Source organism: Maniola hyperantus, chromosome Z (assembly GCF_902806685.2).
Source record: "Maniola hyperantus chromosome Z, iAphHyp1.2, whole genome shotgun sequence".
Classification (NCBI taxonomy): domain Eukaryota; kingdom Metazoa; phylum Arthropoda; class Insecta; order Lepidoptera; family Nymphalidae; genus Maniola; species Maniola hyperantus.
This window is the reverse complement of record NC_048564.1, coordinates 17147423-17291601: the sequence shown is the minus strand read 5'-3', so window position 1 is coordinate 17291601 and position 144179 is coordinate 17147423. Positions and strand designations below refer to the sequence as shown.

Here is a 144179-nt window from a genome sequence, read left to right as displayed (position 1 = left end):
TGAGTTATTCAAGTAAACATATTTATTTTGTCTATGTATTGTTGGTGTATATTATATAATTTGTGTAAGTGTACCTACGGTTTATTGCTTTAATAAAACACGATAGTACAAAGACGGCGAGCCCGCCAACGTGAGTTAACTGCACAGAAGCGATGAATTATTCATGACTACAGAAATATACATCACTTAACAGATACTTATCTATTTTTTATCTCACGACAGGTTTTGCGCTTGACTAGGAACTGTGGCTCGAGCACACTCGCAGCATCCCAACCTAGAGTCTGAAGATGATAATATATAAGGTATTTGATAATGTCGTAACATCCCAGCAAGCTGAGGTTAGGACCGTGTACCAAAAGATGAGAACTACGAGCGTGATACCCGTGGGAGATAATATGAGGACTTAAAGAATTTGTTTAAAAGTGCAATATAACAACCCTGCAACCAGCTGATCGCAGAAATGAACTCGTAACACCGTAGGTACATGTAGGTCTTTACTTTCATCATACTGAAAATTATGTGTCAAATTTTGCGAGGAGATGTTAATGCTCCAGAACTTCATGACCAACTGTGTCGCATACGTGTCCCTGAATCCAACAGTAATCTCGTCCACGAAAATATAAACTTTTCGTGGTCCCACATCATCGCACTGTTGCTAGATCTATGTCACCTATACCCCGTTCATTAGCATCGTTCAACGCGCTTTTGGACAATAATGCTCAATGGGACCCATTTAATGATGGGTCTATAATACTGGTTCGGGAGTTACTGAAGTACGCTGAGAGCATTACATGAATATGTCATTCAATGTTCTCAGCGTACATAAGTATTCAAAATCCTTTGATCTTTTATCGTTTTGTATTTTATGTCTTTTTCTTGTACCTGTATTTGTATTTAAATTTATTATTAATCATCTAGTTAGTGTAAGTGGCACTGCCGTTCTAATAAGATATAAAATAAATAAATAAATAAATTCCTCATACGCAGGGCTAGGATTTGGAATTTTCTTCCGACATAGGTACCTATAATATGTTTCTTACCAATAATTACAATCGGTGTATCTTTAAATGAAGAGTGCATACGCATTTTCTAGAATCTAGACCAACGCGCCCTATCTTAGGGCACATCATTAGCTACTTGCTGTACTCCCGATCAGCTGTTATTATGTTATATCTTCTCTATGTATAAAAATATGTATAATATTGCTAATTCTGCCAATGGGCTGCAACAACCACTAACTGAGGTAGCGAAAGCGGGGGAAGCTAAAGGCTTATCCATCAACGTCGGTAAAACTAAAGCAATGGTAGTACAGATCGCGCGGCGAGAGTTTGGCTTTGACCTTCGGGTGGAGGGGATTACTGCGCATGGGTACTGTCACGCACACAATACTTTTCCTTTTTTATGTACCAGGTTGGATATTTGAGTGGGTCAAAATTCATGTACAGTGGTAATAATGCTAGAAAATAATACGAAATAGATAAACTTCTTCATTTATTAAAACTATTGATAGTTATTTTACTTATATAAAATGTTTATTTCCTTTTAAAGTTTACAGAGACAGCGATGAAAATTCTAAATAATTGTTTTTTAATAAAATTATTTATTCCAAGATACATGTAAAATTGGTACATACAAACAAAAGAAAACTTAAAATAATTATTAAATACAAAAGTTAACATTAAAAAAAAGTCTTAGCAGCAGTGCTATTCAGATTCTTATATAATAAACAATTAACGAAAATAGCAATTCACTTGTGAACGTGATTGTACAAACAGAGGCAGGGAACGACTGGAGCAGTGGAGCGCCAATCAGAGCACCGCGTGCGCCTACACACCCGCCCCGCACCCCACTAATTGCCCGTTGATACCCAATTTCTGATTTCTGCGCAATAACGGTCAAAGCCAAACTCTCGCCGCGCGTACTGTATCAAAGACACCTGAAAGTCCCTTCAGTGCATAGATGTGGTCCCGAAAATGAAGTACCTGGCTAGGTGTTTCACTTCGGATCTTGACCACCCACAAGAAATAAAATGCCGTATTAGCCAAGCTACAATTATGTTACACAAGATGTCCAAGACCCTCTGCAGTACCAAATTACAGCTCGAGCTGAGATGCCGCCTTGTCAAGTGCTATGTCTGGTCCACCCTCTTGTATGGTTGTGAAACTTGGGTTCTCAAAAAGGAAGCGAATAACCGCCTGCAAGCTTTTGAGATGTGGTTCTACAGGAAAATGCTAAAGATAACCTGGAACAGCTTCACACTGAACACTAAGGTACTGGAAATGGTCCACAAAGACAGAGAACTCATGTCCACTATCATGCGAAGGAAGATCGCTTTCTTTGGGCATTTACAAAGAGGAGCCCAATTCTCATTTCCGAGATTAGTTTTGGAAGGAAGGATTGAGGGCAAAAGGGCTCCAGGTCGCCAAAGACGCAAATGGTTGGACGATATAAGGCGGTGGACAGGGCTTAGTTACAAAGTTGCAAGAGGCGGCTTTAAATAGAGAAGCTTTTCGCATGATGACCTCCAAACTTCGTTTTGAAGAAGGCACGCGATGATGATGATGTATAAAAATGAATCGCAAAATGTGTTGCTGATCGCAAATCTCGAGAACAGCTGAACCGATTTCGCTAATTCTTTTTTCATAATATTCCTTGAAGTACGGGTATGGTTCTTACGGAGAGAAAAATTTAAAAAATTTGAATCGACTGCTAGGCGGAACGAAGTGGGCACCTAGTATTATAAAAGAAATGCGTGTTACAAAATGCGTTTCTGACCATGCCTCGTAACAGTCATCTTATCCCTACCCATATTATAAATGCGAAAGCGTGTTTGTTTGTTGGTTTGCTCTTCATTTGGCGTCATTTTTTGCATGGTTATAGTTAGAGACCTGGAGAATGGCACAGGCTACTTTTTGTCCCGCAAATTCAAAGATTTCCCGCGGGAGTTTTTAAACCTAAACCACGAGGACGAAGTTTCCCATAAATAGTACTTAAGCTCTTTTTGGTTCTTATCGTAGGTATTCAATAGTACCTATACTGAGAGTGAGTCCTTAGAACCTTTTTTGGTACTTACAATAATTTGGCAGGCTCCCACATCCTCCCCACACCACTCAAATACGTGTACAAGATTTAGGCTCTTCAGCAATCAGCTCTGTAATGTAATAATGATAGCGTTTACATGTAAACGTAAACAAAGAGTAATTGCGGAGGTCGGATGTACGTTCACTGATTGACTTCAAATATAAAATATGAGTAGGTACTTACATAATCTTACCACATATATAAAATACCAAAGATACATAAAATGCAACTTTTAAACTCTCAACGTTTCCCAAAAGTTAAGTCTGGCAAGCCACACTTGCCTAGCGTGGTAGACTATGACCCAAGCCTTCTCAATCTGGGACCCGTTCTCAATAGTGAGCTGGTGATGAGTACATGACATTTTGTAAAAATTCAGCGCAGAAAGAAGTAAGCCTAATTTTCCTTTGAAAAAAACCGGTTGGCTGTATGTCTCGCTCAAAGATAGTCCGATGTCAGCGCACGTCACTCCCGCGCCGCAGCACTGTGAACTGACTGACACTCATTAGTAGCTGCTCGTCGCACAGCTGACTTCCCCGCGACAGGTATGCAGTATGCAGGTAACCCCCGCGCCCGGGCGCATGCTGCATTTCTCTGCTAACCTGTATTCATTGCTTAGCCGTCGCGCGTCGGTCCCACTGCCGGCGCACTATCTAATACCCTCGCAGAGCCTGTGCGCACGGTGACCGTTACAATCCGAGATTTGTATGGCAGTTGTCGAGTCTGTACGCACGGAATTGCGGCGACTCCGTGCGTATAGACTCGGCAACTTCTCTAGCCTCAACAGCTCAACGTTTAGAACCATTACACACAGTAGATAGTTACCCGGCAACTCAGTCGACGGACAACTCAAGAATCCGTTGCGGCGACTCCGTGCGTACAATTGCTGTCACGTTAATTAGCTTGGAAGCACGACGATCAGCAATAATTTTACATAATGTATAATAAATGGTGCCCAGGACCTATATCAAAATCAGTTAAACTATTGGACCGTGAAAAGCTAGTAGACACTTAGACAGATAGACAGACAGACACACTTTTGTATTAATATTAGTATGGATTACATAGTTTGCGTCAGTAGGAATTGCGAAACCTAGAACTCGGAACTCTAGAACGTTCGCTATGGGATCTACACTTTACTGACTTGTTATCTTTCCGTTTTATTTTGTTGGGAAAATAAGGGTTTTGCTCGTGAGTTCAACCCAGTTCATCACGTAGGTATTTCATTTTTTGTACGTGTTCTTACTTCTATGCGGGTGGGTATTTCGCGTGACAACGCAAAGTTTTTCAATGCTTGACATGAAGTTAATAATAATAATTAGGACTACGTAACTTCCACAGAAATTTAAATAAAAAGTTATATCGATTTATCTCTCTATTATCGATGCCCTAAAAAAATCCCTAAGGGGGTGAAATAGCAAATTTAAATTTGTGTAGTCCACGCGAACGAAGTCTCGAGCATAAACTAGTAGCAAATAAAACTTTAGCTTCCTTTTAAAACTCACTGTGTTTTGACAGATACCCTCGTCTACTTACTAATTTTGTACCTAGCTGTGAAAACCTGTTATTTAATTTAAAGTCTATTTAGTTTTTTTAAGCTGTGTGTTTTCCAAATGGAATAAAATAAACACAAGCCGCTTCATATTTTCGAAAGTGCCAACCTCAAAATATAGTTTCTCTGATTCAAGTATTTTTAATTATTTTTGATTATGGTAATCAATTTCCCAGATGAAATTAATTAAGTATCTACATACTCTAAAAATTATTGGAAGTCGAATAAAATTATTAAAATCTGTCCAATAAGGAAATGTCATGCTATGACCTGTGGCTTTGATACGGAAAGGTCAAAAGAGAATTTAGTTTGTTTCTTTTCGTTATCTCAGGACTCGTTAAATTTGATTGGCACCCACAGACTTCATACACCAAGGGACATCGCCCACGCGGCGACTTTTTGTTGCGCTACAGCTGCGCGTGTCTTGAACGCGATGCTAAATCGCGACAGTAGCACAGTTCACGACAGTTAACAAAACATCGAGTCTTCGACGTTACTTAGTTTCTTAGATAGATGTTAGTACATTTGACGCTAGGTACCTATAGCTCTATTATTCTTGGATTTCACGTCACTATAACCTAATAATATAATATTTGACATATCATCGGTTTCAGGATCAAACCGAGAGTTCCCTTACCCTAGTTCACTCTGATAATAAATAGTCTGAAAATCGTGGGCAAAGGTACACGTGCCAGCAACGCATCGCTACATTATCGCGACCTTATCGCGGCTGTATCGCTACTGCATCGCTGCAAAATGTCGCGGTGAGCGATCTCCCCAAATGAACAATTTACTTTTAATCTTATTTACCCCACTACATTGTCCTTACGGCGACATGGGATTGAAGTTGTACACGGGCGCTCTCTAAGGCTCAGATCTAAGTATACAAGAGTGCACTTTGACTTTGCTCAGACTTAAGATTGAGTTATCACCCTAAGATGCGTTGCGGGCGACCGGGAGCGGTAGTCTGGGCCGCCCGAGCGCAAATTTGTTGCTTTTTATAAATATTTATATTTAAAATTCTATGTGCTCTGTCACCATAAAATAGTACCTTCAGTGTATTAAACGTTGAACGTAAATATGAAATTTTGTTGATCGAATAAAACTGGTTTTTCTCTAAATGGTCGTGTTAAAAATGCGTATTTCGGGGAAACTTCGCGATTTTCTTGCATCGAGCCAAATTGTGCCAATCGTATTTTGGCTCTTGAAATTCACTAACGAATACCTTTAGTTTTTATAATATAAAAAAATAAATAAACAAAGTAGTTTTTGAGGGCAAAACTTGATTCTTTGAACATCCGAAATGTGTGTCAACACGGTTTTTGGGACGCATGTCGCCTTAAGCAATCGCTATTGCCTTATTAATGAATATAGGCCATGTATTCTGTGGAGCACGCTGCCAAGCACGGTCATCCACCTTCCTCATTCACCCGCAAACCCTCCTCATGGTCTTCCTTCGAAACGAACGAAATGTAGGTATAAAACACGTCTGCCCCGGCCGTTTGTTTGTTCGCTGACATTCATGACAACTCGATTACAAGTTTTGCAACAACTTTGCTTTTGAAATTAATAATCAACCTATCTGTAATCTAAATATATAAAAGGAAAAGGTGACTGACTGACTGACTGACTGACTGACTGACTGACTGACTGACTGATCTATCAACGCACAGCTCAAACTACTGGACGGATCGGGCTGAAATTTGGCATGCAGATAGCTATTATGACGTAGGCGTCCGCTAAGAAAGGATTTTGGAAAATTCAACCCCTAAGGGGGTGAAATAGGGGTTTGAAATTTGTGTAGTCCACGCGGACGAAGTCGCGAGCATAAGCTAGTCTATCGATAAATTGGCAACATTGTTACTAAACCACCATACAATTTTTGACAAAAACGTTGCTAAGTAACTAAATGACAGATTACAGATAGGATAGATTATATTTATTAATTTCAGCCGTTAAAGATTTCTTTGTTCCGAATATCCTTAAAACATGGCCAAGTATACCTATTGCATATTACGCTGACTAACATTATAAGCGGGTTCGATAAATCATATAACACGGCAAAATATGAGATATACTTATGTAGGTATTATATTACAAAATAGTTATGACCTCCCTGGCGCAGTGGTAAGTGCTGTGGTCTTATTAGTGGGAGGTCCCGAGTTCGATTCCTGGCAGGGATTTGGAATTTAATAATTTCTAAATTTCTGGTCTGGTCTGGTGGGAGGCTTCGGCCGTGACTAGTGGCTAGTGGTCACCCTACCGGCAAATCCATTCTGCCAAGCGATTTAGCGTTCCAGTACGATGCCGTGTAGAAATCAAAGAAACCCGTACCGGGTTTAATAAAAACTGTCATACCCCTTCCAGCTAGGTTAGCCCGCTTCCATCTTAGACTGCATCATCACTTACTACTAGGTGAGATTGCAGTCAAGGGCTAACTTGTATGTGAATAAAATAATCTGCTAAGATGTAGTCACTCCACTAGAGGTCGTTAGACATCAAAGTGGTTAACAAGATATGTTTAAGATACAAGCTGATAAAATCTCATTAGCACGATCTTTATTACATCTTGTACTATTACTAATTTTGTTCTGATAAAAATGTGGTAGCTTACCTAAATCTTGCGATTTTATAGATATCTTTTTACTCAACTTAACTTTACATAATAATTTATCGTTTTATTTTTATTTTTGTGTAGGTAGTAAGTATACCTACACAATATTAATTGTTTTAAATTTTTGTATAGTTTAAGTAGTTTATTTTTATTATAATAGTTTTTTTCATATTGTCGCCCTAGTTCTATTGCTAAGCCGTGGATTGTGTTGTTGATTATATATTTGCCAATCTAGTTTGCTAGTTTTGAGTCATAGTTTACATACATAATATGTAATTGTTTACTGTCCCAAATAAATAAAAAATAAATAAAATAAAACTAAACCTATTGACTTAATATTGCACCTCGATTAGCATAATTTTAGTGAACTCGGGTTTTACGAGTTTCAATTTCGGTCGAAGTAAAAAACTGGTTCGGAATGTTTATATATCCGCTGCGAGCGTTACACATTTGACAACCACGTCTAGCGATACACATACAGTCGTCCAATGGAGAAGCGTAGAGACAGAGCAACGAGGCATAACGCGTACAATTTAACTCTTCACGCGCCATTTTAACTTTATATGTCAAAGGAGACCCATAGGTACATCGATGGGCCCACAAAACGATGAACCGTTACAAGTTCCAAATTAGTGTGATTTTTAAGATCAAAATATCCCCTTTAGATTGCTTTAGTTTCAGTTTGAGGGACAATTGCATATCACAATATATGGGCTCAAATCCATGTTAACTTGTGTTACATAATGTGTAATTTAAATTAATTTTTTGCAGTAGGTAATCAAATAATAATAATTAGATGACTAGTGAACTGTTTCCTAATAATCCAACGTAAAATAATACAACATCTTACTGTACACCATCCCACTATACAGTTACGGCGATACTTCCGTCATCCGTGAGGATACCAGCGATTATCTACGACAGATGTCATAAGCTCCCATCCAAAACAAAAGGAATGTATTTTCACGGACTCGGATCGAATGAGTGCGTAACCGCCGTTACAGTAATAAGCTCGACAAAAATACGGGCATTTCCGTTAACATTGTTCTATATTTAGCAACTGTAAATTCAAATTCTTTTTTGTGATTTTGGTTTATCATAAAACTAGCTTATGCTCGCGACTTCGTCCGCGTGGACTACACAAATTTCAAACCCCTATTTCACCCCCTTAGGGGTTGAATTTTCAAAAATTCTTCTTAGCGGATTTCTACGTCATGATAGCTATCTGCAAGCCCAGTCCGTTCCGTCCTGCGGTTTGAGCTGTGCGTTGATAGATCACTCACTTAGTCAGTCACCTTTTCCTTTTATATATTTAGATATGAGAAAGAAAATTTCAATAAGTAAGCTATGACTATGATCAGTTGGCTCTTCCACAAACACCGAAGTTGTTGGGTCCACTGTATGGGTTTGGTTATACTGTGACACACATACACACGAGTGACGCTTGTAGCGGAGCGTGAGGCGGGGTGGGCCATGGGGGCTTATGTCGTCTCCTTGGAACGGTAAACCCCGGGTGACGTACACCGCAGGCCTTGCTGAGCACACACCCCGGGTGACGTACACCGCAGGCCTTGCTGAGCACACACCCCGGGTGACGTACACCGCAGGCCTTGCTGAGCACACACCCCGGGTGACGTACACCGCAGGCCTTGCTGAGCACACACCCGGGTGACGTACACCGCAGGCCTTGCTGAGCACACACCCCGGGTGACGTACACCGCAGGCCTTGCTGAGCACACACCCCGGGTGACGTACACCGCAGGCCTTGCTGAGCACACACCCCGGGTGACGTACACCGCAGGCCTTGCTGAGCACACACCCCGGGTGACGTACACCGCAGGCCTTGCTGAGCACACACCCCGGGTGACGTACACCGCAGGCCTTGCTGAGCACACACCCCGGGTGACGTACACCGCAGGCCTTGCTGAGCACACACCCCGGGTGACGTACACCGCAGGCCTTGCTGAGCACACACCCCGGGTGACGTACACCGCAGGCCTTGCTGAGCACACACCCCGGGTGACGTACACCGCAGGCCTTGCTGAGCACACACCCCGGGTGACGTACACCGCAGGCCTTGCTGAGCACACACCCCGGGTGACGTACACCGCAGGCCTTGCTGAGCACACACCCCGGGTGACGTACACCGCAGGCCTTGCTGAGCACACACCCCGGGTGACGTACACCGCAGGCCTTGCTGAGCACACACCCCGGGTGACGTACACCGCAGGCCTTGCTGAGCACACACCCCGGGTGACGTACACCGCAGGCCTTGCTGAGCACACACCCCGGGTGACGTACACCGCAGGCCTTGCTGAGCACACACCCCGGGTGACGTACACCGCAGGCCTTGCTGAGCACACACCCCGGGTGACGTACACCGCAGGCCTTGCTGAGCACACACCCCGGGTGACGTACACCGCAGGCCTTGCTGAGCACACACCCCGGGTGACGTACACCGCAGGCCTTGCTGAGCACACACCCCGGGTGACGTACACCGCAGGCCTTGCTGAGCACACACCCCGGGTGACGTACACCGCAGGCCTTGCTGAGCACACACCCCGGGTGACGTACACCGCAGGCCTTGCTGAGCACACACCCCGGGTGACGTACACCGCAGGCCTTGCTGAGCACACACCCCGGGTGACGTACACCGCAGGCCTTGCTGAGCACACACCCCGGGTGACGTACACCGCAGGCCTTGCTGAGCACACACCCCGGGTGACGTACACCGCAGGCCTTGCTGAGCACACACCCCGGGTGACGTACACCGCAGGCCTTGCTGAGCACACACCCCGGGTGACGTACACCGCAGGCCTTGCTGAGCACACACCCCGGGTGACGTACACCGCAGGCCTTGCTGAGCACACACCCCGGGTGACGTACACCGCAGGCCTTGCTGAGCACACACCCCGGGTGACGTACACCGCAGGCCTTGCTGAGCACACACCCCGGGTGACGTACACCGCAGGCCTTGCTGAGCACACACCCCGGGTGACGTACACCGCAGGCCTTGCTGAGCACACACCCCGGGTGACGTACACCGCAGGCCTTGCTGAGCACACACCCCGGGTGACGTACACCGCAGGCCTTGCTGAGCACACACCCCGGGTGACGTACACCGCAGGCCTTGCTGAGCACACACCCCGGGTGACGTACACCGCAGGCCTTGCTGAGCACACACCCCGGGTGACGTACACCGCAGGCCTTGCTGAGCACACACCCCGGGTGACGTACACCGCAGGCCTTGCTGAGCACACACCCCGGGTGACGTACACCGCAGGCCTTGCTGAGCACACACCCCGGGTGACGTACACCGCAGGCCTTGCTGAGCACACACCCCGGGTGACGTACACCGCAGGCCTTGCTGAGCACACACCCCGGGTGACGTACACCGCAGGCCTTGCTGAGCACACACCCCGGGTGACGTACACCGCAGGCCTTGCTGAGCACACACCCCGGGTGACGTACACCGCAGGCCTTGCTGAGCACACACCCCGGGTGACGTACACCGCAGGCCTTGCTGAGCACACACCCCGGGTGACGTACACCGCAGGCCTTGCTGAGCACACACCCCGGGTGACGTACACCGCAGGCCTTGCTGAGCACACACCCCGGGTGACGTACACCGCAGGCCTTGCTGAGCACACACCCCGGGTGACGTACACCGCAGGCCTTGCTGAGCACACACCCCGGGTGACGTACACCGCAGGCCTTGCTGAGCACACACCCCGGGTGACGTACACCGCAGGCCTTGCTGAGCACACACCCCGGGTGACGTACACCGCAGGCCTTGCTGAGCACACACCCCGGGTGACGTACACCGCAGGCCTTGCTGAGCACACACCCCGGGTGACGTACACCGCAGGCCTTGCTGAGCACACACCCCGGGTGACGTACACCGCAGGCCTTGCTGAGCACACACCCCGGGTGACGTACACCGCAGGCCTTGCTGAGCACACACCCCGGGTGACGTACACCGCAGGCCTTGCTGAGCACACACCCCGGGTGACGTACACCGCAGGCCTTGCTGAGCACACACCCCGGGTGACGTACACCGCAGGCCTTGCTGAGCACACACCCCGGGTGACGTACACCGCAGGCCTTGCTGAGCACACACCCCGGGTGACGTACACCGCAGGCCTTGCTGAGCACACACCCCGGGTGACGTACACCGCAGGCCTTGCTGAGCACACACCCCGGGTGACGTACACCGCAGGCCTTGCTGAGCACACACCCCGGGTGACGTACACCGCAGGCCTTGCTGAGCACACACCCCGGGTGACGTACACCGCAGGCCTTGCTGAGCACACACCCCGGGTGACGTACACCGCAGGCCTTGCTGAGCACACACCCCGGGTGACGTACACCGCAGGCCTTGCTGAGCACACACCCCGGGTGACGTACACCGCAGGCCTTGCTGAGCACACACCCCGGGTGACGTACACCGCAGGCCTTGCTGAGCACACACCCCGGGTGACGTACACCGCAGGCCTTGCTGAGCACACACCCCGGGTGACGTACACCGCAGGCCTTGCTGAGCACACACCCCGGGTGACGTACACCGCAGGCCTTGCTGAGCACACACCCCGGGTGACGTACACCGCAGGCCTTGCTGAGCACACACCCCGGGTGACGTACACCGCAGGCCTTGCTGAGCACACACCCCGGGTGACGTACACCGCAGGCCTTGCTGAGCACACACCCCGGGTGACGTACACCGCAGGCCTTGCTGAGCACACACCCCGGGTGACGTACACCGCAGGCCTTGCTGAGCACACACCCCGGGTGACGTACACCGCAGGCCTTGCTGAGCACACACCCCGGGTGACGTACACCGCAGGCCTTGCTGAGCACACACCCCGGGTGACGTACACCGCAGGCCTTGCTGAGCACACACCCCGGGTGACGTACACCGCAGGCCTTGCTGAGCACACACCCGGGTGACGTACACCGCAGGCCTTGCTGAGCACACACCCCGGGTGACGTACACCGCAGGCCTTGCTGAGCACACACCCCGGGTGACGTACACCGCAGGCCTTGCTGAGCACACACCCCGGGTGACGTACACCGCAGGCCTTGCTGAGCACACACCCCGGGTGACGTACACCGCAGGCCTTGCTGAGCACACACCCCGGGTGACGTACACCGCAGGCCTTGCTGAGCACACACCCCGGGTGACGTACACCGCAGGCCTTGCTGAGCACACACCCCGGGTGACGTACACCGCAGGCCTTGCTGAGCACACAACACCTCACACCTTGCTAAACACAAAAAAACACTAAGTTTATTTTTCGACTGCACTGACGTCCCAATGCGTTTCGCCTCATAATCGGGAAGTTGAGGCTTTGAATATAAATATGAAAGTGTGTCTATATGTCTGCAAGCCTTTCACGCCGCATCTGTTTAACCGATTTTGACGAAATTTGATACATATCCTGCATCCCGGGGAAGGACATAGACTATACTTTTTATCCCGGAAAACCAAAGAGTTCTCACGGGATTATTAAAACCCTAAATCATCATCATCATCTAGTACACAATATTTCATCATCATCATCATTAACCGATAGACGTCCACTGCTGGACATAGGTCTCTTGTAGGGACTTCCACACGCCACGGTCTCGCGCCGCCTGAATATTAGCTACTGAATTATTTTCCAAGTCCGCTCGTTCACTGTTTAGTCATCAAAATGTTTCCTAAACACAGGTTTATGTTATTTACCTTTTAACTGTACATATTATTGTATGTACGACGTACGTACCATGATATTATTTACATATTTTGATTTGCGGTCAGCCAAATGACTCTACTCACCTACCTACCTAATGTGAATGGATAATTTATTTTATCGTAGAGTTGAATGAAAATCATTATCCATATACTATCCATACTTAGTATTCATCCATAATAATATTATGAACACTAAAGTGTGTCTGTCTGTCTGCTAGCTTTTCACGGCCCAACAGGTTAACCGATTTTGATGAAATTTGGTACAGAGTTAGCTTACATCCCGGGGAAGGGTTCCCTCCCCGATTGTCATATCGACTTAACAAGTACTTTTATCACAGTAGGTAATCATAGCCATAGATGGATCCTGAAAAACATTTGTCATGTTCTGGCATCAGTGTTTCCCTCCAGTTTTAATCAGTCAGTCAGTTAGCCAGTCGCCTGTTTCTATACTAAATTATGAAGAGGTAGAGTTTGTAAGTATGTTTGTCGGGGGTAATCTCTGGAATTACTGTTCACCAGTAGAAAGACGACATAGGTCGGCAATATATATTTTTTTTCAAAAGAATTAGAGAGTCCTACGAAAATTGTAACCCGTGCGAAACCGGGGCAGGTCGCTAGTCTTTTATATATTAAGACGAAAAAAGGTTTCGAAGAATAGGATGCAGAGAGAGATATTATTTAAAGCGTTTTTATGATGTCTGGTTTCATCAAATCTGGGTTTGAACTTTGAATAATAAAAAGACCCTGGTTTGATATCGAGACAATGCTAGGTCGAACACGAGATTATTATAATATAAGGCTATTATAAGGAGATTATAAACAGAAAGCCGACTAAGAGCGAGTCGGACTCGCGCACCGAGGATTCCGTACGTTGGAAGAATACGTGTCAACTATTTTGTTGCTGAAATTATATCCAACTGCAAAACACATACTTAATCTCAAGTTTTAATGTGATATAACTACAAACTGATAATTTTCAGATTTTTCCCTTTATTAGTGCTGTAAGACGTTTGTGCAATCCGCGATTTTACGGATCCGTCAAAAAATACGAATCGAATGAACGTATTTGTATGACGACCACTTCAAAAAATCACGGATACAAACCGAATACGGATGAGTGCACAAACGCCCTTACTACACACTTTCTTGAGAAAAAGTGCCTTGACAGAAAGACAGAACATAAGTAATCTTATAAGAATTCCTTTGAGGTACGGAACCCTAAAAACGTCCAATATGAATAATATTTTATTTATAAGCCCTCGATACAATAAGATGCTGTACAAAAAAGTGTTTAATGGATTTCAATGAGCATTAACTATTTGTAAGGGTTGATTAGTAAATAGAAAGATTGCACTGATTATGGTGATTAGGTGTTTTTTCTACTGAGCAGTTCTGTCCTTTATTTCTGAAGATCTTCGTCATATCTTCTCCATTGGCATCGGATTCCCTGAACACATTCCTCATTATCATCATCATCATGATCAATCCATTGCCGGCTCACTACTGAGCATGGGTCTCCACTAAGAATTAGAAGGATTTTTCCATAGTCTACCACGCTGGCCAAATGGTGGATTGACAGACTTCACACTCCTTGAAAACCTAATGGATAACTCTTAGATATGAATGTTTCCACTTTCCTCCCGATATTTTCCTTCACCGTTAAAGCAAGTGATAAGTATTTGATAATTGGTTAAAACGCACTTTACTCCGAAAAGTTGAAGCTGCGTGCCCGGAATCAGATAATATGCCAAAAATTATATACAATTCGCGGCAGAAACTAATGTACATCGGCCTTTAGAATGACATTTTGGCTTTGTAGAGCGTTGTCTCTGTCACTCATACCTACATATATGACATTATGTCGCTCTCAACGACAGAGACAACGCTCTACATATCTGCTATCTTCTTCTAAAGGTCGTTGTACATTATTTTGATATTTGCTCTGTGTCAAATGTCATGTCAAAAGTACGGTTTCAAATCGTACTTTTCAAGTCATAGAGATTTCAAGTACTTTTGACTTTTGATATAACAGTTGACACGTAGAGCAAATTATATAGCAAGTCCTTTCTAAAAATGTATGTACTTACTAAGTATACCTAAGTTTTTTAGGCAAGGTCGGGAAAAACCATTATAAGGTTCCGGGTACCGGGTAGGTAAGGTACCGGGTTCGATTCCTGGCAGGGGTTTGGAATTTTATAATTTCTAAATTTCTGGTCTGGTCTGGTGGGAGGCTTCGGCCGTGACTAGTTACCACCCTACCGGCAAAGCCGTGCCGCCAAGCGATTTAGCGTTCCGGTACGATGCCGTGTAGAAACCAAAGGGATATGGGTTTTATTAAAAGAAAACTGCCATACCCCTTCCAGGTTAGCCCGCTATCATCTTAGACTGCATCATCACTTACCACCAGGTGTGATTGCAGTCAAGGGCTAACTTGTATCTAAATAAAAAAAAAAAAATAAAAAAAAAAATAAGGAATAATACATTTTTCGGCAATAAGTTCTAAATTGCAGACACGACTTTGTTGTTTTATGACAGTTTAAAAAATACATTGAGTCAGAAAGTGATTGAAACACGCACTTTGTTTCCATAATACACATATCCTGTTCCGAGTTGCGACGAACTGAATTATTTTCTTGGTACATTAAGGACACTAAAGTACAAGAAATATCTAGCTGTAGGAAAATAACCGGATCCTAATTTAAAATTGCATTTATAAATTAATAAGTACCTATGGACTTTTTTATCCCACTCGATCTCTTTTTGTTCAATAATCATTCCATAAGTATACCTCTCACTACCAATATAAACGTCTATAACCTAGTAGTTCAGAATTCAGATATCGGCCGCCTATCCGGGAGGTCGGGGGTTCAATCCTGGGCACGCACGCTCCAACTTGTCGGAATTATATGCGTTTTTTAAGCAATTAAATATCACTTGGAAAACAACGTTAAGAAACCTTACTCCTGAGAGTTCTTCGTAATGTGCTCAAAGGTGTGTGAAGTCTGTCGATCCGCACTCGGCTAGCGTGGTGGACTATGGCCTAAGCCCTTCTCATTCTGAGAGGAGACCCGTTCTCAGTAGTGGACTGGTAATGGGTTGATGATACGTTACGTCACTGAGGGTCGTATTCCACATTACTAAGGGTCACCACATAATACCTAACATAATCACATGATGAAAGGGATTTCTTGGAAATAATAATGCGGTAGGTCTCAGATGCTTCCGCATACCGCATCGATACCCCACTACCGAGCACCATTTCAAAATTATAGCGATAGTGAGTAAGTACTGACACCAAAAACTTCATATGCGCTTTGGTAAGCAAACCCCTGCAAAACACCTACACTTAGTAAGGTGGTAACCCCCTGCCAGACAGCCTTAATAAACTTCATAGTCGCTGATCTCACTCCTTGTGTTGGGGACACCGGACGCAGAGAACTTGCAGCTTTTATAAAATAACGAAGGTCTCGCACGCGCTGGCTCTGTAGTCTCCAGGAGTAGTTGTCAAGCAATCTGATGGTAGAGCAGGAATGTGTCCCAACCATGTCGCAACGGTGGTGGGTGGACAGATGTCAACCGTAGCTTGTTGGAGGTGAAATGATAGATAGATAGATAGATAGATAGATAGATAGATAGATAGATAGATAGATAGATAGGTACACGTAGCTGTACTTACCTACGTATATAATAGTAGGTATTGTTATAGTATTTATATTGAAATCATTGTCTCTAATACAATAATAAAAGGATACTCTGGTCGTAAATCTAATCTTAATAACTTTATAAATTATATTTTTATATTAATATTATTATAAATACAAATAATAAAAATAGTTCAAACCTTCAATATGAGATAAGCAGATATTTACTTTGGCAAAAAATGGTCCAAAGGCTTCATTGTTGACCTTGCTAAGTAATTTTATACATGATTTTATTGAAATTATAGAAAAAAAAGCGCGAAAGATATTTAAATTCCTTCAAATAAAAAAATATTTTAATTGAGTTGTACACAAAACATAATTGGATATAAAATGATCTTCAATAATATAATATGTTATGTATATTTTAATATATACAGCCACTTTGAAAACTTGTATTTTTTGAGTTAGCTAAAATGCTTTTTTTGAGGTCATTAGTCAAGGAAAGTGGAAACTATTTCCTCAAACTCTTTTATCAATATGTCCAAAGCCGTAATGCTGGCATATCGCGTTTGTTCTGGGCTTTAGGGAGTCTTCGGGAAAGCCGAAATCATTTAGCCCAAACTTAAACTGTCTTGCAAGCTTTCGGACCATCCAGAGAGTGCCTCATCTGACTCTTAGTCCTAAACCGAAACACCATTTTTTTTACTCAACATTCTTTAGACTAGACAAACCTGAATTACTTACCTATGTCTATCGAATAGATCTGTCTGTCTTACTATACTTCTAGACTGTTTTTAGGGTTCCGTACCTCAAAGAGAAAAACGGAACCCTTATAGGATCACTTTGTTGTCTGTCTGTCTGTCTGTCGGTCTGTCAAGAAACCTACGGGGTACTTCCCGTTGACCTAGAATCATGAAATTTGGCAGGTAGGTAGGTCTTATAGCAGACATTAGGGGAAAAATCTGAAAACCGTGAATTTAGGATTAGATCACACAAAAAAATTAAATTGTGGTCATGAACTAATAATATTTGAAGTAAGATAACTATATCAAGTGGGCGAATCATATGAAAGGTCTTCACCTGTACATTCTAAAACAGATTTGTATTTATTTTTAAGCATCATAGTTTTTGAATTATCGTGCAAAATGTCGAAAAAATATGACTATCCTACGGAACCCTCGTTGCGCGAGCCTGACTCGCACTTGGCCGGTTTTGTAATTTTTAATTGCTAGGCAACCTAAAATTAATTGACTTAGGTATTTTATTCATGAAATATTGAACCAAAGACATTTTTCAAAGGTTTCCTGTTTTTCAGATTCGTATAATTACGAGTATAGATCATAGTTTAAAATGCTGAAATTTAATTTAATAAATTTGGAAATCACTTGTTAAACTGTATTTTTTTGGACTATTTGGGGCAACTTTTGTATTAAAAGCGTACGGAGCATTAGAGTTTTTAAGTATCCGATTTGACCAAAATTCGCTCAGTAACATAATTAGTAGCTTGTACTAGCTAGCAAGTAGCACGGGTGTAATGTAGACTATAGGAATGTGGTTATTTTGCTATATTTCAAAAGAATACGACAACATTTTCGATAAAAGCTCTCAGTCGACTTGACTTCTTCCGGCATCTTGTACAATATCGTCATATTTCAAACATTTAACACAAAATAATACTAAACTATACGTAGGTATAAACCTTCTTTTTGAAACATTCTATCGATTGATGGGAACCGCATTAAAATCCATTGCGTAGTTTAAAAGATGTAAGACAGACGGCGGGAAGCGATTTTGTTTTTAGATTTTATGCTATGTAGAGATTAGGTGGAGGTGATATTTTCCAAGCTGAAGGTGGAGGAGGAGGCTGGTCGGAGCAGGCTCGGAGCGCGAGGCGGCGAGCTCGCGAGTGACGCATGCGCCGCGCGAGGCGGCGGGGTGGGAGGCGCGCTTTACACTATTTAAAGTGTTCTTGCGAACGGTCATCATGCATTGGTCTGTTTGCAAGCCAAAGTTTAGTTAGCCACCGTAATACGACAGCTCGAGTCGTAGACAGACAGGCTTCAGCCCGTGGTCGAGACACAAAGCTCTCGCAGACGTGACGCTAGCTAGCTCCGCGCAGTGAACTCCGTTCAGGCTTCTCCTCTCGAGTGGTGTGTGCGAGTCATGGCCGTCGCCGCCGCGCAGAAGAACCGCGAGATGTTCGCCATCAAGAAGTCCTACAGCATCGAGGTGAGAACACACCGACTTCGGCTTCCCCACTTGCGGATCTCTTCCACGCGTACTCTTGGATCGGTCTTGGATTTTAACCCTCCGATAGTGGATCTCAGTGTCAAAAAGTTGAAGCATAAAACGTTAAAGTTTTCGAATCCCTTTCAAAAATATAATATACTCAGTTAATAATTTGCAAAATCCGAATTGACTGTACAATAATTAAATCGCTATCATGAAAATTAACAACGTACCATTTTCACATCATAAAGTAAGTTTAAACTAGTTACCGGAATTCCGCTCTAAAACTGTAGCATTTAATTTTCGGTTCGCATGCGTTTATTCAGTCGTTCATATCAAGTAGGTGAGCTGCAGACAATGATCTGTTTAGCCGCACACATTAGACGTGCGTGAACTTGGATACGTCTCGCTATATCCGTAAACAAACATCATAGTACCAACAAAGTCCCTTCGTTTTTCTTTGCTTCTCCATTATTATAACTCTGCTAAAGTTTTTGTTAAGTTTAGTTTTAAAAATCGCCACTTTACGAGTATAAATCGCTTATGTTTTTTATCGCCTTAAATCATAAATGACTCAGATTTGGAATGTAAACAACATAGTTTTTCACCTTACAAACTCTGAATAAGAATGAAGCTCGAATAAAACTAGCATTAAAAACATTATGCAACCCACTTTTTATGTTTCCCACAAAGTGGGCAACGTACGTCGTACTTCGAGACGTACATTTTAGTGTTGTGTACGATCAGACCTTCGCGAGCGCACGTAATCATCTTCACTCATTATTGCCTTACCTAGGTACTCGTTACATGTCAAATCAGTCATCGGCCTTGCACACGTAACAATGGATGCGAGTTACCTCCGACACTATCCAGCCGACTACAGATCGACCTACCCTAACGTTATGGAACAATTAGCGTACTGCGTATCTGACACAGTACTTTTCCATTTCGAAACAATAATTATCGAACACGAAACATCCACACACGCATGACATTAAAGGGAGAACGAAGAAATCGTGTGAAAGCGAAGACGCTATAATAATACGATTTTCACTGGAAACGCCGTCTTACAATTAAAAACTTAAAATATCGTGTAATGTCATTTTAATTCGAGAAGGCTCGTAAGATCTCGGGGCGTCCACTTTCCCACGTTACATCGTGATGTAACTGCGACGTAAGTATTTTTCCCCGTAAATAAATAAGCCATTGTACTAGTCGAAATTTCCATCGAAACTAGGCGAGACAGAGGTTAGTAGTATTTCCATTGAGCCGGTTCGTTTACTGAGAAAACATTACAAGGTGTCGATAAAATTGATATTCCGTTTGCAATTATTATAGTCCTAATTACCTGCGGGAGTAATCGCCATTGTCGATATTCAAGACGAGCGACAGTAGTTGCCTCGTCTTGTACAATTACACACTGTAATCTCCATAATAGCCACTTTGTAAGTTAATAGTTTTCGCTTGTGCGAAGTATTCTTGCGAATTATATTAAGACTAACTACTTTTGTTTAAATACTTACACTCCTTTGTAAGTTTTAATACTCTACCCGTTTTTTTTTTTAATTAAGCTAGTTTCCACTTCAGCACCGACCAGTTCAATATCAAGTTCCGAACAATAAGTACCAAGAGTACATTTTGTTCCATACATAAATAACTTTATTATTGTCCAGAAAAGTTGTTGTTATGTTAAAAAAGACAAAGGGATCTAAACTTATTAACACTAAGTTTGTATACAGCTGCGTTGCGATGTATTTTTGTTTATTGATACGTATTCATGTGCTTTGCGAAAAACCAGGTCTGTGGCTGACGTGTTGTAATTAACGTACATTGTATAATTGGTGGCTGAATCGTGGCTGAATGGTGGCTGAATCATCGGTCGAGCGGGCGTCGACAGTGACGCCTGACGATCATCAAAACCTGTCCTCGCGGCGATTAGCCCGCGTATTTACCTTAAAACAGCCGAAAAACCCCCGTTACGAATACACCTATCACTTTATCTGTTTATATGCGCGAATCGAATGCGACGTTTCAAGTGACAGATTCGAGGCTCGCCCTTGACCAAACAAGGTTGTTCGTCGCGGTCAAATTAACATAAACACTTGTAAGATGTTAGCTATCGACGCGACGCGATCGTGCGTATCCGCAGGAACTATTGCGGTAATCGTACGAATTGCACATTCAACACTAACTTACATCATGTTTTGTCTATTCCCCTGACATTGAATTTAAGTCATCCATTTGATTCCGCGTTACTTACTTTACTCGAAATAATCACAGGTCACGTTACAAATAATATTAAATGACTCTTGAGATATTAAAAAACATACATTTCGTACAAGTTTAAAACATATTAAAACTTAAATGCAAATGCACATCAGGAAAACCCGCGCAAAAACCCATACAAGTATAATGTACTCGTAACATCGTGTCATGGAGAGTCATTAAGAATTCAAATTCCAAACACCTTTCTCGTTTCATTTTTTTTTTCAAACTAGTTTATCTTTTTTATTATTTAAATACTTAGGTATAATTACGTAGAACTGATAACCCTCATATGAACTTAAAGTTGATTGAACAATTTGAATTTGAGTAGTTCATATATGTATAGTTCATACAATGATTCTAAATCGAATAGGATAAGTAAAGTTAATCGAATTGATGCGTAATGACAAAACTCGTAAAAGGATTATGCACTCGATTCAGCTAGTGTTAGGGCCGCACCACACTCTATACTCTTAGCATGGGCGATCAGCAAGTTTTAGTCGCTTATCGAAGCTCGATTTTATATCTCGACGTTATTCTATTATTATGTACCTACAGAATCTCAATCAGTCTTTACACCATAATTCAATTAGTACAAAAACCGCAACTCTACTCTTGTAGAGGGTTTGTAAAGAGTTGTAACTGCCTTTTCCATGTGCAGTTTTTGGCACGCATTGCATTCTTCAATCTTCATTTTCCTCTTCTTTCAATAAAATGTCAACGAATCTTGAGAATGAGTCGCTTTGATATAAAATGAAGCCTATGTCACCCGGACTATAACAACGACTCGATTGACACCTCATTCATCAAAATCGAAACAGTAGTTTAGCCGCTACAGTGCAACACACATAGATACAAACATGCATACATAGACTGCCAAAACCATAACCTTTCCTTTTGACTTTACCGTAATCAGGCAAAAAGATTTGTTGGCCTTTTTCCATGACGCAGTTAAGAAAATTCAAACTCGTTAGTCGCTGACGCTAAAAGTATCGAGTCTGAGAATGCCCTTAGTGAGGGTGGCAATGGCAGGTCAGACACTCGGCTTAGTGAACCAACGGATTGGAGAGGTGAAGTGGCCACTCGGGGACCAAGGCTATACAACCGGATTTCGGCGTTGTCCGCTCCAGTTAGCCGAACCTTTAGCTCGCGAGTTGCTCTGGCGTTTCCGCAATCTACAATACTGACATATTTTATGATTTTTAAATGCGGAACTTCATGTTTTATTTATAAACTAGCTGACGAGACCCGGTATTCTACGGTTGGCTTTTATGGTTATGGTTATGGTGGTGTATTAGCACTAGCAGTTGCCCGCGACTTCGTCCGCTTTTGACTGTCACCATATTATTACCGCCGACTTTATCGCCCTTAGGTTGAATATCATAAAACTACAATGTTATTATCGCTTTCAAGATTTACATATTAAGGCTTGATAAAAAAAACTGCAGTAAATTTTCCCTTTCAAATTAGCCCACTTTCATCGACTGCAACATCACTTACCACCAGGTGAGACTGCAGTCAAGGGCTAGCTTGTAAGGGAATAAAAAACTTCAAAATCAAAGCGTTGTACGTTTTTCAGTTCAACAGCAAAAACCTTATTTTAAAAACAATGAATTTTAATTGTGAGTTACAATAAACTTATTAAAGCGTAATAATGTTCATTAAACATCCGTTTCGAATGAAAACGGAACGCTAATTATTATGATTTATAAACAGTAATTAATTAAAGCCGACCCTGAGCAGATCATTCCAGGTCGCGATTCTCAGAGACAATAAATTACAAAAGAATTAACGACAGTGATTGCAACCTACATTCAGGAAGGACATTGTACATAACTACACAATCAATACGTATGCCGATACAGATCTAACTTTGATCTCAATAACGACTTTGCTAAAATAGAAATTGCCATTAATGTAATCAGAAGTAATACTAGTAGTATACGTATTAAGGTAGTTTAATATATTTTCTTACGGCTAGGCTGCCTTTGATCACATTACAAGAGGGTATGCAGCGATATTATGTGAACACTAGTATAATAAAATAAATTAAACTTTTACACGTAATTTTGAATCGTCAAATGCATCTACCTCTGGTTCGGAATGCCTTACCTACCGAGAAGAACGAGCTAGGCTTAAGTGAAACTCTCAAAACATTGTCTTGCTTTATTTTCATAGGTTTGAGCATACACTTTAGCTCCTAGGGTTAAGATGGTTGAGCTTTTTTTGAATATTTCTAGGTCATTCTATAATCAGACAATGGTATGGACTATAATCGGATTGTTATAAGTAGGTACGTTTAAGGTTATGATAATGTAGTCAAGAAATAATGTAAAATTTTTGGGAATTCTTACGCGGGCCGTCGCCATTTCATTATTAATTTAATAATAAAGTAGTGTTAAGCGAGTGTAGTTACAAAAACTAGTTTTAAAGTATGTTTACATGTAAGGAAGTTTCTATTCGAGCAACCCGTACTGATTTGCATTCTCTTCATGGTTTTGGCGTAAACAATCTGCTTCAGTGAACAGAGCCCGTTCCTTACCGGCTGTCCTTTTACAGCTCTACTTTGAGGTTGAGGCGGCTTTCCAATTGAAGGCAGCTACTTCTCAGATTTTAGATTGTCCTTTTAAATACCCGTTTAATTAATAGGTTTGTATGTACTTAAGCTGTTATTGTAATTCATGAAATCTTGCCAGGAACGTATGGATACGATTTGTTTTATCTGTAGTAAACGCAAATTTCGTCCTTAATGTCTACTTAAGACGAGTATTAGACGGTTTATTTATAATTATTGATTTCAAATTCATTATCGCATGATTTTTGTACCTACCCTCATAATCGTGTTTCTGTTTCATGCGAAACTAGCTTCGTCGACGTGGACTTAGGTTTTTATTAATCCTGTGGGAACTCTGATTTTCCGGGATTAAAAGTAGCTTATGTCACTCTTCAGCTCCTTAAAACTACCCATGCAAAAAATCAAGTCGACCCGTTGTTCTGGTGCGACATGGTTGAAAAACCAACCAATAAACCAACATATAACCACAGTTTTGCCCACTATAATATTTAGATGAAAGACTCAAAAGACATATTGAAATATTAAAGTAATTGCAGTTGTAGTAAATAAAAAGCTCCCAAAGTAAGTCGCAAAGTTTAGTGAGGGTGGTTGGTGCACTTGTTGACGACGTACCGTCAGCCGTCCGTCACCCGTCCGTCACCCGTCCGTCGAGTGCCGTCTTGCCTCGCGCCGTTTCAGGGGCTGCAACAATAGGTGTGATTAGTGTGTAAGCCTTGACACACATTTGCGGCCGCTCTACTGGAAATTGCTAGGTCTCCACGCTCGCGTAGTCGTCTACCAGTAGGTATCAGCTTTGCACCTTTGTTAGGGTGTTGCCACATCCATGCTGTTACCACATAATTGCATAAGTGAAGGAAAGCATCGTGAGGAAACCTACATGCCTGAGAATTCCCCATGATGTTCTCAAAGGTGTGTGAAATCCATTTATTTACCTATCCATAATTAACTAATGCCTGCCACTTCGATTACGTGGATTTAGTTTTGTTCAAATCCAAATTTCCAAGAACAAAAAGTGAAGAAAAGATTTATTTGACAATTGAAAACTCCGCGCGCCGCTTGCTTTCACGAAACTTTGCATTTTATCTGGCGAATCAATTTTATCGAGCAATCGAGTAGATTGATCGATGGTATCGATCGACATCGATCATGTAGGTGTGGTATCACCCTTACACTATCAACTTCCTAACTTTTGTGTCTGTAACTGTTATGACTAGATGCAGGTCGTTTAGACAACCATTCGTCAAAAGCAATGTTAATAATGATAATGACTCACAATCAAGAAAATAGGATTTAAAAGCCTAAGTGTATTAATTCCGGTCTACATTAACCCTATTAATTCTAGGTCTATTTAATCTACATTAAATTTAAAAAAAGTCCTGACTCTGAGACTCAGTGTTATCAACCCCCAGGTCAAACTCTTCGACTTAGAAAGTTGAAATTTTGCACAGAAATTCCTTTTATAACGTAGAAGTGGCATGACGCAGAATTTTTCTAAATTCTCACGGGATATGGAATAAAGAGGACTTATATACTCTAAATAAAATTGTCAAAGCGTGTTTTTTTGCAAAAAAAACAGTGGAATCGGCTAGGTATATATGTATGTATGTTGCTTCACCAACATTTGACCAAACATTTGAATTACTACGTCATCAGTCATCACATTTAGCGTTACGTCATTGGGAATTAAATCTGCAATTTGGCGACGATTAACCAAATTAATCACCCGACGTCAATTTAATTAGTTTATAAACATGTAACATAGGTTTTGCCGATGACAGGTTGGTCTTGAACGCGATCAGAGTCTCGTAGTCTAAAGTAAAATATGATTACTGTATCTCACATAGTCCGTTGAGTTGTAATAGTGCAGTGTACATACAAAAGTAGGTATTTTCATTTTTACACATTTTTATTAACTTACTTTCTGGTCTATCCGTCAGGTTTGTTTGTCTGTCGGGCAAATTTTGCAATCGATTTGAAACTAACCTCGCGATGAGCTAGAGCTTGAAATTTTAAACATAGGTCAAAGCAAGATTAACTTGCTTTCTTGTCTGTAAGTATATCAGTTAGTTTTTCGTGTTAGTCACTTGTGTGTAAACCTAGATATTGTTGATATGTGAGACCGGTGGCAGCGGTGTCAGGGCAGTCATTTCAGATCCTATGGGTCTCTTCTCGGTGCGTGGTCACCATTCTAGCAAGTTAGGACCCCAACGTTTATCGGTTTTTCGAACTGTGTCCTGTCCATTGTCAACTCAGCGTTGCAACTGTTTTGCTATGTCTCTCTGGTTTTTCTACGGAATAAAGAAATTAGGCGCGAGTCAAGAAGGCGCCCCGGGAAAACGCCAAGAGCAAGTACTGAACTGAAGAGAGGTCGGTGGGCCGTGGTGGACAGTTGTCCCTGGTTCTTCTACGGATCTGCTCATTTGCTGATTTGACTGTTTCTGTATTGACTCTGACGGTAAAATTGTTTTTATTTGTCTATACTGGAATATAATAAATTGTCTTATAATCCTAGCCTCTAATGATACGATCATACTACAACGTAATACTCCAAACCCCTACGAGGAAAATGTCGTAGTAATTCCAAAGTGCCGAGGCCGATGCAAAATGACCGACACAATCACAAATGAGTTAGAGGAAAAAAATTGAGACGAGATTGCGTTAAACGGTATTTCCTCTAAACATCCTTCGGAACGTGTTTGTAGCAATTAAAAAAGACACGTGAATCTGTGAATAAATTTTAACCTACCTTAACCTTTATGACTTGTACAATATAAAGTTTATTCCAATGATATTATAATAATACTAGCTGATGCCTGCGACTTCGTCTGCGTGGAACTAGGTTTTTAAAAATCCCGTGGGAACTCTTTGATTTTCCGGTATAAAGGGTAGCCTATGTCACTCTCCAGATCTTTATCTATATCCATACAAAAAAGCACGTCAATCTGATGCACCGTTGTGACGTGATTGAAGGACAAACCAACAAACCAACAAACAAACACACTTTGGCATTTATAATAAGGGTACTGATATTGTGGTTTAAGTTGTAACACCACGTACCTAAGTAACAATCAGCAACTTTACTTTAAACAACTTGTTATTTACAGAGGTTTGGATTGTTTGATACCGTGCTGTTACTTTTTATTCAATTCAATTCAATTTTATTTATTTCCGTCAAATAATGCCATTTAATACAACTGTCCGTTAGTACTCATATCAATAATTAGACTACACCGTTGATGTAGGCAATTCCTATGAAAGTTTTTTGGAGAATTCACGTGGATTCGCGAATTACGTGAGATACGAAACATCCCACGATTCTGTACCATGGGATTGAGTTTATAAATATAAGTACCTTGAATATTATCCGAATATTATTATAAAATCATTTATTTTGCAATCATAATATTTAAGCGATAGTTAGTAGTCAGAGTATAAATCTAAATATATAAAAGCAAAAGCTACTGACTGACTGACTAATCTATCAACGCACAGCTCAAACTACTGGACGGGTCGGACTGCAGATCGCTATTATAGCGTAGTCATCCGCTAAAAGGATTTTTGAAAATTCATCCCTTAAGGTGGTAAAATAGGTGTTTAAAATTTGTGTAGTCCACGCGGATGAAGTCGCGAGCATAAGCAAGTAAAAAATATAACAATAGAGATATTATAATATGTAGTATAATGCCGAGCAAGAATATATTCTTGAAATATTATTAAGCAGCTACGCGGAGATAGTAGTCGAAGAGCCAGTTACAACTTCGCCCTAAGTCTATTCTATATTTATTTATTTTATATAACACATAAGGTCTAATCAACTTGCTCCAAAAATATTGTCACTATATGTAGGTATACTGTTTTTTTAATTGTAATTAAAATCCTTTGTATATTACAATATCAGTATGAGAACACATCGTCAGAACCGAAGCCTAACCAGTCGTGAAGTATCGATCAACATTGACCGCTGATTGCTTTTTCGATAGCTAGTTGACCTTTCACCTACACGGTTTAACAATTAGCGGGCGCCAGGAGACCGACGAGCGACGAGCGTCCCACAGGTCGCACTTAACGTCCCCTCGTCCGAGTATAATTACACGTCCCCTCCAGGGACACGCTATTACCTACTGTGCCATGTATCAGGGGTAAGGACTTTTTTATTCGAAGATAAGTTAGCCCTTAATTGCGATTTTACCTGGGTGGTAAAGTCATTGTAAAGCATCGATATAAATGACAAGATATGGTCAAGCGAACAAAATTTTTCACGGTTTAAAAACCAAATAAATCAGCGCCACCTCTTAGATACGAACTATTTCACTTCCTTAGAGGTTAAATTTTCAAAAATCCTTTCTTAGCCTACGTCATAATAGCTATCTGCATGCCAAATTTCAGCCCGATCCGTCCAGTAGTTTGAGCTATGCGTTGATAGATCAGTCAGTCAATCACCTTTTCTTTTTAACCGACTTCAAAAAAAGGAGGAGGTTCTCAATTCATCGGAATCTTTTTTTTTTTTTTTTTATGTATGTTCCCCGATTACTCGAAAACGCCTAGACCGATTTTGAAAATTCTTTTTTTGTTTGAAAGGGTATACTTCAAAGTTGGTCCCATTTCAATGTGGTGAAGATCTGATGAACATCTTCGAAGATAGATACTGGAACTCCTCAACGGATAAGAGTAAATTGCTCGCGATCAGTGTAATAGCTTAGTAAACAGTAGACTTTTAACCAGTCATAGCATAATTCCATGGGGCCACTAAAAATTGAGAAATAAATTTTTTTTACAAAAAAAAAATACCGACTTCGTTACACAAACACTAAAAATTGAAAAATAATTTAATTTATTACCGAATTTATTATGTATACAAGAGTTAATATAGTTCCATAATAATATTTTTTGGGGTCGGTGGGAAATCTCTTTGAATAATATTAATAGAGTCACAAATTACTGGTTTCATTAGGAAATGTACTTCATTTATAACAAAATTGTTGAATTGACGATATGATAAAATTCTAGACTTGATCAGCGTGAGGTCTTACAACTTTTTAGGGTCCAGAACAGAGGTTGCGATGCAACGCTTTTTGACGGTTATCATACAACAGATTACATTACCGCAGTGTTATATTTTGTAGCTTGGAAACCAAATGTAAGTGTTCTTCAATTAATAGTGAAACTGAGTTACAAATAGCGCCAATTATTGACCTTTATCTTCTTTCAAAGATACGTAAGATATGGAACTTTTTGCCTAGTTTAGAACACTAAGTTTAGAACACTAAGTTTAGAACACTAAGTTTAGAACACTAAGTTTAGAACACTTCCGCGATCTGATGCTTACCAATTGTAATTGTAAAGCATCCAGGTATTTCTAGTAAACACGTCCCATTATCACTTCCCATCAGGTTCACCACCTGGTCATGGTTAAGCGTATGCCTATAGCGAATAAAGAAAAACCTTTGAATTCTTACATTTCAAGTAAATACCGAAAGATATATAAAAAAGATATATACCAAAATAGGGTCATACAATGTTTTGTAGAGTGAAATAATAAGACTTGAACTACATAGGTAGTCAATATTATTTTTTGTTATATAATTATTACTATATCGTAATTTAAAACTCAAAAACTTGATTACGTATCAAGTTATAGAACTTCATGTAATCGAATTTAATATTCTACTCATGATAATCAAAAATTAGGTTAAGTACTTTTTTATATTGTATGTAATAAAAATTTAAAAAGCAATAACTTTTGAGAGCCTAAAAAGTAAAGTGTAAACTTCGTAAACACGAGTAAATAATGAAGTTTATTGTCGTTAAGTAACCCATGTCGGTAATTGAAGTCACGATAAATTCCATCGACTTTAATAAATATAACCTTCAAACATGTAACTTTGGCTATTACCTACACTTTTAGTGTGTTTTCTTTTCAATTATAAATTCTTTGCATTAGTTGTAGAAATTGCTAATTATTATATTATGTTCGTAGTAGGTAGTACCTACTACAGGCACCTACTCAAACGTAAACTAAGTGTCAGCAGTGGCCACTTAGTAATAATTAACTTTCTCAACTCCACTACGATTTTCGCGCACTATAAAGAACAAGACGTGAAATGCTTTTAGCACTTTCAAACGCAGTTCAAAAGTTCACTCGACGTTATAATTGGTTCCATCGAGACTCAGTGGTCCAGAAACTCCTCCTTTGTGCGCCTCGCTCCCGAGATCCGGCGGGGATGGGGGGTAATGGGGCACTTTACACCCGACCACGCGCAGGAAATAAGCTTAGGAACTTCGTAAAAGCAATTCCTGCTCCCACATGAAATATAACGCCTTACGACCGACCTCTATATTCATAAGGATTTAGAAGATCAACGCTTTTTTATAGAATTATCTCCTTTGTTATAAGAAACAAACACACCTACGTTTCAGCTACCTTTAAGCTTTCAAGAACACTAAAACAATTATTGCAGCGTGTTAGATAAATCATATAGTACAAATGAGAGATGAGTAGATAAATAATTAGAGCCATTGATTCTTTCGTTGTCTCGTTCAAACGGTCCTTCGAAGTTCAAGTTCACAGAATTTTTTCACGTGTTCATTTCCGCGATCGGCTGTTTGCAGGGTTGCCACATTCCAGGTTTAGAGCAATTCTTTAAGTCCTCATATCTACTCAAATACTCACAGGTCTATCCTCACCTCACATCATACATTTAATCTCAGGACGTCACAGATATCTTACACCTTGTATAATCACTTAGCATTTAACTTAATTACCTTCTTTGTTTAGTAAACCATTTTATTAACTATGCTGTGAAAGGTTTAAAAGGGAACTCCTTAACTTTTTAACGCAATTTTTGTACTTACATATTAATTTACAAGTTCATTATTTTAATATCGCATGACTTAGCACTAAGCCTTGCCATTCAGCGAGGTAATAGTGCACAATGCTCATAAATGCCCATTTGGATGGCGTGTATTTTTTGTAAATTTAAAATTTTTAGTGACAAGTTTTTTCTACATGTAAATATTCCTTTATACCGATTATTTAAAAATAATATAATAAAGTTCTTCGTTAGAGATATCGCATGAATCTTAGCTTAGATTTTAATTAATCGTTAAATTCTAATTTCCGTGGTCTCTGCCGATCTTTTTTATATTAAAAATATTGATTAATACCTATTCATATTCAACTTCCTAACTTTGAAAGTAGTTTTAATTAATGACATTTCCAGATCCGAAAGTAAACCTACTCAGAAAAAACTATTTACCTAAAAAACTACGCGTATTTAATTCGTTTAGATTTAGGATTTACCGTCAAACAACACTTCATTTGGATTTAGATTTAGTTTATAATTAACTTTTAAGCAATTTACTACTCATCATCTTGTCCGCGTCTTTGTCACATGATACGAATCGAATTCCATGGAATTTTTCCACTCTAAGAATTCCTTGTGAAATGCTAGTTCCGGTGTTATTTGACATATACATTTTGGAGTGTGTGCTCAGGAGTTTTTTGATATTGTCGCCTCTTCTCTTTTGTACCACCGTACCCCAAGAGTTTCCATCCATAAGTCGTCGACATTCCATCTAAACCGACCTCACCGTCCGTTCCGGCTAACCGTCTTCACGCACGACAAGTTCTGCGTCATCATTCCTCATACGCACGGCTAAGGTTTGGAATACTCATCCACTATATGTGTTTCCGATCAATTACAATCCAGGTATGCACAAATAGGCATCTTCTAGGTAAACGCATCCTATCTTTAGAATAGGGTATTTTAGACTTTTCTGAAAAGTGTCTTAATTTCATCCTAAGGTGTTTCTACCAAAAAATTAACAAAAAATTTATTCGATCGATGTTTAGGTTCATGAATTGTCATGTCGTTTTAACGCGTAAAATTTAACACCTCACGCGCCATTTTAACTTTTTGTGTCAAATTCCATGTCAAAAGCTCGATTTTAGAAGTAGTATTTTAAGGTGAACCATACTATCGACATGACAGTTGACCCATAGAGTGAAAATGGCGCGTGAGGAGTCATTTTTTACGGATTGGTAAACAACTTGAATTGGCGTTTTCTTAGTGAAATACATTACAACTACAATCCATGTGACGTCACAGTCGGAATTACTACAAAAGTCTACAGCTTCATGCGTTTCAAATATTTGTAAAACAGATAAAAAAGTGAAATCTTTGGAATGAATATAAACTGAAATAAACATTTTTCGATTGCTTATTTTATTGCCAATAATGTTTTGTTTATACACTTTTAGATTTTTCTCGTTTGGTGTAAAACACCGTATTGTCGATTGTTACAGAACGGCTACCCCTCCCGCCGTCGCTCGCTGGTAGACGATGCCCGCTTCGAGACGCTCGTTGTTAAGCAGACCAAACAAAGTGTGCTGGAAGAGGCTCGGGCTCGCGCCAATGGTACGTCCCAACATCATCTACTACATGCTGAGAGGTCTGGTGGCTAGTTACCACCTTACCGGCAAAGCCGTGTCCCATCGGATCCGATCAGGGATACGGGTTTCATGGAGTTGCCATACCCCTTCCAAGTTAGCCCGCTTTCATCTTAGATTGCATCATCACTTACCGGTGAGATCAAAGTCAAGAGCTAACTTGTATCGGAATATAAAAAACATCTATCTTCTTCCTCTTGTCCTTATCCCACGCTACGTGGAAGTCGAAGCAAGTCGAAGCGGGTCGGTACATGTCGTCCGCTTCTGTCATCCGTCAACGCATTATCCTCCTCTATTAAAAACATTTTTGCCTTCTTGTTATGTTGCACAGCTTCGACTCAACTTGCATTAGGAATAGTGTAAGTCTGATTAAAATAGACAATTGATTTATGTATACAAATGGTAATATGGAGTTCGCGCCTTAATACCACCAATTGCTATTTCATCGTATACCATTCAAACATTAGGTAAATTAATTCATATGGTTCTTTTGATTTTTAGTAAAGTAGTTAAAAGTTTCCACTTTAATTTTTTTTTTTTTTTTTTTTTTTTTTTTTTTTTTTTTTTTTTTTTTTTTTTTTTTTTTTTTTTTTTTTTTTGTTTTTTTTTTTTTTATTAGTTATGTTTTTTTTTTTTTTTAATACAATAAAACTTAAAGCTAGCCTTATCTAATTACTATATAAATCATGACCGCGTGGAATGGTGCCAAGAATACTGGCTGCATTTCCGCGCTGGACAGCTAGGCACACTTTAATTCATTTTTGTCCTTTTTTGTTTTTTGAGTTTTTATTTTTTGTTTCTAAATAGACTCTGACTTGGAATCTGATTTTATCCAAGACAACGCTCAAATTGGTAACGAGAAATTTGAAAAAGATGGCACCCAACAGGACGAGAATTTAAATGGAAATGGTAAACATTAATTTGAAAATTAATCCTTTGCTTTTAAGTTACATACAATTTTTCACCGCTTGAATTTTGTTACAATTTTTTGTTATTGTTTTTTATGTTATTTTTTTCTTTTAATTTTCATAACAGATGCAGACACTACAGATGGTTCCAAATCAAATGAAGGTTTGTATCTCTTATTATTAAAAACGTATCCAAGAGCACGATAATAATTCACAGCATGAGATATGTACTACTGACAGACAAACGGACGATCAGACAGCGGAGGCTTAGTCCCGTGAGGTGTGGATGGCGTCCCGTTGGCACCCTTCGGGTATGAAATCCTAAAAATAGCTATAAGATATACACATTATGCGTTTTGCTTGCATCTAATGAATTATTTGTTCCACAGATTACACTCTTACTGAAGAGGAGGTAATTCTACAAAACGCCGCAAGCGAGAGCCCCGAAGCCGAACAGGCGATCCAAAAAGCCGCTCTGCTTCTTCGCATGCGCGAAGGCATGGGCTCCCTCGCTCGCATCCTCAAAACCATCGACAACTACAAGGGCTGCGTGGAGCACCTCGAGACGCGGCCGTCCCAAGCCGCCGGCGTCCAGTTCGACGCTCTGGTGAAAGTGAGCATGACTCGCGGCAACCTGCTGCAGCTCATCCGCTCCCTCCGCCAGTCCACCTCCTTCGCCGGCGTCAACCTGCTGTGCGACAACATCTCCAACAAGACGCCGTGGTTCCCGCGCCACGCCTCCGACCTCGACAACTGCAACCACCTGATGACCAAGTACGAGCCCGAGCTCGACATGAACCACCCCGGGTTCGCCGACAAGCAGTACCGCGAGCGCAGGAAGGAGATCGCGGAGATCGCGTTCGCCTACAAGTACGGCGACGCGATCCCGTCCATCGCGTACTCCGAGGTGGAGAACTCCACGTGGCAGCGAGTGTTCAACACCGTGCTGGAGCTGATGCCCGAGCACGCGTGCAAGGAGTACAAGGCGGCGTTCAGCAAGCTGCAGGAGGCGGACATCTTCGTGCCGCACCGCATCCCGCAGCTGGAGGACGTGAGCGGCTTCCTGCGCAAGCACACCGGCTTCACGCTGCGCCCCGCCGCCGGCCTGCTCACCGCGCGCGACTTCCTGGCCTCGCTGGCCTTCCGCATCTTCCAGTCCACGCAGTACGTGCGCCACAACAACTCGCCCTTCCACACACCTGAACCGTGAGTATTTGCTTCTTCTATTGCTACTAGATCTCCTGACAAAAAATTATACTAAAAACCGTGCATTTGTGGTTACATGACAAAAAGTGTTACTTCTTGTACGTTGGTACGGAACCCTTCGGGCTCGCATTTGACTGGGTTTTTCTCGTTTGCAAGTATTCATATCTCATTATTATGAGCTAGAAACATTAACATAAGCTAAATAAACAGGCATGAATAAAAATTAAAATATCGTGCGGTTTTGACCACTCTTTAAAAAGCTATTTAAATCTGTAATTTATCTTGTACATATTCCACGTACTTATAATAATAATATACTTAATAAGGGTAATTAGTGTTGAGGATTATGTAAAGTTATGAATGTTTTAATATCATTTATCTTTACTGCCGTTTCCTTATTATTATTGTGAATTTAGAATATTTATTAATAGTGTTAGTTGTCTGTTCAGAAATTAAACTAAGTACAGCTCGTCGTATCGTGCGCTCACGAGCGATGACCTTAACGAATAATGTTAAGTATTTTGAATTTTGATTACCTACTTACAGTAATGTACACACTTTATTATTACCTATTTAATAGTCGACTTGACTGTGAATATTATATTCAAGTATGACACGAAAATGCTAATTAATTGTAGAGGCGTCCATCGTTAACTTTGTTAAATTGCCTCGATGAGCTTATTCTGCTGAGCATCACAATATTTCAGTCACAATTTTTATTAAAAATGTTAGCGCCAGACAGAAGAACAGGTTAATATTAGACAGGCTATTTTTAGACAAGTCATAAAGTGGGATACAGATCACACCTCATGGGACTTATCGAGAGTTTTACTCTTAAACTAACTGCAATATTAACTTGATGAGGGCGCAATTGCTTTTGCAACTTATTAATCAAAATGACGACCTAAACACCATAAAGCACTAGTAGTCGACGAGTGTTGAGTCAGAGCGAGTCTCCTAAAAACCGTTAAACACCCGTATTTATACAAATTCCTTCAAGATGGTCTAACCGCAACAGATCAGATGGCATAGAAAGAGTCAAATATCGGTTTAATTAAACTACCTTCAATAAATAAATTATTAATCTTGCTCATTTCTGTAAATTCAAACCAATTCCTAAAAATAATTTAACACAAAGTTATTGGGTTTTCCTGTTAAGAAATTCTCTTTAGCAGTTCAGAGTAGAGACATCGGCAGGGTACATTCCGTCCTGCGTCTAATCTATCTTCGATCGTATCGGATTTCATCTCGTAGAACTATGAACCTGAGATCTATAGAGCGTACTTTGTATTATTTTTAGGGTTCCGTACCTCAAAAAGAAAAACAGAGCCCTTATAGGATCACTTTGTTGTCTTTCAAGAAACCAATAGGGTACTTCGCGTTGACCTAGTATCAATTTATTTTTAAATATTCTAATCATAGTACAACTAATCTAACTGTCCTTAGTTTGTTTAGTTGGTAACGATGTGGCTAGCATCTATACAATCCCCTTTCAAACAGATTCAAAAAGTCTAGTGTAGCATATAGATGTTAACCTGCAAGTGAATTTATATAGAGTGTGTTCCTACGTGTACTATGAGCTAAGATAGGCTGGCGGTCAGGACGCCCGCCTTCTAACGTTAAAAACGCCTCTTCGTTAAAACTGGATGGACGCAAGCGGGCTAACATGATGGAGTTGCAACTTCGTTAGCTCGCTTATCATTTAGTTTCGCTCGACTCTAACAAGGTTTTCAATGTCAAAGGCCACTTTACTTCAATAATTAATCCTTCCCTTGTAGTTGAACTTTGAACTTGACTGACTTTGAAGCTCGATTTCGCTTTAGTTTAACCAAGGAATTTAACTCTATAGCCTTTACAAATTTTCTGTCCTCCTTTGGTTAAGCTGATTTGCATCGTTTACAATGATAATTAACATACTTCAGCTGAGCTGTTAAGCATTGATTGGCCTCCATGGAGGGTTCGATTCTGGGTTGGGATAATTTTTAGGAGCTATAATGCGTTTTAAGAAATTAAATAGGACGTACCTTAACGACGAAGGAAAACATCGTAAAAACCTGTACGCCTGAGAGTTCTTCACAATGTTTGTGTGTGTGAAGTCTGCCACTCCGCACTTGGCCAGCGTGGTGGACTATCGCTAAACCTTTCTCATTTCGAGATACCCGTGCTCGATGGGGTGATCATGATGATGATGATCTATTAAGTTAGAACCTTATCTAGCTAATCATGACTAATATTCCTCTTTGCCCTCCAACTAAGCGTAAAGCTTGTGCTAGGAGTAGTTACGACAATAATGCGACGGGTGGGTTTTGAACCGCCGACCTTCGGAGTTCAGTCCACTTCTTCAACCGTTAAGCTATTGAGGTTTGAAATTAGACTAGAGCTCTCTCGTGCTTCACTCGGTTGAATTATTTTTTAAAGTAGGGGTGAATGTTAGAGAAAATAAAATGATCGTATGAAAATATATAAGGATATATTTCGGAGAGGGTGCCGAAGAACTTTTCGACCTCCTCCTCCTTCACCTTTCTACTGTCGCACCGCAAGGTCTGCACCCGTACGTAGTAGAAATTCCACGGATAGGTACGAAGCGATTTGCCTCCTCATTTCTAATTCGAGCTGCTAACATTTAGAACGCCCTTCCGGCATCAGTTTTCCCCTCCAATTATAATATGGGACCTTCAAGTCAAGAGTGAATAGGCATCTTCTAGGCAAGCGCGCTCCATCTTAGGCAGCATCATCACTTGCCACCAGGTCTGATTGCAGCCAAGCGCTAGTCTATATATTAATAGAATGTCAGTGAGATTGTTAGATTAACCAGCATTGTGTTTTCAGTGACTGCATCCACGAGCTGCTGGGCCACATCCCGCTGCTGGCCGACCCCAACTTCGCGCAGTTCTCGCAGGAGATCGGTCTCGCCTCACTCGGCGCTTCAGACTCAGAAATCGAAAAACTCTCTACTGTAAGTTTCCAAAAAATATGTATTTATACTCTTAGCTGATGTCTGCGACTTATTCGGCGTGGATATCTTATTATTATACTGTTTAAACAATCTTGCGGGAACCGTGGATTCTTACGGGATAAAAAGTAGCCTATGTCACTCTCCATGTCATAAACTATAGGTACCCATGCAAAAAAATCCATCCATCCAAAAAATTGTAGGGCCAAGCCAACAAACTAACGAACCAAAAAACAAACACACTTTCGCATTTATAATATGGGTAGAAATCCCGCGGGTACCATGGATTTTTACAGGGTAAAAGTAGCATATGTCCAAGGTATAATCTATCTTCATTACAACACCTAAATCTGTGCAGTAATTTTTACGTGAAGAGTACAAACAAACGACACACATACAAACTTTTGCCTTTATAATATTGGTGGAATATGATGTGTTTTTTCCATGGAAGCCTGGAATTGACTGTGAAAATTTTTCATATTCGGCCTTTGCAATAGTATCCATTCGTAAGGCTGCATTTTCATTGAAGCAGAGACATGTATCGAAGATCAGTTTGATAATTGTGGAAATTTCTAAATTTGTAATCGATCGAAGCATACGTGTCTCCTTCCGACTGCATATTATGTCTCCGCCCCAATGACTGGCCTGTGAGTGAATGTCAAAGTCAAATCATTTATTCAAAATAGGTACCATTAAACACTTTTTGATAGTCAATTGTTAGATTTGTAAGATAATTAATTATGTAAACTTCAAACCAAAGCTACGAAAATTCCAAACGCGCCCAGGTTTGAGAAAAACCTACAAAAGCTCAGCCGGGTATTCTTTTTTATCACCACTTCACAAAATCACATACCTTAACTTATTAGAAATATCAAAGCTGTTAAGCAACTCATTAGAAACTATTGTTGTTGGCTGGTGGAGAATACAATATGAAGAATGTTGTGTCTGTCCAGGTGTACTGGTTCACGGTCGAGTTCGGCCTGTGCAAAGAAAACCACCAGCTGAAAGCCTACGGCGCCGCCCTGCTGTCCTCCATCGGAGAACTCCTGCACGCCCTCAGTGACAAGCCCGAGCTGAGACCCTTCGAGCCGGCCTCCACGTCCTTGCAACCGTACCAAGACCAGGAGTACCAACCTATCTATTACGTGGCTGAAAGCTTCGACGATGCCAAAGACAAATTCAGGTAACTAACTATTCGTCATTCTCTCATATTCCTGACTTTTTGATATTTTTATCCTTTCTTACGTCATAATAGCAACAATATTGGTACTTCAAAAGAAGAGTGAATAGGCACCTTCTGGTGGCGCGCTCCATCTTTTTTTGCATCATCTCCTGTTTGGTTTGATTGCAGTCAAGCGCAAACCTTTATAGTTTTAATAAATACTTATAATATGAATGCTAAATTTCAGCTAGATCAGTCTAGTACTTTTAGCTGTGCGTTTTTCTCTCTTCTGTTTCTTGCTCTTACTCTTACTACTCTTCTTTCTCACTTTTGTTTTAATATTATGTTGAATGAAATGCTAATGAGATGTTGCTTGTTGTCAGACGCTGGGTGTCGACGATGTCGCGGCCGTTCGAGGTGCGCTTCAACCCGCACACGGAGCGCGTGGAGGTGCTGGACTCGGTGGAGAAGCTGGACACGCTCATCTGGCAGCTCAACACGGAGATCAACCACCTCACTAACGCCATCAGCAAGCTGCGGGGCTCGCGCTTCGAGTGAGGCGCCCCAGTGAGCGCGACTTTGTATAGCTAGTGGTATCGTAGACGTAAGAGTGTCGTGTGGAGCGTGTGTGTGTGCGGAACCATCGGATGGTACTTCGTTGAATTCCTTTTGTACCTTATTATTTATTGTGCCGAGCTCGTCGCCCGGGCCTCGAAGGCGCGCGGGGCTCCCGATTGCCCATTTACGGAGGCCGCGCGCGTTCGCGGGACCTCACTATTGTATTAGTATTAATTTATAATTTAATGACAACACAAACTAAAAATGGAGCACCAAAAATTAAAAAAAATCAAACAGAAAATATATGTGTTTGAGTGGAGGCCGTTGTTTTATTATTATACCTAATCGACTGCTTTACAAAATCGTGTGAGCACAAACATACTCCCGTGTACGGGACGTATCGGGTTTACCCACAGACAGTTTAGTAGTTAAAGTTGGTAATAGATAAAGTTAGTTATAGATATAGTTCATAAGTTGTAGTTAATCGGTTCAACAGGTTAACAGTTCATGATAGGTTCAAAGTTCCCCGTTCCCAAGTTAATAATCATACCTAGATAGGTAGTTTATTTGATAATAAATAAATAAAAGATGATAGTTAGTATTATCATAATAGCCTTAAGTTGGTCTAGAAAATACTTTAAAATAAAAATAAGTGTAACCATTTCCTTACAACAGAAATACCTAAGAGTTAAATACAGCAAGTTTTTGTTAACTTTTTTATCCAACGCAGAATGTACAATGACCAAGTACGTAAATGAATCTTAACTGATCTTGACGGTTTTTATAGGAATGCGGTCAGGTTTTAGACAGCTCAAAGCAAGTGCTATGGCAGGAAATAATGTACTTCGACCTTTAGAAGGAGATAGCGAATTTTTAGAGCATTGTCTCTGTCGTTGAGACCGACAAAACGTCACATAGGTATGAGTAACAGAGACAACGCCTGTACATTATTTTCTGGCGCGTACTGTACTTGCTGACGTCACCATAGATCGTTCGAGCTGAACCATAGTTTCCCGCGTTACCACTTCTCTGGTAATCATTGAGTGAACATACTAAATATTTCATATGGCTTGTTTTTCAGAGCTCATCTTGAAAAGCTGAAAGATTAACTAATTTTGCCAAAAAGTGCATAGTTTTCTGAAAAGTTAATATTCTTTGTTGGTTATGATCACGGAATGTAGACTTAGATTTATAATTATTTTGTCGTAAATAGCTAGCGCATAGTTCACAAAGCAATGTGATTAATTATATTAATAAAAATGAACACACATAAGTCAATTACTACGTGCCCCGCCCATTGTCACTTCAGCTTAGCAACCCATTAAGCTACATTATGTCGGTTACTCTGGTTCTCCTACGGATCTCCTCATTTCTGATTTGATTACATAGAGAAACTCGAAACTGAGTGACTCTGAGCATTCTTATGAGGTCCATAGTTAGCGACCATGGTGGCTAACTAACTAATGGATTTATTTTAGTGATCAGTAATTTTGGATGATTCGGTGATTTATATGAGACACGGACAGATAAATATACAGGCAAACTATATACCTAATACATACATATGTATGCCTGCGATTTAATGCGCGTGGATCTATATTATGTAGGTTTTCAAAAATCCCGTAGGAACTCTTTGATTTTCCGGGATGAAAAATGAAAAGTAGCCCATGTCCTTCCCCGGGATGTGAGCTAACTCTGTACCAAATTTCATAAAAATCGTATAAAGCTAGCAGACAGACAGATAGACAGACACACTTTCGCTTTTATAATAATATTATTAGCATGGATAATAGCAGAGGACTGTGACATAACAGGACATTCACAACGATTACGACATAGTAATTGTGTAACAGCGCAGCAAAGGCTCGTAGCTGCTAGAAGGTCACACGGCATTGAAAACGCACAAACCTTAAAAAGGCATTATTATTCCACAATAATGATTCTATTCTTATTTAGAGGCAGCAATATAAATATTTCACTAGATGCGGCGCTTCATAGTAACAAGACGTTCCAACAAACATCGGTGTCCGCTCTCCTGTCAAGCGTAATCCGTTTAAGACAAATTTAAACTTTCGCTTTTGTCAAAGTTCAATTATGTTTGAAGAAACGGACTGCGTCTAAAGCGGTTTAAAATTGACAGGAACACAGTTCAGGGGTCGTACTGCCACCGCTTAAAGTAATAATGTTTCAATATTGTTTCGACATTTTCATACCAGTTGTGTAGTTTATGCGATGGTAGTAGGGCCCCTGTTGATAGTTATGGAACTTGTAACAAAACGTCGAGGCTCCGATGTCACTGGCAGGCGTCAAATGATCCCACATTTGACGCTAGGTAGCCTATGAATAGCATATTCTTCTTCGACTTCACGTCACCTATAGCCTAGTATCTGTCATAGCGTCGATTCAGGATAGAACCGTGAGTTCCCTCACTGTAGTCTAGTCCACTCTGACAGGAGTGCGCTGTGCGGACTCCGATATACTACTCGTGTGCTCCGATGTTCATTAGAACATATTGTTACTATGAAGCGCCGCATCTATAGAAACATTGATATCGCTGTTTCGAGGCGATTTAAAATGAAACGTAATATTGTAGAAGGTGGAAGCAATCACGGCAGCGTCCCAGCCCGGCTCTCGAACCCATAATAAGATTTGACACCACTCTAGGGAGATAGATCTCTTTCAATCGTATTGTATTATAAATGTAAAACGTACGTATATAATCTTTTACGGACAGTATCATTTTTCTTTACGGTTTGTTGTGGTGTCTAATATTTCATACATCCAAAATATTGCTATTCATAATTCCGTATAAATTGCCTATGCAAAAATAAATTATTTCTCAGTGATTATTAAATAGAGGGTCTTGCAAAATACGTGAAATCCACGTCCTCTGTCAGTGTTAAGTGTAATAACAATTTTAACATCACGTGCCAGTATTTCATAGAAGCTCGCATACTAAGCGCGTGTTTTGACGTTTGATAAAAAGATACTGATTTGACTAGTTGTCAAACGGCGGATTATATACGGAGCCCTACAAGAGCAAGGCTCGACTCGCATTTGGTTGCTCTTATTTTTTAAATATATTCTGTTTCATCGTATCCACGTAGATGCCACCCAGTTTTAAATTGTTTTGGTTAGATTGGGCTCCTGGCCTGGGTGAGGTACTGTAGTAGAACCTAGTTTTATATTTATTACTAGCTTATTCCTGCGACTTCGTCCGCGTGGACTACACAAATTTAAAACCCTTAAGGATTCAATTTTTAAAAATCCTTTCTTAGCGGATGTCTACCTCATAAATTCATCTGCATGAAGTGACAAATTTTAGCCCGATCCGTCCAGTACCTAGGTAGTTTGAGCTGTGCGTTGATTAGACCAGTTAATTAGCATTTCCTTTTATATATTCAGATTTCTGCCTAGTTATATATATTATTATTAATTAAATTATTCGCCGAGGTGAGCCGCGCCAATCAATGCATATTTAATTGTCGTGACATTGAATTGTTCATTACCAAGTGTTTATTCGTGAAACAAACGTAAAGTGCGCCCCCGCTCGGGCCGCAGGCCGCAAGGTACTTCCTTATATAATTAAAGCAATTAGAACCGTCGAGCGGCCGCTAACAGTTCCTGTAGCGAACGAAAAAATATAACAAAGAGGCAGTGCGACTCACATTCTAATATAATGCGTATGTATCAATCCGTATTATTTGCAATTCACGAAGGCGAGTGAACTTTACTTGTGGTTACGTCGTTTACACGGACATTGTGCGTACATGCCGGACCAATCAGTCGTGAGCAAGCGCTCGCAAACGCACACACTTAGGGTAAGATCTATAGAGCGCACTTTGACTTTGCTCAGACTTAAGTTTGAGTTAAAACGAGACAGATTTATGTGCGAAATATACATCTGTCTCGTTTTAACTCTATCTTAAGTCTAAACAAAGTCAGAGTGCGCTCTATAGATTTCACCCTTAGTGTACCTTACGTATTCTCACAGGAAAAAAGTCCACGCAAACGAAGTTTCGGGCATTCGCTAGTTGTGGAATAAAGTGGTAATCACCTAGTGGTAGATAACCACTTAGTTTAATAATAATAATAATAAAACCTAGTGGTTAAGAAGTCGGCGGGTCCAGGATTAGGTCCCGGACTCACTCCTCTAGCTTTTCGGTGTTGTGTGTGTTTCAGTAATTAAATACCTACTATTTTAACGGTGAAAGAAAACATCGTGAGCAAACCTTCATACAAAGTTCTCAAATATGTTTGAAATCTGCCAATCGGCACTTGGCCAGCGTGGTAGACTATGGCTAAACCCTTCTCATTCTCACCCAATTTCTAAATTTCAGTAAACGAAGAACTAGCTTCTCAATACAATAATATGTGTAGTTCATCATCTAACGTGCGAATGAGTCACGTGGAACGTTCCGATGCAAAAAGATGTATTATTGACACGATCAACTCATACGATGATGAAAGATTCCCTTCGCAAGGTAAAATATCATAAAAGCCTCATAGCATCATATTTGAGGCCCGCGATTTTGTTTAAATTCTGATAAAAATGCCCTTCCATTTCCAAGATGTGAGCTATCTTTGTGCCAAATTTCGTCGAGATCAGTTTAACAACTGAGCAGAAAAACATACATTCTCAACAGTGAGAAATACGATGTAAAGAGAGAAAGAAAGAAAGAAAGTTCGGACTTAAAGTAAGCTATAAATATAAAAGCTCAGTCCCAAACTAAAAACCACTTTTATTATTTGGAGTGTTGCAAGGCAGGACCAAAACGATTCCTTTTTTATACAGGTGTCAACTATTCAAATATGGATGAAAACGCACGACAAATAAATGAATAAAAATAATGAATTTAATAAAAAGTTTGAAACAAACCCGCTTTAACTAAAAGTGTACAGAACACTGCGATATAAAATGAATTATTTTTGCGCTGTTGACATTAACACGTAAAGGAGAGGTTTGGCCTCAACCACTCGGCGCTGGCAAGGCGCAAGGGCGCGGACGTTAGGCTCCCTCGAGTGTGTGCATCGATCTTATACAATCATGACTCTATTACACGCTAGCCCATTAGCCAGAACCCGCGCTTTGGAGCGCACGTAAAGTGCTGCTCCTGATCTCTTTATTTAATCGTATGCCATTTGGATGTAATAAGCGTGTAATTATTAGTTATACGCTTAAGACGGCGCGGCCCAGTTCGGTGTTTTCTTCATACAAAAGTAGGAGGATGATTACTAGATTATTTGATAAAGACCTATGCAAGTTTTTGTCTCTGGGTATGTTGCTTTATGCATCTAACCTAGTTGGGCACAGAGATTTTTCACAAGCACACAAACTAGCACCAAAAGCTATGTATTACCTATATCGGGTTGTCTTGCCATTATTTAGGTTCATTAATAAGTATATAAAAATATATTGAAAAAATATTAATTTCAAGGTAACGAGCCTCGAAATATTCCTATTTTAACACTAAATTTATGTCAACTCTGGGCGTAAATAAATTAGGAGTATAAAAATTCTAAAAAAAAATAACTTTAGGCATGGTTTATTTATTTATTAGTTGAAATATCTTTAGTTTGCAAACATACATTTAGTATTTTTTCTCAAAAATACTTTTCCTAAACCCTTCTTCTTCTTCGCTCTGGGCTGGTTTCCGCACTTAAACGTTTCCGTCTGTTGTGCGTTTCTCGCGCGAACTCCCTTCGCGCACTTGATTTCGGTGAAAATCATCGTGCCTCTCACCTTTCTCATACAATGTTAGGTGAAAGCAAACAGGTTACTTACCCACGTGCTCTGTCAATTTCGGTCGAGCGTACTGCGTCACCTTAAGGAGCGAAAACACGCTTATTGAGATATATAATAGAGAGTGCACCTGCTCGCAGATACGCTAGTTGTGCACTATAATATTATCTTGCGCGCAGATGGAAATCCTATCGGGGCACATCATTACACATTAGCCAAATACATCGATCGAGTGACGGCCAATATGTACGCTGCTTGGGAAATGCTCCCGTTGTAATGTTTGCGAAACGCGTAATGTTTGCGTGACATGACAATTATTTATTTATTTATTTACCATTTATTTAACCACTAGCTTATGCTCGCGACTTCATCCGCGTAGACTACATAAATTTCAAACACCTATTTCACCCCCTTAGGGGTTGAATTTTCAAAAATCCTATCTTAGCGGATGCCTACGTCGTAATAGCTATGTGCATGTCAAATTTCAGCCCGATCCGTCCAGTAGTTTGAGCTGTGTGTTGATAGATCAGTCAGTCACCTTTTCCTTTTATATATTTAAGATAATGTGCACTGTAGTCCTAGTATAATATTATGTTTGTTTTCATAAAAGTCGGTAAACCAGCCAGCGGCATGCGACAAACGGACAGACATTTGTGGCCTACGCGCTCGCCGAGTGCATTGACCGAGTGCGTTGGCCCAAAGTGTACGGGGCTCTTTACGCACAACAGACCTTACATACAGAGGTGTGAACTGTGAAAATCAGTAATATACGTACTCTGAACAAGTAGGGCCTTACAACAATTTTTGTAGGGTTCGTAGGTACGGAGGTTTGAGGTCAAGAGGAACCCTCATATGATCATTTCGTTATCTGTCTGTCAAGAAAAGGAAATCAAAACCTATAGGGATCTTATTGACCTTGAATAATGTTTTTGTAATGATTTTTCCTTTTTTTTGAACCTTTCCCATGAACATTTGCAGCACCAGAGGAGCCGCCGATGCGTTGCCGGCCTTTTAGGAATTTGTTGGTCCGCCCCTTGAATAACCCCATGTTATAATCTAGTGGGAACACCGCCGATGGGAGTTGGTTCCAGAGTTTGCACGTGCGCGGAAAGAAGGATCTGGCGCAGCGGACGGTCGAAGTGCACCAGACACCCAAATGGTGAGGGTGAAATTTCTTACGGTGGCGCGCGGTGCGGTTGTAGAAAAAAGAGGGTGAAATTAGGTCAAAAAGCTCTTCAGAGCACTCCCCATTATAAAGGCATAGAGAGCTATCGTCTGTGTAGTGCTCCAGGCTTTCCAACGAGCCGGTTAGTTTGGGATCGTCCACAGGTCGAACAGCCTTTACGTGTGCTACTCGTATAAGAACTATCTATCTGCCCCAACGGGAAGTACCCGAAGAAGAAGACAGACAACGAAGTGATCCTATAAGGGTTCTTTTTTCCTTTTGAGAACCCTAAAAATCGCTACGAAATGAGATCTTTTAATAAAGTAAATAATATGTACTTGATAACTATAGTAGGTGTTGCAACTCAATTAAGAGCCAAGACCTTATTTAGCTAAGTTTCTCGCGCTGCATCTTATTAGGGCAAGTGTAAATATTCGAGCCATATGTTTAATAAAATGTCGTCCCATTTGCATCAGTAACGAAGCCGTAACTAACTAGTTTTTCCATAAAGCTGCTAAAAAATAACAAAGACAGTACCTGCTCAGGTACCTGTACGTATAACTTACAACAACATTTTCTATAATTCCAATGCCGCATATTTCTACATACATAATTTCTAGATACCTACTATAGTAGAACTATAAAAAGAAAAAAAAACCAAGATAGCTTTGCCTCTAGCTGTTTTGAAGAATATACAGGGTGTAACCAGAACGTTAGCAAAAACGAAGACAGGTGATAGTAGGTACTGATGATTACTGATATGATGATAAAAATAAATGAAAAAAAAAACCTATAGGTATTGTGTAAAAGTTCACGATATATTGCAAACTAGCTGACCCGCCCCGGCTTCGCTCGGGTGGAGTATTTCGGACTGGGAGTGTCATCGTGAAGCCGTTGCTTGATACCTAAAATATCAATTCACTATCAGAAATTCTAAAATCCCCACGATTTAGGACTTTAGTACTTTGCAGCATCAGGATTGAGGAGTTAGGAGCCGAAGTTCAATGATGTAGCCTATGCTTGGTACCTAAATTAATTTTGCATCATCCGCAGTTACTGAAACATTATAGTTTAGGAGTGCTTTACCCTACATCATCAGGGTTGAGGAGTTGGGACTTGAAGTCTGAGAATAAAGTCGTTGCTTGGTACCTACAATATGAATTCACTATGAACACTTCCTGAATCTTGATAGCTCAGGCGGGCAGTAACCCTGCAGCATCAGGATTAAGGAGTTGAATCCAGAATTTTTTATGTGACCACCACGAAAACTTTTTTTGTTGATTTAAAAAAAATATTTGCAAATCGGTCCAGAAACCTCGAAAAAATCGATGTAGAAAAAAGAACCACCTCCTTTTTGACAGTCGGTTAAAAACCGATGACCTTGAAATATTTACGGAACAATCTTTAAAATATCCCCTTTCTAACAAAAAAAGAATGAATGAAATCGGACTACGCGTTAATGAATTACAACTCAGTATACATTTTATCTTTCATCCCCTCTCCTACGGGAACAATGCTGAATTTCGGGATAAAAAGTATCCTATATTCTTCCTCATAGTATGACCTCAAATCGTACCAAGTTTCATTGGAATCCATTCAGTAGTTTCAGCGTGATGCGCGGCCGTGATACAGACAGACAGACAGACAGATAGGCAGACAGACAGACAGACAAAAATGAAAAAAATTACAGTTTTGGGTTCAGTATCGATTATAGAGTGCCCTCGAAAAAAAATTTTCAAAATATCTTCAATGTACAGAATTTGACCTGTTACAGTTTTATTATAAGTATTGATGATTGATAAAACATCTGACTGGCGCTAGAGGTCAACGTACGCTGCGGAAGGAGGTCACTCGGATTCAAAGCCGCGTCGTAGGCGGGGCATTGACCCGAGTTCTGCACACTATACATTGAGGGTTTGAAAAATACTAAATCACTAAAACTTCAAAATGAGACAAACGGTTATTGGTTTGTGTTTAGGTAGAGTAACAATAACGCTAAGTTTTTGCTAGCGTTCGGGTTACACCCTGTATAGGACTTTATCATCATAGACATCCACGGCTGGACATATTATTATGTCTCTTGTTGGGACGTGCCTTCAGTCTTGTGACACCTGAATCTAGCGGCTCCCTGCAACTCGTTTGATGTCGTCTGTCCGCCTAGTGGGGGTCTGCCAACGCTGCGCTTTCCGGTGCGAGGTCGCCATTTCAGCACCTTGGGACCCCACACATCTATCGACTTATATCCTGCCGTAAGCGTGCCCTTATAGTTTTTGTGTGCAAACAAACACATAGTGATATTACTTATAAATAGTTGAGATAAAATTAAAAACGGCTTTTTATGAGAAATATTATAATAATTATAAGTATTTGTGATACAAAAAAATTGAAACCTGAAGTTTCAAGCATATCAAATCAATATAATCTGCATAGTTTATAAATAGATCACAAAGTTGTTGACACACTATAATAATGTAAACGTGCGTTAAATGCCACATGTTTTTCATATCAATTCTAATCACACCTAGACAATTGTTGCAGAAAAATACCATCGAAAACAAGAAATAGCATGATCTTTAATTAAGATTGTCAATACGTCGAGTTTAGCTGGAAAGTGGCCACTAATTCGAGCAATCGCTTCTTTATAGAGTTCTGAACCCGAAGAGTAAAAATTTCAAAATAGCCGCCATGAAAATTAGAAAAAACTAGTGTTATTTCTTGTACGGAACTCTTTATGTGCGAGTCCGTCTCGACTGTTATGAGCAACTATGATACACTGTTACTATGATTTTTAACAGCCTTTCGAGGCGCTCGGGGTGGCTGGCTGGCTTGGAAAGCTGCTGTGAAGAAGCTTAGAACGGTCACAACCTCAGGCGAATGGCGATAGCAGCTTACATGCGCCCAGCGGATATCTAACCTCATCGTCAAAATCTGTCGTAGTCTAAACTTATCTTGACCGGATGTCTTTCCGGACATGTCCATTGCACTGCAATTTACTTGTATAGTAGGTACGCGGCCAAAAGTGATGAACATCGATCTTTAGAAGGAGACAGCAGACTTGTAGAGCACTGTCTCTGTCGTTGAGACCGACAAAGCGTCATATGGGTATGAGTGACAGAGACTTTGAAAGAGCTCTACAAAACCGAAATGTCATTCTAAAAGCGATGTACTTCGATGCGATACGATGCGATGCGATGCGATGGCTTTCTGCCGCGTAGGTACTGTAGTGATATCATCAGATTTGCAAATATTCCTTCAGTCGCGGGGATTTCTGTAGATCTTCGTGTTCGTCGGACAGTATTATGGCGTAACTGCTTTTCAGGGATGTCACCTGATTCTGGAGGGCCCGCAGCCGTAACTCCGCAATATCGAAGTTTTCCTGGAGGCTGTTCACCTGGATTTGCATCCTTTGACGCACCTGCAATGAAATGGTGAAGCATGAAACATCAAATCTGGCACAGTTCACGACAGTTATGAAACTTGCAACAAAACGTTGAGGCTTCGTATGTATGTGTATCTTGACTGACTTTTTTAACAATAAGGAACACTAAAAACATAAAACTTACATCATCTCTCTCCTTCTGGAACGTTCTGCACTGCGCTCTGGTTTGCATCAACTGCCTCTCTAGCTCCGACACCTGGGTCTGCATGTATCTGCGCATGGACTCCGCGCGCTCCTTGCTCCTGGTCCAAGATCTACTGCCTTCTTCTCTCAACTCTTCGAGGTCCTGTGTTAATCGTGCGCATTCCTCGGCTTTCTCATGATACCTCACATCTAGGTGGGACAGCTTCTCCTCTAACCTTAACACTTGGCATCTAGTTTGAAAATCAGAAGTAAAAAAGTTAACACTTAACAATAGCTATTTGTTTGAGTAGTATTTATGTTAAAATCTAGCTTATGTCGCGACTTCGTTTACGTGGACTACAAATTACCTATTTTACCCCCTTAGGGGCTGAATTTTAAGTTATTCTTTCTTAGCGGATGTCTACGTCATAATAGCTACACCAAATTTCAGCTCGAACCATCCCGTAGTTGGAGCTGTGCGTTGATAGATCGATCAGTCAGTCAGTCAAGTTTTTCTTATATAATACTATGAAGAAGTATCCTTACTTGTAATTATCTATATTATGAACTAGCTCTTCAATTTCCTTTTTCCCCATCTCAACTTCATCTTTCAAAGTATTATTTTCTTCAACCACTCTGTTTCTGTCGACTTTTTCAGCATTCAAATTGCTTACAGCTGCAATGAGCTACAAATTAAGAACTTGTTTTATTAAATGTAGTTTAGGAATATTATACTCTGAGTTTTTACGTTAATCAAGGAGTAACATACTACATTTTAACCAACTTTAAAAAAAGGAGAAGTTGTGTTTATTATGTACACCGAAATCTCCGAGATTTCTGAACCGATTTGCGTATTTTTTTTATTGATAGAGTAACTTTGTGATATTGTCCCATTGAAAAAATAGATTCCAACTCCTCAATCCTGATGCTGCAGGGGACCTGACCACCAAGACTGATGGGATTTAGAAACTGTCGGTTATGTCGGTACCTACCAAGTGAAGACTATCGTTGAACTCGAGGAGCCCTGATGCTGTAAGGAATCGCATTCCTAAATCGTGGTGATTCCACAGGATTTTTAAAGAACGCGTTTACATGTTTTTACGAAATTTGGTACAGCATGCTTGTATCTCCGGGATAGATACCAATAGAAATAGAAGATAGAATAGATAGATAGAAATCAAAAGTTCCCACGGGATTTTTGAAAACCTAAATCCACGCGGGGATCAGCTAGTTTGCAATATATCGTGAACATTTACAAAATATAGGATTTTTTCATATATTTTTTCGCGATTTTTTTGTGATATCGTATCACTAATCATCAGTAGGTAGGTACTATCGCCGGTCTTCGTTGTTGCCAACGTTCTGGTTACATCCAGTACTACAGTCTAATTTTGATAGCTAAATGACGGATGATGGCTCTTACCTTTTCCTTGACGCGATTCAATTCGTCAGACAGATGTGCTGAGCTGTCTTCGGCCAACGTCTGCAACTGCTTCGCTTCTTGAAGCTGGATTTGAGCACCTTTCAGCAAATCTGGTAATGGAGCTAGTTCTTGTAATTTTTCTTGAAATTGCATCTAATGAAATTGAAAAGGTTTGGATTATAAACAGGACTTAAACTGGGTACCTACTAGGGTATTATACAAATAAAGTATAATTGTATTGTGAATGGCGACCTCACACCGGACGACGCAGTGGTGGAAGACTCTCCACTAGGTGGACGGACGATATCAGACGAGTCGCAGGGAGCCGCTGGATTCAGGCGGCGCAAGACCTATGTCCAGCAGTGGACGGCTATCGGTTGATGGTGATGATGATGATGATTATGATGATTGATGAAAAACTTGAAAAATGATGGACTTTCATACAAACTTTCATCCCCTCCCCTATTTAACCTTGGCACTACAATTTTACTATCAAAAATCGTGTAATACGTATTTTTTATTCTTAAACGAAAGCCTGAATACCTACCAATTTTCATCGATGTAACTTTAAAAATGAATAGACTATCATACAAACTTCCATCCCCTATTGACAGAGGGGGTAAATAGGGGTGGAATTTCGAAAAATCCTGTCTTTGTGGATATCTGCTCTTTACAAAGTACACCCGCCAAATTTCATGTCTCTAGGACCAGCGGCTGTGCGTTGATATATTATGTATAAGTCAGTAAGAACTTTGATTTTTATATATAGGTATAGATTGAACAAATCAATACGTTGCATACGTTCGCATACGTTCATAATATGCCAGCAAACGCACAAACAAGCCGGCAAGAAACTCAGCAGCAACTCTTCTAACAGGAAGCATGTCACAATAGCTATGTATACTTATCATCAGTAATAAACAGTGTTATGATTATGTATTTCTGTATTGAATGTCTCCCTTATTTTGTAAATAAGACTTTTATTTTTATTATTATCGGCCCCACTATTACTTTTTATGTAGTCAAAGTCAAGTCAAAGTCAAATGATTTATTCAAAATAGGTAATAAATTACTCTTATTGATTGTCTGGTATAGTGTTAGATTTGTAAGATAATATAGTGGTGATAATTATAACGCAAACTTAAAACTAAAGCTACTGTATTGTTTAGTCGTTTGTTTGTATTTTTATATTATTATAGTAGTTCGTTCATGTTGTGTTGCCCTAGTTGTTTGTAGTAAGCTGTGGATAGTGTAGTGGATCTCATATTTTGTCAATTTTGTTAGATTTAAGTCGTACCTAGTTTTAACTTTTAATATGTAATTGTTTACTGTCCCAAATAAAATAAAATAAATATAATAAAACCAATGATTGCTCCATATTGTGGGCAAGTATAAATTGCAAGACGCAATCGTGAACTTATTACGTGACATTAGTTATTATAAACAAATACCTACTTCAATAAAATCCTATAAACACTGCATCATTCTCACGGTATTTTTTTCCATTACTCAATGGAAATATTTGAGCGGTTTTTGTCCCTCCCTACGTAAGTGTGATAATATTATGGTACCTATTGTGTTTTAAGCATTGTGGATGACTAGACGATGCCCGCATTTACGTAGTTTAAAATACCGCGGGAACTCTTTAATTTTCCGAGATAAAAAGTAGCCTATGTCCTTCCCGGGATATAAGCTAACTCTGTACCAAATTTCATCAAAATCGGTTGAAATGTTCGTGATATATTGTTTAAATTATCAAACGTAGGTACTGTTATAAATTTATAATTAATATCTATTTATGTAATCTGTAAAAAAATGTAATCCTATTTGGCCTTATTTTCAGTCTGTTATTATGTAAAATTATATTGTATATATCGCTGTTGATTACAAAAAACGAATAAAATAAAAATAAAATAAAATATTTTGAATCCATACGTTAGTATCCGTACACATAACACATATTATAAATGCGAAAGCAGGGAAAGTGTGTGTGTTTGTTGGTTTTTTGGTTTGTTGATCTGTTGGTTTGTCCTACAATCACGTCGCAACGGAGCAGCTGATCGACGTGATTTTTTGGATGGATATAGTTAAAGACCTGGAGTGGGACCATCTTAGGCTGCACTTGCACTTGTCACCAGGGCGGAGGGCCTCATTGCAGCCAAGCGCTTGTCTATAAATAAATTTAAAAAAAAAGTGTTGGGGTAAATACGCAGATAAACTTTCAGCTTTTTAAAATATCGGATGTCTGGCCCTGGCCAGTCATCCATTAGGCAGTCTCAGTCCATTAGCTAGGTATTCCAGGAGTACCTAATAGGTATTACGTAAAACTGTTAGGTATAAACCTTACGCCTACCTTCATTCTTTGTATTTCAATTTGAATTTGATCCGACACTTGTTTGTTGTCCACTTCCATCACGTCAATCTGTCTTCTCAACTCTTCGACTAGCTGCTGAGCTTGGAGATACTAAAAATTAAAACTTATATGACCTTAACAAGCTCATTACCGCGACTTCCTCCGCGTGGACTACACTCATTTCAAATCTCTATTTTAACCCCTTAGGGGATAAAGTAGAGAATTTAACCTCTAAGATTTCAAAAATCCTTTTTTAGCGCATGTCTATGTCGTACTTGAATAGAGAGCTATCTGCATGCCCAGCCCGATCCGTGTAGTAGTTTGAGCTGTGCTGATAGATCAGTCAGTCAGTCAGTCAGTTTTTCCTTTTATGTATAAGTATAGGTACCTATTAGGTATTATCATCACCCATAAACCTATTAGGTAGGTAATATCCCCGATAAACCCATTATAAGTATTATCGCCCATAAACCCATTATAGGTATTATCCCCCATAAACCCATTATAGGTATTATCCCCCATAAACCCATTATAGGTATTATCCCCCATAAACCCATTATAGGTATTATCCCCCATAAACCCATTATAGGTATTATCCCCCATAAATCCATTATAGGTATTATCCCCCATAAACCCATTATAGGTATTATCCCCCATAAACCCATTATAGATATTATCCCCCATAAACCCATTATAGGTATTATCCCCCATTAACCCATTATAGGTATTATCCCCCATAAACCCATTATAGGTATTATCCCCCATAAACCCATTATAGGTATTATCCCCCATTAACCCATTATAGGTATTATCCCCCATAAACCCATTATAGGTATTATCCCCCATAAACCCATTATAGGTATTATCCCCCATTAACCCATTGTGGCGGTTACCACAATAGAAACTAGATGGCGCTGTTCAATCGATGACGTAGTCCCGAACAAATGTACCGCCGATGGTAATCGCACTAAAGGAGTTTTCTGCAATCTGGACTATATATAGAAGTTTCAAGACATAACCGTCGGCCCAGCTGGCGCTACCGAGCACAACCAACCGCTCGGTGGGAGATCTCCCCTTTGGTACGGTCGAGCCTGCACACCGCTCCCGTACATTTATAGGTATTATCCCCCATTAACCCATTATAGGTATCATCCCCCCATAAACCCATTAAAGGTATTATCCCCCATAAACCCATTATAGGTATTATCCCCCATAAATCCATTATAGGTATTATCCCCCACTAACCCATTATAGGTATTATCGCCCATAAACCCATTATAGGTATTATCCCCCATAAACCCATTATAGGTATTATCCCCCATAAACCCATTATAGGTATTATCCCCCATAAACCCATTATAGATATTATCCCCCATAAACCCATTATAGGTATTATCCCCCATTAACCCATTATAGGTATTATCCCCCATAAACCCATTATAGGTATTATCCCCCATAAACCCATTATAGGTATTATCCCCCATTAACCCATTGTGGCGGTTACCACAATAGAAACTAGATGGCGCTGTTCAATCGATGACGTAGTCCCGAACAAATGTACCGCCGATGGTAATCGCACTAAAGGAGTTTTCTGCAATCTGGACTATATATAGAAGTTTCAAGACATAACCGTCGGCCCAGCTGGCGCTACCGAGCACAACCAACCGCTCGGTGGGAGATCTCCCCTTTGGTACGGTCGAGCCTGCACACCGCTCCCGTACATTTATAGGTATTATCCCCCATTAACCCATTATAGGTATCATCCCCCCATAAACCCATTATAGGTATTATCGCCCATAAACCCATTATAGGTATTATTCCCCATAAACCCATTATAGGTATTATCCCCCATAAACCCATTATAGGTATTATCCCCCATAAACCCATTATAGGTATTATCCCCCATAAACCCATTATAGGTATTATCCCCCATAAACCCATTATAGGTATTATCCCCCATTAACCCATTATAGGTATTATCCCCATAAACCCATTATAGGTATTATCCCCCATAAACCCATTATAGGTATTATCCCCCATTAACCCGTTATAGGTATTATCGCCCATAAACCCATTATAGGTATTATCGCCCATAAACCCATTATAGGTATTATCCCCCATAAACCCATTATAGGTATTATTGCCCATAAACCCATTATAGGTATTATCGCCCATAAACCCATTATAGGTATTATCCCCCATAAACCCATTATAGGTATTATCCCCCATAAACCCATTATAGGTATTATCCCCCATAAACCCATTATAGGTATTATCCCCCATAAACCCATTATAGGTATTATCCCCCATAAACCCATTATAGGTATTATCGCCCATAAACCCATTAGGTATTTTCCCCCATAAACCTATTAAGTATTTTCCCCCATAAACCTTTAAGTATTTTCCCCTATAAACTTTTTAGATATTTATAGGATTCCGTATCCCTAGAGAATAAAACCGGCCAAGTGCGAGTCGGGCTCGCGCACCGAGGGTTCCGTACTACAGTCGTATTTTTTTAAATCATGTTTTTTTATAATTATTCTCTTTAATAATAAATTCTAGCCCCATAAACGACCGCTATACAAAAATCATTTTAGTTTATTACTACAGTCCAAGACCCTATTTGTGGTTAGGTACATCACAAAAAAATTAAAAAGTGTTATTTCTTGTACAACGTTACGGAACTCTTGGTGTGCGAGTCCGACTCGCGCCTGACCGGTGTTTGTACAACGAACGGGTTACCTTTATCCTATACTCTTGCACCTCATCGGTTTTCTCAGTGGCCGTTATTTTCAGTTCTTCGACCTCTTCTCTCAAACTTCTAAGCTGCTTCTTCAAATTTACAACCTCATCGCTTGTTTTTCGAGTCTCCTGATATAACATAAACATCCTGTGACTCGCTCTGACTTCGCACGGGTGGGTGGGCGAAGGTTTCCTACTTACGAAGTTTAATATAAACTAGCGGATACCCGGCGTGTGCTGCTACGCTAAAACAACTCTAAAACCATCTTTACATTATTGTCTTTCTAATGAAACCGGTTTAGGGCTCATCGGTTGGATGGTATAACGGACATAGATATAAATTGTAAAATAAAACTCCTCACGCGTCATTTTAACTTTTTGTGTCATATTTCATGTCAAAACCCCGATTTTAGTCCTAACTTTAAGGTGAACCGTACTTTTGACATAACAGTTGACCCATAGAGTTCAAATGGCGCGAGAGGAGTAATGTCTCGACCCTCAGCATTGAGGAATAGGTACGACGCAGAGAGAGAGAGAGAGAGAGAGAGAGAGAGAGAGAGAGAATACTTGTTTAACCTTAACTTCCACAACGCCTCTACTGCAGATGCTGTTGAGCCTCGTTTCCAGATCTCTCAGTTTCCGTTCCGACTTCTCTCTCTGGGACCGCTCCTCGTCGGCTGTGTTCTTGGCTCGTATCAGATCTTCGCGAAGCTGTCCCACCTTTGAATAGTAATAACTTCGTAAGAGACCTCTCTTTATTATCTGTATTAATTATTTATTAACTCACGATCAACCAATCACCAGGCCACTACTGAGCACCATCAGAATAAGAAAGGTTAAGGATTGCCACCAACTTCCGAAATTAGTTATTTTCCCAAGCGATTTAGCGTTCCGTACGATGCCGTGTAGAAGCCAAACGGGTATGGGTTCAATAAAAACTGCCATACCCCTTCCAGGTTGGCCCGCATCCATCTTAGTTTCCATCATCACTTACCACCAGGTGAGATTGCAGTCAAGTGCTAACTTGTATCTGAATTTAAAAAAAGGACTACCTATACCCGTACTACGCGTCAGCCAATTGCAACCGTCGCTCGACGAGATATAATATTTCTAGGACTAGGTTCTTAACTGTTTTTAGCGGAGAAAGTTTCACACCAAACTCTTCTTCGTTTTGAGACTTGATTACGTTCTTATAGAAGGGTAAAGTATCTTTTTCTAAGAACATTTCGTCCGACTCCTGTGGAAACACATATAGCAATGTTACGAGGAGCAGTAGTTGAGATGAAGTAATTACAAGGTTTCGCCACAGTACACGACGCGACGGTCAGGGAACTTCTAACAAAACGTCGCCATCTCGACGTCACTGGCAAGTGGCAGGTGTCACATATAGCAATGTTACGAGGAGCAGTAGTTGAGATGAAGTAATTACAAGGTTTCGCCACAGTACACGACGCGACGGTCAGGGAACTTCTAACAAAACGTCGCCATCTCGACGTCACTGGCAGGTGTCACATGTAAGTACATTTATCGCAGGTAGCCCTATAATGTAGTCCATTTGTTTTCTTTAAAGAAACTCTTTTATTTTCGGGAATAAAAAATAGCCAATGTCCTTCCCCGGTATGTAAGATAGATCTGTACCAAATTTCATCGAAATCGGTTGAACGGTTGGGCCGTGAAAAGCTAGCAGACAGACAGACAGACACACTTTTGCATTTATAATATTAGTATAGATTTTGAATAAATTATTAGAAATTTAAATTATCATTATAGTTACCGTTGGCTGGCGACTGGTCGCACACAACCGCTCTCGCTTGATCGCCGCCAGTTCCAGCCGCATCGCCTCCATCTCGCTCTCCATGACCACCACTTGCTTGTGCTGAAACCATCCCATGTTATAGATAGTTCAATCCATGATGAAGCGCCCCACTCTTTGTCCCAATCGGTTGCAATGCAAATGTGCTAATGCACAGTTAGAGTGTGAGTTCTATCGTAAGTCGTAACGCACGAAGCACCGATCAGCGATGTGGGCACACGCACAAGATAAATCTCTCTCCGCAGCCGTGGTTTCCCCGCACGAACAATAGTGGGGCGCGTCTTCATGGATTGAACTATATCTACCTATACAGCTACGGGCTTCGCGCTACGTACAAACCGTTAACCGACCTTTCATAGTGAACACATTTCATCATCATCGTTATAAACCGATAGATATCCATTGCTAGATAGTTTCTCGACGATAATGACCTCCCTCGCGCAGTGGTAAGCGCTGTCGTCTCATTAGTGGGAGATCCCGAGTTCGATTGAATTTTCAATTTTTTTTGAAAATTTTGAATTTTTTGAAAATTGGAGGGGTTGAATTTTCAAAAATCCTTTCTTAGGCATCTGGCTTACGTCATAATAGCTATCTGCATGCCAAACTTCAGCCCGATCCATCCAGTAGTTTGAGCTGTGTGTTGATAGAACAGTCAGACAGTCCTTTCCTTTTATATGTATATTTAGATACCTAAATGTTCCATTCCATTCCATCCAATTTTCAGAAATTCCAGTCGAGCGAGGCCGGGGTGGGTGTGCTAGTCCTTAGTCGCTAACTCAGTGTTCATTTGATATTGGTTGGTTCTACATTACTGATTCACCGAGTGTCACTAAAATGGTTTTGCGTAGAAAACCTTCAATGGATTAAAAATAAATGTCAAAAGAGCTCAACCGCTATCATTCATCACTGAACACTGAGGGTGATACCTATAAAAGAGCGTACTCTGACTTCGCTTAGACTTAAGACAGAGTTAAAACGAGACAGAGGTATATCTCTCACATAAATCTGTCTCTTTTTAACTCAATCTTAAGTCTGAGCAAAGTCAGAGTGCGCTTTATACTGGCTCTACACGCTCGCCGAGTGAAGGCGAGCGGGCAACAGGGATCGTGTTCACACTCGCCATCGCTTGGCGACAGTTGAGGAGCTAGTATGAAAGATCTCACCCCGAGTTAGCGAGTCACCCCGCAGGTCCTTACCAATACAGACGGCTCCCCAACATTGTGCTCCTCGCCAGTCTTACTCGGGAACGGCCAAAACTCTGATTTCGGCATGCGCCTTGATCAACGCTTCTACAATCAATACAGATAGTAATAATTTAATGCTGTGTTCAGCAAAAAATACACACTTACAAATTATAAATTAAAATATATAAAACCATCGGCGTATAAAACCAAAGGGAACAAATAATATTGTAACGATTTATTTACCTATTAAGCAGTCAAAGTTGTCATGAATAACTGTCACAACTGTCATAATTTTGAAACGTTAAAAGAAAATATTAAACCTTATATTAAACTTTTTTTATCACAACTCAGAATATTGATGTCGGAACCACTCCTTAAATTGGTGGATACATAAGAGCCCGCGCAGACAGCAAGAGTTCAGCCGTCTGAGTTCTGCATTCCACGTTCTTTGTAACCTCTGTTATGGCGCCGCGCAGACAATAGGCAGCCAGACCGCGGCGGTCGGAGAGAACGCTTGCGTTCTTTCGTTCTATTTCCAAAAACACAACTAACGCGTTTCGAATGGCGTTTCTCCAGTTGGTATCTTGTTTTCTATTTTACTTTTTAGGGTTCCGTACCTCAAAAGGAAAAACAGAACCCTTATAGGATCACTTTGTTGTCTGTCTGTCAAGAAACCTACAGGGTACTTCCCGTTGACCTAGAATCATGAAATTAGGCAGGTAGGTAGATCTTATAGCTGACATTTGGGGAAAAATCTGAAAACCGTAAATTTAGGGTTAGATCACACAAAAAAAATTAAATTGTGGTCATGAACTAATAATTAGTATTTTCCATTTTCTAAATAAGATAACTATATTAAGTGGAGTATCATATGAAAGGTCTTCACCTGTGCATTCTAAAACAGATTTTCATTTTTTTATGTATCATAGTTTTTGAATTATCCTGCAAAATGTCGAAAAAATACGACTGTAGTATACGGAACCCTCATTGCGCGAGTCTGACTCGCACTTGGCCGGTTTTTTTTTCTTGCTCCCCAGTATTTTCTTTTTTTTATTGCCTTTTCACCATAATATACAGACCGTATATCGAAACAATTCTAGCAACGGCGCACCTTTATATGGAGGGAACTGTTAAAAAACGTTCGGAACGGAAACGTTCTCAAAAAATGTTACCCCTTTACGCAATATCATAAAAAACTTGACTGAAATGAAACAATCACCGTTTTATACTGAGGCTACATTTATTGATACAACCCACATATAATCACATATTATGTATATTGCGTTATATCCTTAAACAACAAACAAGCGTGTACATACATACCTACTTATTGCACAAACATAATAAGGTATTATTTTAAAAACAGTGTCAACATGGTGCGCAAAGTAAAACATATGGGTACAAATATTTCCTATCAATTAACGTTCTATGAATATAGGTAAATAATCTTTCCATTTAAAAATATAATATTAATATATAGGTAATTTAATACAACTTTAAAATAAGTTCTTTTTAATAAAACTTAACCAACTTCGATTTGCTTTTAATTATAATACTAAAATATTATACTAATGGTTAAAAATTACTATAGATACTTTGTCAAGTTATTGCACTGATTAAGAGTGATCACTCTTAATGCGGAGTTCCTTCTGTCTGCGAACATCTTCACCATATGTTTACACGGAGACGATCAATGAAGGCATAACCTACAATATAATTTAAAAAAAATCACGCAACAGCAATTTTATTAGTTGCGATGAAACGTTGAATCATATATACATTGTTCTGGCCTGATAATGTATAAATACATTTTAATTTTTACTTTCCTTTTGATATTTACATACATAGTCTTATTAATTAGATTCAAATAATAACAATAAGATTTAGGCCCTGTTTCACAACCGCCACATTTTATCTAACGAATAAAAATGACGTTATCACAGTTTTTGTCTTGGGAAACATGAAAATGTCTTACTCGTTATATCCTATCCGGGGAATAAAGTTAATATAGCGCTCTCTCATCCTAATCCCATACAAATGACATAGAGAGCGCTATACTAACTTCATTTTGCGTATAAGTTAGTATAGCGCTCTCTCTGTTACGTACCCATACAAATGACAAAGAGAGAGCTATACTAACTTCATTTTGCGTATAAGTTAGTATAGCGCTCTCTCTGTTACGTACCCATACAAATGACAAAGAGAGAGCTATACTAACATCATTTTGCGTATAAGTTAGTATAGCGCTCTCTCTGTTACGTACCCATACAAATGACAAAGAGAGCGCTATATTAACTTCATTTTGCGTATAAGTTAGTATAGCTCTCTCTCTGTTACGTACCCATACAAATGACAAAGAGAGAGCTATACTAACTTCATTTTGCGTATAAGTTAGTATAGCGCTCTCTCTGTTACGTACCCATACAGATGACAGAGAGGGCGCTATACTAATTTTATTACGCGGATAATGTTTAGATAAAGTTTACTGGTGGTTGTGAAACCGGTCTTTAATGTTTAACAATATAAACGGAACTAGAAAATTTTTGGTAACTAATATTTCGACAATCGAAGCAAATATCGCAACTTCGTACTTATTGTGACGTTGTAAATTTTGAACTACTAACTAGCGTTTCGCTTTTAATAAAAATCAATTTTGTTCAAAGTATGTTGGTGCCACCTAGCATCAAGGTGCAGAACTACGCGTGGGTCGATGTTCAGAGTTCATTCGAGCCACAATAGATGGCGTTTGCTTCGTTGTCAATTGTCGTAAAAATAAAACAAAATAATTAAATAAAACCATAATATCATTTGTTTATTGTTAAGTCATTAACAAAACGGTTCTTATAATATATCCTTAGGTTCCGCAAATATTCAAAAATGAATTGGCTTCATGATCAAACTAAATGAGAGCGGCCACACTCGGGTTGCGTCTGGCAACACCGATTGGTGAGATTTAGAATTTTTCTGGAGTCAACATGTGAAGACGAATTTTTTCGTTCCAGGAAAATCTCACTCTTTTTCGCCCATGGCTTCGCCTGGGAAAATACAATTGTTATAAATTTAGTCATCCTAACGTATTTCAATGTTTCAGCAATTATGTTCCAGTTACTTTACCTTCCCAAATAAATGAGGATAATGGGTTGTGGGTGGACTCCTGAAAACCATTGGTGGCCAGGAGTTCAATAGGGTTTCCGTTTGCGTTTCCGTTTTTAGTTTTCGGTTTTCCGTTTTTTTTGCTTTCGTTTTCCGTATTTATTTCTTTTGCACATTCACGTTGGCAACTTAATTTCTATGGATAAGACTTGGTGAAAATCTTTGTAAGGAAACATTTCGGTTGTGAAGAATCAAGTTAAATTGAGTTTTGGACCTTGGCCGATGCCGTCCAGCTACATTGCAGTCTTCGCACCTACAAGTAAGCAAATGTTTGTATCCTGGAACAGTTTAGTGAACCTTCTTAGTGTATGTGTACAGTAAGAACCCTGTCTTTACTACTGAGCTTTTATTTTGAAACAATTTTATGAATTTTACTGTGTCATTGTCTATTCCATGCCAATGGCATCTTAAATTTAAAACATAGATTTTATGTACTATCTACCTAAGGCATTCTAATGTATCTAAATTAAGTCTTGGCATTAAGCTAGAATAACTAAGCATTATTAGCCATCATTATGTATTAAGCGACCCCGGTAAAAGTTACATTAAAAACAATTTTGCCTAACATCTAGCAAATTTCATTTATAACACCTCATATACATTACAAGGGAGTCGACGGCTAGCTTCTATTCTTTACTAGGTAGATAGATCAAGTAAATTATTTTTTTTTCCTCTAATCTTTGTAAGGTGGTAGATTATTCCGTATCCGGGTATATTTCTATTCCGCCCAATTTACCACCCTTACAAATGGCGCCCGAACGTTTTTTTATATAGTTATTTCTGTATATTTTGAGAAATTTTGTGAATTTTATGAAATGTACTCCGCTGATTGTACAATTTTCTAAGTAGTGACACATTGCAAAGAGCACTAAGCTGTTTTTTATGGTTAACTAACTAAATAATAACTAATAGTTAGAAATTTTGTTTGATAGTTTAAGTAATTTTCTGAGTATAGTCCAACAGTGGTTGTTTCTTATTTAATTAACACATTATAAATGGTGTTTATGCCGTTCAATTATGTTATTTGACTTACCTTGGAGGTGTATAAGTGAATGTTTGCCTTCAGTTTAGTAATAAACATTGCTTAACTGAGTTGTTGTTGGGTATTGCTTTCAATAGTAAGTACATCTTATGTTTGAAAATTCCGGTAACTTAGTATAATTAAAGTTTTGAAACGCTATGTGCTGTTAACTAGTTACACACATACATTTATAAATACTAAGAGTTACAACTTGTGAAACTAAATATATAAACTATATTCAGAGATTACATTAAGTTCAAGTATGAAGTTATGAACAATTTTTTTTCAGTGACTTGATACTTCATTATTTTGTTGAAATTTTGTTTAGAGCTGTGTTAAGGTTATGATAAAAGCTACTTCACACACAAAACATGTTAAGTTTAAGTGAATGCTGGTAGTTTAAAGTGACATTTAGAAACAGATTTTGTTGTATTTTAGGTTATGTGTTAAAAGTGTAAAGTAACAGTCATCAAACCATTGCACAATCTCTTTGTTTTTTTTTGAAAGATAATATGCTAGTCAGAGTTCATTGCAACTTTGCTGCCTGTTTACTTTTGTAATTGTAAAGGTTGTAACACACTGTGTACTCATAAAGGTGATACTGCACCTTACAATCATTTATTCAATTTTGGGAAGTTTTATTTTGTTATATTTTGTTTACTATAGTAATAATATGTGCTTGTATTATTAACAATATTTTGGAATAGGAACATAATTGATAAAATAGTTAGGATAGACTTAAGAATATTGTTTTTGTTGTGTATTTTGCTTGTGTATATTTAATAGTTTAAATAACTTCTTTTGTGTTTGTGTTTAACCAATTTGTATAAGGCTAAACATAGACAGTTACACAAGCTCGATATTTTGTTAAATGTGTTTTGACTTAACAAAATGGAACAGACTTTTGCCCAGTTTCATTCACTTTTGAAGGACGAATTGTGTTATGAGGTATCCATTCGTTCCGAAACTCCAGCACCTACAGTGCTAGGTTTAAAGAAACAGTTAAAACAATTAATTCAGGAAATTCCTTCTGAATCAATTTTAGAGACAGATTTCTCTTCTGAAAGTGAGTTAGGGGTTATTACTAAAAAACTTCAAGACTTAGAAGATTTATTAAAAAAGTGTTCTGACACTAAAGATAGACATGCCCTCTGTAGGTCTAAAGCTTTAGCTTCACATTTGTACTTTAGAATTTTGAGAATACAGTGTTCCGAACTCAGCTTAATAAGTAGGAAGAGTGAATTACATACAAAGTTGCAGAGTTTGATTTCCAGATTAGATGCTGACAATGAGTCGTCTCACGACGAATCACTGGATTCCGAGAGTACCGCCGTTGACTGCACTGGTGATAAAAATGTGGCCAAGTGGAAGTTAAATTTCAACGGACAGGGTGATCCGCGCAGTTTCATCGAACGCGTTGAGGAATATAAAAGATCTTATGGCGTTTCAGATGGAAAATTATTTGTTTCTGCATTTCATCTTTTTACAGGCCGAGCATTGTTATGGTACAGAGGCAACAAATGTCAAGTTTCGTCTTGGTCAGAATTGAGAACTTTATTTTTAGAGGAATTTGATGCAGTAGATTATGACTACAGGTTGCTAGGTGAAATTCGAGCAAGAACACAAGGCTCTGAAGAACCTGTGTCTATCTATTTCGCTGTAATGTTTGGCATGTTTTCAAGGTTGTCAACACCACTTTCCGAAGAACAAAAGTTACAAATTTTATTACATAATATTCGCCCTTTTTACTCAGAACAATTAGCTCTTGTTGACATTAAGTCTGTCGCAATGTTGAAGGAAAAGTGTCGCAAACTAGAGGCTGCGAGGCAGCGTTCCGCCTTATTTTCTGAGCCTACTAACAGTAAGGCAACTTTAAGTTCAGAGTTTGCTTACAAACAAGTGACAAAACAGATAAACACACTTTCAGTCACACCTGCACCTAAGGTTGATACAAGTAAAGGCACTGATTTTACGAAAACAAATAAACAACTATGTTACAAGTGCGGCAAGGGTAACCATTCCTTTAAATTTTGCAGGACAGTTCCGAAATTTATTAGATGTTTTTCGTGTGGACGTCAGAACTTTACAGTAAAGACATGTCCAAGTTGTAGTAAAAAGGCGATTAGTAAACCCGCTCCGGACAAAAATTCAAAAAACTAATTAGTAAGAACTGTGCAGAGACACAAGTAAATAACTTGGTCATTAACAACAAAACATCCCTTTTACCTGACACAGTTCTGTATTCAGTGGATAAACGAGACTTTAGGCCACATTTAAAGGTTTTTGTTGACGGTTTTGAGATTACAGGTTTACTAGATTCCGGTGCTTGCGCGTCAATTTTGGGTAACCAGGCGCACAAGGTTTTTTTGAGATTCGGTTATAAATTGCATAGCAGTATTGATACCACATTTTCAGTGGCAAATGGAGACAAACTTGATTGCATGGGTTATATGTTTATTCCGATTACTTATAATTCCGTAACTCACATAATAAAATTTTTTGTAGTACCCTCTATAATAGCGGATGTTATTTTTGGTTGTGACTTTTGGAAAACATTTCAGTTAGCCCCTGGAATTTTTTGATAATTTAGAATTAATTAAGGCACCTTCTCAATTTTACAATATTTGTGCGATTGATAATGAACAAATTCATACCATCACTTCTTTTGAAAACTTATCATCTCAACAGAAAGAATTAGCCCAGTCTGTAGTAAATAAATTTTTAGATATTTCTTCAACGAAAATTGGATTGGGTAGAACAAAATTAATTGAACATGTTATTGACACCGGTGATGCCTTGCCAATAAAAATAAAACAATATCCACTTTCTCCCGAAAAGAAGGAAGCTTTAAGTAAAGAGTTAGATAGGATGCTGGAAATGGACGTAGTTACTCCGAGTGAAAGCCCTTGGAATAACCCAGCAATTTTAGTGAAAAAGGCAAATGGAGACTGGAGATTTTGCCTAGATTGCAGGAAATTAAATTCAGTGACAAAGGGGGATTCATACTCAATACCGTACATTCCACAAATTCTAGATAGCTTGAAAGAGGCAAGGTTTTTATCATCGATTGATTTAAGTTCAAGTTTCTGGCAAATTCCATTAGCTAACGACTCTCAGGAAAAAACCAGTTTTACAGTTCCTGGTAGAGGGTTATTCAAATTTAAAGTCATGCCGTTTGGCCTATGCGGTGCACCAGCACGACAGCAGAGGTTAATGGACCAGTTATTTAATCAAAATTTTTGTAGTGATATTGAAAATGGAATAGTATTTTGTTATATAGATGATATTGTTATTTGTTCTGCTGATTTTGAAACCCATTTAATTTTATTAAACAGAGTTCTGGATAAACTAAAAATGGCTCAACTATCCATAAATTTTGATAAATGTAATTTTTTTAGAAACTCTTTGAAATATTTAGGGTATATAGTGGATGAATTTGGTTTACGCACAGATCCTGGAAAAGTTGCCGCAGTTTTGAACTTTCCGACCCCAAAAACTGCACAGGAGGTAAAGATTTTCCTAGGCACTTGTTCTTGGTACAGGCGCTTTATTAGGAATTTTTCAACCATCGCTGCACCACTCAATAGACTAACGAGTAAAGGAAAGAACGCACCTAAATTTGAGTGGAGCGAACAGGCAGAGGTAGCATTTAATACATTGAAGAATGCGTTGGTAACCGCACCTGTTCTTGCGGTACCGAATTTTGAAAAACCATTCAAAATACATTGTGATGCTTCTGCATATGGTGTTGGCGGTATGCTAACGCAAGAAACCGATGGTTGCGATCATCCCATTGCGTATGTCAGTAGGAGCCTAAATAAAAACGAAAGGAATTACAGCGCGACGGAACGCGAGGCTCTAGCTGTGATTTTTGCAGTGGAGAAATTTCAGGCTTATTTTGGTTCCAAGCCAGTCACAATTATCACAGACCATGCATCCCTAAAGTGGTTCTTAAATTTAGAAAATCCCTCAGGACGACTCGCCAGATGGGGTTGTAGATTATCACAGTATAATTTTGTTATCGAACATAGGAAGGGTTGTGATAATGTAGTTCCGGATACCTTGTCGAGACTCATACACGTAGATGTAGTTGGTGATCGTAATGATAACTCTAGTCAACAAGTTTTGGTAGATGACTGGTATGACAAAACATTTAATGGCTGTAAAATCAATCCAGCAAATTTTCCGAATTTTTGTATTTTGAACGATAAACTATATCGTTACAGTAAATGTAAATACCAGCTTCTCAGTGAGTTCGACTGGAAAGAGGTAGTCCACAAGAACGACATCCTTAGAATTATGCAACAAAACCATGCAGATGCAACTGCAGGTCATTTTGGTGTGTTCAAAACTCATCGCAGATTATCCCTCAGATATTTTTGGCGTGGTATGTATAAGGACGTGGTTGAGTACGTTAAGAATTGTGATACTTGCTCTGCGTATAAACACACGACATCAGCCACTCCAGGTCTGCTAGGGAAGCCTAAAGTCTGCGAGAGACCTTTTCAGGTCATTTCGGCTGATTTAGTCGGACCTTTGCCTAGGTCTAAATCAGGATTTACATTTCTTTTTGTGGTGACGTGTTGTTTTTCGAAATATACAATGTTGTTTCCGTTACGGCGTGCCACAGGTGCCGCTGTTGTTAAAGCGCTAGAGAATTTTGTATTTTTGAACCATAGTGTTCCAGAGACTGTGATTGTGGACAATGGGTCCCAATTTACAGGATCTGAATTCCGTAATCTCATTAAGCGTTATAATATTCCGAAATTACACTACACACCACTGTACACTCCGCAAGTTAACCTTGTTGAGAGGTACAATAAGGTTGTTATGACTGCTGTAGCCGCTTTTGTGAAAGATAACCACAGGTCCTGGGACGAAAACCTGTACAAGGTCCAGTTCGCCATAAACAGTGCGGTTAATGAATCCACTGGATTCTCCCCGTTCTTCCTTGTCCACGCTAGAGAACCGGTTTTAAATGGTTCCTTCTATAAGGACACGGATAAGGAGTACGAGGCCGGAATTCCAAGGGAGGAATACGCAGGAAAGTTTGGAACTTTGGAGGACATATTTGGTCAGGTTAGGAGAAATTTGTTTCAGGCTCATGCAGAGTATGCAACGCATTACAACTTAAGGCGTAGGTCTGCAAGCTATTCTGTTGGGGATATAGTGTGGAAAAAGACCTATCCACAAAGCGACGCTACAAATTTTTTCACAGCTAAGCTGGCACCTAAGTATGAAAAGTGCAGGGTTGTCAAGGTTTTGTCACCTTTGGTTTATGAACTAGTTAGAGTAGCTGACAACCACCCAATAGGCACTTGGCATATTAAGGATATTAAGAAGTAGATATTTGCCATTACTTAGTTTGGTCTAAACTGTTTGAATATTTAAGTTATCAATATTCAATTAGGAATTTGAATGAGTGTAGTGATGTTCTGAGTTAACAGTTACATTACCATGGTTCAGTTGAGGAGGAATGTAGTGGATGTATGTAGGGATGAATATGTGATGATTGGAATGCTTGTGGTAGACCAACCGGTTGAGAAAGTAAAAATGCAAATATCGTACTTTGGGGATAACGAAAAGGGGGGGGTTTTGTGTTTTGTTTTCGTTTTCCTTCTAGATAATGGATCATTTCTGTTATTTTTCCGATTCTGTTCCGAGATCTATTTTCTAGGAGAGTTATTTCGTTTTTTTTTCTCATATTCCGATTTTGATTCGGTTTTATTTTTCCGAATGGGATAGAGAACGGTTGCCATATCAGATGGACCCGTTCACAACCAGTTTTTCCGTATTTGTTGAGTAACAAATATTAAGATGGTAGTTTAAAAGAGTGAACCACCGTAGGCCTAGACGCATTCTATCAGTCAGCTGAAGAATGATGCCAAGATGTTTCCACTCAAGTGTCTTAGACACCATGAAGTTTTTTTGTATATATATTCTTTTTAGAAGTTAGGGTTGTGTAGTTAAGTATAATGTATAAAACCTTACACTGTTTTCAGTATATTTATTTTGTTAGACAATTTTCCTTGTTAGTAGTAGATGTGCGTTCACGCGTAACTTCTGTGTTTTTTTTGTTTGTTTCAGGCAAATTGTTAGTAGTTGTTGGATGACGCTGAGGGCAGCGTGGTTCAACCTGTTGAACCTTTTCGTAGGAGGGGAAGTATTGTGACGTTGTAAATTTTGAACTACTAACTAGCGTTTCGCTTTTAATAAAAATCAATTTTGTTCAAAGTATGTTGGTGCCACCTAGCATCAAGGTGCAGAACTACGCGTGGGTCGATGTTCAGAGTTCATTCGAGCCACAATAGATGGCGTTTGCTTCGTTGTCAATTGTCGTAAAAATAAAACAAAATAATTAAATAAAACCATAATATCATTTGTTTATTGTTAAGTCATTAACAAAACGGTTCTTATAATATATCCTTAGGTTCCGCAAATATTCAAAAATGAATTGGCTTCATGATCAAACTAAATGAGAGCGGCCACACTCGGGTTGCGTCTGGCAACACCGATTGGTGAGATTTAGAATTTTTCTGGAGTCAACATGTGAAGACGAATTTTTTCGTTCCAGGAAAATCTCACTCTTTTTCGCCCATGGCTTCGCCTGGGAAAATACAATTGTTATAAATTTAGTCATCCTAACGTATTTCAATGTTTCAGCAATTATGTTCCAGTTACTTTACCTTCCCAAATAAATGAGGATAATGGGTTGTGGGTGGACTCCTGAAAACCATTGGTGGCCAGGAGTTCAATAGGGTTTCCGTTTGCGTTTCCGTTTTTAGTTTTCGGTTTTCCGTTTTTTTTGCTTTCGTTTTCCGTATTTATTTCTTTTGCACATTCACGTTGGCAACTTAATTTCTATGGATAAGACTTGGTGAAAATCTTTGTAAGGAAACATTTCGGTTGTGAAGAATCAAGTTAAATTGAGTTTTGGACCTTGGCCGATGCCGTCCAGCTACATTGCAGTCTTCGCACCTACAAGTAAGCAAATGTTTGTATCCTGGAACAGTTTAGTGAACCTTCTTAGTGTATGTGTACAGTAAGAACCCTGTCTTTACTACTGAGCTTTTATTTTGAAACAATTTTATGAATTTTACTGTGTCATTGTCTATTCCATGCCAATGGCATCTTAAATTTAAAACATAGATTTTATGTACTATCTACCTAAGGCATTCTAATGTATCTAAATTAAGTCTTGGCATTAAGCTAGAATAACTAAGCATTATTAGCCATCATTATGTATTAAGCGACCCCGGTAAAAGTTACATTAAAAACAATTTTGCCTAACATCTAGCAAATTTCATTTATAACACCTCATATACATTACAAGGGAGTCGACGGCTAGCTTCTATTCTTTACTAGGTAGATAGATCAAGTAAATTATTTTTTTTTCCTCTAATCTTTGTAAGGTGGTAGATTATTCCGTATCCGGGTATATTTCTATTCCGCCCAATTTACCACCCTTACATTATATGCAAACATTTTGAGAACTCACTCGCCATTTTAGCTCTATGTGTCAACTGTCATGTTAAAAGTACGATTAGTCCTTATTTTAAAATGTATAAAATAAAATTCTAAAATGGCAAGTGAGATCTCAAAATATATGCACTATAATTAAAATAAAATAAAATTATATGACGGCTCTGTAGAAGAGAACTGCATAATGTGACGCACTCACAAACTTGAATGCCATAGAGAATAAGGAGTCTGGATTATTGAAGATCTGGATTGGCCCCTAAGATACGGGAACTCTAAATTTAAGGGCCAGTAGGTACTCCATTGAAGTCAAATGTAAAAATTCTGGTAATTAAAAAATATTCATATTCATATTCATTAGATTTCACAAAAAGTAAAAAATAGATGTTAAAAAATCTACGGAAACATTGCATAAAATATATGACATAAAATAATTGTACGCCTTAACTACTTAAGTAAATAATATTTTTTTTCGTGTACATATTATGCAAAATGACTACTACTTTAGAAGACTTAAGTTTCGGAAATAATATAATTACCTATATACTTAACTGTGCAAAATTTGATTTGCTTATTTATTAATACGTACAATTTTTTTGGTATAACAAAAGCTTAACATCTAAACTTATTATAAATCTGTAACTGGATTCTTCCCGTACATCTCTACATAGTATACAACAAAGTCGCTTCCCGCCGTCTGTCCCTCTGTATGCTTCGTCATCATCATCATCATCAACCGATAGACGTCCACTGCTGGACATAGGTCCCTTGTAGGGACTTCCACACGCCACGGTCTCGTGCTGCCTGAATCCAGCGACTCCCTGCGACTCGTCTGATGTCGTCCATCCACTTAGTGGGGGGTCTTCTAACGCTGCGTCTTCCGGTGCGAGGTCACCATTCCAGCGCCTTGAGCCCTGCCCCTTGTCACTTCAGCTTCACAACCTGTTGAGCTATGTCGGTTACTCTAGTTCTCCTACAGATCTCCTCATTTCTGATTTGATCTCGAAGAGCAATTATTAACAGTTTAGTGCGTTCTGTGTTGTAAACTAATTATATCAGAGAAAGTCTCGTTCACACGGACGCATTATTACAGCGCGTTAGAAAAGCGCCAGTGTAGACGGTGGCTTATTCGTGCCTTATTGTTACCAATTTCAGATTTATAGAACATATTATTCTTATTATTAATAATTAGACTATTAATATTTAATTTAACTATCTATTGAACCTACAGATTCTATTTCTAACAAAATTTAACTATCAAACATCGGAATAATAATAATCCATACTAATATTATAAATGCGAAAGTGTGTCTGTCTGTCTGTCTGTCTGTCCGTCTGTCTATCTGTCTGTATGTCTGTCTGCTAGCTTTTCACGGCCCATCCGGTCAACCGACTTTGACGAAATTTGGTACAGAGATAGCTTGCATTCCGGGGAAGGACATAGGCTACTTTTTATCGCAGAAATTCAAAGAGCTTCCATGGGATTTTCGAAAACCTAAATCTACGCGGACGAAGTCGCGGGCATCATCTAGTTATAAATAATAATAAAAAAACAATAGGCTCACGACTGGCACCTAAAGTTTCACAGTTCCACATTAAATTGGGTTTGTCTGTGTTTTCCTTAATTATTGGTAAGAAATAGATGTGAATACTTACTCTAAAACTTATTTGCGCTCACAATCAGCACCAATACTATACAAGTTTGTTTTGCTTTTAAAATATAAATAAATGTGTGGCCACCATTGACTTATTACTTCGTATGGACAGGGTTATAGAACAAACAAAATGGCACCGACTCATTGGTGCTCATGCACCGATGCAACCTCAGTGACGTCTGGATTTCAATCGGGTCGTTCATTAGTATTCAAGAGGTGGCGCTGATTTATTTGGTTTCTAAACCTTGAAATATATTGTTCGCTTGACCATATCTTGTCATTAATATCGATGGTGGCCACACAACAACTACGCTGCGTTGAACGTTGAATCAACACGCGTGTCACGTCTACGTATACGCTAACATCCTAGTCCTATATAAAACAACAAAAATGTTTCTATCTATGTTCTTTATACACCTTGAAACCATCCGACGGATGTGCCCCAAACTGGTTTCATTAGAAAGGCAATAATGCGGAGATAGTTTTAGACCAATAAATAAAAGGAATAAGGCAATATGTTCAGCAGCAGAACACGCCGAGCGGGTATTCGCTAGTAATAAATATTGACCAATTATTGCTAATTTTTGAAATTGCATAAGCGTTTAATTATCGAATTCTGACAACCCAGATTTTTTTATGATAGCAATAATTATTAGTGGTGTATATGAAAAATTGGCAAATTGCAGCAATGTGCAGAACTAAGCTTACCGGACTAAAATTACTGCTATACTTTTCCGGGAATATTGCCATAGAACTTTTAGACCTGTTAGCATTTAGAGTTTAGTGTAGAGATTGCATAACCAAATAAGCACTATTAAGATCTTCGCACATCACACTGACTCAATGCAGACTCTACTCTGATTCGACTTACAGTAAAGCATGGAAACGTGCATTTTATATCGTGTTCCTTACAGTCGACTTTTTAACATTTTGTTAAAATATGGATACGAAGTTCTTCTTCACTTACATCATTCAATGTTGAAAATTGTATCATAAGACAGAAATAAAATGCATAAGAAATGAAATAAGTGCTTCAAATGCGGCCCGAAAAATAGCAGCCAACAACTAGGTAACAAGCTTATTTCAAATTATTCGAATTTTTAGACTTATTATTTGGTGATATTTTTGTTCTCATTTGAAAAATTCTAATATTTTTAAATTTACTGTCGATGACAAGAGGTCTCACATATAAATATTTTGCCATCGTTATTAAACTTTATGTTAGGTTTATAATAAACTGAAGCTTCTCTCTGGGCTGGTTTCCGCACTTAAACGTTTCCGTCTGTTGTGCGTGCATAAACTGAAGCTGTTGATAATATAAAACTTTTTCTACATTTTGTAAGAAGAAACGTGTGCATAGGTGCAAACCAGGGGCACTTGAGCTATGTCATTTTGTTCGTGAGCCCTCGTCTACACCTACTTTTATAAGTCAATGTCATCAAGAATACGATATAAAGTTCAGATTTTCAAGCATTAGGCTGCCTGTCCACTGGTCCGGAGAAGAGAGGAGCGGAGCTGCGTAAATATTAACCAATAGAATTACATAAAACTCCCACTCCGCTGGACAAGGATTTGCGGACTATATCAAAAATCATGCATTGTAACGCGGAAAGGGGAAGCGGAGCACGGCTAGCTCTGCGTATGGAAAAACACAAAACACAGTCCGCAACTACGCTCCGCGTCACTTTCTCGCTCCGCTCCGCTACCTAGCTCCGCACCAGTGGACAGGCAGCCTTACTGTGAGTCGAGTCGGAGTGCAGTCGGCGACGAGTCGAGTCGTTTACGAAGACCTTTAACTGGTTTCAAGAAAAAAAAGGTTGACACAACACTACTAACAAATAGATATATTAAAATTCTACAACGTTATATTAAACCTAACACTAGGAACCCTAAGATTGATTTACGTTTAACATCGAAATATTAAATATCATATACATAGTATAATATCGAAATATATATATCGAAATATTATAGTTATATAGCTAAGCTCATTATCGGGTGGCATACACTGAGAGATCGTATCTCTTCTATATCATAGTCATTTTGAAAGCGGTCAAAGCCGAACCTGAAACTATTCCAGAAACTATTATTGATTTATTTATTTTATTTTATTTATTCTTATTTGTACCAAAGACATTTACAGTAAAGAGAAAAAGAGAGCGAAAGTGAACAGGGAAGCACTCATCTCTATGAGAGATCTCTACCAGTGACCCTTGGCAGTGCGAGAGGTAGTAAAGGGAGTAGAATAGGTACAAAAAGATAGAAATATCATGAAAAGAACACAATAGATACTATGTAATATTACCTACAAATCTGATCTAACCAATTTCAGAAAAAAAACTGCACCTAAAATATAACGATTTTGAAAGAAATCAAACTCGATTTTTCGAAGAATAAATATTAGAAGTGATTTATTTGCAGTAATCGATTTATTATACTGTTTTTCTATACTAATATTATAGACAGGAAAAATTTGTAAACTACTCATCAGATTACAAAATTCTTTCACTGAGAGCTTTACATTATCCCCCGAGTGATATCCAAATATATGAAACACAAAAAAATTTCTACTGTAATCATACAACCGATGTGCCACAAACCGATTTGATTAGAAAGGCGAAGATGGTTTAAAATCAATAAACAAAATGAATTTGGCAAGATTTTTAGGGTAGTAACACATGTATGGCGGACGAAGTTACTAAGAAATAAATATCGTATCTTTATTTATCGTACTGTACCATACCGAGCTGACTTTCGTAGGCGCTTTGATGAGCTTGAATCTAAGCATAAATATACCTACGAATCGACAACATATTTATGGGTGTTTAATTTCAGATTTGGTCTCACTGACCGCTCTCTAAACATCTGGTAAGGAGACCACAAACTTGGCGACAAATTATTTTGATCCCAATGCATATAGTCCGTACAAAATTACTTCTCACGAACCATTTTAACTCTATGAGTCAACTGCGATGTCAAAATTTAAATTATGATTAACAGTACAGGTCGATTACAGGTCGATGTCCAATATTTCTTGCCGGCTACTGTAAATTCTTGTTTTTTACCAGCAAACAAAGCCATTTCAAAGAAAATGTTATATTTTTGAGTATACAAGACCTAGCCGACGTCGGCTCATACAATCTTGGAACATCTCCTTTGTCGGCATGTGTGTGGCCTCCATTATAAAAATTATTTAGAAATAGTTTTAGAGCGTTGCCACATTATCGATACACGTTTATAATAACTATGTAACCGATATCAAAAAGTGTGACAACGCTTTAATAGTTAGGTAATTAGATAAGTACCCTATATTTTATACAATTATTTAGTATATATTTTTTTGGTAATGTTGAGTAAACTAGTGTATTCCAAAAAGCATTTATAAATTATATCAAGAGTTCAGACTTTTGTTAGTTTAAAAGATTTACTTCATTATGAAATAGATACAATAATTACTTAAGTATTATTATTACCGTTTTTATGCTAAATATTAGTTTAAAAGTACTTTTATTGTAAATAATAGGCATCAAACTTTTAGCTGTATGATTTTTATTGGTTTTAAGTAGCATGTTAATATATTTTGTTGAATAAAATTGAATCTTTATATATTGACAGACCATCCTCTATAACTTGTCTCTAGCCATCATGATGGCACCGCTGCTTTGTTTACTTTATTCTTTAGGACTTAGGGTTTATTATTGTGCAGCGATTTTGGGTATCTATCAGATTTGAAATAAGTGCTTCAAATGCGGCCCAAAAAATACAAGCAACGTCTTTATTTCAAATGAGCTAAATTTTTAGACTTATTGCTTAGGTGTTGTTTTATGTTAAAAAATAAAAATTGTTCTCATTTTTTAATCCTTTTCGAATCTTCATTTTACTGTCGATGACAAGAGATCTTAAATATAAATATTTTGCAATCATTTTTAAACTTTATGTGCAAGTGTTAAGGTTTATAATAAACAGAAGTTGTTAATATTGTAAGATTTTTTTCTACATTCCGTAACAAGAAACATAGATGTGTGTACGTGTGCAAACCCGGCCACTTGAGCGACGTCATTTTGTTCGTGATCTGACATCTATACATTGTTGACATGTTACTATCATCAATGTTACTGTGTGACCTGCAATGGTGCCAACATGACGTCAAGTTTGTTACTTGCCGTCATGTTGGCACGGTGTATACAGTCCGTATAAAATGACTCCTCACGCGCCATTTTAACTATATTATGGGTCAACTGATATGTCAAAAGTACGGGTCACTTTTAAAATAAAGACTAAACTCGTACTTTTTCTATGAAACTTGACACAAAAAGTTAAGATGGCGCGTGAGGAGTTAAATTGTACGCGTTATACATGAAGATTCAATACATAAAGTGCAAATGACGTCGATATTTGCTATGGTAGGCCTCGTTTTATCAATTCTTGTGTATAGGTAGCGGGTGCGCCTCGGAGTTGATGACGTACTTGCTGAGGTCGATGGTGTACCTGTCGTCGGCGAACAGCAGGTACAGGTACTTGAGCGTCTCGGAGAGGAAGAACGACTCCATCATGTCCCGCGGTATGGGCTTGTCGGACTTCACGTTGTTGAGCGACGTGTAGCCGTTCTCCACGCGAGCGTACTTCTCCAGGCCCTGCAAGTTATGCACAAACCATAAGGTGACAAGAAATCCATACTAATATTGTAAATGCGATAGTGTGTCTATCTGTCTGTCTGTCGGTCAGTCTGCTAGCCTTTCACGGCCTATCCGTTCCACCGATTTTGACAAAATTTGGTACAGATATAGTTTATGCATCTCGGAGAAAGACATAGGCTTTATTCCGGAAATTCAAAGAGGTCCCACGGGATTTTAAAAAACCTAAGGCTTCATTTACGGAGACGCGGGGAGGTGCGCATCGCATGTGGCGTGGCGTCTCGCGGCGCGTCGTACGGTTTTTTTTGTTTACGGTGAGGCGGCGCGTGAAGCGGCACTTAGCAACGCACGCGTAATCACAAACATGGCAATATACGATGTTGTTCATAGAGATGCGAGGCGGGAAGAGTGGCGGTGGCCGCCGCTGCGCCCGGGCGCGTCTGCGTTGTGCGATTTCCAAATAAAGACTGGCAGAAGGTTCCGCTGCGGGCATCGCTTCATCGAGAATGGCCGCCGCGTGCGCCGCCACGATGAACGCCGCGTTGGACGCGTCGATGCCATCCGCGGGCTCGGCCGCAAAAAACGCTCCATCTCAAACAAACGCGTATAAAATTGCTTCTCCGTAAACGCACTCATACAACGCCATATGTTTAAATTCAGTGCGGGCCGCGCCGCCCGTCGCAACGCGCGACGCCCCGCGTCTCTGTAAACGAGGCCTTAGTCCACGTGGACGATGTCGCGGGCATCATCTAGTAAATTAATATTTGTTTTTCAAAATCACCCACTCAAGTTTATAAATATGACTAAATAAAAATAAATCTTCCTAGAGAGTCACATGTCCAGAGTAATAATGTGATTCAAAGTGAAAATATCGATGAGTCACACTGTGACACGATTGAGTGTGATGCGCATTGCACTATTGTCGTACCCACTCCTAGCAAAAGTTTTACGCTTAGCTGGAGGAGAAAAGGAAATATTAGGCATGGTTAATGTGGCTAATATTCATTTACTAGCTGATGCCTGCGACTTCGTTCGCGTGGGATTTGGTTTTTTTTTAAATCTCGTGGGAACTCTTTGATTTTTCGGGATAAAAAGTAGCCTATGTCACTCTCCAGGTCTTTAACTACACCCAAGCAAAAAATCACGTCAATCCGTCGTTGCTCCGTTGCGACGTGATTGAAGGACAAACCAACAAACCAATAAACCAACAAACAAACACACTTTCGCATTTATAATAAGGGTATATGATATTTGCATAGTTTTTCACCAGTGTGCTTTCTCATGAGACTATTCACGACACTAGTCAATCTTTAAAGCAGCTCTCTTCTGACGACCTCCCTGGCGCAGTGGTAAGCGCTGTGGTCTTATTAGTGGGAGATCCCGGGTTCGATTCCTAGCGAGGATTTGGAATTTTATAATTTCTAAATTTCTCGACTGCTATGGTGGTGGGCTTCGGCCGTGGCTTGTTACCACCCTAACGGTAAAGCCGTGTCGCCAAGCGATATAGGAGATGCTATACCCCTTCCAGGTTAGCCCGCTTCCATCTTAGACTGCATCGTCACTTACCACCTGGTGAGATTTCAATCAAGGGCGAACTTTTATCTGAATAAATAAATAAAAAACTCGACAAAAGATGGTGGCCTCAAAACAGTTGTTCTGTTTGTTTACCAATTCTGTGTGTGAACGTTACTTTCGCAAAGAAACAGTATTAAAACAAAATTTCATCACAATTCGATGTACCCATAAAGGACACTTTAATTGATATTTTAAACTACCCAAAATATTGCAGGTAAAAGAAACCGGTCAAATGCGAGTCGGACTCGTACACCAAGGGTTCCGTACCATAAGTACAAGACACACTGTAATTTTTAATGGCGGACATTTAGAAATTCACGATCTTGGTTTTTATAATTATTTGTTGTTATAGCGGCAATAGAAATACATACAGTGAAAATTTCAACACTCTACCTATTACGGTACAGCCCGCTGATAAACAGACAGACAGACAGACGGGCTGTTAGGGCCTCTAATCTAAATAGGCTATATGAATACCTGGTATATCTGCCAGCCCCAGTCCTGGTACGTGGAGTTGCCAGTGAGCTGGTACATGTACCAGAGGCTCTCGACGAACTCCGGCCGCAGCAGGCTGTGCGCGTCCGCCGTCTTCGTGTACATGTCGTCCGTCGGGCTTGCCTGCAACACCAGCCACACAAACACAATCCATATCCATCCGTCATTTCACTTATCGTGAGTACTTGCATGACTTCACTTCCACGGCCACTTCCAACAATCACGGATACGAACCGGATACGGATGAGTGCACAAACGCCCTTATATTAAAAATACGAGAGTCTGGCGTCGAAACTAAATTTAGAGTATTTACATCTTTTTTTCTTTTTTTCTTTTGCTAAAAAAGGACGAGAAATTAGTTTCAAAAAATACTAAAGTGCACTCTACGACTGGCACCTAAAGTCACTACGTTTGACAGTTCTAATTTAAATACGGCTCGTCTGTCCTTTTCTTATTACATTGGTAAGACAAAGATGCAAATACCTTGAAATTTAGTTGCGCTCAGAATCGGAAGGTCTGTATGTCTGTCAGCTAACTTTTTACGGCCTAGACGGATACCTTTGCTTACCGGGATAAAAAGTATCCTATGTCCCTCCCCGGGATGAAAGCTATCCATCCTGACCGTTCCATCAAAATCGGTTAAATGGATAGGCCGTGCAAAGTTAACAGACAGATCTCACACTTTCTCATTTATTATATGGGTTAAGAAGTGACGTTTCTTAAGTATACATTACTAGCTGATCCTGCGACTTCGTTCGCGTGGATTTAGGTTTTTAAAAATCCCGTGGAAACTCTTTGATTTTTCGGGATGAAAAATCTATGTCACTCTCCAGGTCTTTGACTTTACCCATATAAAAAAATCACGCTGATCCGTTCCTCCGTTGCGACGTGATTGAAGGACAAACCAATAAACCAACAAACAAACACACTTTCGCAATTATAATAGTGGTAGTAATAAAATAGGGGTAGTGATAATTTTGAATGCCAACCCAGTAATTTGAGCTGTGCGTTGATAGATCAGTCAGTCAGTCTATAGCTATTATAAATAAACAAATAAAATAACCTTTTATATATTATTTATTATGAACCTTTATTATGACGTAGGCATCCGCTAAGAAAGGGTTTTTGAAAATTCAACCCCTAAGCGGGTGAAATAGGGGTTTGAAGTTTGTGTAGCCCACGCGGACGAAGTCGCGAGCATAAGCTAGTATATACATATATAGATATGTAATATTAGCCATTGGGCCAGCGTGGCGGTCTATGGCCTATACCTTTCTCATTCGGAGAGGAGACCGAGGGCCGGTGATGGGGTAATCATAATTCATAACGATGATGATGATGATGTAAAGTATTGTATTCCAGAATTGGCTGTATGCATACAGTGTTCACAACGAATGAATAATTTTTATTTTATATTCCACTAGCTGATCCCCGCGGCTTCGCCCGCGTAGATTTAGGTTTTTAAAGATCCCGTATAGCCTATGTCACTCAGGAATAATGTAGCTTTCTACTGGTGAAAGAATTTTTAAAATCGGTTCAGTAGTTCTAAAGATTACCCCCTACAAACAAACTTAACGACATTACCTCTTTATATAATAAATACAACGGGCCGTGCAGCAGAAATCGTAATATTTTAATTTCGCCATAACTTCAAAACCAAACGTCCAATTTTAATCATTCAAAGACCAAATATTATCTCCATAAACTGTTCTTAGTGATGAAATCATTTATTTTGATAAGGATTAATAGCATGAGTAAAATAAACGCGTTTAAATGTAGTCCAAAAAAAATTCAAGATTTTTAAATAAAAAAATGGTTGCTGTGCCTCACTCGACATAGATGAGTATAGTGTGTCGCGGACTTTTTTGTAGATATTTATAAGATCTACAATTAATTAGAACATTTTATGGTTCTATCTTTTATAGTTTAGGCAGCGTACGCAAAATAAGTAACTTTTCTGGTTGATTTTTTACACCTTGTGTCCGAAAAACCCAAATATCTTACGGAACCCTATTTTTTCCAAAATAAAATATAGCCTATGTTACTCGTGGATAATGTAGCTTTCGAATGGTGAAAGAATTTTTAAAATCGGTCCAGTAGTTTTTGAGCCTATTCAGTACAAACAAACAAACAAACAAAGTTTTCCTCTTTATAATATTAGTGTAGATTACAGTTAGCCCTTGTCTGCAATCTTACCTGATGGTAAGTGATGATGCAGTCTGAGAAGGAAGCTACTTTCTACACGTACATCATAGTTTGCCTCTAGACCAGACCAGAGCAATTTAGAAATTTTCAATTCCCAAATTAATTTCCAAGTTTTATTTTATTTGTTAAAAATTAAATTTTAAAAAAAATATATCAAAATAAAAAATAAAATTAAAAAAATGCCACTTCTGGGAATCGAACCCGGGACCTCTGACTTAAAAGCTCACAGTGCACACCACTGCGCGCGACGGTGGGATAGTGGCGCGCGGCGCGTGGAGCTCGTTCTTGGCGCCCAGGGCAGCCGACGGCCGCGTCATCAGCACATTATTGTATAGATTTGTTCCAGTTCTTACTCGCGCTATGAGAGTTTTTAGCAAGTTGTGATATATATACACCCCAAACGCGGTATACCTGTGGGGATCCGTTCGCCTCGAGGTAAACCAGTTTCGCCAAGCTGGTCTAAGTTGGCATGTCAAATCAATTTAAATCATTCTGCGAGTTTACACTACACTTTCACAGTGGGTGTAAACTTCATTACCTACGAGGAGTTGAAACCAATGGCTCATAACCAGCCATCTTGATCCCCTTTTTATACATTTATTTTTAAAGAGGAACTGTTGAGTTTCTTGCCAGCTCTTCTCCATAGTACTACTTTCCGAACCAGTGGTAGAGTTGCGCTGGTCACTGCCTGCTCTAGCCGGCATTGCTGACAAAGACTTCGAGACAGTCACTGGGCGAGCACTCTATATTCCCTCACTTTCATAGTTCACCTCTGCTGGTCCGTGTGTATGCTCTAGGCAGCACTGTTGACATAGACTTCGAAACAATCACTGGGCCAGCACTCTCTATTCCCTCACTCTCATAGTTTTAATAATGCAAGGCAAGTTTCCGATACAATCAACGACATAAAAGTACTACACTAGCGGCACGCTATGATGGCCGGTTTGACACATTACAATAGTGATGTGGAATGTCAATTTATTCTCGAACAAAAAACAATTAAGTTTTGTTTTTGTACCTGATTAAATAGGTTTAATAAAACAAAAATGTATATGTTTATTTAATTTATTTGAACGAACTGAATATTTGAACGAAAATGAATATACATACTTTATATGCACACAAGAAACATATGAATACAAAAGATACCGAAAAAGGTGCCACAAAAGGCCATAATTAATCAGATTCGTCCATACTACTATTTTCACTGTCGTCACTGCTATCATCACATACATTAATAATTATATGTTCGTTTTCTATAATATTATCTATTTTCACATCTCTTTCATAATCTTCCCTTATTAATTTAACAGTTCTATTCACAACCTTTTCCCAGTCTCCTTTAGTCACATGTTCACAAGCTTCTTCTAATAATTTTAGCATTTTTTTTGTGGTAAATGGGGGTTCTGTATTGTGTCTTGCAGCATATCCCTTAATTTGAGCCCACACCAACTCAATCGCATTATACTCACAATGGTAAGGCGGTAACCGTATAACTCTGTGCCCATGTTCTAATGCTATTTCGTCAATGACGTATCGGATCTTGGTTGGTTTGTTTTCTTTTAAAAGACGTACTAATTCCGCTTTTAACATATTCATGTTTGCATCTACGCCATTTTTACGAAGCCATGCGACGATATCAGCTTTCTTTTGGGATTGGGCAGGTGGCTTGTCAATTTGCATCGAGTGGTATGGGGCGTTGTCCATAATTATAATAGATGGTTCAGGGAGGCTACACAACATTGAGGTAAACCATTCAGTAAACTTTTCTCCATTCATGTCTTCATGATAGTCTCCAGTGGTTTTTGACGCAAAAGCCATGAGAGAACCTTCGACAAACCCGTTGATGGTTCCGGCGTGACAAATTATAAGTCGCGATCCTTTTCCTACAGGAACTTTGGAAGTAGATGCTGCTGTGTCATCGTTCCAAGAACGGCCTACAGTATGGTTAGCATTAAGCCATGTTTCATCCAAGAACACAACATTTTGCCAATTTTTGATTTCTTTCACTTGCCGTAAAAAAGTATACCTTGCCATCGCTATATCAAATCTTTCCATCAATATTTTGCGTTTGTTACATTTTTTGTATCGAAATCCAATGGTCTTCAAAATCTTCGTTAAAGAACTTTCCCCACCGAAGAATAATCCAGCTTCCTTCAGTGAATGCACCAACTTTTTTCTTGTTGGATACTCCTTCTGTAAATAGTAGCCGTAAACATGTCTTCGGATAGCATCGGCATCAAAGCTATCGATGCCTACGACTGGTTTTGCTCGTTTTCTCTTTTTTGGTGTGTGAAGTTTATTTTCTTCTGTGCCAGTCTCGCCATATTTTTTTTTAGTTATCCGTCTAACAGTTCGTTGTCCAATATTAAGCGCATCAGCTACGCGTTCAACCACTGACGTTATAGGTAAAATTGGCCCTCCATTTTGAGCTTCACGATCGAAATAGTTACGAAGGCGTATTAGGAACTCACGTGTCTGACTATTTAGAACAGTTCTCTGCGTACGTTCGGTCATATCGACGAAATCCACAACAAAGGGCTTGAACAGAGTCCAAATTAACGAGCAAGGGTCAACAGCAATGCAGTATCAATATTTGAAATCCAAAGCCAGGTCAAAACTATATCACAATCGCATTGCACTGACAGTTTATACTTTTCGAAGCAACGTCAATTCGAAACTGCTTTGTTTTGCATTGAGCATTGACGCGAGTTTGCCGGAGGTAGTAGTTGTGCTAGCCAGCGATCCTATGTGACGATCGTATTAGATTCCATTTTTAAAAATTTATTGATATTTTTTTGCGATTTCAGAGGTTTGTCCACATAGTGAAAATTGTTCATATTCACAAGTACATTCACCCCTTAAATGGTGCAAACTGATTTTTCTACACTTGTATACATTTAAGAAATCAATTTAATAAATAAATTTTGAGTCCTAAACCTAAAACTACATTCGATAAAATTTATGAATCTCTGCACATCACTATCGTCAATAAAGTAATACAATTATTTCCTTCAAAGTCGTTATCAATTAATACGGAACTTCATGAGCGGACAAACGTCAAACCGGCCATCATAGCGTGCCGCTAGTTTAGGCTACCATAAAACGTAGGCAATCAAAGTTGATATGTCTTTACTATACAAATCACTCCCATTTGCCCGGTGGTGGCCGCGTACGGCAATCGGGGTATGAGGCGGGGGGACGCCCGGCACACCCGCACCGCTCTGTGGGTGTCCGTTCTCTCCCCGATTGCCATCTCGACCTGTCGCGTACTATACGTCATATATTATTATTTACTTAGCTAATTTTAAGTTTTCGGATTGTAACCAGTTCAACATATCACTGCAGTTTAATGACCCTTATTATAAATGCGAAAGTGTGTTTGTTTGTTGATTTGTTGGTTTATTGGTATGTTGGTTTGTCCTTCAATCACGTCGCAACAGTGCAACAGATTGACGTGATTTTTTGCATGGGTATAGATAAAGATCTGGAGAGTGACATAGTCTACTTTTTATCCCGGAAAATCAAAGAATTTCCACGGGATTTTTAAAAAACCTTAAATTCTACGCGGACGAAGTCGCGGGCATCAGCTAATAGTAAATAAATAAACAAGAGGGTAGTCTCACCATATTAAAATGCGTGATCTCGGGCGCGAGGAAGGTCGGATGCGCAGCGTAGGTGAGGTAGCAAGTGTAAAGCAGCTGCTCGGCCAGGGTCATGTGCCAGTCCGGGAGACCGTTGGCGTGGCCGAGCGCCAGTGTCCCGGGCAAAAAACACGTTAAATGATCCATCTTTGGATTGAATGCCTGAAAATGAAAATTTATATACATAAATACATGAAGACATCTATGCACTCTTGACTTGAAGGTACCCATATTAAAATAGGGGGAGGGGCTTCGCCAAGTACTCCCTCACGCCTTCCATCGCCGTCATGTAGTCGTCCAATAAACTAAAGGAAGGCTCGTTACCTCGGAGCCGGAAGCCAGTTCGCCGATAAACAGCCGTTTGTTGGGCGACGAGCGCTTCGCCAAGTACTCCCTCACGCCTTCCATCGCCGTCATGTAGTCGTCCAATAAACTAAAGGAAGGCTCGTTACCTCGGAGCCGGAAGCCAGTTCGCCGATAAACAGCCGTTTGTTGGGCGACGAGCGCTTCGCCAAGTACTCCCTCACGCCTTCCATCGCCGTCATGTAGTCGTCCAATAAACTAAAACAAACAGTAAATATTTGTAAGTACCTAGGTAATACTTCTACCGTCAAACGCGTAAATTTTGGCCATGCACACATTCATAATACTTATATGGGTTGGATATATATAACCTTCTTTTTTGAAGTTGGGCAAAAAGTAGCATTTGTCCTAATATTAAGTCAGTATAATCTCACGCACATTTAGTTTTACTTCAACCGCGTGTAAGGGTCACCGCGCTAATTTGAGTTTAATGAATGTTTAAGGTGGTAGAGTACCTACTACCATTTTTATAAGTCGCATTGGCGAAATTCGTTTATGCAGACAAGCGCAACCTAACGCCACTAAAGCCGAATCACGAATGTACACCAATGAAACACAGACCTCCTTGCTTGACGTTAAGATTCTAAACACATAAACAACAGACTCGTGCTATCTCGCTCATAATCCGCGCGTACTAAACATGGCGCGAAGGCAACAACCAATAGCGGGCGGACGCGCGTTATGATTGGCTGAGACATTTTCACACCATTCAAAATGAAGATTTCTGCACAGGTACATCGGCTATAGGAAAGCTCATTACTGAGGAGGCTCCTGCGGTAGTGGCGCGGTGCGGGAGGGTGACGGTTATCACAAGTTGACGAATCACTGAGCTCTCGCGTCAAGTCACACCCCTCTCGCACCGCTGTCATGCGTTACGCCTTTAGTAACAGTGGTAGTAATGTACTCCACTTACTAGTTGATAGTCTTGCCGGTCTGCAGCCACTGCTTGAGCAGGTACTCGTAGTAGCTGTCACCGCGCGCGCCCAGGGTGATGGTGGCGTGCGGCAGGAAGTGGCCGGTGTTCGGGTTGATGAATATCGGCACTAGACCTGCTGGTACTCCACTTACTAGTTGATAGTCTTGCCGGTCTGCAGCCACTGCTTGAGCAGGTACTCGTAGTAGCTGTCACCGCGCGCGCCCAGGGTGATGGTGGCGTGCGGCAGGAAGTGGCCGGTGTTCGGGTTGATGAATATCGGCACTAGACCTGCTGGTACTCCACTTACTAGTTGATAGTCTTGCCGGTCTGCAGCCACTGCTTGAGCAGGTACTCGTAGTAGCTGTCACCGCGCGCGCCCAGGGTGATGGTGGCGTGCGGCAGGAAGTGGCCGGTGTTCGGGTTGATGAATATCGGCACTAGACCTGCTGGTACTCCACTTACTAGTTGATAGTCTTGCCGGTCTGCAGCCACTGCTTGAGCAGGTACTCGTAGTAGCTGTCACCGCGCGCGCCCAGGGTGATGGTGGCGTGCGGCAGGAAGTGGCCGGTGTTCGGGTTGATGAATATCGGCACTAGACCTGCTGGTACTCCACTTACTAGTTGATAGTCTTGCCGGTCTGCAGCCACTGCTTGAGCAGGTACTCGTAGTAGCTGTCACCGCGCGCGCCCAGGGTGATGGTGGCGTGCGGCAGGAAGTGGCCGGTGTTCGGGTTGATGAATATCGGCACTAGACCTGCTGGTACTCCACTTACTAGTTGATAGTCTTGCCGGTCTGCAGCCACTGCTTGAGCAGGTACTCGTAGTAGCTGTCACCGCGCGCGCCCAGGGTGATGGTGGCGTGCGGCAGGAAGTGGCCGGTGTTCGGGTTGATGAATATCGGCACTAGACCTGCTGGTACTCCACTTACTAGTTGATAGTCTTGCCGGTCTGCAGCCACTGCTTGAGCAGGTACTCGTAGTAGCTGTCACCGCGCGCGCCCAGGGTGATGGTGGCGTGCGGCAGGAAGTGGCCGGTGTTCGGGTTGATGAATATCGGCACTAGACCTGCTGGTACTCCACTTACTAGTTGATAGTCTTGCCGGTCTGCAGCCACTGCTTGAGCAGGTACTCGTAGTAGCTGTCACCGCGCGCGCCCAGGGTGATGGTGGCGTGCGGCAGGAAGTGGCCGGTGTTCGGGTTGATGAATATCGGCACTAGACCTGCTGGTACTCCACTTACTAGTTGATAGTCTTGCCGGTCTGCAGCCACTGCTTGAGCAGGTACTCGTAGTAGCTGTCACCGCGCGCGCCCAGGGTGATGGTGGCGTGCGGCAGGAAGTGGCCGGTGTTCGGGTTGATGAATATCGGCACTAGACCTGCTGGTACTCCACTTACTAGTTGATAGTCTTGCCGGTCTGCAGCCACTGCTTGAGCAGGTACTCGTAGTAGCTGTCACCGCGCGCGCCCAGGGTGATGGTGGCGTGCGGCAGGAAGTGGCCGGTGTTCGGGTTGATGAATATCGGCACTAGACCTGCTGGTACTCCACTTACTAGTTGATAGTCTTGCCGGTCTGCAGCCACTGCTTGAGCAGGTACTCGTAGTAGCTGTCACCGCGCGCGCCCAGGGTGATGGTGGCGTGCGGCAGGAAGTGGCCGGTGTTCGGGTTGATGAATATCGGCACTAGACCTGCTGGTACTCCACTTACTAGTTGATAGTCTTGCCGGTCTGCAGCCACTGCTTGAGCAGGTACTCGTAGTAGCTGTCACCGCGCGCGCCCAGGGTGATGGTGGCGTGCGGCAGGAAGTGGCCGGTGTTCGGGTTGATGAATATCGGCACTAGACCATGCTTTTTTGGCAGCTGGTGTATTTTCTCCGAGACCGCCGCCGCTGCGTCCTGCATTATACATAAAACACTTAAGAGTGCTCTCCATGATCACTCCAAATCGAGCGTGAGAGCATGGCAATCAAAATTTGCGGACAGGACATACTCAAGAGAGAGATGTGTGAAGTCTGTGTGTGGTTTTTTTCGAAACGCGTTTAAGTATCAAGTTGAAAACAATATGACATACGCAGGTCTACAATGGCTTGGAGCTGTGTAAAAGTCAAACTTCTAAATCAACTCAATCAAAAGATACGACCATCTATACTACATATTGACATATTGACACTCGCAAAGGAATCACAACCTATAGGGTACTTCCCGTTAACCTAGAAACATGAAATTTGTCAAGAAGCAATGTCTTATAGCACAAGTAAAGGGAAAAATCCGAAAACCATAAAGTAGTTTTATCATATTAAAATTAAAAGTATATATTTTGCAGTTAGAGATATTGTGGCCAGATTAAATATCTGTTCCGTACTTTTGATATTTTTGTAATTCTAGCACATAACAGCTTCCTTTTCCAAATTTTTAGTATTTAGTATAATTAATTACTAGTTGATGCCCGCGACTTTGTACGCGTGGATTTAGCTTTTAAAAATCCCGTGGGAACTCTTTGATTTTCCGGCATTAAAAGTATGTCCTTAAGTCTATGTCCTTCCCTAGGATGCAAGCTATCGCTGTTCCAAATTTCGTCAAAATCGGTTGAACGGATGGGCCGTGAAAAGCTAGCAGGCAGACAGACAGACAGACACATTTTCACATTTATACTTGGACTTTTTATACTGCGACTAATCAAAAGCGGAAACACAAAACAATGCTGTCAACTCCGCGAATCGCGACACATACGCAAGCAAGAAAACCGAATTATAGACGCGAAGTTCAGCAATCTTGGACCCGATCAGCTACCCTGGACCTTACCAGCGCATCTCAAGGGGCCCCCAGCATCGGAGCGCGTTTCCTCAGTCTGGTGAGTGGCTACATTTATAACCCTGACCGTCCGCTAGCTTTTATTCTTAACAATATCGATTAGTATACAAAAATTTTACAAAAATCACTCTACTCGCTCAGCCGCACAGATATGGCTAAATCGCGCCGCCGCATAAAACAAAATTAAATATTAATAAATAATTAATTAATAACTTAGTAATACCAAAACTTTAGCAAGGAGAGCTGAAACCCAGAAGTCACACTTCAAGCAAGCGGGGTGATTTGTCTCAGTGTCTAATACTAAATGATGGCCACCCAGCTTATTTGACATTGGTCGGTTTTACATTGCTGCTTCACTGAGTGATATTAAAATAATTTTTCGTAGTAAATATTTAATGGATTAAAAACAAATGTCAAATGAGCTCGGTGGCTATCGTTCAGAGTTTACTCAGTGTGAGTTAGCGAATAAGTGGGCTGATGGGTTGTAAATAGAAAAACCGGCCAAGGACAAGTCAGGCTCGTGCATCGACATTTTGCATGATAAATCAAAAACTATGCATAAAAATAAATAAAATCTGTTGTAGAATCTACAGGCAAATCCCTTTTAAATATGATACCTAACTTGGTATATTAATCTTACTTTGAATGTTGAAAATATATTTATGTTTGTTTATGAACACATTTTAATTTTTTTTGTGATGTCACCACAAATTCATTTTCCCCTTACGTGTGCCTACCTGCCAAATGTCATAAGTATAGGTCAACAGGAAGTACCCTGTAGGCTTGTTCACAGTACGCTCTATAGACACGCCTGTAAGTGTCTACAGCATCGAACTTGCTGCCTTTACAAAACAATTCTGATCAAATACAATATTTAAAGTTAGACTGTATTTATTCCTCTATGTTAAGATGCCAGTTTTAAATATAGAGTATTTAAAAAATCATTCGCAATCATTATAAAATACATAAAAATTCGCAACCTCATAATTCTAAATAATATCAGTAAGTCAGGCATAATTGCCGTCGAAACACAATAACGTTAGAGGAAAATGAACCGAAACAACCTTAATTTACAGTCAAAAATTCAATGCAACCGATTTTAATTTCGCAAGGAATGGATGAATGAACTTGAGATTTATTACGAGGACATTAAGGTTGATTTTAATTTAACGCTAACGTTACGACGAGATGAGACTACTAAGGTTTATTTTGTTCTGCGTCTAACCTCAAAGACAGGGTTGTTGGTGGCTCGGGAGAGTTCTCGGAACTCCAGCTGCACAGTGGTGACCTCTGCCGTGGTGCTGTAGTGGGACCACTCGGGGGCGTGCGCGGTGCGGGTACCCAGGTTCACGTCCGAGTAGGGTATACCGGACGGAGATGAAAATGCCGCCATCAGACGCTCGCCTAGGTCTTTCTGTAAGCATTTTTATATAAAGATAAGTCAAACTGGGGTACAATCATTGGGAGAGGTAGCACAGATGAAAATGTTACATTTGTATGTTTTTAGGGTTCCATACCGCGCCAAAATATATCGAAATCGATACCCGGTACAGTACGCGGCAGAAAGCAATATACATCAGCCTTTAGAGTGACATTTCGGCTTTGTAGAGCGTTGTCTCTGTCACTCATACCTATATGACATTTTCATTCATATCTCAACGACAGAGACAATGCTATACAAATCCGCTATCTCCTTCTAAAGGTCGATGTACATTATTTTCAGCCGCGTATTGTTTTTTCACCTTACTTGAAAACTTGGCGGCACGGCTTTGCCGGTAGGGTGGTAAATAGCCACAGCCGAAGCCTCCCACCAGACCAGATCATAAATTTAGAAATGATAAAATTCCAGGAATCGAACCCGAGACCTCCCACTAATAAGACCACAGTGCTTACCACTGCACTAGGGAGGTGGTCCCGTTGGCATCGCTTGGGTACGACGTTTTCCAATAAAATAAACTTACAGCTTTGTCAAGGAACATGGGGTCTTGTGTGAAGTGATGGTTCGTCAACAGAGCCCCCAGCACACGGATCGTCACCTCGAACAAGTTGACGTCTTTGTTCTTTGTGAACACCAGCTCGCTGTTGACCCACTGTCTGCCTTCTTCGAATTCTGAAACCACCAATTTAAACGTTTGAAACCCCTCGACTGCGGTTTGCGCAGCATCTTAAGGCGAAATGGGATCACAAAGGCGAAATGTATGGAAAAATCTGAGCTGTCCGAGCGCAAATTTATTGCACGCTTTTTATAAATATTTGTATTCAAAATTCTATGTGCTCTGTTACCATAAAATTAAACCGTAATCCCTTACACCCTTATTAATAAAAAATGCTTACTTCAAGCATTATCCTAAGCTACACTTGGACTAGTTACTTCCCGGACCAACGTAGTATTAGCTTCGTTTTAACAATCTTATTAATAAACATGTAGCAAGCCCGATTTAACAATGCCAGCCTTACTTCAGAATGACAGCGTGCACGTGTGGCAGCCCCTTTATTAAAAAGTAAAAGAGAGAGTCAGCGAACGAACTGAATGCTGTGTGTGACAGTGACAGACGATATAGACCAGCGGACCTATAACTGTGACAGTATTTTTTGTTGACATTGACTTCACAGCTGATAACTTGCACCGCCATTTTTGTTTGGGAATTTGGAAGTATTGATAGCAATTAATTACTCAGAAAACGCTTCAGTTTCACTTTATATTATCAATGAAATAATCTGAATTGATCTTGTAGGTAAGTACATTTCTAATTTGCGTTACAAACTTATGATATGAAAACACAAATATCATTAATCAAAAATCATTTTATTGATTATTATGATACACAACAAACATAAACGCTATGGCTGATGGTCAAAATATGCATACTTAGTGCGTAGATTATGCTTAGTCAGCCGTTAAACCATGTGGCACCGAGGAGTAAATTTTACACCGAGGGTAGAGTCGCATTATTTTACTTCCTCCTTACTCTATGTTTATTAATAAGAAATGTAGCTACTGCAGACTTACAACTTGGAATAAAGTTAATACCGCTCTAGTCTATGTTTATTAATAAGAGTGTTAGTGTATTAAACGTTGAACGTTAATACGAAACTTTATTGAAATCGGTTTTATATAAATCGAATAAAACTGGGTTTTCTCCTAATGGTTAAGACGTCCGCCTCCTATGCGGCAGGTCGGGGTTCGATCCCGCAACTCGTAACTTTCTTCTCCTAATGGTTAAGACGTCCGCCTCCTATGCGGCAGGTCGGGGTTCGATCCCGCAACTCGTAACTTTCTTCTCCTAATGGTTAAGACGTCCGCCTCCTATGCGGCAGGTCGGGGTTCGATCCCGCAACTCGTAACTTTCTTCTCCTAATGGTTAAGACGTCCGCCTCCTATGCGGCAGGTCGGGGTTCGATCCCGCAACTCGTAACTTTCTTCTCCTAATGGTTAAGACGTCCGCCTCCTATGCGGCAGGTCGGGGTTCGATCCCGCAACTCGTAACTTTCAGGGTCATTCGTTTTAAGCGATTAAATATCACTTACTTTATCTGGGGAGGAAAACATAGTGAGGAAACCTGCTTGCCTGAGAGTTTTCCCATAGTGTTCTCAAAGGCGTGTGAAGTCTGCCATTGGGCCAGCGTGGCAGACTATAGCCTACAGTCTTCTCATTCGAGAGGAAATCTGTGCTCAGTAGTGGGCCGGCGATGGGTTAATTATGATGATAATGATATTCGGTTTTAGGCGGCACGGCGCGGTTAGGTTGCATACGAATTTTGCCGATGCGACTTATCAAAGTGGTACAGTAGCCGGCAAGAAATATTGTACATCGACCTGAAAGAGATAGCGGTTTCATAGACCGTTGTCTCAGTCGTTGAGACTGACAAAACGTCACATAGGTATGAGTGACAGAGACGATGCTCTAAAGGTCGATGCACAATATTTGTTGCCGGCTACTGTGGTACTGTACGAGGTGTTCCGTATTACCTTCCATGAGTCCCATGATATAGGCGGTGTCCAGCCCGTCGACGATGGTGAGGCCCAGCGAGAACCAGTCGTGGGGCGCGCCGGACACCGGCTTGAGGTTGTCGTGGCCCCACGCGTGGGCCTTGTATCCCCTCCACGCGTGCTTGAAGGATTCCACCACTGCAAACTGACGCGCATTGCTCGGACCTGCAGTCCGATTTTTAATTAAACAACATGTTTTGAGATTGGCTTAATGTCCAAACGTATGCCATATTTAAGGTATATTCCGTAATAAATTACTCCCGGGGAAGGGCATAGGCTACTTTTATCCCGGAAAATCAAAGAGTTCCCACGGGATTCTTAAAGGCACATTCGTTTATATCCAATTCATATGAAATTTGGAACTGAGGTAACTTGCATCCTGGAAATTGGCATAGGCAAGTTTATATCCTGGAAAAGCAGAGTTCCCACGGGATTTTTTAAAACCTCAATCCGCACGGGCGAAGCCGCGGGCATCAGCTAGTATAAAATAGTTTTAAAATGGTCACCTGTAAATATGGGCCTTTCAATGGTCTCACTTTCCATTATTGCTTTTTTGACTTGAGCCGCATCTATGGCCGCCGGCTCAATGACTAGAGACGAGTTGTTCAGTGGAGCCTGCAAAAAGAAAACTATCGATATTGATCACAAACTATACTCGGTAGGAAATATTGTACACCGGACATTAGAAAAACCTTTAGGCTTCGTAGAGCATCGACGTCTCTGTCACACATACCTATGTAACAGAGTTTCTTCAGTCTCAACGACCGAGGCGACGCTCTGCAAAACCGTTATCTCTTTCCAAAGTCCGATGTGCAATATTATTTCCTGCCAGATAGGTACCTATCTATACTTAATATAATAAAAAGGAAAATTTTGTAAGTTTGTTTGTAGGGAGTAATCTCTAGAACTACTGAACCGATTTTGAAAATTCTTTCACCAGTAGAAAGCTACTTTATTCCTGAGAGACATAGGCATATATTTTATTTTCAAAAAATTAGAAATCCCTACAAAAATTGCACCAAGCTACCTGTGCGAAGCCGGGGCGGGTCGCTAGTCATACTATATAGTCCGTAATGGTAGCCAAATCCATCAGACGTCCGAATTGAAAAGATTAACCCATTGCCGGCGCACTACTGAGCACAGATCTCTCAGAATGAGAATGATTTAAGCCAAGGTCCACCATGACACCACGCATGGCTCAGTGCGGATTGACAGACTTCATCCACCTTTGAGAACATTATGGAGAACTATCAGGCATGCAGGTTTCCTCACGATATTTTAATGGCTTAAAACGCATATAGCTTCTACGCTTTATAGATCTCAACCTGCCTTTAGAGTAGCAACGAAACTGAGACATAAAGCTGTCTCTTTTTCAAGTTTGTAAGTCGCACAATCCTACGTCCTCAACGATCCTATTATCATATACATACATACTTTATAATAACATGTTGAGTAAAAAGTTCACTGTTAACAATTCAAACACTACAGAAACCCCCTTATCTATTCTGAACAGTAAACTAACACTAGACTCGCGATAATATTGTATTCAGGGACTTACGGAAACTAGTAGCTTATCTCAATCGGGGTTTTAATTACACGTTCTAAATACATGCAATAATGAAACTTATCATTTCACACATAAAGTCGATTATAATTAGACTACCAATAATAAAACATTGTATGACAAATAGGATGTTCGGATTACATAATATGCCAGCTCACGTTACAGTTGAATGAACCAATAGTTGAATGATTCAGATTGTATAGTGGTTTAAATACAGCTATTTCACGATTTTTAGAATACCCAGTTGAGTTTTTTGTGGGCTCTTCTTAGACCTGGGCGCGTTTGGAACCCTCGTAGATTTAAATTTAATTTTATAATTAAAAAGTTTACAGCGGTACCCAATTTGAATAAATGATTTGTCTTTGACTTAGGGTTCCGCGTGTATCTTGATAGAAAAAAGGAACCCTTATAGGATCACTTCCTGTCAAGATCCGTCAAGAGAATCATTTTTTTTTTAAAGAATATTAGCCATATTTAATGACTAATATTCCCCTTTCCTCTCCAATTAAGCGTCAAGCTTGTGCTAGGAGTAGGTACGACAATAGTGCAACGGGCGGGATTTGAACCGTCGACCTTTCGGTTTTCAGTCCACTCCTATACCGGTTGAGCTATTGAGGCTCTAAAAAAAAATCAAAACTTATAGAACTCTATTTTTTTTAAATAATTTTTTAGTGTTTTACCTACACTTCAAGGAAATTACTAAATCATTTTAAATACATATCAAAAATTGCGTAACCGGCAGGAATCGAACCTGCATCTTCTGGGTTCGCGCCCGATGCCTTGACCAACTCGGTCACGGTTTCGCTTACCGCCAGTGACGAAATTTGTGATACGTATGTTCTCTCAGTACTGAAGCGACTGTTTAATGCCATCTAGTAGCGACACTTTGTAGTTATCGAAACTACTTTCAAACTTTTCAAACTTTTTATAGAACTCTTCTCGTTGACCGGGAAACAATAGTAAAGGGTATAATGGGATGTCTTGTAGCATATGTAAAAAAAACCGGCCAAGTGCGAGTCAGGCTCGCGCAATGCGGGTTCGCCGTACTACAGTCGTATTTTTTCGACATTTTGCACGATAATTCAAAAACTATGATGCATAAAAATAAATAAAAATCTGTTTTAGAATGTACAGGTGAAGACCTTTCATATGATACCCCACTTGATATAGTCACTCACTTCGAAAGTTGAAAATACTAATTATTAGTTCATGACCACATTTTAATTTTTTTGTGTGATCTAACCCTAAATTCACGGTTTTCAGATTTTTTCCCAAATGTCAGCTATAAGATCTACCTACCTGCCAAATTTCATGATTCTAGGTCAACGGGAAGTACCCTGTAGGTTTCTTGACAGACAGACAAACACCAAAGTGATCCTATAAGGGTTCCGTTTTTCCTTTTGAGGTACGGAACCCTAAAAAACTCCGAAACCCGTAAATGTGTGAAAAAGTGTTACCTCAAACTTCATTTGAGTTCATACTAACATTATAAATGCAAAAGTGAGTCTGTCTGTCTGTCAGCTTTTCACGGCTCATGCGTTTAACCGATTTCGATGAAATTTGGTACAAAGATAGCTTTGCATCCCGGGAAGGACATAGGTTACTTTTGATCCCGAAAAATCAAAGACATAGTCACGGGCATCATCTAGTCTAAATATATAAAAGGAAAAGGTGACTGACTGCCTGACTGACAGATCTATTAACGTACAGCTCAAACTACTGGACGGAACGGGCTGAAATTTGACATGCAGATAGCTATTATGACGTAGGCATCCGCTAAGAAAGGAAAGGATGAAATAGGGGTTTGAAATTTGTGCAGGCTATAGGTATAGTATAGTTTCTTATAAGATGTAACATCTTGAAGAACAAACTCACGTGGTCCACTTTTCTCCTAACTCTCTCGGCGGGGACGGCTATCCTCGAGGTGTACAGCAGCACGAACATCGTGGCGAGGATGGCGGCGCCGCCGTACACCAGCGACCTCTGCAAGCGGGACAGCTGGTTCCATCGCTGCAACCAACAAGATCAAGTTCATGACTGAAAACCCGCAAATTGCTAATGCGCGCGCCATTTTAGTGACGTCAGTACGAGACTGAAGTTTCGAGCTGATAGTATATTTTTACTTAAATATACGTCAAATGACGTCATTTTGATGTTAATGAGACATGGTTCCAGCGCAATAGCAATTTACGGGACTTATACTCTTCATAATTAAAAAAAAACTTTTGAAAAATTGTGAAATTATTTTTCTGTTGCTTGATATATTATGATATTATACTAAGTACATTTAAGTATGATTATGTTCGTGAACGCAAAATTTTCTTCTCTTTCATTTGACACCCCATTCTGTATCACATCTGCTTATTATTGATTTTGTCCATATAAAATGTAGCCCATGTAACCCAGATCATAATAGAAAATCAAAACCGGCTTAGAAATTTAGTTGCTACATAAATACAATGTACACACATAATACATACATGCATATATACTATGGTATTGGAGGTAACATTTTTAATGAAAGATTTTTTATAGGCTTGCGCTTGACGACAAATACAAAATATATAAAACGACAAGGTGGGTGACTGACTGACTGACTCATCTATCAACGCACAGCTCAAACTACTGGACGGATCGGGCTGAAATTTGGCATGCACTAGCTAGCTATTTTGACGTAGGCATCCGCTAAGAAAGGATTTTTGAAAATTCATCCCCTACGGGGGTGAAATAGGGGTTTGAAATTTGTGTAGTCCACGCGGACGAAGTTGCGAGCATATGCTAGTGCTTAATAAAAAGCAATGATGAGTTCTAGGTTCAGAGCATGCTTGCCTAGAGAATACTAGTAAAATGGAAGGATATACGCACTGCTAAAAGGCCACACAGTTTGTCGGTTATTCTGTCCATTGTATCACAACACAATCAAATGTATGTACGTAAACTGCGTGATCCTCCGCGCGAATGTGGCCGCCGAGCACATCATATTATTTTATTACTGGCCAAGAACAAATTGCAACTCAGTTAAACTTCGATTCATAGTTCATATTATTAAACTATTTTTAGGGTTCGGTACCTCAAAAGGAAAGGGTTCCGCCCTTATAGGATCACTTTTTTGTCTGTCTGTCTGTATGTATATCTGTCATGATTTGAATAATGAAATTTGGCAGGTAGGTAGGTCTTATAGCAGACATTAGGGAAAAAATCTGAAAATTGTGAATTTGCAGTTACATCACACAAAAAAATTAAATTGTGGTCATGAACTAAAAGTTAGTATTTTCAATTTCCGAAATAAGATAACTATATCAAGTGGGGTAGCATATGAAAGGTATTTTTCTGTGCATTCTAAAACAGATTTTTATTTATTTTTATGTATCATAGTTTTTGAATTATCGTGCAAAATGTCGAGGAAATACAACTGCAGTACGGAACCCTCGTTGCGCGAGCCTGACTCGCACTTGGCCGGTTTTTTTTTCTGCTCCATGTGCAACATTTATTCACGATATTGTAAAAGGATAGTGTGCAGCTATCATATTACCGCCATTCAGATATTACTAAATACGTTATACAGGGTGTAACCAGAACGCTGGCAAAAAAGAATACTGAATACTGATGATTACTGATATGATACCACAAAAGAAACGCGAAAAAAATATAAAAAATCAAAGATTTTAAGCTTATTCCGCGGTTTAATGACATAATAAATATTTTAATGTAGATAACGGGTACATGAAATACCACGATTCATTTGGCGTTTTTTATTTGTCGATATTTGAACCCAATTGCACGGGTCGTGGTCACGACAGAACTGCGGTGCTGCGAGAGATGAAGTGCGAGAAAGAGGGTAGTTCGCTATTGCCCTTGACAGGTCGAACTTCATCTCTCGCCACACTGCAGTCCCGTTGTGACGACGACCCGTGCAATTGGATTGAAATATCGACAAATTAATCGTGGTATGTACCCGTTATCTACATTAAAATATATAAAAACATCCTATAATTTTGTATAAGTTCACGGTATATTGCAAATAAAATATCTGACTAACAATAGAGATCAACGAACGTTGCGTGAGTAGGCTACTCGGAGTCAATGCCTCTTCGTAGGTGGGGCATTGAGCCGAGTTTTGCACGCTATACATTGCGGGTATGAAAAATACTAAATCACTATAAACTACCAAATGAGGCAAATGGTTTTTTTTTAATTATTCAAACACAAGTTAGCCTTTGACTGCAATCTCACCTGGTGATAAGTGATGATGCAGTCTAAGATGGAAGCGAGCTAACCTGGAAGGGGTATGGCAGTTTTTATTACACCCATTCCCCTGTGGTTTCTAGACGGCATCGTACCGGAACGCTAAATCGCATGACGGCACGGCTTTGCGAGTAGGGTGGTAACTAGCCACGGCCGAAGCCTCTCACCAGACCAGAAATTTAGAAATTGTGACATTTCAAATCCCTGCCAGGAATCGAACCCGGGAACTCCCACTAATAAGACCACAGCGCTTAACAATAACGCTAAGTTTTTGCTAGCGTTCTGATGGTTACACCCTGTATGTAATATGCATATTATTGTCTTGTATTATGCTGACTGCCTCGTTAGTGCGAAGTGCAAGGGTCGACAACCTTTTGAAACGGACCACACTGGCCATGTGCGGATTGGTAGACTTCACACATCTTTGAGAACATTATGGAGAACTCTCAGGAATGCAGGTTTTCTCACGGTGTTTTCCCTCACCGTTAAGGCGAGTCACCGAGGCGGGCAGCGCGGCTTTGAAGTAAACCGCTTGACAACGTTCAAATTCTGCGTTTCAAATGTTAAATTTGAATTTAATAAATTATAGAAGTCCTGTTGAAAACCAAAATTTAGCAGGTTCTCTATATTTCTATATCAAAAATTATTTGCCAAGTCAGAAATTTAAATATTAAATAATTCGTTTTAGACTTTTATTTCGGCTTATTTCAAGATTTTATTTGATCGAGTGAAGTACTTCCTATTGTGTACCAAAGTAGCACATTCTTTAGACAATGTCTTTAGGTATATTGTATATTTTTAGCAAGGCCATTATTTAATAGTAAATACCTAAAACATTTGATTTAGCAAACCAGTTTTTTCCGCTTAGCCTCGGTGACTCGCCTTAAAGAAACTAATATTTAATTACTTAAAAACGCTCATAATTCCGAAAAGTTAGAAGTGCGTGCCCGGGATCGAACCCCCGACCTCCGATTAGAAGACGGACGTCCTAACCACTAGTAGCCCACGTCACTCTCCAGGCCTTTAACTATACCCATGCAAAAAATCAAGTCGATCCGTTGCTCCGTTGCGAGGTGATTGAAGGACAAACCAACAATCCAAAAAACCAATATACCAACAAACAAACACACTTTCGCATTTATAATAAGCATACTGATATAGATTTTTTAAAACTGTGCTAGTTTGATTTTATTTTTCTTTTAAGTTTACATAATCTCTTCTCTATACAATTATTGTGATTTTCGCTTTTGCAAACTTCGGAGAGGAACAGTATTTATTTGATGTTTTTCACCATAGGTAAGGTAGAAGTAAGGTTCCTCCTTCACCTTTCTACGTACCGCAAGGCATTGCACACACACGTAGTCGAAAATCTACGTACGAAGCGATCTGTCTCCTCGTTTCTTATTCGAAACTCTAGGATATAGAACATCAGATTAACTTCCGGCATCAGTTTTCTCCTCTATTTAAAAAAAAAGTTATTCAATTAAAATATTTTTACAAGTATTTTTGAATCGTCAGCTGCATCTGCATCTACAGGGTTCGGAATGCTTTTCCTACCGAGAAGAACCAGCAAGAAATTCGGATCTTTAACTTAATAAGAGTATCTTCAAGTCAAGAGTGAATAGGCATCTTCTAGGCAAGCGCGCTCCATCTTAGGCTGCAGCATCACTTGCCAGCAAGCCTGATTGAAGCCTAGTCTTAGAAAAATAAAAATAAACTCACCCTTATAATTTTCCTATGTGAAATAAACTGTTCTAATTGAAGTGCCTTGTCGTCATTGCTACTCATCCATTGTTCTAGTTTACTCTGCGGAGGCGGCGGCTCTGCGTCTAGGTCGATGGTGGTGTCCACCTTGGGAGAGTACATGACGATTGGGGTTTCAGGATGTCAGCTATCCAATCTCTTCCATATTAGATTCTGCAACAAAGTATTGTAGTGATGTCAATTTACGTAAAAACTCAGACTCGAGTTTTTCTAGAACAGTATTCCGTAATCTATACTAATATTATAAAGAGGTAAAGTTTGCAAGTTTGTTTGTAAGAAGTAATCTCTGGAACTACTGAACCGATTTAGAAAACGATTTCACTAGTAGAAAGCCACCACCACATTCAGCGGGCTGTATTTTATGAACCGTAATAAGATAAAGACTTGAAATTTTCACCGAGTGTGTTTTTATGTATGAGTATACACTCAATACATAAAAAGCTGTAATAGCCTAGTGGTTAGGACGTCCACCTTCTAATCGGCAGTCGGGGGTTCGATCCCGGGCACGCACCTCTAACTTTTCGGAGTTATTTGCGTTTTAAGTAATTAAATATCACTGCTTTAACAGTGTAGGAAAACATCGTGAGGAAACATGCATGCCTGAGAGTTCTGCATAATTTTCTCAAAGGTTTGTGAAGTCAAGCAATCCGCACATAGCCAGCGTGGTAGACTATGGCCAAACCCTTCCCACTCTGAGAGGAGACCCATGCTCTGCAGTGAGCCGGCGCGGCGATGGGTTGATCATGATGATGATGTATTTTTATTGCCACTATAACATCAAATAATTAAAAAACAAGATGGCTAATTTCAAAATGATGGCCACTCAAAATTAAGTATATTACGTCATTGGGGCTGATTCTCTTGTACACAATCTCTAAACTAAACTAAATTAACAGGTCTAAATCTAGTGTTATCCTTTTCCACAAGCAACATTATGAAAGGGATAGCAATAGATTTAGACGTGTCATTTTAGTTTAGTTTAGAGATTGTGTACAACGGAATTAGCCACATTATCATTTAAAAAAAAACAGTATTGTATCTTATACAATGGGGCAGACCCCTTGCCCGGTTTTTAATAAATCAGTTAAGTATTATAGTAGCTACAGTTGAATACTTGGATAAGCAAGAAATGGACAAATTCGAAATTTTACTAGCTAAAGTAAGTAATTTGCATGACTTATCATTCTTAACTATGCAAATTTCCATAAATACGAGTGGAAAGCACTCACTAGGCAATATGAATCATGTTTTTTTGTTCCTACTAGATTACAACATAGTGTTATTCAAGGGGCGGACCAACAAATTCCTGAAAGGCCGGCAACGCATCGGCGGTTCCTCTGGTGCTGCAAATGTTCATAGGCGACGGTAATCACTTAACATTAAGTGACCCGCCCGTTCGATTGCTACCTATTTTTAATTAAAGATTTAAAAAAAATTGGAACATAACCGTAAAAACAATTCTAGGCTCTAACATTGTGTATATTTTAGGCATTTTGCTGCTGCAGTTAGAGCAGAACTTTTTACACAACTGCACAACGCGAAGAGTGTTATGTGTTCCTCAGTCTATACATACATAATATTATGTTTTTATGTTAATTACCGGCGCGCGGCGCTCTAAATACTAAACGCGTGGACTAATTTTGGTGATTCGTACAACAATGGATTTTACTCAATCTTTCAAGTGCTACTAAAGACATTAAAATTATGAAAAAACAATATTGTGGAGCCCATACTAGTCACCATAATGGAATAAATTAAAAAATTTAAAAATCGATGTAGCATGGCAGGTATGGTATCATTGAACAGGTCTTTTAAAATTATAGTTAGATTCCCTGAACTATTTTTCCACATAAGTGACCATTTAGAATTTTTGGGGATTCAAATTTTCATTTTAATTTGACTCATTTGTGGAAAACAATAGACTAAACGTGTGGACCGATTCTGATGATTCTTGCACAAATACATTTGTCACAATCTTGTGAGTGTTAGTAAGGATGTAAAAATAGTACAAAATCAATATGGCGCCCTCTAGGTTTATTTTTTTATTTTACATGCTAAGATTATATTTTTACAAGGAACCTAAAGCTACAATCTGCCAAAACAGCCGAATCTTTATGGTACCCTACCCGTTGCTTCTGCAATACTCAATGTTCCCTTGCCTTAGAACCAGGGTCTCAAATATGTTTACAGTGGAGCCTCATTAACCCGACCCTCATTAACTCTAAATCTTCTATAAGACAAAATAATTAATTATTCCCTTCTGCAGAAGTAGTAGTTTACATTTTTGCACACATCTGCATACCAAATGTTTCTTTGCTTCCTTGAAAGTGTTCATTTCATTGTTTCGTTTATTAGTTCTTATGCTGTCTACATTCATCATCATAATCAACCCATCACCGGCTCACTACAGAGCATGGGTCTCCTCTCAGCGTGAGTTGTGGCCATTGTCTACCACGCTAGCCATGTGCGCATTTAAATAAAAAATAAATAAGAATCTTTTTTATTCGAATAAACTTTTACAAGTACTTTCGAATAGTCGGATGCATCTACCACTGGTTCGGAACGCCTTTCTTACCGAGAATTTGGTAGACTTCACACACCTTTAAGAACATTATGGAGAACTCTCGGGCATGCAGGTTTCCTCACGACGTTTTCCTTCACCGATAAAGCAAGTGATATTTAATTAATTAAAACGCACATAACTTCGAAAAGTTAGAGGTGCGTGCCCGGGATTGAACCCCAGACCTGCAATTAGAAGACAGACGTCCTAAACACTAGGCTATCACAGCATAGAACATTAGTTTGCTATTTTTATGGTCATCCTTTTTCATTAAAACAAATCACTAAAATTTATATTTCCTCTTCTATAACTTGAAGTATCATAGAACATATTATAATGCGTATTGCCTTACATGATAAGTCAAAGATTATACTACTCCGCCTGTACATAGGTAAACTTAGGAAGGTGGTGGGACTCATAACAGGGCATAGCCCACTAAACAAACACCTTTTCGTGATAGGTGTCACTGACAGTCCTCTGTGCAGGGCCTGCATGCCGCATGGAGGTCGATGAAACACCGACGCAGGTGCTCTTGGAGTGCACGGGCGTAGCAGATCAACGCGAGCGCCATTTAGGTTCCCCGACCTCACTCCATGAAGCCCTCGGCAACCTGGGCGGTCTATTTGGCTTCTGGAGCGAGCTTGGATGGCTGGAGTGAAGACTTCGGCGGGGAGGGGCGATGCACGCACAACAGACGGAAACGTTTAAGTGCGGAAACCAGCCCAGAGTGAAGAAAGAAAGAAAGAAGTCAAAGAGTCCTTAACTTGAAATTTGTAACCTTTCCCTTGAAGATCTAGTTAAAGAGGCTCCACTATATATTGATAGGTCTAATAATAATAATCTGGTATTACTTTTAAGATGTTAGTTAATCTTTGTGAACATGAATGACCTGCTGTCCATCCAATCATTTGACTCTAATACTGTTGACAAGAATTAAGACTACCCATTCACAAACAATAGCAACACTGTTAAACAATTATTTTATTCAGTAGACCAACTCTCTATTTCATATAGACCAACTTGTTGGCCAACAACCTAAATGTTGGCTCGTTACTCTTGTATCATAAGTGAACAGACAGATTCTGTCTTCTCACAGAAGGACAAAGATTTGATGTGCTCAACTAATTACTATTAAGAAAGCTTTCGTCGCACTTAAACAATGCTTGATTATGTTAATTTTGTTATACACTAGCTTTTGCCTGTGACTTTGTCTATGCTACTTATAATATTATGTAATTTATATAGCATATGCTACATCTCGATAAATTGGCTTTCTAATGGTGGCAGAATTATTGAAATTGTTTCAGTAATTTCAGAGTTTATCAGTTACAAACAAACAAATTTTTCTTCTTTTCTAATATTTAATATAGTTAAAGAAATACTTACTTTCTACTTAATACTTACTTACTTTTAACTTTAATAGTTACTTTCCATTTCTCCTAAAGAAATCAGGAACCTAAAGTTTTTAAAGTTGTACGCAAATTGCAAACTATCGATCCCATATCCTATCCTACCTGGGCCAGGACAACAAAATCAATAGTTCAACGACCTATGGCAAAAGGTTATTATGGTAACTAGAGGAAAGAACTAAATATTTTTATTGAACTTTAATAATTGAGTACTTACATTTTATAGGTAGTCATTCCATTTGGAAAATTGCTACCTTTTCTGTTTATATCAGTCCACGTACACGACACAAAAACTGCATCCTTTTTTTATTACCGATTATTTTTTGACTGCACCTGAGTTTCCCTTCTTACACTGGGACTAATTTATATACTTTTAGCTAATAAACGAACCATAACACTTGAATATCTTTTTATTATATTTTCCGGTATTATAGAGAAAAGTTGGAATACTTTAGATAAAAAAAAATTAATTAAATTCTGCTCCGATATCTAGGTATTTAGTATCATAGTATTTTTAACTGGGCTGGGTTTTCGAGGTGGTTCGAGCACAGACTATGATCAACTGTCAACGTCAACCACAGCTATCAACGTGCTGTCAACTTCTGATGGAGTCTATGCTTGAGTCTATGTATCAATGGAAATATCTTTCTATTATATAAAAATGAATCGCTGAATGTGTTGCTGATTGCCAAAGAAGTTGGAAGTACTACTATACGTAATGCTGATGGCAAATCTCGAGAACAGCTGAACCGATTTCGCTAATTCTTTTTTTATAGTATTCCTTGAAGTACGAGGATGGTTCTTACGGAGAGATTTTTTTTTTAAATTCCTGAAAAAGAATCGACTGTTGTCTGTTGGATGGTGTACGAAGTTTGCCGGGGCAGCTAGTAGCATTTAAACCTAGATTTACAAAGATTTACACAATATAATGGCATTTGAGCAAGATATTTTTGCCACACTTTGGTGTTATGTGGTGACGTCGATATTAATGGTGTACTACGTAATAGTAAGTACATGCAAGTTCTTATAAGGATAATCATCATATTATGATAAATCATGACATAGTTATCACATATATTTCATTTTATTTATTTGTAAGGGAAAATTTTAAAATTTCTCCTTACTTCAAAAATCAGAAATAATAACAAACCGTAGTACTAATTTATAGAACACGAACTAACCAGATTGTAGCACGATTCAAAGGACTGTAGCGCTCTTTAGCGGCGGCCTATGAACAAGTGGAAATGAATAAAATTATGTAGGTAGTGTATTCCATCGTCGTACGAGGTTGGCTCAGAATTCTCTATACCTTTGAGAACACTATGGAGAACTTGCACAGGCATTCAGGTTTCCTCACGATGTTTTCCTTCGCTGTTATTATTGTCGTTGTGTAATTGCTAATAGATTTCAACAGGCGCTTGTATATAAAGAGTTTTAATTTTTAAATTACTCTGGAACCGTTTACTGCATCTGGTAATGTTTTAAGTACGTATAAGTACACTCCTCGTACGTTGTTACGATAGTCATTTCACACTCAGATAGTTAGTAATTTGTTCAGATTTAGAATACACCCGTCATTCTTTTCGTCGTCATTTTAAATTATAGGCCTATTTCCCTACTATCTATTTTTGGTAAGGTTTTTGAATCTCTGATCTGTCAGTTTATTTCATTCCATTTAAAATCCATTCTTGTCCCTCAACAACATGGTTTCCGTAATAAAATGTCTACAGTTTCTAACTTGACTGAATATACAACACAAATTATTTATGAAATAGATAAGGGACATCAGGTGGATGCTGTTTATATGGACGTAAGTAAAGCTTTTGATCGTGTTGACCACTCCATATTGATAAATAAGCTACACACTGCTGGCATTCAAGGCAATCTACTTTCCTGGTTTAAGTCTTATTTGTCGGGAAGACATCAAAAGGTTGTTGTTTGCGGTTATGAATCTGCTCCATTTAAGGTCCCATCAGGCGTTCCGCAGGGATCTCATTTAGGCCCTATTTTGTTTCTAGTCTTTGTAAACGATTTGTGTGACCATGTAAAGTCATCCAATTATTCACTATTTGCTGACGACTTAAAGATTTTTAAAGCTATTGAAGCTACATCAGACTCTCTAGCTCTTCTAAATGACCTAAATTCTATCTCAGATTGGTCTGCTAAAAATAAACTGCCACTTAATATTAAGAAATGTCTACATATAAAAGTTACCAAAAAACGTATGCCACTTCAGACTTCATATACACTTAATGGCCTTTTGCTGGATGAAGTAAATGAGATCAGAGACCTAGGCATTATTATTGATAAAAAACTATCCTTCAACACGCACATAGACGGAATAGTCAGTAAATGCTATAAACTATATAAATGACCTTAGGAAGCCCATTTATTTCTCTTCATTTATTTGTCTATGTCAATGTCATCACTTATCTATGTCTATGATCACATAATTTGAATCTGCCGCGCATTGACCCGTAGGCCGATTGTCTAAAACCTGCATCAATCATTATTACAATCTCAATTGTTCTGATTGGCTGAATTTGTGCGATTCTTGTTGCAACAATGCACTGTAGCCAATAGTGAGCGAGCGTTAACCAATCGGTGATGATTGCGATCGTGATATTGTAGCTGTCATTCTCCCGCAATCGCGCAGCCGAGAGAGCTGTCAAGTGTCAACTGTCAGGTTGTTATTTTATTAAATCGTTAGCTGTGCGAGTGAATTTCGAATTATAATATAAAATTAGAATTTAAAGTTTAAACAATGGGGCCAATTCTCTTGTACACTATCTCTAAACTAAACTAAATTAACAGGTCTAAATCTAGTGCTATCCTTTTCCGCAAGCAACATTATGAAAAGGATAGCAATAGATTTAGACGTGCCATTTGAGTTTAGTTTGGAGATTGTGTACAAGAGAATCAGCCCCAATACCTAATAACAGTGAAATAATAGCTTCAATTGTTGTTTCTCTTTACAGAGCAACGCAAGATCTTTTATTTCACAAGAGTGTTTATAAACACATTATAAAACAACAATTCTATAGCTATTTTTTGCAAGAACATGGAGAAGTTAAGATTGGAATTTGTTGTAAAAAAATCGATGGATGATCCGAAATCAAATGTCATCTGCTTAACATCAATAACTAATAATAATCGTACCTTCTTAATGCCGGAAGAATTCCAACCAGCAAAACTGCACGACACATTGATAAAAACTCAAACATTTCAAAAAGTAAAAACCACACTACAAAAGAGAAATGATAGAAGACAAGTTTGGTTTACACTAACACCAGAGATATGTGGTACCTACATAGATGAAGATGGAAACATGCAGTTTAAAGGATATTTGCTAGAGGAATCAACACAAGAAACGCGGACACTGCCCTCTACTTCTGGAATTTCAGAAGAGGCTTTGACGAGAATCTTAGAGAATTTTGCTGAAAAAAAGAATTCATCGAAGTCCGACAATATAAAAAAGCTGACAGAAAAAATTGTATTAGAGAAATTCAATAATAAGATGTCAAATGTATCACAATGGATGGCTATTTTTGAATCAGAATGTATTCGTGTTGGTATAGAAGAAGACACTAAGAAAATTGAGGCCTTGAGATTATTCTTAGAAGATTCATGCCTCGATTGGTACAGTTCAAGACTCATAAAATGTACAGTAAACTCGGAATGGTCAACGTGGAAGGAAAACTTCTGTGAAACTTACGCAGACAGGGGATGGTCGCCAGTGAGATACGCAATGCTATTCAAATATAGACAAGGATCATTACTGGAATATGCTTTGAAAAAGGAAAAACTTTTATTAGAAGTTAATAAATCAATGGATAATACCACGTTAATTGATTTAATTGCCACCGGGCTCCCAAATTGTATTGCAGACAAAATCAATAGAACTAGCTTAAAGGAGACTAAGGATTTGTTTAATAATATCAGGGGCTTGGAACATCTAGTGAATAAAAAGAATTCGGGAATAAAAATGAAAGGTTTAGAAAATAAAATTAAAGACCGAGATGGAAGTTACAAACCATGCAGAATTTGTGAGAAAGAAAACAAAGGCAACCGTTATCACTCCGAATCTTTGTGTTGGTATAAAAACAAAAATAATGATAAACAAAAAAGAGATCAGATAAAAACAGTTAATAATTCAGAGTTAGAAACAGAATTAAACGAAATAAATCCAAAAAACTAGTGATCCCGCCATTAATCAAAATTAAATTGTTATTAAATGATTCCTTAGAAATAACAGGGATTTATGACTCTGGATCAAACGTTTCTTTAATAAATTCTAGATTACTATCTTTGAAACCTAATAACAATAATATTGCAATTGAAAATGCAAACTTAAAAACGATTAATGGCGTGAAAAAAACTAAAGGAATAGTAACATTAAAGATAAAGATTTTTGAAATGGAAAAAAAAGCTAATGTTTTTGTGATTGATGAAGAAAACTTTGATTATGACTTTTTAGTTGGTCTGGACTGCATAAAAGAATTTCATCTGATTCAAAATGAGAAGTTAGAAATTACTCAGGGTACAATCAACCTCAAAATAGATAATAATAAAGAAGAAGTAAGCCTAAAAACCAAAAGAATACCATCGGACATTTCAAATAGTAAGATTGAGGAAAATTATATTAAAAATGTGGAGGTCCTGAATAAAACTAAGGATAAATATACAATAAACTTCAATGAACATGTAGAAGAGACTAGTTTCATTATTTCTGTCAATCATCTGGATGTTCAAAAGCAGGCAGAGATAGAGGATTTAATATGCAAATATAAACCTCTTTTTGCTAAGGATAAATATGATATAGGCACTGTGAAAGGCTATGAAGCACATATTGATTTATTAATTGATAAATACTGTAGTAAAAGACCTTATAGGTGCACTATTGAAGACAAAAAAGAAATTGAACAGCAAGTATCTAAGTTATTACAGGAGAACCTAATTGAAGAGTCCTGCAGTCCTTTTGCTGCGCCAGTAACACTGGCCTATAAAAAAGAAGAAGGGAAAAGATCAAGACTATGTATAGATTTTCGTGAATTAAATAAAATTGTGGTTCCTCAAGCGCAGCCGTTTCCACTTATAGAAGACTTGATGGTAAAGACTGCAAAGTGTAAATACTTCTCAACACTAGATATAAATTCAGCCTTCTGGTCCATTCCTTTGAAGATCGAAGACAGGGAAAAAACAGCATTTGTTACCCAGGATGGGCATTACCAATGGACATGCTTACCATTCGGTTTAAAAACATCACCTGCAATTTTTCAAAGAATATTGAGTAGTATTATACGGAAACACAGACTATCAGATTTCACTGTAAACTACATTGATGATATTTTGGTATTTTCTGAGACATTTTCAGACCACATCAAGCACTTATCACTTTTGCTGGAAGCAATATTAGAAGAAGGCTTTAGATTAAAATTCTCAAAATGTAACTTTGCACAAGACTCAGTAAAATATTTGGGCCATATTATCAAGAATAATACAGTCACTCCACTGAAAGATAACTTAATTGCTATAAAGAATTTCCCTGTTCCGAAAACCCAGAAAAATGTTAGACAGTTTCTAGGGAAGATAAACTTTTATGGGAAATATGTGCCAAAAATATCAATAATATTAGATCCATTACATAATTTGTTAAGAAAAGGACAAAAATTTATTTGGTCAGGAAAATGTCAAGAGTCTTTTGAGACAATAAAAAAATTACTTTGTTCGCAACCTATTTTAGCGATCTTTGACCCTAATCTCCCGATACATATATATACAGACGCTAGTATACAAGGTATCGCTGCTGTTTTGAAGCAACCTCAACACAGTAGAAAAACCATGTGCATATTTTTCAAGAAAATTAAATGACACACAAAAAAAGAAAAAAGCCATTTATCTAGAATGTTTAGCAATAAAGGAAGCAGTAAAATACTGGCAATACTGGCTTATAGGAAAAAGATTCAAGGTTTTCACTGATCATAAACCTTTAGAGAAAATGAACATAAAGGCAAGAACAGATGAGGAACTAGGAGACTTAACGTATTACCTATCACAGTTCAACTTTGAGATAGAATACTCTCCAGGAAAATACAATGTGGAAGCAGATAGCTTAAGCAGAAATGCAGTATTAGACCCATGGGAAAATCAAGATGAAATTTTAAAAATTATAAACTTGATTCAACTAGAGGATATACAAAATGATCAAAAAAGGAATCAAGATATAAACCAGAATAAATATAAAGTAACATTAAAAGATAACATATACTATCGTAAGGATGGGAAAAGGGAAAAGATAATACTAACTGAGGAATTTAGTAAAAAAATTATACAGAAAATACATTATATGTACTGTCATATTGGGATACAACAGATGAAAAGGAAAATTAATCCATTCTATACAGCAAAAAATTTAACATATAATATCAAAAAAATTTGTGACAACTGTGAAATCTGTATAAAAAACAAATCTAGAGGGAAATATAATTTTGGACTAATGTCTCACTTAGGTCCGGCTACTTATCCTTTTGAAATAATGTCTATAGATACTATTGGTGGATTTGGTGGCTCACGTTCTACAAAGACATATTTACACCTCCTAGTAGACCACTTTTCGAGATATGCTTATATTTTGACTTCGAAAACCCAAAATGCCAATGATTTTATAAGGTTGGTCCAAAAGGTAACACGTGAAAATAAAATTGGCTTAATTTTATCTGATCAATATCCCGGCATCAATTCAAAGGATTTTAAAAATTTCTTAGACAAAGAGAATATACCTATCATCTTTACTGCAGTGAATTCACCATTTTCTAATGGTCTGAATGAAAGATTAAATCAAACACTGACAAATAAAATAAGATGTAAGATAAATGAAAGGAAAGATAAATTAGCTTGGACAACTATTGCTCATGAATGCACAAAAAAGTATAATGAAACGGAACATACTGTAAGAGGATTTTCACCAAAATATCTATTGGAAGGAAAAAATGTTGATATACTACCAGAAGAATTGAAACAAGATAAAAGCCGTAATGATTTATTGAAGGATAGAAAAACCGCATTGGAAAACACTTTAAAATCGCACAATTATAATAAACAATACTTTGACAAGAACAGGAGAACATGTGAATTAAAAGTAGGAGACTTAGTATATGTTGAAAATGGTAACCGTTTAAACAGGAAAAAACTAGATGAGTTAAAAATTGGCCCGTATGAGGTCTTAGAAAAAATTTCAACCTCAGTCTACAAAATAAATACAGGACATAAGAAGTGTGAATCAAACCTATTCCACATAACAAAATTGGTTCCAGTGTTGAATTGACGACAGCTGGGGGGGGAGATATAAATGACCTTAGGAAGCCCATTTATTTCTCTTCATTTATTTGTCTATGTCAATGTCATCACTTATCTATGTCTATGATCACATAATTTGAATCTGCCGCGCATTGACCCGAGAGAGCTGTCAAGTGTCAACTGTCAGGTTGTTATTTTATTAAATCGTTAGCTGTGCGAGTGAATTTCGAATTATAATATAAAATTAGAATTTAAAGTTTAAACAATACCTAATAACAGTGAAATAATAGCTTCAATTGTTGTTTCTCTTTACAGAGCAACGCAAGATCTTTTATTTCACAAGAGTGTTTATAAACACATTATAACTATTAGGTTTTATCTGGCGCAACTGCAAATCTTTTAAGTCGTGTTTGGCCCTTAAAGTGGTTTATACTGCCTTAATTCGCAGCTTACTAGAATATGGCTCCAGCATTTGGAATCCATCCTATAAAGACCCCATATTAAGAATAGAAAGGGTTCAAAAACGATTCCTTTTTCTGTTAACGGTACATCAGAATAAAAAAGCAGAATTAACATCTTACAGGCAAAGACTGAGCTATTTTAAAATAATGTCACTTGAAAACCGACGCTGGGTATCCGATCAGGTACTTCTGTTCAAAATTTTAAATTATGAAATTGACTGCCCAAACATTTTACGCAAAATAATTTTTTCTGTGCCTCGTAAAAATTCGCGATTTTCTACGTACAAGCCTTATATTATAAGGGGATGCAGAACAAACTTAGGAGAAAACAATGTATTGATTAGAATATGTCGCGAACATAATAATCTTTTTAAAACTGCGAAAAATATGATAATAGATCCTCATTCACTCTCCTTGCAGCAGTACAAAAAAATGCTGCATCAGTATATTGATGCAGCATTATAAACTCGTATGTTTCTTCGTAATTTTTCTTATTTTTCTTGTTTTACGTAATATTTAGTATTTAATATTTAGTACTATTGTAAATTGCAGTGTTTTTATTTTTTTATTTTTTCATATTTGTATTTTTAGCTTTAAGTTAACTGGTAATCCCGCACTTGCAAACTTTTAAAATGCATGCCGGTTTGCCAGTAATTGGGTGTACACTCTAAATTTTTTCTCTGTGAATTGTAATTGTTATTTTATAATATGTGTACTATCTGTTGGCAAACCAATAAAATAAAATAAAATAAAATTCTGATATCACGTACTTTTTATATAATATTTCTGGTTTTAAAATAGTACATTGCTTCAAATTTTACGTACATTGCTCTCACGCACAAAGCATGACCATTTGTACACATACACCCGCCATCCTGATGCACACACTTTTTGCTGTCACTCGCTCATGTTGCGACGTTGTTGCTCGCAAGTCGCACGCGAACGGAAATCGAAGTGGCGCGAGGCGAGCTGCCGCTTGCTGCAGTTGTAGTGCGGGAGGTACCGTCGAGCGGCTTCAAGTGACGTGCTGTGCAATGCAGCGCGGCGCAACTCAAGTGCGTTGGCACCTTTACATGGGAATCGCATTGAGTTGCGACGTCGCAACGCAAGTATTACCAAAGGATGCAAGGAATACAAATTAAAAGCTTTAAAAAATTGAAAAAAAATTATTACTTACAAATTACAAATAAAAATATACACAAGTATTCCATACAAAATTACTGTAATTTTACAATCATATAATTTCATTGTGATCTTAAAATAATGCTTATTACTAATAAACTTCAACTGGGGCCGATTCTCTTGTAGACAAGACAATCTCTAAACTAAACTAAATTAACAGGTCTAAATCTAGTGCTATCATTTGCGCAAGCTACATTATGAAAGGGATAGCAATAGATTTAGACGTGCCATTTTAGTTTAGTTTAGAGAGAGTTTAGAGAACGGAGTTAGCCACAATATGAGTTAAAAATAAATATATATGAAGTATTGTTGAAGATTTTTTTACTTTAGGCAGGGTTTTTACTACAAGTAAACAAATTAAAAGCATTAAAAATTGTAAAAATGTATTACTTACAAACTACGAACAACAATATATTGTGAAAAATAAAAACATTCAGTAGCCGCCAGGAAATATTGTACATCGACTTAGAAAGAGATATACAAGTTTCGTAGAGCGTACGAGTGACAGAGACAACGCTCTACGAAGCCGAAATCTATTTCTAAACGTCGATGCACAATATTTCCTGCTGGGCTACATGTACCGACGCATTCCATACACAATTACAGTAATTTTACAACAATTAATTATTTAAAATGCATTATTTTATTGCTAATTAACTTTAACAATATAGGATAAAAATAACTATGGATAAATAGTACCAATGAGGAATTAGGATAAATATGTCACCAAAATCGACGCAAAATCTGTTCGTTTCTGAGTAATACTGCTATCCATACTAATATTATAAATGCGAAAGTGTGTCAGTCTGTCTGCTAGCCCTTCACGGCCCACCCGTTCAACCGATTTTGGCTTTTTTCATCCCATAAACATAAAGAGTTTCCATGGGATTTTTAAAAACCTAAATCCATGAAGTATCGGGTATCATCTAATATAAAATATATCATCATGAGGCAGTTTGTGAATAATTACTATTGTAAAATATTATAACATTAATAAAACACTTTAAGCAGCTGGTGAGCTTCCGCCTTGTACAGTTCAAGTTTTTTAAATATGTAACGTTAAAAATATTTCATTATTCGTTGAAAGTCATGTTGTGCTACCTCGTAGGTAACTAGAACAAAGTAACATACAACATAAAATGTCTTACTGAACTAATCATAATTGTGACCTTGTCAAATGCTCAATTAGCATCAATGTATACACAGATAGACCAGAATTCCATTGTTTTGAATAAAAATAGACTTGCACGTGACTGCAATCACATCTCCCTTTCAAATCAAATTGATTACAGTATACGGCAGAAAGTAATGTACGTCGGCCTTTAGAATGACGTTTCGGTTTTGTAGAGCGTTGTCTCTGTCACTCATACCCACGGAACAGAAAAAACAGTGGAAGTGCTAAGTAGGCGTGGCACGCGTGCCACAATTAAGCGTAGTTACGTAAAACTGATCCCAGTCGCGTTCTAACATCGCGTGGAGTTGGTAGTCTCGCGACAAATTCATATTGCCCTAGCAATGTTACTGTTCCGTTTTGGAGTGTAAAAATGATAGTAGGAGAAAAAATCTTAAAAATGGAGGTGTTTCGTATCATCGGTAAGTACGATTTTCATTGTTTTCTATAAAATCTTAATTTATTTCAATTTACTAATATTTAATAGAACGGTTAGTCAAAATCAACCTTAACCAATTAAGATAAAGTTTATTTTGGATTGATTCTATTCCGAAAGTACTTCGCTCCGTGTTCGCTACTCAAGTAGTGATGTGGCCAAGTCGAATATTGAATTTATCGATTGATATCGATACAAGGATATAAATAAATAGTAACGCAATAATTATAATTTATTAATGAGTGAGACGTTGCATTGATCACTAAATAGACATCAGTAGTTCCTCTAACCTTCATTTAAAATATTTTTAGGTTTCCCAAAGATGCAAGCATCAAAGAGAAATGGATAGATGAAACGGGTAGAGTTAATTGGATGCCAACCAAATCAAGCATGATATTATGCTCTGAACATTTTATTAGAAGTCGATTTTATAATATCAAATAAAGGATATAGATATACGAAACCTACTGCGCTTCCATCAATGAAAATCGTTAAGTTTTTTAATCAAGTAAGTAACCTTGTTTTATTTTATTACTTTCAGTAAGTATTGAAAATACTTGATATTATAATACAAAACAACACCACCTCTTAGTTATATTTTTGTATGAAGATTGACTGACTAAATATCAAATTTAATTCATAAACACACTAATTAATTTTTCTCCTATTCATTTTTATATAGGTACTAGATAATGCCCGCGACTTCGTCCGCGTGGATTTAGGTTTTTAAAAATCCTGTGGGAACTTTTCAACTTTCCGGGATAAAAAGTAGCCTATGTCCTTTCCCGGGATGCAAGCTATCGCTGTACCAAATTTCATCAAAAACGGTTGAACGGTTGAGCCGTGAAAAGCTAGCAGACAGACAGACAGACAGACACACTTTCGCATTTATAATATTAGTACGGATTTATTCTCAAAATTTAATTTTGGTTTCAGCCACAAAATGATAAATGTGGTCACTCCAGGTTTTTCAAAAAGACAAAGTGATTCGGAGATTCCTGCGTCTAATCACGTTACCGATTTGATGAAGGCAATAGTCGAAAAATATATACATAAATGTTCGCATACACCGTTTATTAAAATTAAAAATAAGACTTTCGAAACGCCAGTTTCTTAACAAATATGTTTTATTTCAAGGGCAATAAATAAAATTTAACTATTTTCATACGTTGCAGTATTTATTGTGCATACTTGTAAAAGGCATGCATACATACCAGCACTTTTATTCAATTTTATAATTACCTTTTTAATTTTATTTTTGCGAATGAACAAAATAACAAGTATCTATCGATATCGATAGGTAATTCATTGAGCTACGTGGTGCGGCCTTAGCTGAGGAGAAAAAAAAATCGACCGATCACGCAAATGTCAACCATATGTTTAACGTAATTAAGTTTATAATTGCTACCACTTAGAATACCGCCATCTATGGTCAAGTAGCGGAATTAATTGGACAATTAAATCTAGTGTGACGTGAGTGTGACTATAGCTCGTAAATACGTTCTTCCGCTAAAGCAAAATAAATCTTATTTCTAGAACGTCAGGGTTTGTTTCCAAATCTGTGACGTAGGCTAGTTTTGACTAAACTTAAACGACAAATCAAATGATTTGTTTCTTTGTAGTGCAATATATGACTATCGGTATATTTGTTTGAGTTTGGCGACAGCGGTTCCTATAGTAATTTTGGTGAATTGCACTTCCACTGTTCTTTCTGTTCCGTGCTCATACCTATGTGACGTTTGTCGGTCTCAAGTCTCAACGATAGAGACAATGCTCTACAAAACCCCTACCTCTTTCTGAAGGGCGATGTACATTACTTTTTGCCGCGTACTGTACTTATGAGCGCGGTTTTTCTACTATGAGGGAAAATCTATACACGTCGATGCAGGTAAAGGCGCGTTCCCACTGAGTCGTAACGATAAAAAATTGTGCAGTTTAAAGCGTCGTGGCTTGTATATTTAAATGGAGGTGTTCACATATAGCACGGCACGACTAACAGAAGTCGTTCATACAAAACAACAACGATAAGTTACGGTGACGACATAGTGGGAGCACGCAAGTACAATACCCGGCAGGAAATATTGTGCATCGACCTTTAGAAATAGATTTCGGCTCGGTAGAGCGTTGTCTCTATCTCTCATACCTATGTGACGTTTTGTGGGTCTCAACGACAGAGACGAAGCACTACGAAACCGCTATTTCTTTCTAAAGGTCGCTGCACAATATTTCCTGGCGGGTACCGTAAGAGGTTGGCGTGTTCAAAGTTAGCTCTGCGAGGCTCTCTGCTGTCTCCACGCGGAATGGAAGCCGGCGGCCGAGTCGGAGTCTGAATCGGCAGGATTCACACCGATTTGTGCTCGAGGCTGGAAAATAACAAACATATTTACATTAAAAAAAAAAAATTACATACATGCATATTTTTGAAGAACAACAAAGAACATTAAATATATAAAATGAAAAGGTGTCTGACTGACTGATCTATCAACGCACAGCTCAACCCACTAGACGGATCGAGCTGAAATTTGGCATGCAGATAGCTATTATGACGTAGGCATCCGCTAAGAAAGGAAAAAGGAAAAGGGGTTTGAAATTTAGCAAATATACTAGATCTCTATAAGAACCAAACTTTTAACCGAAACATGAGAAAAAAAATCTTGCCCTGACTTGGTAGAATTGCTGGTCACTAACATTTTACCTTTCAATTTGACCGTAAGATAGATAAGTCAACGACAAGTTCGGCGCAGGAACGCAACACGAGAAGTGCACAGCGAGGTCTCACCTGGTCAGGGGTCGAGGGGGTGCTGCGGCTGTGCGAGGGGTTCGCCCGCCGCGCGTTGGGCCCGCGCCGGCGCGTCTTGCTGCTCGGAGGGGGCATCAACTTTTCCCCTTTCTGGAAAACAAAATGAAAAATCAAATTTTTAGTCTGTCTAACTGAATGTCTTTTACAGCAAAGAATTCTCACGAGATTTCAAAAAATCTAATCCACGCAGACCAATTCGCGGGCATCAGCTAGAATAGGAATGTATATTGAGGCCCCAGTGTAACATAACTTTAGCAGTCGTTTTCATAACCTCACCTGCTGCGCGATTGCGGTAGAATGACAGCAACAATGTCACGATCGCAATCACCTCTGATTGGTTGATGCTCGCTTACTATTGGCTACAATGTATTGTTGCAACAAAAATACCATAAATTCAGCCAATGTCAACAATTGGGATTGTAATGATGATTGATGCAGGTTTTACGAAATCGACCTAGTGGTTTGGTTTTGTATTACTCGAAATGACTTGACTCGACCACAGAGAGGCAATGCGTAGGAACAACGGCTTTAGCCCCATGTTGTAATCTAATGGGAACTCCGTCGAAGGGAGTTCCATTCCACAGTTTGCATGTGCCTGGAAAAAAGGATCTGGCACAATGGGCGGTCGAAGTGCACCAGACATCCAGGTGGTTAGGGTGAAATTATTTGCGGTGGCGAGCGGTGCGGTTGTGGAAAAAGGAGGGTGGGATGAGATCTAGGGCCAGGTCTGCCTTGTATAGGACTAAAAAAATGAAAAAGAAAAATTACCTGAATATTGTCAGCAGAGCCCCAGGACTTGAGCTGGTCGCTGTCGTCGGACCTGCGCTCCAGTTCCCTGTCGCGCACCGACTTGGGCACGTAGGCGGAAGCCCTGGTCGCGCCCACGCCGAGGAAGTTGCTAAACGCTTCCGTCGTCTTCTTCACGCGGACGTTTAGGGAACCGATGCGCAGGAAACCCTCTTTTTCTGAAATATACTCTTGTATAACTATGTATGTCCGTTTCTATGTTAAATAGGTAGTAGGCTAATAGTCCAGCAGCCGCCAAGGGACTTTTTTCTGATTAATAACAACCTGATTCTTCGTCCGTAGGTTCGTTCGGTCGAGGCACCCAACTTTTGTTCTGTGAAAATTCTCTATACAGGTAGCTATTGTACTGCGCAGGCGCTTAGCTTGTCGATTTGGTGGCTAGTTCAAATTGTCTGAATAACAGTAAGTGTTTTTTGAACATTGAGATTATTGGATTATAAACTCGGAAAAACAATTGTCCTACAAAATAAATGGTATGACTGGAGAGTCCTCCACTCCGAATATGTCGAAATAACGAGGTCATAAAATGCTGATTTTTTGTATGCAGCTTAGTTAATATTTGTACAATGAAATGGCCACATTGTCCTACTTTAGTGGCACATTTTTCCTAGTCCTACGCTTAGAAGTTGTCCATTTTACGGTAACAATTTTTTCATTAATAACTGTAGGACAAAGAGAACACGTGTTAAGTTAGTGCATTCTTTGCCTAAATCAAATTGGCCATTTGTACAAGCATAGCCTGCTCGGATATTCGTTCCACAAGGCGTATGTATAGTAGGCCACAGGTCCTGCACTACCGCGCTATCCCGCACTGGGTTAGCGCGGGGACTGTGGGGGTATGTCGACCTGTTGCGTACTATACAAGTGTAGCTCAGCACAGTTCAAAAATTCATACACTGAGGGTCAATATTATATTTTGTGTAGTGTATGCTGCAGAGGAAAAGTAGACCCTACTGGCTAACAAACGGACCCATGCAGCTAAAATGTGCCGCGTGCCCGTGCACAGCGTGTACAACAGTGGGACAGCGCCTTAATAATATGAACGCGCTCGTGTCGAAATTTTAATTTAATAATTTATTTATTCTTCAAAACATAGGAACATAAACGCTAGGGAAACGGTAACAGCTGTGTTTAAAAACTGTGTTACAGCTATTAACGCCCACCACCGGATTTAGATAATTTATCTAGTTATATTATCTTAGCCATTTAAATTTACAATATTATTTAATTCTTTTTCTTTATCTTTGTATATTATGATTATACTATCTTTTACCCTTTGCTACATCCGCCTAAATTTAGATTTAATTTCTATTCACAAAATTATTTCTTTACGCAGCAGGCACATGATACCTACTGTTTCTTTTTATATTCCTGACCCCCATGACACGGGTTAACCTAGTTTGGGAGTCGAGGGTAATTTTAAGCAAAGTTGTAATTGGAACAAATAAAGATTTATTATTTATTTATTTTTAAAATAATGAATGATTTCACAAACTTCATTTGTTTGTTATTGTTTTCGAAACAGAACACAGGCACAGTTCAATCCGACTAGAATTCCTACAATACGTGTAGAGTAAAACATATATCGTAATTAATTAGTATTACCGAGGTAGGTATTGCCCCAATATGACATTTAATGAGTTTTACCGAGTTTTACCTTTATATCCACGATTTAATGCATAAATTTTAAGTTTTCACACGCCATTTTAACTATATGTTTCAACTGTCATGTGTAAAGTACGATTTTAGTCCTTATTATACAGGTGAATCGTACTTTTGACATGACAGTTGACACAGAGCTAACTAAAATGGTGCGTGAGTTCTCATTTTGTACGGAATATAATTATTTCCTGTTGATTTTAGGAATTAGGTATACACATTTTCTAGGAATCCTCTATTATGAAGGATAACCTACATTACAACTCTTGTTATACCTACTTACGCTACTCTGCGCTGCCCTGTGCCCCTACTAGCCTAAGAGACAGCGAGTGCCAGACCTTCCTCATTTTATAAAAGCTGAGTTTCTCTGCGTATTGTCCCCAACACTAGGAAGACCGATTGTTTGGATCATGGTGGTTTTGGGAGATACCAGGTAATAAAGGTATACACCTTACCACCAAAATCTTAAGTCAAAGTATAAAGTATATTTATTAGATATATTCAAAAAATCTTAGAAAACAATTGTATTCATTAGTCGGAATGTTGCTATAAAATCCTTAATTCTCTAATAATTGTTCAAAAGATGAGTCACATGTTATATTTTAAGAAATGAACTAAGTAAGTAGTCACCAATCAATTGTAAATGAACTAAGTAAGTAGTCACCAATCAATTGTAAATGAACTAAGTAGTCACCAATCAATTGTAAATGAACTAAGTAAATAGTCACCAATCAATTGTAAATGAACTAAGTAAGTAGTCACCAATCAATTGTAAATGAACTAAGTAAGTAGTCACCAATCAATTGTAAATGAACTAAGTAAGTAGTCACCAATCAATTGTAAATGAACTAAGTAAGTAGTCACCAATCAATTGTAAAGATCGTACGAGTTTCAGAATAAGACGAAATATGATTATACAGTTACTGGAAAAATCTCTAACTAAAACAATTCTGTTGGCAATAATACCAATAAATGTAAAAATAAATGTATACTACTTACTGTTTTATATTTTTCTTACTTTAAAAATAAATCATGGCTTTTATTTCGTTGCACAGAGTAAAAGGCAGTACCTACTCTAATAAGCCTACAATGAATAACAGTAGGAAAACAACAAAATTTAGAAATTAGGCCATACTTTTGAGTATTATTACAATTAGTAACTGTCAAACATAGATCCCATGTGAAATTACCCTACACAAAAAGTAAATCGAAATACAAATAAACTGCACATTGATTTTTCATTTATTTAAACTGGTCTGTTAGGACCAGTATACACTTCACCATTACGATAATTCAGTGCATTGCAATCGCTGCGCTGTTTCTTTTCACGCTCATCATCAGCACGAGAACGCAAAAATAAAACTGTAGCAATAATTGCAACAACAGATATGACCACAACTGCAACCATAACCCATGCAACCAATCGCACTTGTGCACCTTCTTCTTCACCAACAAATGAGGTTTCAACAACAGTTCTCCCATATATAATACCACTCAATTCACCCCAGCCTCTTTTCATCTTAGCTCTAACTCTTATACCATATTCTGTATCTCTTTTTAACCCACTTATAGTAACATGCGGCTCTTTTGTTATTTGAACTGTGGCGTTCACACTTTTCTCTAAATTATCTTTTGGAAAACATTTAACTTCATAACTTTCTATGATATCATCAGGGTCAGTTAGAGCAGGGTCCCAAGCAAGTGTCAATTTATCACTTTCAGCACTAACAACTCTCAAGTTAGTAATAACACTCACAACAGATGCTTTAGTTACAGTTGTTATCTCGACCTTCTTTGGAGGTTCACCCGTTAGATCTGTTACACCATTGAGGGCATAAACCTGAAACTTGTACTCTGTTACAGGAGCTAATCGCATTATAGTTACTCTGGTTGCATTCAGGTCGAATGCAGCTGGTCTATATTCCACACTGGGCCCACAACTAGAGCAATGCACTTTGTAGGTGATATCACTCCTGCTACCAGTCTTATGAGGTGGTTGCCAGGCAAGTGATATTGAAAATTGGTCAGCAAAGGTAACCGTTAAATTATCTGGTGCTGAAGGTGGTTGTGTACAAGGTACATTCTTAGGGTCTTTTGTTGCTCTGAAAAATCCAGGTACACATTTACATTCATCTGAAGCATATGCTGTGGATTCAGAATAATCAGGACATGGAATACAAGGTTCATCCCCCGTGTGCGATTTAAATTTTCCCGGTGTACATTCGTTACAAATTTGGATACTGTGATCAGGTTCATATCCAGCACGACATTTACATGAACCACTTGGTAGTGTCCATTTTCCGTCATCTTTGCACAGATAAACTGGTGGTGCTTCTCCCTGAGCAGTTTCTGAATGTTCTACGCATGTGCCATTTGCCTGTTCAATAACGGCTACCTCACGGCCTGTCGGTGTGGCAGGGAACTTTGCAAAATTTATAGTCACTTCTGGGCAAGTGATATAATACACTTTCACAGCCAGAATAGAAATACATGCACCCTGATCTCTAAATGCAATAAATACTCCACGTTTAGTTACTGCTACACTCTTCACTTCTGTGTTTATATCTTCTTCTTCTTCTGACTTGGTATTGAATCTCCCTTCACGAGCAGCAAGACGGCCAACTACTTTATAACTGTCAGGTTCCCATGGGGGTTGTTCTCTAGTCGCTACATCAAACTCATAATACAATAGACTGAATGTTTCTTTACAACTTAGTGCATTACCAGGAAAAAGTGAACAATCACGGATAGTGAATTTAATTTCAATATAAATACGGTTTGCATTTCTTCGCTCTATGTATGGTGTCCATAACCAATTATTGACATTATGGTGCGCAACATCGCAAACAACGTATGATCGCCAGTTTATATTTTTCTCAAAATTAGTATATGGTTCTTCAAGCCAGCCAGGTGTACTTGCTTGTGGACCATACGGATACCGTGTCCATCCTAGAGTTTGTCAGTCGTGGTGTCCAGAAGCAGTACTCGTTCGCCTCGGACACTGAAAGCGGCGATGAGGGCGGCCGCCACCGCTGCGCGAACCCACATCATCTCGACGCGATAACAATAACTAATCACAGTGGTAAATACTATATTTATCAAAATAAATGTAATAAAACAACGTTCCTACTACATAATGACACAAAACGAGTCCTTGCTATTATGGGCTAACAGTTCACTTTGTCCAAGATAAAGGATTGTCCCGTCATTTCTGTATGGCAATGTACTTTAAGTGTTCACAGTGCGATAAATTATGGTCGGATATTCAGAAGTGAAATATCACATCAACGTTATTGATATTGTAACATTTTCACATAAACACATGCTCCACAATGTAGACAATTCACATTTTTATTTACATTGATCCCGTATTACCGAATCAATTTCTCGCACACAGATCTTGCAAACTTGATATGGACGCGCACAGCACTCAAACAGTAATTGTGTTATGTGATGGATATAATTACTACGTTTGCAGCACTTTTTTGTGTTGCTAACAAGAATAACAAATATTTAGATATCTCTGGTTCACTCTGAATCTCTGAACTCAATGGATGTGGGTAACTTTAGAAACATATCAAACATTTGTGTGATTTACAAAATGGCATCGATGCAAAATGGTATTGATTTAGTACTGGCTGCTGGGCCTATATAGGTTTTCTTATATTTATGAAATAATTGATAACTGCACTTTTTTCTGATAAAATTAGTTAACTATATAGTTTTAGTATAGGTAATTTTATATCCCACAAAAACATTTCATGTAAAGTTTACCAAGACACGCAAGTTCATAATGCTTTCAATATTAAAAAGTTATGAGATTTGTAGTAGAGCCAAGCCCCTAGCCGAGCTTCGATTTGTGCTGCCCGTGGGGCTTGTCCCAAGTCCAACTGTAGAGCATATACACACGGGACATCTTGCTGTACGCCGCCGCCGTACGCCAAGGCCATGCACGATGCACGATGCACAAAGACCGTGAATAGACTACTAGCTAGACGTACGTCGATAATTATTATTAACTAGATGATGTCCGCGACTTCGTCCGCGTGGATTTAGGTTTTTTAAAAATTCCATGGGAACTCTTTAATTTTCCGGGATTAAAAGTAGCCTATGTCCTTCTTCGGGATGTAAGTTACCTCTGTACCAAATTTCATCAAAATCGGTTGAATTGTTGGGCCGTGAAAAGCTAGCAGACAGACAGACTTTCGCATTTATAATATTATAATATAATAATAATATATAATATCATGATTAATTATTAAATTATTAATTATTATTATTATCGTACATTATTTGCTCTCACGCCCGTGCACAAAATAGGTACATATAAAAGCCAAAAGAAATATAATATACTTACTTACATAAAAATAAATAAACCTACATAAACAGTATACGGCCGGGGGTCAGGGCGACAGGTTGAGAAATCGGCGGTGAAAAAAGTGGTTTTGCTGGACTCGGCTAGGATAGTTTCTACCCGAGTCCAGCAAGATCGCTTTTTGCATCCTGGCTGCGAGCGAACTGTCACGGAACCCCAGTCGCCTTAGATGGTGAGCGAGGGCCGAAGTGGCGGGCATAAGCTAGTATTTCACAAACAGCAAAGGCTGGACATCACAACTCTACACGACATGTACCGACAAAATGTTTACCGTGCGCAGTAACTTGCAGACGAGCTAAATGCGGTGAGTTCCGACTGCCCGGCAATGTGGAGCAACGGCGTAAGTTTTTGGTTACTGGCGCTGGAAAAAATTCTTACATTTTTACAAATTAAACTTGCAAGGGCATGAAAGGTATCCGTTCGAGATACGGAATCCTCTGTGCGCGAGTCCGACTCGCACTCGACTGGTTTTTTATTAATACATATAAGTAGTATAGTTTTTGCATTCAACGGAGACGAGTGGCGCATGCTTGTGTTTAAGTCGTATCGGTATAAGTAAGGTACACTAAATGTGTGCGTTAGCGAGCGCTTGCTCGCGACTGATTGGTCCGACGTGCACGCACCCTTAGGCAATGCCCATGTGAACGACGTAACCACAAGGAAAGTTCACACGTCTCAGAAGTCACAGAACTGTACCTACTATCGCACCGCAAGGCGTCAAGGTCTGCACCCGTACGTAGTCGAAATTCTATAGACACGCACGAAACGATTTGCCTCTTCTTTTTTATTTCGAATCACTAGGATAATGGAACGTCATTCTAACATCAGTTTTCCCCTCTAATTTTAATATGGGTACTTTCAAGCCAAGAGGGAATAGGCATCTTTTAGACAAGAGCGTTCCATTCAGCCTGTATCATCACTTGCCAGCAGGCCTGACTGCAGCCAAGCGCTAGTCTAAAAATAATACTCACTGCGGTACGAGCCCGGGGAAAGAGACGTATCCATATGCACCAAATACTGCCGTGGTTTCTTCCCGGACCAGTCCCTTACGTTTGGATCCGCGTCTGAAAACCGACAAATTATGAAAATGTAGACTAATGTAGCCCAGCCCTTTGAGTTCCACGACTGGACTCATTGATGTATGTTTACTTTTGCAACGCCTGTTACAAATTGCTATTGCAATTTCTGCGGATACAGTAAAGTCGCATCGGCAAAATTCGTTTGCGCAGAAAAGCACAACTGAACGCCGACTGAAACCGACTGTACACCAATGAAATGCAGAGTTTATTGCTTGACGTTACGATTTCAAACACAAGAACAACAGGGACTCGTGCTGTCTCGCTCATAATTTACCCGTATAAAACATGGCGCGTAGGCAACAACCAATAGCGGACGGACGCGCGCTATGATTGACTGAGATATTTTCGCGCCATTTAAAACTAAGAATTCTGCGCAAGTACATGATAAAAGTGGCAGTACTGCATCATTGACGACAATTTCTTTCTTCAGTTTTCTTATTCTATAGAGTTATGGCTGTCTTAAACATTAGAAGTTTCAGGAGATGATGGAAAACATCATCTGAGCCAAGCTTTTAATTTGGTAATATCTTGATGATGCCTTCATCTTGATCGAATGTGGATGATACTGTGGTGTACATGGGAGTATAAAATTCTCACGACTATGGTCATGAGGTGTCAATTCCAGCACCTTGGGACTCCAACGTCTATCGGTTTTTTTGATACTTCAGCTTCGCAACCCGTTGAGCTATGTCGGTGACTGTAATTCTCGTACGGATCTCCTCATTTCTGATTTAATTACGTACAGTAACTTCAAGCATAGCTCTCTCCATCGCCCGCTGAGTGAATCTGAGCTTTGTTATGAGGCCGCTTATTATCACTTACCGTATACTTCAACTAGTAGTCTGTAAACGTTCTCGTGTCGGAACTGCATTGCGATATGCAACGGCGTATAGCCCTGTAAAAGGAACACGTACCTACATTGTTATATTTGATGGCAAATTGGCGCTTGACTGATCATCTTTCTGTTACAACTTAACTTGTTCTTTCTTTCGTGTTACAACTTAATAATTATTATCAAAGAATGAATAAATGCACAGAAGGCGCAACCTTGGAAGACCTTCCACTACAGACGAGTCACAGGGAGACCGTGGCGTAAAAGTCCCTAAAAGTAACCTATGTCCAGCAGTGGCCGTTTATTGGTTGATGATGATGGTGATGATGATGATGACTGAACCTTGGCCAAAAATGGGCCTATCATCTATATGAAAGGCGTTCCCTTATTCGCAACGCGCATGTAGATGTCAAAGTTTTTATTTGATATGATCCGGATATTAAAAGTCGGATGTTCCGAGTGAATAATATATCAATAAGCGACAGCTGTCCGTCTGTTTCGCGAGGGAAGTATTTGACGCGCATTTCTAACAGAAATATATAGGCAGATGATGGTAAAAGATAGTGTTTGGGCACAGCGCCTCATCGCGGCTGTGCACTAACTCCATACAGACAATTCATTGCGTGTAATTTTATAGTAGGCGTTTTGTAGAAGTCTTTTATTTGCCCCAATGTAATGTAACCTTATAACCGATAATCTAAATAATTACAAATAGATACGTGATACCTACGCGAACAAAGTCGCAGGCATCATTTGGTAATTTTTTCATACAATCTGATTTTTTTTCGTTTATTATTAATTATTATTTATTTACTAGTTGATGCCCGCCACTTCGTCCGCAGGCATTTAGGTTTTTTGAATCCCGTGGAATTCTGATTTTCGGATTAAACGGATGGGCCGTGAAAAGCCAGCAGACATACAGACAGACACATTTTAGCATTTTTAAGTATGGATGGAGCAAGAAAGCGAAAAGAATAAAGAACCTCCTTCACTTTGAAGTCGGTTAAGAGGCAAGACATGTCCCGTACTTTATTAAGTTGATGGCAACTAAACAGGGACATGAACACATAAGTACGAGCTCGCACTGAATCCACAAGTAGTCAGCAATAAAATACTTGTATAATGGCGTATAGTCCGTACGAAATGACTCCTCACGCATGGTCAACTGGCATGTCAAAAGTACGGTTCACCTTTAAAATAAAGACTAAAATCGTACTTTTACATGAAATTTGACACAATAAGTTAAGTTGGCGCGTGAGGTAATTAATTTTAGGCGTAATACTTAAATGTAAATTTAGAGTATTTGCACCTCTTTCTTTTTAACATTACTAAAAAAGGACGGAACACGCATTTTAAATTTAAAGAAACTAACTTTTAGTGCAGGCTACAAATTTAAACAATAGGCTCGCGACTGACAGCTAAAGTCACTTGACAGTTCTAAATTAAATTTAATACTGTCAAACTGTGTCTGTCCTTTTCATATTACATTGGTAGGAAGGGGACGCGAACACTTTGAAATTTAGTACTGATCAAAATCAGTATAACGCGTAAAATTTAACAAAAAAATTAAAAAGTTAAAATGGCGCGTGAGGAACGCGCCATTTTAACTTTTTGTGTCAAATTTCATGTAAAAAGTACGATTTTAGTTCTTATTTTAAAGGTGAACCATAGAGTTAAAATGTCGCGTGAGGAGTCATTTTTTATGGACCATACTATTGTTGAGTAGGTACATACCCCGTTCTGCGAGTAGTCGTCGACGCCACATGAAAAAGAACGTAAAATAAAACAGGGGTTTATTAATGTTGCTGCAGAACAGAACGACGTAAGTTCCGAGTTACGCCCTAAACACCTAATCGCGATTGTGACCCCGTTCATTTCATCGTCTGCGGAAAAGGTAGCACTAGATTTAGAACTGTCAATTTAGTTTAGTTGAGAGTTCTCCATAATATAGAATAGAATAGAATATATTTTTATTCAAGTAAACTTATACAAGTGCTTTTGAGTCGTCAAATAGTTTAATTTATCACTAGAATAGAATAGAATAGAATGTTTTTTTATTCATGTAAACTTTTTACAAGTGTTTATGAATAGTCAGGTAGTTTTAATTTACCACTGGTTCGGAACGCCGTTCCCACCGAGAAGAACCAGCAAGAAACTCGGCGGTTGCTCTTTTTAATTTTTCAATTTACAATGTTATTATACCGTACTATATAAGCCATTGCAGCCCCGTGCATTGCTGGTGCGAGCCAAATCCAGGCTTTTTTATCATTTACACAGTCTTAGAGCATATTTTAATAGACTTTTTAAATTTGTAATATTAAGTAATGTTCTCAAAGGAGTGCAAAGTCTGCCAATGTAACAGACTGAGCCAGCATAGCAGACTATGGCGCAAACCCTTCTCATTTCAAGAGGAGACCCGTGCTCGGTAGTGGATGGAGTGATGAGGACAAAAATAAAATACTGACCGATCGTTCGTTGACGATGTGTCGATGGATACCGGCTAGAAGCTTGACCAGATTCTCATCGCCTCGCTTGCACGCCCAGTGCATCGCAGTCTGAAAACACAATGAGCAACACTTTACTGATCTGTGCATCGATATAAATGACAACATATTATTATGTCCAAGCGAACAAAAATTTTCACGGTCTTAAAACCAAATAAATCAGCGCCACCTCTTAGATACAAATGAACGACCCGTTTGAAATCTACACGTCACTGAGGTTGCATTGGTGCTAAAGCACCACTGAGTCGGTGCCATTTTATTTGTTCAATAACCCTGTCCAGACATTAATGTCTTACTTCCATTGCAATGCGTAGGTTTTTTTATTGAGATACAAGTTAGCCCTTGACTGCAATCTCAGTTCTCATCTGATGGTATGCAAGTAATGAATGCAGTCTAATCTGTGAGGGGTATGGCAGTCTTTATTGAGATACAAGTTAGCCCTTGACTGCAATCTCAGTTCTCATCTGATGGTATGCAAGTAATGAATGCAGTCTAATCTGTGAGGGGTATGGCAGTCTTTATTGAGATACAAGTTAGCCCTTGACTGCAATCTCAGTTCTCATCTGATGGTATGCAAGTAATGAATGCAGTCTAATCTGTGAGGGGTATGGCAGTCTTTATTGAGATACAAGTTAGCCCTTGACTGCAATCTCAGTTCTCATCTGATGGTATGCAAGTAATGAATGCAGTCTAATCTGTGAGGGGTATGGCAGTCTTTATTGAGATACAAGTTAGCCCTTGACTGCAATCTCAGTTCTCATCTGATGGTATGCAAGTAATGAATGCAGTCTAATCTGTGAGGGGTATGGCAGTCTTTATTGAGATACAAGTTAGCCCTTGACTGCAATCTCAGTTCTCATCTGATGGTATGCAAGTAATGAATGCAGTCTAATCTGTGAGGGGTATGGCAGTCTTTATTGAGATACAAGTTAGCCCTTGACTGCAATCTCAGTTCTCATCTGATGGTATGCAAGTAATGAATGCAGTCTAATCTGTGAGGGGTATGGCAGTCTTTATTGAGATACAAGTTAGCCCTTGACTGCAATCTCAGTTCTCATCTGATGGTATGCAAGTAATGAATGCAGTCTAATCTGTGAGGGGTATGGCAGTCTTTATTGAGATACAAGTTAGCCCTTGACTGCAATCTCAGTTCTCATCTGATGGTATGCAAGTAATGAATGCAGTCTAATCTGTGAGGGGTATGGCAGTCTTTATTGAGATACAAGTTAGCCCTTGACTGCAATCTCAGTTCTCATCTGATGGTATGCAAGTAATGAATGCAGTCTAATCTGTGAGGGGTATGGCAGTCTTTATTGAGATACAAGTTAGCCCTTGACTGCAATCTCAGTTCTCATCTGATGGTATGCAAGTAATGAATGCAGTCTAATCTGTGAGGGGTATGGCAGTCTTTATTGAGATACAAGTTAGCCCTTGACTGCAATCTCAGTTCTCATCTGATGGTATGCAAGTAATGAATGCAGTCTAATCTGTGAGGGGTATGGCAGTCTTTATTGAGATACAAGTTAGCCCTTGACTGCAATCTCAGTTCTCATCTGATGGTATGCAAGTAATGAATGCAGTCTAATCTGTGAGGGGTATGGCAGTCTTTATTGAGATACAAGTTAGCCCTTGACTGCAATCTCAGTTCTCATCTGATGGTATGCAAGTAATGAATGCAGTCTAATCTGTGAGGGGTATGGCAGTCTTTATTGAGATACAAGTTAGCCCTTGACTGCAATCTCAGTTCTCATCTGATGGTATGCAAGTAATGAATGCAGTCTAATCTGTGAGGGGTATGGCAGTCTTTATTGAGATACAAGTTAGCCCTTGACTGCAATCTCAGTTCTCATCTGATGGTATGCAAGTAATGAATGCAGTCTAATCTGTGAGGGGTATGGCAGTCTTTATTGAGATACAAGTTAGCCCTTGACTGCAATCTCAGTTCTCATCTGATGGTATGCAAGTAATGAATGCAGTCTAATCTGTGAGGGGTATGGCAGTCTTTATTGAGATACAAGTTAGCCCTTGACTGCAATCTCAGTTCTCATCTGATGGTATGCAAGTAATGAATGCAGTCTAATCTGTGAGGGGTATGGCAGTCTTTATTGAGATACAAGTTAGCCCTTGACTGCAATCTCAGTTCTCATCTGATGGTATGCAAGTAATGAATGCAGTCTAATCTGTGAGGGGTATGGCAGTCTTTATTGAGATACAAGTTAGCCCTTGACTGCAATCTCAGTTCTCATCTGATGGTATGCAAGTAATGAATGCAGTCTAATCTGTGAGTGTGAGCAGTCTTTATTAAACACCTTTTGGTATTATATTTTTTTTTTTTATCCTTTTGGTTTCTACATGGCATCGTACCGGAACGCTAAATCGCTTAGAAATTATAAAATTCCAAATTTTCCCTCCCCGGAATCGAACTCGGGACCTCCCGCTGATAAGACCACAGTGCTCAACACTGCGCCAGGTAGGTTCTCAAAATCAAAGTACCTGCTTATAATCTAGCGGGAGGACCCGGCGAGTTACCTCCATGCCAGAATTAGCGATGCAATACGATTCCGCATAATACACTTCTCACAGTAATAGTTTTAGACGCTCTCTGACTTTTCAGGACTCTAGTTTGGAATCATCATCATCATCAACCGATAGACGTCCACTGCTGGACATAGGTCTCTTGTAGGAACTTTCACACGCCACGGTCTTGCGCCGCCTGAATCCAGCGGCTCCCTGCGACTCGTTTGATGTCGTCCGTCCAACTAGTGGGGTAGTCTTCCAACGCTGCGTCTTCCGGTGCGAGGTCGCCATTCCAGCACCTTGGGACCCCAACGTCTATCGGTTATACGAACTATGTGCCCTGCCCATTGCTACTTCAGCTTCGCAACTCGTTGAGCTATGTCGGTTACTCTAGTTCTCCTACGGATCTCCTCAGTTTTGATTTGATCTCGAAGAGAAACTCCAAGCATATCTCTCTCCATCTTTAGTTCGGCATGAAAAATACTAACTCCAGAGTTTTTTTTAACTCAAAAACGTATAGACCGTATTCTAGTATAAGTAGGCAAGCTCATGTCTACTGCAAAATGAACAAAAAAGCTCACGAGTGGTCATTAAAAATTCGCACGGAAGCATTAAAATGTTTCTACCACGAAAACATCCAAATAACACCGAATTATAATGATAAGTATCCGAAGCCTAAGCTCCGAATACGATATCATCACGAAACAGTTTTAGTAGGTCGACCATTGATATACAAACACCAAAGATACACACGCACGGTCTTACAATGTAAAGGATCATTTATAAAACTTAATGATAAGAAAGTTTGGGAGTTATAGTTCTAGTAAGTTTAAGTGATATTTTGTGAGAAGGTGATACTAAAAAGAATTAGTTTCTTTGGCTGAGTTTGTTGTGGGCTTCTTTTCAGGCCAGGGAGCGTTAAGAACCCTCGCAGCTTTAGTTTTAAGTGTATGTAATCATCACATCATTATCTTACAGTATCTTACAGGGTACAAGCTTTAAAAGAGTGTTTTTAACCTGAAAGATTTTCCATGCATAAACTGTCAAACGTCAATTTATTCATCAGTTAAACTTTCCTGTGGTACTACTTGAGGTGAGCCATTTGTTGGCTAACATAACACTTTTTGTAAGCGAATATACCAATTAAGTATATAGCATTCAATTAATTAGTTTTCTGATATAAATGTACCTATCTATGATGAAACGTGTAAGATAATATTCCTTTATAAACTTTAAGAGGCGCGACTTAGCCTGTAAGTATTAAATAATTTAAGATTAACATTATAATATAACGTTATATGTTTTGTAAAATGTTTATTGACAATAAAGAATTTAAAAAAATAAAAAATAAAAATTGTTGGCTCTTCTTGGCCGTTTTATTAACTAGATTGAAGAAACTCTCGGTTTTGATCCTGAATCGACATGTGTCAGATATTAAGCTAGGGTTGATGAAGTAATAATTCTTAGTAAAATCAAAGAGACCAGTTTCATAACCTACCTATCGCCAAATGTAGCTAACATTTGACGCCTGCCATCGCAGATGAAGCCTCGACGTTTTATTACAAAGACAAAGACCTTTTGAAAGTTCTCTTATTTCCTACATCCATGGTTACAGGTACAACACCCATGTTAGTAATCACATATTTTCCACGTTAGCCCCCCTGGTTCTCAGCCGCGTCTCTGTGTATCTTAGGTTCTGTAGATCGACGGGATCAGGGAACAAATTGCTTGATTGGCGATCATTTTTTTCCGAAGTATGTAAAACATTGACGGACAATATAATGCCGAAATTATAGGTCACGATAATAGGAACGTATTAGGATGATTTGCATCGAGATTAAAGATTATATTTTGTTGAGGTAGGTGCCATTAGCATAGTTATAGGAATTACCATCATCAGCGGCCGTTTTCATTTTTACGAGTAAAGCGGTCCCGAGCGGTACGAGATGCTCCCGACGCTCCCCCGGTGTCCGGTGTCCATTCTCGTTATCTTTAATGCGACCGTTTACATTTCAACTTTCTTCTTTCCCGTTGTCCTAAACTTTCATTTTTTTAATAACTAGCTTGCGACTTCGACCGCGTGGACTACACAAATTTCAAACCCCTATTTCACATCCTGGGGTTGAATTTTTAAAAATCCTTTCTTAGCGGATGCCTACGTCATAATAGCTCCTGCATGCCAAATTTCAGCCCGATCCATCCAGTAGTTTGAGCTGTGCGTTGATAGATAAGTAAGTCAGTCAGTCAGTCACCTGTTCCTTTTATATATTTAGATTTGTGCTATAAGACCTACCTACCTGCCAAATTTCATGATTCTATGTCAACGGGACCCTATAAGTTTTCTTGACAGACGGACAGACAGACAGACAGACAACGAAGGGATCCTATAAGGGATCCCTTTTTCCTTTTGAGGTACGGAACCTTAAAAACAAACAGCGCTGGTTTTTAGCCGGAACCCCGACTCGGATTCATTTGTCATCATCACAACACGCATGGCAACACGCACTGTTTGTTGGTCTTCAAGCACTGAAGAATTTTGTACGAGTGGGAGGACATGTTGAAGCTTGCCGAACGCGGCCAAGCCGTATTGGATTCGGCAGTTAGCCTCTTTCTCGAAATTGGATCTACCTAGCTGGGTTTGCTACAATTGACCAGACTCAATGTAAATATAATAGGGTCGGCAGTCGGCAGTCGGTTCCCTGAAGTAATCAAGCGCGGGACGGGTCGAGGGTCGGGGAGGGTCGGGGGGAGCAATCGGCGCGGGAACAAGGCAGAGGCGTGATCGCTGATTCAGTGAGGATGTCGGGGCGGCGGGATATATGGCAGCACTGCCTCAACATCCAACATTGGAGACACCGATATTCTTGATATTAATTACACTCCGCTTCAGGTAAAAAGAGCTCTGCACAAAACGTTTTGCGTCGTTTTTAAAGACTTAAAAATTTTACCTGTTAACAGGAAAGTAGAATACTTAATAGTAAAAAATAATTTTTTCTCAACAAATTTAAAAAAAAAAGTTAAAATGAGGGATAATGTTAGGAAAAATAGGAAGGTGAGATTTGTAGAGCCAAAAATGTATAACTACTACGGTAGAAGAATAAGCGCATATTTAGTTCCTAAAATATTTAATGCAATCGGTTGGGCTGGGGAGGATATCGATAGGCTCAGTGAGGGAGTCCTTAAGAAGAGGCTAAAGAAACACTTACTTAGGGACTCTCTAACTGACTATCATGCTTCTTAATTATTAATTTGTGTTTTTGTGTTTTCTTTGGTTATTTATTAGTAAGTTGTTAGTATACTCAATTGTGTTAGTTTATCTTTTAGTGAAGTAGGTAGGTTTAAATTAGTATGTAGTACAGTTTTTATTATAAGAATAGATATAGGTGTATGAATAGCGTTAAGGAAATATAGTAGTAAGTTATGTACTTAGTATTAAGAGCGCCACCTCGCCAACAAATTGGCCCACCAGTTTGGCGAGATAGATATGTAGGAAACTTTGTAAAATTATTATGAATAAATAAATAAAAATAAAAAAAATCATTCCTCATACGCATGGCTAAGGTTTTGAACACAGTCCAGTCCGGGCATAGGACCGCACAAATCCACCAAAACACGCATGTTTCCGACACCGGAGTATCCTCAACAGATGTAGACCTTACAATGCACAATTTCATAATGATTTTTGCAATAATTGTACGTTGCTGCGGCGCTTGTTGCTTGCTTGTTTTTTCTGCATGTTTAGCAGTGGGAGGGCGGGCGGTTCATGCCGATAGAGATTTATCTGTTTCAGCGGATTATAGCAAATTAAGCTTTTGGTACCTTGTATAGAGATAGACACAGATTTGACGCGCAGTTTCTAACTTCCCTATTAGCTCGTTTCTAAGAGTAATACAATAGTAGGTACAATTAGAAACGCAGGAGGTAGGTATATACCCTTTATAGGCAAAGAGACAACTATATTTGTTTAGCCGAAATTAAATGAGGATTGTAAAGGGGTGTGGCCTCATTTACATTGAAAATGCGAAACGGGGTAGGTTTATCGATTGTGACAAATTATGTGACGGGTTGACTTGTGTCGCGTTTGTATATTCTAGGGGGTCGTTTTCGGAGACGTTCATCCCATAGCCCCCATAGCTCAAAGGTACATCATGATCAACCGATAGACGTCCACAGCTGGACACATGTATCTTGTAGAGACTTCCACACGTCATGATTTTGTGCTTCTAGCTAGCAGCTCCATACGACTCGAGATGTCGTCTGTCCAAGTAATGCCTGAGGGTCTTTCAACCTCGATACCTCAGCGTCTCCAGTTTTTCAAAATATGTGGCCTACCCATCGTCACTTCAGTTTCGCAACCCGCTGAGCTATGTCGATTACTTAAGTTCTCCTACGGATCTCCTCATTTCTGATTTAATCACGTAGGTAGAGTAACTGCAAGCTCTCTCCAACACCCACTCAGTGAGTGAGGCCCATACTTAGTTAACGACCATATCTCGTAGTAAGATTTTTCTTGTTTTTCTATAACCATGTAAAATTAACCTCAATCCATTGTCGCGTGGGGTCGGGATCGAAGGACAAACACACAAATCAACAAAAACGCTATGTTTAGCGAGTAAATTTTTATTAGTAGAGCCAAATAAATATAAAGTGATAAAACATTTACAACACAACATTAATATGAGTTGCGCAAATAAAGTCGGTAATTTGGGTCTATACAGATTTCGTAGAGATTGAGCGGAGATCGGCCGATAACAAGACATTCCAGTTTATAACGTAACGAAACCGATGGGGAGATAACGTTATTTATGCGCGGACACTTAGTTAATGGGACCCGATACTAATTAGGAGCGTTCTTTGTTCCGAGGGTAACGAGCAGGGCCGCGCGCTGACTCGACGATATCGAGGAAAATGTGCAGTAATATAAACGTGCAAGCGGTGTAGCGCATGGTGGTTAACACGCCCACCGACGACGTTCAGGGGTCGGGGATTCGATTCGGTATATTAGGTACACGTGATATTTATTACTAGCTTGTTCTCGCGATTTCAACCGCGTGGACTACACAAATTTCAAACCACTATTTTAGGGGTGGAATTTTTAAAATTTCTTTCTTATTGGATGTCTACGTCATAATAGGTCTCTGCATGCTAAATTTCAGCCCGATCCGTCCAGTAGTTTGAGCTGTGAGGCGCAACCGAATTGGTGCGAATGTAAATTAATACGGACTTTTTACGTTACGGCAATGTAAGTTTTTCTTGAATTCATTAGTTTATTGTTTCCTCGTAAATGGGAGAAAAGCATTAAATACAAGTATCGGTCGAAATAGCAATAGAGCCTCGTTTAGTTTAAAAGGATTCGGCTCCTAATAAATTCACTCGGAAGGTTCTCGGCTTCACCTCATATTACTCTGATTGCTTTATTTTCTGCCTAGGCAGTAATATACTATTTTCTTATCAGATGTTACAGCCGCACTCCGCGAAAACGAGACAGATTTATGTGAGAGATATAGCTCTGTCTCGTTTTGACTAAACTTAAGTAACGCTTAAGCGACTCTAAGTGCGGCAGTTAGTAATATATGATAATGAATGAGACCCTATAGTCTTACCACCATGTAAAGCCAAGCTGCCAAGCGATTTAGCATTCCGGTGCGATGCCGCGTACAAACAGATCAGGGATATGGCTTTCATGAAACTGACATACCCCATCCAAGTTACCCCGCTTCATCTTCTAGTATTTCTAACAGAATACAAAAGTAGAGTTGCTGTATCGATTTCGACAACAAGTTCCATCGACATTCGACAACAAGTTCCATCGACATTCGACAACAAGTTCCATCGACATTCGACATCACTGTTAACCCCTGTACGCTTGTAATGTTAGTCATTATTTGAAAAGTAATAACACCATACTTACATACTGTAGTGGTCACGGCGGCGGAGCGGAGCGGCGGCGGAGCGGAGCGGCGGCGGAGCGGAGCGGCGGCGGCGCGCGACATGCAAGGGACAAAGAAAACATTTGATTAGTCAATAAACACGCGTGTTCGCGCTGAGTGAAACAAGTGTTACTTTTGGTGGTGAAATAACCACGTTTATAGCTCCAGTGGACATCTAAATATATAGAGACAGAGCCAGCGCTTGCCAGACCTTCGCTATTTTATACAAGCTCCAAGTTACTCTGCGTATTGTCCCCAACACAGAAAGGACCGATTAGCGACTATGAAGTTTGGATCATGGTGGCTTTGGGAGATAACAGGTAATAAAGGTGTAAATATAGGTAATAGTCGCTAATCATTTTCTTCCTATGTTGGGGACAATGCGCAGAGAAACTTTCACCTTTTATAGAATAACGATGGTCTGGCACGCGCTGGCTCTTAGTCCAATAAAAAAGGAAAACTTGATTGACTGACTGATCTATTAACACACAGCTCAAACTACTGGACGGATCGGGCTGAATTTTGGCATGCAGATAGCTATTATGACGGAGACATTCGCTAAGAAAGGATTTTTGAAAATTCAACCCCGAGGTGGTAAAATAGGGGTTTGAAATGAGTGTAGTTCACGCGGACGAAGACGCCAAGCTAGTGTAAGATTATAAGGCTGTCTAGATGTTTGACTTATATGAGGTCACTGAGGATGCGTAGCGTAGCTCTAAACGCTCAATATTTAGCTCAGATAGCTTAGCTTTCATAACTCAGCTCATCATATTCAATATTCATGCGGTACTAGTATAGTAGTAACTGCAATGTAGGCTATTAAGTCATCATAGAAATAAATATCACCATCATCATCTCATTACCGGCTCACTACAGAGCACCGGTCTCCTCTCAATATGAGAAGGGCTTTGGCCATGGTCTACCACGCTGGCCAAGTGCGGATTGGCAGACTTCACACACCTATTCGATATTATATTAGACTGCACTTGTGTCAGAGGTAGCCGTAGACGGTTTATTAAAGGATTTGTGCAACAAATAACGTTATTGTGTACCCCCTGACATAATGTTTATCGTAAGAGAGTGGAGTGGTCGAGGGCAGCTGCCCGCAGCCACGCAGCCACGCAGCCACGCAGCCACGCAGCCACGCAGCCACGCAGCCACGCAGCCACGCAGCCACGCAGCCACGCAGCCACGCAGCCACGCAGCCACGCAGCCACGCAGCCACGCAGCCACGCAGCCACGCAGCCACGCAGCCACGCAGCCACGCAGCCACGCAGCACACAGCGATAGTGATCTAATTCCGCCTAACTTTAACGCATACATTAAAATTTGTTTAGCCTGTCATTATTTTTACGCTGCCTCCATAATATTATTTAATATACATATTTTAGAGGTTGTTAACATTTATAACAACATACGCGTTGTATAATAATCGTAGTTAAGTGAGCTAAGTAGGTACCTATGCACCTAGCTCACTTAACTACGGTTGTTTATGGCGTTTCTACTTGAAATTCGATGTTGCTGATAATTTTGTTGTGCACGCTCTTTCGTAGAAACTGCATCTATATATGTACGATCATTTACTACTCACATTTAGCAAAATTAAATGATTTCATTTCATTTCATTTCATTTCATTTCATTTCAAAACTTCTTTTATCATCATCATCATTATCAACTGATAGACGTCCACAGGTGGACATAGCTTGTAGAGACTGCCACTCGCCACTGTCTTGTGCTGCCTGACTCCAGCGGCAGCGGCTCCCGCAGGCTCGTCTGAAGTCGTCTGTCAACATAGTGGGAAGGTCTTCCAATGTTTCATTTTCCGGTGCGAGGTCACCATTCTAGCCCCTTGGGACCCTAGCGTCTATCGGTTTTCCGAAATATGAACCCTGCCCATCGCCACATGAGCTTCGCAACCTGATCAGCTATGTTGCTTACTTTGGTTCTCTTCATTTCTGATTTGATCACGTAGAGAAACTCCAAGCATAGCTCTCTTTATCGCCCGCTGAGTGACTCAGAGCTTGCTTATGAGGCCCATAGTCCGCGACCATGTTTGGCATCCACATGTAGCTCAAGGTGCTAGAGCCTGGACCTATAATAACGACAAGTAGGCCTAATAAGACGTGGTTCGAGTTAGATCTCAAGTAGGTACGAGCTCACGATAACTCTCGAGATAAGGCAGAGATTAGTGAACAGGCGCGCGTCAAGAATAAAACGTTACAAGTTTCACCAAAAACCTGTTCCTTTAATCCGACTAAAGTCCTTAGAAATTTATCAAGCGAGATCCCAAATTGAACTTAAAGAGCCTGTTTAATTCATATACAGGGTGTAAGTAGAACGCCGGCAAAAACGAAGACAGGTGACAGTACGATTCATCATCATCATGATGATCGACCCATCGCCGGCTCACTACAGAGCACGGGTCTCCTGTCAGAGTGAGAAGGGTTATGGCCTTAGATTGGCAGACTTCACACACCTTCGAGAACATTATGGAGAAGAACATTATGGAAGTCGCGGGCATAAGCTAGTAATTCATCATCATCATCATTATCAACGGATAGATACTCACAGCTGGACATAGGTGTCTTGAAGGCACTTCTTGCACCACCTCAGCGGCGGCTCCCTCCGATTCGTTTGATGTCGTCTGCCCACCTAGTGGACTAGGTTTTCAACGTAACGCTTTCCGGTGAGGTCACCATTCCAGCACCTTGGACCTCAACGACTTTCGGTTTTTCGAACTATGTGCCCTGCCTATTGGTACTTCAGCTTCGCAATCCGCTGACCTATGTCGGTTACTCTAGTTCTTCTACGGATCTCCTCACTTCTGATTTGATCACGTAGAGAAACTCCAAGCATAGCTCTCATCGCCCGCTGAGTGCCTCTGAGCTTTCTTATAAGGCCCATAGTTAGTAACAACTAAATAGTTGCCTAAAGGAACCCTAAAAACGAAAATCTAAGTCGGCCAGCATTTCCGGGTCAGACGCGCCGCGCGGCGTCGGGCGTCGGGCGGTTGACTTCACTAATTTATTGTCCTCCGCGCTAATAAATTCAGAAGTGGGATTACTCCGGCGCAAACCAAAGCTTTATAATTTCCTATAAATCTCTGCTCTTTTGACTAACGCACAACACTAATTTAATACGAAGCCTATGCGAATGCTGTATCTATTGCTTTTTAGGGTTCGAATAATTAGAATTATTTAATACTAAAATTTCTGACTTGGCAAATAATTTTTATATGGAAATATTTGTCTTTAAGTACTACAGAGAACCTGCTAAATTTTGGTTTTCAACAGGACTTTAACGTTTGAAACACAGAATTTGAACGTTGCCAAGCGGTTTACTTCAAAGCCGCGCTGCCCGCCTCGGGTACTCGCCTTAACTACAGTAGGTACGCGGCAAAAAATTATGTCCTTTACAATGAAATTTCGGCTTTGTAGAGCGTTCTCTGTCACTCATACCCATATGACGATTTGTCGGTCTCAACGACAGAGACAATGCTCTACAAATCTGCTATCTCCTTCCAAAGGTCGATGTACATTATTTTCTGCATGTGCTGCATTTAATTTGTTTCGTAGTTTCGATATTGCAAAGTGTCGCTACTAGGTGGTATTAACAGTGGTTTCAGTAGGTGAAGGTAGATTCACTACTGAATGAAAATACATATTTCAAATTTCGCTCCGGACGTGATTCCGAGGGGGACGCAGGTTCGAATCCTACCTGTGGCCCTACCGCGGTTGTTTGACAGCTACAATGTCACGATCGCAATCATCTCTGATTGGTTAATGCTCGCTCACTATTGGCCACAATGCATTGTCGCAACAAGAATCGCACAAATTTAGCCAATCAGAACAATTGAGATTGTAATTATGATTGATGCAGGTTTTAGACAATCGCCCTGCTGATGTGTACTAAAAAAAATTAAAATATGTAGACAAGTATTTGATTTCGTACCGTTTACCATAATTACGCAGCACTAAGTGAGTTCACAAATTCGGGATGCCAGTTTAAGTATCAATAAAGCTATTGGACTTCCGCCGCGGCCTGCTGCCTATAACTGTAAACTAGAGGTCATTTTATTTTGGGGTTTCTTAAAGAGCAATGTTGTGTTCGGGAACGGACGCCGGACGCCGGACGGTGCGGTGTTAAACGAAACCGCTTTTCACTCAACTTAAAATAATTAACATTTAAGTCGATTTGTCTGTCGGTATACGTAGCACCTTAGAAAATAAATAGAACGTAGTAGGACCGCCTTTGGCTGTTTATAGGCATAGATTGGTTTTTATTTTTAGGGTTCCGTACCTCAAGAGGAACCCTTATAGAATCACTTGGTTGTCTGTCTGACTATCGTATCTATCAAGAAGTCTATAGAGTACGTCCCGTTGACCTAGAATCATGAAATTTGGTAGGTAGGTAGGTCTTATAGCACACGTATGGGGAAAATCCGAAACCGGGAATTTGTGGTTACATCACAAAACTACTACTACTACTACTACTACACATAGGTAAAGCCCTAATAGTACCCTGTAGGTTTTCTTGACAGACACGACAAACAGACGGACAGACAGACAGACAATAAAGTGATCCTATAAGGTTTCTTTGTTTCCTTTTGAGGTACGGAACCCTAAAAATGACTCCTCACGCGCCATTTTAACTTTACGTGTCAAATGTACGATTTTAGTCTTTATTTTAAAGGCGAACCGTACTTTTGACATGACCCATAGAGTTAAAATGGCGCGTGAGGAGTCATTTTTTACGGGCTAACTTTGATACCTCAGTTGTATTGTATCGTATCTGTCACGGTGTAGGCTTCAGCACAAGATGGCTGCGCGAACCCGCGCGTTAACTAATCAAGTAATCACACGACATAATTCCCAGCTTAGCTCGTCTCCTTTTAATCGTATCCGAAATCCACTCAGACACGCATATCAATTTGCTGTCAAACAATATAGATGAAGAGCCGACAGCAAAATGGCATCCATCTTCAGAGATTATGCTTTTTGATGATCAACCCATCGCCGGCTCACTACAGAGCACGGGTCTCCTCTCAGAGTGAGAAGGGTTTTGGCCATGTTCTACCACGCTAGCCATGTGCAGATCGGTAGACTAAACACACCTTTGAGAACATTATGGAGAACTCTCAGGCATGTAGGTTTCTTCACGACTTACGTTTTGACTTTACTGTGCGTAAACTCAGAGTACGGATGGAAAACGGAAAAAAATGGTTGGACATCTTCATCTAGCGCTGGACCATTTTACAGATAGTATGTGAAAAATCACGAGAAAAGCCATACTTAATTACAAATACTGGGTACTCCTGTGGAAAATCACGAAACAAAATCTCACAAAGTTTGAAAATTTATTATATTTAATTCATCATCATCATCATTTCATTTCCTGTTTTCCAAGAAAATTTGGCGCTTGCCTTACATGTATTTCAACATGTTATGTATTCGCCGCGAGTTTGGCCGCGGGCTCCCGGCCTACGAACACCAACATAAGGCGGTATATAGGTGACAAGACGCTAATTAGCAGAAGACGCATGGCCGCGGATCTTAATTGACGTACACGCAAACGCAATCAATACGACGCGCTGGCGGATGTCGCGGCGGAACCTGACACGGCCTATTGCTTCTGCAAACACACTTACTCAATTGCAGTTTTAGGGTTCCTTACCTCGCATACCGGGAAGTGAGGAGGAAGAAGATGTATTGTGATGAGCGCGGATAGTGAAGAGGGACCTGGAGAGGAAGTGGATAACAGAACACATCACGACCGGCGAAGGCAAACGCTTGATCACAATCACACCTGATGGAAAGTCATGATGAGGTCTAAGATGGGACGCGTTTTCTGTATCCGTGATATCTGCCTCAGAAAGGGAAGAGTGCTAAGGAAGCAGATAGGAAATAATTTGCAGGGAGTCAATAGGAGCCCTCCCGCATTTCAGCCCATGTAACTGCGAGGTTGGTGGGGCCATGGGAGGTGGTGCCGTACCTCAAAACGTTCGTCAACTTATATAGGACGTGTGGCCTATATAAGGAGACGAACGTGTAGCCTAATTAGTCGCATAATAATCGATTGAAATTGTTAGACAATGTTAGAATCGGCAACTAGATGGGTGACCAAACTTGAGATCCGAATTTGGCCTTTTCGTCCCATTCCGTGGCTCAGAGAGTACTTCAAGTTGTCGGTCTTGGATATAATTACTAACATTTGATAACAATTGTAAAACCTAAGGGTACAAATCTCGTTCTCTTAATCGAGTTGTATGCCGAAGGATCTGGGAACCACATTATCATCCTATGAAAACTCAACCATTACGTGATTAACGGAAAGTGGTCATGTGGATCAGGATAATGACGCAGAAAATCACAAAAGAAAAAAGAAATTCTTATAGGATCACTTTGTTGTCCGTCTGTCTGTCAACATCCTTATTCCCAATAACGCGTGAAAGTCAAGATCAAATTGAAATTATTATCAAAATATACTTAATCCGAAAAACTTGAATTAGATTTTAAACGTATCTTTCCAAGGTACGGAATTCTTGGGGCACGAATCCGAGTCACACTTGGCCAGTTTTTTTCAAATACTACATGTACCTAGCACTTAACATAAAGCCTCATTAGGTGGCAACTCATTAGCCTAACACTCATTAGTCATAATACTAGTAGGCACATTATGAAAAATCCGAAGAGAGTGAGTGAAATTTTGATTCCTATAGCTCAAGGGGTAAGTATGGATTGAAT

General features: G+C 39.5%; 5 protein-coding genes and 1 pseudogene across 10 annotated transcripts; 2 read left to right on the top strand and 4 right to left on the bottom strand.

Moving 5' to 3' along the window:
- Positions 1-18602: 18602 nt before the first annotated feature.
- Positions 18603-39243, top strand: ple (tyrosine hydroxylase ple). Of its 3 annotated transcripts, XM_034983490.2 has the most exons (8): positions 18603-18848; positions 31994-32105; positions 32945-33046; positions 33173-33208; positions 33435-34251; positions 37081-37207; positions 38158-38387; positions 38750-39243. In XM_034983490.2, the coding sequence occupies exons 1-8, from the start codon at positions 18783-18785 to the stop codon at positions 38922-38924; spliced, it is 1665 nt and encodes a 554-aa protein (XP_034839381.1). In that variant the 5' UTR covers positions 18603-18782; the 3' UTR covers positions 38925-39243. The 3 variants fall into 3 exon arrangements, with proteins under 3 accessions (XP_034839381.1, XP_069365215.1, XP_069365217.1); XM_069509114.1 differs by lacking the exon at positions 32945-33046; XM_069509116.1 differs by lacking the exons at positions 32945-33046; positions 33173-33208.
- Positions 39244-48267: 9024 nt separating this feature from the next.
- LOC117995289 (outer dense fiber protein 2-like) lies at positions 48268-60061 on the bottom strand. 3 transcript variants are annotated; one of them, XM_069508582.1, is made up of 11 exons: positions 60021-60061; positions 58922-59014; positions 57687-57788; positions 57042-57149; positions 56489-56632; positions 55913-56041; positions 53171-53281; positions 50818-50970; positions 49941-50080; positions 49396-49645; positions 48268-49247 (listed from the first exon to the last, which is right to left on the bottom strand). In XM_069508582.1, exons 2-11 carry the CDS (start codon positions 58994-58996, stop codon positions 49065-49067), a joined length of 1395 nt encoding a protein of 464 aa, XP_069364683.1. In that variant the 5' UTR covers positions 58997-59014; positions 60021-60061; the 3' UTR covers positions 48268-49064. The 3 variants fall into 3 exon arrangements, with proteins under 3 accessions (XP_069364683.1, XP_069364684.1, XP_069364685.1); XM_069508583.1 differs by lacking the exon at positions 60021-60061 and adding an exon at positions 59153-59412; XM_069508584.1 differs by lacking the exons at positions 57042-57149; positions 60021-60061 and having other exon boundaries at positions 58922-59406.
- Positions 60062-60130: 69 nt separating this feature from the next.
- On the bottom strand, positions 60131-104916 carry LOC117995288 (endoplasmic reticulum mannosyl-oligosaccharide 1,2-alpha-mannosidase-like). Its single transcript, XM_034983276.2, has 13 exons — positions 104604-104916; positions 100376-100570; positions 96284-96418; positions 93351-93459; positions 92824-93009; positions 90816-90964; positions 90080-90268; positions 87752-87939; positions 85223-85331; positions 84753-84932; positions 78904-79044; positions 70554-76851; positions 60131-61499 (listed from the first exon to the last, which is right to left on the bottom strand). The coding sequence occupies exons 2-12, from the start codon at positions 100517-100519 to the stop codon at positions 76636-76638; spliced, it is 1746 nt and encodes a 581-aa protein (XP_034839167.1). The 5' UTR covers positions 100520-100570; positions 104604-104916; the 3' UTR covers positions 60131-61499; positions 70554-76635.
- A 2415-nt stretch (positions 104917-107331) lies between these two features.
- Positions 107332-109255, top strand: LOC138404495 (uncharacterized). The gene has a single exon (XM_069508621.1). The coding sequence runs from the start codon at positions 107448-107450 to the stop codon at positions 108582-108584; it is 1137 nt and encodes a 378-aa protein (XP_069364722.1). The 5' UTR covers positions 107332-107447; the 3' UTR covers positions 108585-109255.
- A 6918-nt stretch (positions 109256-116173) lies between these two features.
- LOC117995287 (ankyrin repeat domain-containing protein SOWAHA-like) lies at positions 116174-138602 on the bottom strand. 2 transcript variants are annotated; one of them, XM_069508727.1, is made up of 8 exons: positions 137417-138602; positions 128950-129039; positions 126475-126547; positions 125545-125637; positions 124845-124934; positions 118501-118697; positions 117712-117822; positions 116174-117295 (listed from the first exon to the last, which is right to left on the bottom strand). In XM_069508727.1, exons 2-8 carry the CDS (start codon positions 129031-129033, stop codon positions 117197-117199), a joined length of 747 nt encoding a protein of 248 aa, XP_069364828.1. In that variant the 5' UTR covers positions 129034-129039; positions 137417-138602; the 3' UTR covers positions 116174-117196. The 2 variants fall into 2 exon arrangements, with proteins under 2 accessions (XP_069364828.1, XP_069364829.1); XM_069508728.1 differs by lacking the exon at positions 124845-124934 and having other exon boundaries at positions 137417-138600.
- On the bottom strand, positions 118705-124837 carry LOC138404504 (ephrin type-B receptor 1-like; annotated as a pseudogene).
- Positions 138603-144179: the final 5577 nt, after the last annotated feature.

Bases quoted from the DNA above. Each gene is read 5' to 3' on its own strand.
- ple (XM_034983490.2), top strand. From the start codon at position 18,783: ATGGCCGTCGCCGCCGCGCAGAAGAACCGCGAGATGTTCGCCATCAAG. The intron at 18,849-31,993 runs GTGAGAACACAC...CGATTGTTACAG, and splicing joins AGAAGTCCTACAGCATCGAG to AACGGCTACCCCTCCCGCCG. The intron at 32,106-32,944 runs GTACGTCCCAAC...GTTTCTAAATAG, and splicing joins GGCTCGGGCTCGCGCCAATG to ACTCTGACTTGGAATCTGAT.
- LOC117995289 (XM_069508582.1), bottom strand. From the start codon at position 58,996: ATGCCGAAATCAGAGTTTTGGCCGTTCCCGAGTAAGACTGGCGAGGAG. The intron at 57,789-58,921 runs GTAAGGACCTGC...GGATGGTTTCAG, and splicing joins TTGGGGAGCCGTCTGTATTG to CACAAGCAAGTGGTGGTCAT. The intron at 50,971-53,170 runs GTAGGCGTAAGG...CAATTTCATTAG, and splicing joins TTGAAATACAAAGAATGAAG to ATGCAATTTCAAGAAAAATT.
- LOC117995288 (XM_034983276.2), bottom strand. From the start codon at position 100,519: ATGTACTCTCCCAAGGTGGACACCACCATCGACCTAGACGCAGAGCCG. The intron at 96,419-100,375 runs GTGAGTTTATTT...TGTTGGTTGCAG, and splicing joins CACATAGGAAAATTATAAGG to CGATGGAACCAGCTGTCCCG. The intron at 85,332-87,751 runs GTAAGTGGAGTA...TGTTTGTTTTAG, and splicing joins ACCGGCAAGACTATCAACTA to TTTATTGGACGACTACATGA.
- LOC138404495 (XM_069508621.1), top strand. From the start codon at position 107,448: ATGGAGAAGTTAAGATTGGAATTTGTTGTAAAAAAATCGATGGATGAT.
- LOC117995287 (XM_069508727.1), bottom strand. From the start codon at position 129,033: ATGCACTGGGCGTGCAAGCGAGGCGATGAGAATCTGGTCAAGCTTCTA. The intron at 117,823-118,500 runs GTAATTTTTCTT...TTTGTTTTCCAG, and splicing joins GCTCTGCTGACAATATTCAG to AAAGGGGAAAAGTTGATGCC. The intron at 117,296-117,711 runs GTGAGACCTCGC...GTTATTTTCCAG, and splicing joins CCCCCTCGACCCCTGACCAG to CCTCGAGCACAAATCGGTGT.